At 39.0% G+C, this 113,137-nt stretch overlaps 2 protein-coding genes across 2 annotated transcripts; both read left to right on the top strand.

The window, feature by feature from the left end:
- The first annotated feature begins 17,150 nt into the window (after window positions 1-17,150).
- pard6b (par-6 partitioning defective 6 homolog beta (C. elegans)) lies at window positions 17,151-49,606 on the top strand. The gene is made up of 3 exons (XM_022208824.2): window positions 17,151-17,635; window positions 20,553-20,775; window positions 44,433-49,606. Exons 1-3 carry the CDS (start codon window positions 17,573-17,575, stop codon window positions 45,371-45,373), a joined length of 1,227 nt encoding a protein of 408 aa, XP_022064516.1. The 5' UTR covers window positions 17,151-17,572; the 3' UTR covers window positions 45,374-49,606.
- Window positions 49,607-52,548: 2,942 nt separating this feature from the next.
- arfgef2 (ADP-ribosylation factor guanine nucleotide-exchange factor 2 (brefeldin A-inhibited)) lies at window positions 52,549-108,966 on the top strand. Its single transcript, XM_022208825.2, has 39 exons — window positions 52,549-52,878; window positions 60,378-60,408; window positions 62,462-62,585; window positions 64,611-64,757; window positions 66,224-66,403; window positions 67,249-67,558; window positions 68,341-68,460; window positions 68,739-68,857; window positions 71,616-71,749; window positions 72,337-72,571; window positions 72,663-72,762; window positions 74,908-75,047; window positions 75,154-75,262; window positions 75,345-75,534; window positions 75,616-75,727; window positions 77,421-77,626; window positions 78,730-78,814; window positions 80,901-81,072; window positions 81,206-81,357; window positions 85,238-85,366; window positions 85,477-85,635; window positions 85,719-85,866; window positions 86,464-86,560; window positions 86,658-86,698; window positions 86,800-86,969; window positions 90,200-90,351; window positions 90,489-90,661; window positions 92,586-92,746; window positions 92,853-92,983; window positions 94,609-94,738; window positions 94,823-94,958; window positions 95,912-96,050; window positions 97,262-97,319; window positions 98,414-98,522; window positions 98,669-98,808; window positions 100,485-100,662; window positions 100,914-101,052; window positions 103,016-103,133; window positions 107,472-108,966. The coding sequence occupies exons 1-39, from the start codon at window positions 52,716-52,718 to the stop codon at window positions 107,634-107,636; spliced, it is 5,502 nt and encodes a 1,833-aa protein (XP_022064517.1). The 5' UTR covers window positions 52,549-52,715; the 3' UTR covers window positions 107,637-108,966.
- Window positions 108,967-113,137: the final 4,171 nt, after the last annotated feature.

Genomic DNA, 113,137 nt, shown 5'->3' with positions numbered 1-113,137 from the left:
TTCTGCATGGAGTTTGCATGTTCTCCCTGTGCATGTGTGGGTTTTCTCCGGGTACTCCGGCTTCCTCCCACAGTCCAAAAACATGCTGAGGTTAATTGGTTACTCTAAATTGCCCGTAGATGTGAATGTGAGTGTGATTGTGTGTCTGTATATGTAGCCCTGTGACAGACTGGTGACCTGTCCAGGGTGTCCCCTGCCTTCACCCGAGTCAGCTGGGATAGGCTCCAGCACCCCCCGCGACCCTAATGAGGATAAAGCGGTGTGTAGAGGATGGATTCATTCAACATTTAGTCACAGCTATCTGGAACCGAATGATGTAGTATTTTACTTTAAAAAAGACCAAAAACAAGACAAAATATTACAAAAATGAGACACAAAGCAACAAAAGCGAGAAAGAAAATGACAAAAAAGTTACAAAGCAACAAAAAAATGGACAAATGACACAGGAGACTCAAAAAGAAGTGAGACAAAACGATAAAAACATGAGATGACAAAAGTCAGATAAAATATTACAAAAACGAGACACAAAACAACATGAACAATCTAGCATTTCACTTTATGATCAAAGCGACTTGTCATGGTCCAGAAATTATTTTAAATTTATAGTTTTACTAATTTACAATCTGCAGTTAATGTCTTCTCTATAATTATCACACAGTCGTCCGGCTGGCCGGACTGGTTTTGGCCCACAGGCTGCATGTTTGACACAACTGGACAGCATGATGTCAGAGCAGCTTCACTACCCCTTAAATTGATTTTACAGTGTTTATTATCTCTATTAGTTGGATAAACACCATTTTTCCAGCACATATTTACTCATTTGGTGCCGGAGAGCGCTGTCTCACATGTTGGTCTGAAATACCTCACAACTGTTCAATTAGTTTGATATCTGATCATAACATATGATCATTTCATACTAATTAAACCATCCAGTGACCCCTCTGGCCCTTTAAATGGGGGCGCCGTCGTCCCATCTGGATAGAAATACTTCATCATAGGATAAAGGCGGTCGCTCAGAGGACATTTGTGTTGGTTTGCAGCAATCCTTTCCTCTAAACTATGTCAAAAATGTGTTGAAAATAACTAATTGGATCATAGTACTGGGTTGTTTTTGCACCACTAAACTTAGTTCTTACTGTAGCATCACTTTTTGCACAACTTATCAGGCTGTTCCCATCATTGAAATGCTCATATTGTACTAATTTATGGCTATCAAATGTGATTTCTGACCCTTTCTACTGATGTTTTTCCTGTAGATTTCAATCCGGATGCTGTCTTTGTGACTGAAGCTCCTGCCATCAGGAGCCCCAACACTTTCAGTATCCCTTTTTCATTTCACCACCAAAATCAGATCAAACCGCTCAGAGGACGTTTGTGTTCGTTTGCAGCGAACCTTTTCTCGAAACTACGACAAAAACGTGTTGAAAATAACTAATGGGATCATAGTACCGGGTTGTTTTTGCACCTCTAAACTCTGTTTTTTGTAATGTAGTGATTCTGGACTTAAATCTTACTGTAACATTGCTGTTCCCATCATTGAAATGCTCATATTGCACTAATTTACAGCTATCGAATGGGATTTCTGACCCTTTCTAATGATGTTTTTCCTGTAGATTTCAATCCAGATGCTGTCTTTGTGACTGAAGCTCCTGCCGTCAGGAGCCCCAACTCTTTCAGTATCACCGTTTCATTTCACCACCAAAAACACATCAGATCGATCAGAGGATGTTTGTGTTACTTTGCAGCAAACCTTTACTCTAAACTTCTCCAAAAATGGGGTGAAAATAACTAATCGGATTATATCACCAGGTCGTTTTTGCACCACTAAACTCTCAAATGTTCATTCTTTTTTGTAACGTGATTCTGGATTTAAATCTTAACGTAATGTCACTTTTTGTGTAACTTAACAGGCTGTTCCAGTGGTTGAAATGCTCATATTGCACTAATTTACGGCTATTGAATGTGATTTCTGACAATATTTACTGATGTTTTTCCTGTAGATTTCAATCCAGATGCTGTCTTTGTGACTGAAGCTCCTGCCGTCAGGAGCCCCAACTCTTCCAGTAAAATTTAAATCTTTTTACTGGCAAAATCAGATCAAACCAGTCCTGCTTAGCATATTACTAAATGCCACACAGCATGATTAGATGTTAATAGTACCAGGGAGTGCACCTGTGTGGAAACATCTGCATTTTTTGTGTTCCTCCACTCATTTATTTAGATTTTTCACTTTTCATTTGTCATTTATCTGGATAATGCTGAATGTTTCCCACATAAATCAGTTAACAATTATCAGAGTGCAGATAAAGGAATCCTCTGTGGTTCTAAAGGAGGTACCTGTTGTGTTTTTCTGCATTTTTTCTTCAGTTTCTCACTGAGTTTTGCAGACGGTGAAGCATGCAACCTCCAGGTACGACAGCGATCGTTCCTCTGGAGTCAAATTAATCAAGACGGAGTTAAAATTAGCCAATTGAATATTCCATTTTACCAATCGGGTCAGAATTATCTTGACATTTCTTTTATCCATCAGCACATCTTAATGAGGTTTTCATTGTTGGGATTGTGTGATGAAGGCCGTCGTCCCTGGATGAGATTTTACTACCAGAAAATATATATTTGAATAAGTTCAGACACAAAAATGGTGCCAGGAATATCCAGCATTGCCTGGTAACTGTGACGGGGGAAAAAAGCAAAAAAAAAAAAGCAATTTAGCCTCACAAGATCAGAGCTGTCTTTCTTTCTTTTTTTCTGGTGCACTGAGTATGAAGTGTGCAGAGTAATGACGCCATCAATATGTATTTTACCATTAAAAATGCAGATGAAGGATGAGAGGAAAAGGATCACAGATGTACAATGACACGCTGGAAAACCTGGAAAATAGTTGGAAGATTAAGAAACTTTATGGCTGGTGGCACCAGAATTCAAACATTTCAGGATGAATTCTGGTGTCAGATACTTAAGGTTAGTCAGTTCTGGTTTTACATCTCTGCAAAAAGATGTGCAATAACATGGAGGAAAACGTGAAAAATAGTCACAAGAATAAGAAGAAAAGCACTCAGAGAGCGCAGTACTCCACTAAGGATGCATTGACGAAATTAAAAAAAAAAACTGGCAGAAATCATGACAGCATAGAATGTATCCATTTAATATAGATGTACCCACAAACACAATGACCTTGCTCTGAGCACAGGTGTGTATTATGCATGTGTACGTTATGCACAGATACTGAATCATGTGACCTAAATATGTAGCGGGCAGCGGGAATTGATGGGACTCAGAAACACCCCCACAATTTAATCAGTTGTGCTTTGTGTTATTTCTGACAGATAAATCCTCAGCTGTGGATTTGTAGTAGGATCACAATCATGTGATCATCAGCAGGCAGCTGATGTAGTGTTCACTTGTTGTCATGGTTACAGTGACGCTGTGCCGCTATCTGTCAATGATACAGAAATCTTTAAGAAATCCGTGGATCCAGTCTATAAGCTGCATCACTGCCAAAATCTAATCACTTGGTTCTTGTGTCATTTCTGACCTTCCCAGAAAATTTCATCCAAATCCGTTGGTCTGTGTTTGAGTAATGTTATGAACAGACAGACAAACTAACGCAGATCATCACATAAATCCACCGTGGTCCTTGGCAGACTAATAAATACTTTGGTTCTGATACAGTCCAGCTCCCTCTTCAGTCGCCCACAGCTCTGTCTGATTGGTTACAGGTCACAAGTTACAGCCAGTCACTAAAAGCTGTTGTTTACACAGAGAGACAGATGAGCACATTTATGGGCTGTAGCGTCTGCGGTGAATTAGCCGAGTTATGTTGGGAAGATAAGGCTGCTAAAGGTTTAATAAACACCACAATCATATTCACACATGCCTTGTTTCCCTGTTACACATAAAACAAGTGGCGTAGCTGGAACTTAATTTGTTGACGGTGCTAGGCTAAAACTGTCACTTCTAGGTTTGCTAGGTCTGTTTTTGAGTAATGTTGCTGACAGACAAACAGACAAACAAACAAACCAATACCGATCATCACATAACTGCACCAATGCCTTCTTGGCAGAGCAATAAACTTTATTTATACAGCTTAAGTTCTTTACATGGTGACGTCAAAACATTTTCGGGCTGAAGTTAGTATAATTAGCTACAGTTCAAGTAACATTGGACAATGTTTGTTGTAGGGAAATATGAAAAATAGCCATAATAATTATGTACTTTATTCATACACGTAAATTCTTTGCATGGTGTCAAAAGAACTGAAAAAAAAATTGATAAAATCAGAGGGTTAAGGTGATACAGCACAGCTACAGTTTGTCCCTATTTGTTGTGGTTCTAAATCTTTACACACAGATATCCTGTAAGAAAACATGAAAAAGCAATAAGATCAGGGACGGCTGGTATAAAGGGGCTAACAGGGCTAAGCCCTCCCAGTTGTGAGAAAAGTTGAAAAAATTATTTTTTAAATAACTTACAACAGATTATTTTAAGTTTAGGTGAAAACAAAGGTAGCAACAGCACCAATCAGTCAAAAGAAAAACATAGAATATCTCTAAATGGGCTTATTTTTTACAGCCCCAGCAAATACAGTTCGCTTTCATTCATTTCGTTCTTGTAAGTGATTGACAGGTGTCATGTCCCGCCCCCGTGATTTACTGATCATTTGGGCTAACTTCAGTCAGCCCACAGGCCTTTGACGCAGTGAGATAAGGTTAAGATATGGCGGCCGTTAGCATGAATGAGGTGGGTTATTTGCTTTCATGTCCATTTTCCTCAATGTCTTTGGAGGAGAAGCTGGAAGTTAAGACACTGGGATCACATCGGCCGTCGAGCTTCTTTTCAAATAAGGTAGGCCCATGTTGACCTGTTAAAGGACTGTGACACCTTGTTTTTGCTGAGGTCATCTGTTGTGCTGAAGGCGTGTTTTGCACTACATGTCGCCAAACAGTTGTAATAAGACAGTTGCAGCAGGCTATCTGTGGGCAGTCGTTGCAGTTGGAACATGTTTTGTAGTGGTGTGTGTGTGAGTGAGTGAGTGAGTGAGTGAGTGAGAGTGTTGATGTAGAGCACTAAAAAAGTATAGTGTACCTGTAGTTGATGTAACTGTGTGTATCATAGGTGATGTTGCTTTTGCAGCTGTGTTAACCATTTAATCGGTTGTTATGCATTTGTTAGCCCACCCAACAAATTTCACCACCAGCCGCCACTGAATAAGATTAATAAAAATTCTTTACATGGTGGCACCATGGTAGTAGAATCAGGTAGTTTAAGTGAAACAGGATGAGCTTAAGTGTCAGATACCTGCAGTTTGTCCCTTTGAGCTCAGTTCATAAAACTTTACACACAGATATGTAAGAAAACATGAAAAAATAGTCAGAAGGTTCATAAACTTTATTATGCAGCTGCATTACGACACCGGAATTTAAATGTTTCTGAGGTCCATAAAATCAGGTAGTTTCAGTGACACAGGACCTACAGTTTGACCTTCTGTGTTCTGGTTTTACTTCTCTACACACAAATGTGCATTGATGTGTAAGAAAATGTGCAAAATCCGATCATTTAAGCTTATGCAGCTCAAGTTCTTTGCATGTTGGCTCCAGAATGAAGACATTCCTAGACTGAGGTGGATAAAATCAGCCACGCTTTGGTTGCACATCTCCACCAGTTGGACCCAGTTTGATGAGGTCTGTGGAGAAGCTCTGGTAGCAACTAGAACACTACATTATTAACTCTTTGCTCTCCCCGAGTCGGGATCAATCAGACGTGACTGACGTCTTCTGTTCTACCGATCAGATGTGTGGATCCACTGTTTTTATATTTCATGAAACTCCCATCCTTCACCAGGAGGAGGAGGTGGAGGAGGAAAGCTAAAATGGAGGGAAATTACCCCCAGTGCAAGAGGAGAAAGAGGCAAGACTCTCCTTGGCTGGCGAGTCAGTGTTGCTATGCTGTTGTAAGGAGGCGAGAGGGAGGGAGGGAGGGAGTGGTGGGGGAGTCTGAAGGAGAGAGAGAGAGAGAGAGAGAGAGAGAGAGAGAGAGAGAGAGAGAGAGGCCTGGCTGGCTGTGGGGGAGGCGGAGAGGCCTCATCTGCAGTGCTGTGTGCAGAAGGAGCGCTTAACAGCCTTTCAGAGAGGGGGAAGGGGGAGGCGAGATGGGGTGGGGAAGAGGGAGAGGGGTGAGGAGAAAGATGGCGGTGGTTGGCGGAGAGAGACTGGCGCCCCCTGTAGCCGGAGGAGGAGAGGCCCCGGTGCGTCTCAGACACAAAGAGGAGACCAAAAAATCCAAATTAATTGAGGGTTGCAGTTTTTTTGCCCCCTCCTGACCCGGCACCCACCTGAGCAGAGACTAAAGATGAAGGGCGCCCCCTGTGGGAAAGAGGCATCATCTCTGGACAATAAAACAAAAAGATAAAGAAGAAAGGGGGAGATTGGTAATAGCAAATTTGTGATGCTGTGGATGCAAAACGTAAAAACTTGGCCATCCTCTGAATATTGCATGTCGCTAGAGGTCATCCAGATCAGGGTGCCACGGAGAAACTGGGACAATAACACCAGCAGAGAGAGGAGGGGAGGCGGAGGGGGGAGGCGAAAGAAAGGCCTTGCAGACTGCGGGGGAGACAAGAGGCCTCTTCTGCAGTGCTGGGTGATGGAGGCTGGAGGAGGGGAGGACTGGGGGAGACAGAGAGGGATGGTTGCAGAGCTAACCCGCCGCTAGCGCCTCCTGCAGCCGCTAGGGGAACGCTGCACACGGAGAATGATTCACGGGGAGAAGAACACGGTGGGATTGAATCATTCAGGAGGCAGAGGGAAAAAAATGCGATATGAATAGACAAGAGGGGGGAGAACATGGGAGGAATCTGAGGTGTGAGAGAGGAAGAGAGAGGTCGATGGAGGATGGGAAGAAGATACAAGGAGAAAAGACCAGATTTACAGCTTCACACCAAATATGACTGATTTTCTGGTTGTAAACCTGTAAAAATATATTAAAAACTGAAGATAAAGTCACTTTTTTCAGAATATTTCCAACCATGTATTTGTTGTAAGCAGTGATTTGCTGTTATTACAGGTTATTACAACTGGCATGCATTAAAAATTCACAAGAAAGCAGGAAATTCTACGTGTGAAACTCAGTATTTTCTGGGTGCCGATTTACAACTGTGCTCCATTTTACAGCCTTGAACTTAAAGCTGCACATTAAGTTTCTTCAATCCTGTCAGTTCATTCACTTGTAGCTGCAAAAACTCAGAATTTAATCAGTTCTGCAATGAAAAATTCAGCTTTAAATGCATCTGTGAACCTAAATCCATAGTTTTAACCTGCTATATCACCATGGTAACGCATGCTGTGCAGCTATATCACCATGGTGCAAATTTCCCTGCTCTCATTCACTGTGCCTTTAAGAGACGGCTCCTTTTACATCACGGCTGCCCCCATAATGCGGTAACTGATGCTAAACACTTACATCGCCATGGTAACTGATGATTAACAGTTAAATCGCCATGGTAACAGATGCTAAACAGCTGCATCACCACGCTAACTGATGCTACACAGTTACATCACCATGGTAACAGATGCTAAACAGCTGCATCACCGCGGTAACTGATGCTACACAGTTACATCACCATGGTAACAGATGCTAAACAGCTGCATCACCATGGTAACTGATGCTAAACAGCTACATCACCATGGTAACAGATGCTAAACAGCTGCGTCACCATGGTAACTGATGCTAAACAGCTACATCACCATGGTAACAGATGCTAAACAGCTGCGTCACCATGGTAACTGATGCTACATCACTGCAAAATAGCTGCAACATCTACGGTGTCAGAAGAAGAAGAAAACTGGGCCTATTATTATTTTGTGGAGATAATTATTCAAGTCCTGCATCTAGTAAAGAAGAATCCACATTTTTTTTAAAGAAGGTATAAATGTTTAATCAAGTGTTGCATCTAATCCACAAGAATGTGCATTGAATTGTAAAGAAACTTGTCAGCCTAAAGAGGTGAAAGAACTCAGTGTTTACCTTATATTAAAGCTGCACTGATCAGTTTTTTTATATGAACAGGTGGTGCAATTAGACTGTATTATGAGGATTATTTTTACACAATTCTTTTCAAAAAAATTGCTTGCAACTCCAGCAAGTAGATGTATATATATATATATATATATATATATATATATACCAATCACAAAGAGACAAAAAACCACCAGGAGACACAAAACAACATAAAACAACCATAAACCACACAGAGAGACTGACTGATCTCAGAACAGTGGTTGCTGCCTTTTACTGTATATTAGCTGTTGTTCTTCTTCGTCTTGTTTTTAAAACTTAAAGACCACAAACAACAAATCAGAACTGATCACTGAATTTAAATTTTTAAAAATTAGTTTCTGTGAATATTACACACAACCAGTGAGTCAGACTGCAAAGACATGAAAATATGAGAAAGAAATGTGATTCTTGCTTGAGATTCACATTAGCAAACATCTTTTCTGGTTTTATTGAACTTTATTTATGTGTTTGTCAAAGTGGAGCAGTTCTCAAGCTTTTACAGAAGGAACAGGATGTCCAGGAGATGGAGGCTGAGATGCTAAACTTGCATTAAGTCCAGATTTGCATGAAAAGGAAGCAGCAGGGTGGAGAACTGGAGACCTTCAGACCTTCAGACCTTCTGCTGGACACAACAAACTCATCTGATTTCTGCTGCTCCACATCCCCGACCTTTAACCTCTCAGAGTGGTACTCCCTGCTGATTATCGAGTCGAGGAATCAGTCTTTGTTTTCCCTCTGCAGCAGTTTGTCGCTCCATCCTGCTGAGCTCTTTGTAGATAGAGTGTGACCTCCCAGCAGACTTACCTCCTCATGCAGCTCAGCACCTCCCACCTCCTCTGCAATCTGTGCAGCATGATGCAGCAGACGTCCTCTTCCTCATCTTCCTCCTACAGGCAACGAAGCAACAAGATCATCACCTCCTGACTTTGATGAAACAATTAGAACAGCTGAGGAAAAGGGATGAATCTTATTAATATATATATACACACATGGACAAAATTGTTGGTACCCCTCAGTTAAAGAAGGAAAAACCCACAATTCTCACTGAAATCACTTGAAACTCACAAAAGTAACAATAAATAAAAATTTATTGAAAATTAAATAATCAAAAACAGCCATTACTTTTGAATTGTTGATTAACATAATTATTTAAAAAAACAAACTAATGAAACAGGCCTGGACAAAAATGATGGTACCTCTATAAAAGATTGAAAACTATTTGACCAGAGTGACATGATTAACTCAGGTGTGTCATTTAATTGACATCACAGGTGTTTCCAAACTCATAATCAGTCAGTCTGCCTATTTAAAGGGAGACAAGTAGTCACCCTGCTGTTTGGTGAAAAGGTGTGTACCACACTGAACATGGACAACAGAAAGCGAAGGAGAGAATTGTCCCAGGACATCCGAAAAAAAATGATAGACAAACATCTTAAAGGTAAAGGCTATAAGACCATCTCTAAACAGCTTGAAGTTCCTGTGACAACAGTGGCTCATATTATTCAGAAGTTCAAGACCCACGGGACAGTAGCCAACCTCCCTGGACGTGGCCGCAAGAGGAAAATTGATGACAAATTGAAGAGACGGATCGTTGGAATTGTATCCAAAGAGCCCAGAGCAACCTCCAAAGAAATTAAAGGTGAACTCCAAGGCCCAGGTACATCAGTGTCAGATCGCACCATTCGTCATTGTTTGAGCCAAAGTGGACTTCATGGGAGACGACCAAGGAGGACACCACTGCTGAAAAAAACTCATAAAAAAGCCAGACTGGAATTTGCAAAAATGCATGTTGACAAGCCACAAAGCTTCTGGGAGAATGTCCTTTGGACAGATGAGACCAAACTGGAGCTTTTTGGTAAGGCACATCAACTCTATGTTCATAGACTCAAAAACCAAGCATACGAAGAAAAGAACACTGTCCCTACGGTGAAACATGGAGGAGGCTCAGTAATGTTTTGGGGCTGCTTTGCTGCATCTGGCACAGGGAGTCTTGAAAGTGTGCAAGGTACAATGAAATCTGAAGACTATCAAGGCATTCTGGAGAGAAATGTGCTGCCTAGTGTCAGAAAGCTTGGTCTCAGTCGCAGGTCATGGGTCTTCCAACAGGACAACGATCCAAAACACAGCCAAAAACACCCAAGAATGGCTGAGAGAAAAGCGTTGGACTATTCTAAAGTGGCCTTCTATGAGCCCAGATCTGAATCCCATTGAACATATGTGGAAGGAGCTGAAACATGCCATTTGGAGAAGACACCCATCAAACCTGAGACAACTGGAGCTGTTTGCTCATGAGGAGTGGGCCAAAATACCTGTTGACAGCTGCAGAACGCTCATTGACAAATACAGAAATCGTTTAATTGCAGTGATTGCCTCAAAAGGTTGTGCAACAAAATATTAAGTTATGGGTACCATCATTTTTGTCCAGGCCTGTTTCATTAGTTTGTTTTTTTAAATAATTATGTTAATCAACAATTCAAAAGTGATGGCTGATTTTGATTATTTAATTTTCAATAAATTTTTATTTATTGTTACTTTTGTGAGTTTCAAGTGATTTCAGTGAGAATTGTGGGTTTTTCCTTCTTTAACTGAGGGGTACCAACAATTTTGTCCACGTGTGTGTGTGTGTGTGTGTGTATATAATCATAGATGCATAATTAGCTACTGTGTACCCTGAAAAACCCACTGCTGAAAAATAAAACATCACTTTAAAAAAACAAAAAATCTATTTTATACACACATACACACACACATATATATATATATGTGTTGACATTTTATACCCACAATCTTGGACACTTGGAGCCTCAGCTCGGCTTTTATTCTATGATACTATTATTCTGTCTGTATGTTTTTCTGTTGGTTCTTGAAAATTAATAAAGATAAAGTCAAAAACACTGATTGAACCACACTTCTTGTGGGTTTCTTTCGCCTGCACTGCAGATAACATCAACCTGCTGGGTCTCCTTTGTTTCCTCATTCATTCAACGTTCTGGAAAGTTTGTGCTTTGACAGGCAAATCAGAGGCTATTATACAAGCTGTGCTGTAAAGGTGAAAACAAAAACAACACTTCCTGCTTCCTTGATATGAAAATGTTGGCTCTGTTCACGACATCAACCTGGTAGCAGCTTCATCACCTTCACTGAGCTACGAATGAACCATTCTCAGTCTTCAAGGTCAGCGTTTCTGCACAGTCTTCATCGTGTTCTGTTAACTTCTTCCATCTTTGGACGATGACTTCAGGTCATCATCACAAATGTAAAGGGTCAATACATGATTGAAGCTCCAGGGAAAGAGTTTTTTCCTTTTATTTTGTGGAATGTGGATCCTTTCACCTCCTGAAACTTCTAAACTTTCACACACTTAGTGAAGATGTAATGATTTCATCTTATAGAAAAGCTACAATAGCTGTAAATCCTCAGCACAGTTTTCCTTTGAAACTGATCAAAATAAATGAAATGCCGCAATCCTTTCCTCGCATTTGTGTTGAAATTGTTCTGAAATTTTTTTAGGTTCCCAGAGTGTTGTACTTAAAGGCAGAATAAAGTCTTTGTCAGTAGGTTGTGTTTATCCTCCAGATCTGGAGCTACATATTTCTGATCGGCAGTTACTGACCTCCAAAGCGTTCATTGTCTTATTGCGCACCATCTTCTGTCAGCTGTCCTGCTTTCTTACCCCGTAATCCCGACTGGTTGAGGCAGATATCTGAACTCCCTGGAACCAGTTCTGCCGGAGTTTTTTTCCGCAAGTTTTTACTCAGAGAGAATCTAAGGGAAAGTCTGGCTTTGTTGGGTTTCTCTGTGTGATTTTGGAGGGTCTTTACTGTGTGAAGTGCCTCAAGATGCACTGACTTGGTGTTAGTTTAGGTGGCCCTGACAGTAACACATTTTTTTTAAGAGGTTCTACCTCCACACATCTTCCTGCTATGATAAGGCTTTTCTTACGATAAGAATAAGGCTTTTAAAAAGACTGTAGAACCAAGAAGAATAACTAAATACAGGGGGTCCTCGGTTTACGGCGTCCTCGACCTATGGCGTTTCGATAGAAATGGTTACGTGGAACTACTTGACGAGCAGAGTGGACGAATACATCGTCACACGGCGCTGTAAGACGGCTTGTTTACATTTACCTATACGCTGGCTTGGATTGTGCTACATTCACTAAATTTTTTCCCTCCATTACGGCTCCCAAGCAAGGTCAAGTCGATCAAGTTGTAAAAACAGTGCAACACATTCTGTTATCTTCTTGTAAAATGATTCATACATGCATGAAAGTCACTGTTATTCATGACTTTTCCAAAGAACTGATCGATATCGTGATGCACATAACGGTATTGTTTACATTTTTGCCAGAGTTCCAACTTACGGCAAAAATCGACTTATGTCGGGCTGTAAGAACAGAACTCTGACATAAGTCGAGGACCCTCTGTATACTGCTAACTATTTGTGTTTTCATGCCTCAATGTTACAGATTAATCACACATTCTATTGCTCATAAAAAAAGAGTAATTTGTGCAGCTTTAAAATACGTGAAACACTGGAATGTTTCACCTCTTGAGAGGGATAACTTTTCCTTAAAACGCAATGCATATTCTTCTGTACTTGATCTTGGACTTGATGAAATAGCTCCATAACTTTAATCACATTTATTCCTCTTCCGACCCTGTAGTTGTTGCATTTATGATCCCTTCACTCTCAACCCAACTGGTTGAGGCAGATGTCTGCCCTCCCTGTACCTAGGTCTGTCAAAGTTTTTTCCCCCAAGTTCTCACTCAAAGGAAATTTAAGGGAAATTGACTTTGTTGGATTTTTCTGTGAGTTTGAAAGTTCTTTACTTTGTGAAATGCCTCGAGATGACATATGTTCTGAATTGGTGTTAGTTTAGGTGGCCTTGACAACAACTGTTTTTTTTAAATAGATTTTACCTTCACACATCTTCCTGCTATGATTGCAAATAAGGAGTTAAAAAAAAAAAAGACTCTGTAGAACCAAGAGGAAAAAAACTAAATATGTTGATAACTCTTGGTGTTTTCATGCCTCAACATTATAGAGTAATCACACATTCTGTTGCTCATAAAAAGTGTAATTCATGCAGCTTTAGAATATGTGAAACACTGGGATGTTTCACCTCTTGAGAGTGATAACTTTTCTTTAAAGCGCAATACATATTCTTCTGTACTTGATCCAGGACTTGATTAAATATCTCCACAACATTAATCACATTTATTCCTCTTCTGACCCTGTAGATGTTGTACTTGTGATCCCTTCATCCTCACCCTGACCAGTCGAGGCAGATGTCTGGTGGAGTTTTTCTCCACACTGTTGCCAAACACTTACTTAAAAGGAATCCAAGGAAAGCTTTGAATTTGTTTGATTTCTCTGTATGATCTTGGAAGGTTTTTACTGTCTGAAGTGTGTAAAGGACTAATTGTAAAGAATTATTGTCAGTTCCAGTTAGCAAGTATAATATCTAACCAAACACTGAACCAAAGTGCTTTCGTTTAGGATTTTCAGATTTCATTTAAGAGTCATATTTCATGTCATCGGCTTCTGTTGATTCATTGTCTGTCTGTGTTCAGTTTCAGTTCACAAAATAACTTTGAAATGATGAAAATTAAACAATCTAAGTTTCAATCCTTTGAGGTTCTTTGGGGTCAAAAGAAAGAAACAAGTAAAATAATTCCATCCAGTTCTCCAATTTGTTGGGTTTTCATGTCTGTTTTTGCAGGTTTTAGGTCTAAATTAGTCAAATCAATTGGCATAAATAATAACACTACAGGTTCCTAGTGTTAGTCTTTATTACAGGGAGGTGAAGTTGTATTTTATATCATTTTTGGGGGGTTTAAATCTGTATTATTTGAATTAATAACCACAAAAAGACAGAAAACAACTAAAAACAACCACGAGGAGACACAAAACAACCATAAATGACCACCAGGAGACACAAACTGACCACAAAAAGAGACAAAATAACCACAAACAATGGTCATAATGGTCTCATTATGACTGTTTGTAGTCATTCTCTCTTTTTGCAGCTACTTGTAGTCAAACAACCATTTTTTGGTCATTTATTATTATTGTTTTGTTTCTCTTCGTGGTCATTTTGAGTCTCTTTGTGTTTGTTTGTAGTCATTTTGTCTCTTTTTGTGGTTGCTTTTAGTTGTTTTCTGTCTCTTTGTGGTCGTTAAGCTCTTTCTTTACCTAATTATTTTAAATGGTGCCATTTTAATGTTATTTTTTAAACTCATGCCAATACTAATAGACTATAACTCTCTTCACAGCTAAACCATCTATTTATAAGCTTATTTCTGACAAATCTGATTCATTTTCTTGCATGAGATAAAACCTTGAACTAATTTCCAAATACTTTGTAGAGATATATGAACATAAATCTGCAGTTATTGTGAACCACAGTGGTGGGACATGCAGCACTAATTATTTTAGAGTGTAAATACAACATCTGTTTTGGCCAGAAGATGGCGCTGTACACCAAGAAACAACCGATAGCATTTTACATTTAAGTCTGGACCGGATCCATCATAACAGTTTATTTAAATTACTCCATATATTCTATCCTGTTATTCAGGGTTTGTTTTTAAAGGTCATTTTAAGTCATTTTGAACCAAAATATACTCAATCAAAGAGCTTTTTATCAGTGAAATAAGACTGGAATCAAGCTAACAAGTGTAAATATTGTGTTTAGGATTCTACAGTGTTGTTTATAATGAGAATTTACTCGAGTAACTCAAATAATGCAGACATAAACCCTCCAAAAATGATAAAAAAATAAAATAAAACTTCACCAGACTGCAATAAAGACTAACACTAGGAACCTGTAGTGTTATGAATTATATTGATCAACTTGACTAATTTAGACCTAAAACCTGCAAGAACAGACATGAAAACCCAACAAATTGGAGGATTGGAAGGGTTTATTTTTCTTGTTTCTTTCTTTTGACCCTAAAGCAGTAAAACTTAGACTGCTTAATTTCCATCATTTCAAAGTTATTTTGTGAACTGAAACTCAACACAGACAGAAAATGAATCAACAGAAGCCGACTTAGATGAGATTTGACTCTTAAATGAAATCTGAAAATCCTAAATGAAAGCACTTTGGTTCAGTTTTCGGCTAGATATTAAACCTGCTAACTGGAACTGACAATAATTCTTTACAATTAGTCATTTTCAGTTTCACAAGAACCTTTTAGCAAGAGCTTCTTTAAAAAAAATGCTTTTTTTGCCAATAGTTCTTTAATAAACTCCACAAAGATGTCTTTCGAACATCAAAAATACAACCTTTAGGTAATAAAATGGTGCAAAAATAAGAAAACAATTTAGGATAGCTCTTAATAAAAGGTTATTTGGGCACCTTTAATCAAATTATTATGTGCAGATTGTTTTCAACATTGATATTTTGGTTGTTTATTTAAGTAAGTAAACACAAAACGAATCACTCTCAGGGGGAACATAGACCCTCAGAACTTTAAAACATGGATGTCAAACATGCAAGACATGACAAGTCGTTTTGATCATGGAGTAAAATAATCAGTTGCTCATTGTTGTTTTGTCGTTTTGGGTTTCATTTTGTAATATTTTGTCTTATTTTTGTTGTTTGTTGTCTTTTTTGGTCTGACTTTTGTCATTTCTCTCATGTTTTTGTCGTTTTGTGTTTCCTTTCTGTCTCGCTTGTGTTTTTGTCTCATTTTTGTCATTTTGTGTTTCGATTTATTTGTTGTCTTTTGTCTTGTCCTTTGTCCGTTTTTTGTCGTTTTGTGTCTCATTTTTATCATATTTTGTCTTATTTTTGTTATTTTTTGCCTAATATTTGTTGATTTGATCATAAAGTAGAATACGATAGCATTCAGTTCCAGATAGCTGTGACTAAATGTTTTGTGTTTTTGTAGACACTCTGTGATCTGGAAGTCGTAACGTGTAAATGATAAACTGAGGCTGAATGTTGTTGAAATCGAACTTTTCTTCTTAAGAAAATTCAGGTTGTTCATGATGTTTTGTAAAAAGATAATTCATTTAATGTGAACATTTTCAAAATATACATTTTTGCACAAAAACAAAGGAAACATTTACAGTTGTATTTATTTATAAGTTGTTATGCTTTGATTTTATTGGTCACATGACATCAAATTAGGATGAATGTGGAACCTGAACTGAAACGAGTTTGACACCCCGCCTTAAAGAACTTGTGGATCCGAAGTAAAAAATCAAGATGCATTTGACAGCTGAAGACACGTTAATTTTGAGAGCTTGTACTTGTGAACTGTAAATGTAAGTCAAGTCAGATTTATCAGAAGAGTGAAAAACACCAAGTGATGCACAATTATGAACAGCAACTGACTATAAATGTTCATTGATAGTGACTCTACTAGTCTTTAAATAGCATTGAATCATTTAAGATAATCAAAAGAAGTAGTTTTGAGGTCAGATTATGTAATATTCGTACAAAATCAGCATCTGTGGGATTCTTTCTAAGAATATACAGCAACAAACCTTTCATGTAGAGGATTATCCAATTGCATGAAATAAAACAAAAATCACTGCTGATATATATATATATATATATATATATATACATATGTATAACAACTACTAGAATATAATAAGAATTTAATAATAAGAAATGATAAAATGAGGTCATAAATTTTAAATTAAATAGATAGCAGTAATAAAATGGAGAAATCAATTAATAAAAGCTGTAAATAAAATAGTAAATAAACTAAATAACAGATATCAAATCCAAAGTCTGACTAAAAAGGAGCTCTTCAATTTGTTTTTAAAAATAGGAAGGAAGAAATTATATATATATATATATATATATATATATATATATATATATATATATATGTAATACACACACACACAATAACAAATGATAAAAATGAAGTAATAAACGCAATAAATAAAATCAATTCTCTGAAGAATACTAAATAAAGCCTATCAAATACAAAGTCTCTTTAAAAGAAGCTCTCCAGTTTGCTTTTAAAAATACGAAGGAAGACAGCTTTTATTTTTATTTTATTCACACACATACACACTATAACAAATGATAAAAATTAAGTAATAAACGCAATAAATAAAATGAATTCTCAGAAAAATAATGAATAAAAGTCCAAAGTCTGACTAAAAAGAAGCTCTCCAGTTTGTTCTTAAAAATAGGAAGGAAGATGACTTTTATTTTGAAGGCAGACATAAAGCTGGCACAGGCAGGGTGTTTTATTTTGAAGGGCCCAGCCTCCACAGAGGTAGAGTCTGAGCGGAGGGAGGTTGGATCTCAGTAGCAACAACTATGACAGGATCGAAGTTCAGCAGCTGAGTCAGGCCGGTTGTCTTGGACGGAGACCGAGCACCGGAGGACGCGCGAGGAGTGTAAGGACGTCGGTGTTACCTGGACGGACTAAACTCGGAGGGACTCGCTCGGTTTGTGGATCCACGCAGCGGCGGCGGCTGGAGCCCGAAGCTCGGAGAGCGTTGAGCGGCTTGGCGGCGGTCCTGCTGCTAACGAAACATGAACAAAAACCACCGAGTGCAGAGCAGCCGTTCTCTCAGTGCCGTGGAGGTGAAGAGCAAGGTGCGGAGCGACGACTCTGTCCGTCCCGTTAACGGCGCTAACTCTCCGTTACTCCGCTAATTTAGCTGCTAAGTGGCTTGTTAGGTGATGTCGCATCAGAACACCGATACGAGCTAAAGCTTAAGTAACCGGAACAGTTTATTCCGAGTTAATTTCACAGTTATTAGCTTCTTATTAGCTTGTTAGCAGCTCCAGGAACTTGGATGTGGCGTAGTTAGCTCCGTAAGTTTGACGGCTAGCCGCTGAGTTTGAAGGCGGAGGTTGTTGTCAGCTGACGCCGCAGTGTCACCTGTCAGCCTCCCGCCGGCCGCTCACCAACGACCGGTTTCAAGTTTGAGTCACATCAGCGTGTCGCACCGGAGAGATTACATAAGTTACTAAACGTTTGTGTGAAACGAAGCCGGTTTGAGTTGGTTTAAACTACCTGTCGTGCTTTTTTACTGTGTGGACAGGCAGGTGTCATTCGGCCTCTAACAGCCGGCTTCTTCCGTCACCAGGTGTGGTGACAAAAACCCGGTTCCCTGCCAAAATGTTCATTTCTGGACTTTCCTTGGATGATAGTGACTTTTCCCGTCTTTAAATAGTATTTAAATCATTTTATGGACTCGAGAAATCAAAAGAAGTGGTTTTGAGATCGGAAGATGTAGTATTCTGACAGAACAAACTAAGAATAATACGTATACAGAGTTAAATACTATTTACATGAGGGACATGTAGAAGATGAACAATAACCAAGTTTTTCTGTGCTAACGTAAAATGTCAGAGTAGAACTTTTAAAGGGGGACAACAGTGATTTTTAAAAAGCCTAAAAATGTATTAATGTGTTTCTAAGTCGCTAACTTGTGGACTGTCGGTCAGGCTAATAATGTTATGCTATATGAGCTTGCTGTAGCACTAGCTTTAACTGTTTTTACTGCTCGGTAAACATCCCCGAGTTACAAACTTTTCTTTACTGTTAACATGAATGCCATGTAGAAGATTATCGATTAGTTTGAGCAAAAAAAAAAAGCAAAAAGCAGAACAAAGTTATTCGATCATATGTGAAAATTTGAAAGTTCGATCTTTTTTTTAAAAAAAGTTAATGATGTTATGCTGCGTTAGCTTGCTGTAGCATTAGCTAGTTAGCTTGAATTCTTTTTTGCTGCTCGGTCAACATGCCTGAATTACAAACTTTCCTTTACTGTTGACATGAAGATCATCTAGAAGATTAGTTTGAAAAATACCCCAAACTTTTTCTATAATATGTGAAAATATAAACATAGGATATTTTTTAAAAAGTATGCTGTATTAAAATATAAAAGTAGGATCTTTTTAAAAAGTTAATAATGTTATGATGTTTCCTTGCTGTAGCATTAGCCAGCTAGCTTGAATTTGTTTTTGCTGCTGTTAGCTAAACATCGCAACAGTACAAAATCAGAGTGTTATGTGGAGGATTAGTTAGTATTAGTTTTGGTCATCCATTAGTATGACCAAAAATATTTTTCTCTAATATGTGAACAGACGGTAAACATGATATATTTGGTTGTGACAAAAAAAAAGACATTTGTGTCTCGGGTTTTGATGGACATATTTCACAGGTTTCTGACATACTATAAACCAAAGAACTAATCTGTTAATCCAGACAATACAGCCCTTGATTACAGACAATATTATAACATTGTTTCTGATATTCAGGCAGTATGTGTTCAATATGTCTAGTGTCTTTGTTTAGACTGTAATTAATCGGATTTATGGATGGATTTTTGAATATAGAACAAAGGAACAATCTCTTGTGGTATTATTCTATGCGTTATAATCTTTATAGTAGTCATTTTTATGTGTTATTAATATTCAATTATCATAAAGTCCCTTATTGGCAGGTTGAAAACTGCATTATCTGAGTTAAACTGACCCTTTAAAGCTATTTCAATTGGTAAAAAGTCCTGGATTTGTTATTATTTGGGGCACAGAGCAGGTACAGCGATGCAGAGTCATAAGAATAAATGCGGATGACAATTAGTTCTTGGCAGAGGAACACTTTTTGGCACAACACTGGCAGCCTGCGGGATGATTACACACTTGTGTCGAGGAATGGGCCCTCGAGGCTCTTTTAGCTGCTCCAAACGAGCTCGAGAACTGTGTGTTGACACAGACCGTGACCAAATATTGGTGCCATTACATCTTTAGTCAACAGCGGTAGTAGATAAATTAGACTTTATCACACACAGTAAACTTAAAGTTAATTCAGTCTTTGTTCCAGTCTCAGCAGTCCAGGGCCGTTTAACCTATTTTGCCTCCTGATGTGAGGAGGTCTTCCGTCCTTTTGCTCCCAACCTATAATTACTGTCATTCTGTGTTGCGCTGAGGCATAAGATAACAAGTGTCCATGTTGGCAGTGGATTGTAGATCATCTTTTGTCAGTGCTGGGTAACCGTAACCACAACAACTTCTCATCAACACCACTAATGGGGACATTGTGCTCAGTCTTGGCTCCACTGTTGCCTAAAGATCAGGCGTCTGCAGCCATTGATCCAGTCAGACCACACTCCTCAGGCAGCAGCAGGTTTTCTTGGAATGCATGTACGCTGAAAACACCGTTTTATCAGGCTGCCTGACTGGATGTTTTGTACGTCGTATGCGACGTACAAAACATCCAGTCAGGCAGCCTGATAAAATGGTGTTTCTTCAGTCTTGAAAGAAGTGCATCAAGAAGAAAAACATGGAGACACAGACATCACAAAGTGACGTTAATAATTCATCACATGTGGTGTGTCAGCTCGTCCACATGGATAACAGACTCTTACATACAGGCTGCAGTGCTTTTGGGTTTATCTAGGCTACCAGCTCCAAATCTGACACCCTTTCCTCGGCTTTGCTTTCTCCTTCTTATCCGTGTGTTTATTTGTTTGCGCTCACATGTGAATTCCTGTCTGTTCAGTTTGGTGCAGAGTTTCGTCGGTTCTCACTGGATCGGTCGAAGCCGGGCCGCTTCGATGAGTTCTACGGCCTCCTGCAACACGTGCACCGCATCCCCAACGTGGAGCTGCTGGTGGGCTACGCCGACGTGCACGGCGACCTGCTGCCCATCAACAATGACGACAACTACCACAAGGCCATCTCTACCGCCAGCCCCCTGCTCCGGCTGTTCCTGCAGAGGAAAGGTAAGCAGAGAGGAGCAAAGACTTGGGGGCTTCATGATCAAAAACAAGACTGTAATTATACGTTTTCAGTTTAAAGCAGGAGTGTCAAGCTCATTTTAGTTCAGGGTCCACATTCAGTTTGATCTGAGGTGACCAGTAAAATCAGAGCATAACAACCGATAAGTAACAAATCCAAAAATGTTCACATCTAAAGAGTTATCTTTTTACAAAACATTATGAAAAACCTGAAATTTCTTAAGAAAAATAAGTTCAATTTAAACATTATGCCTTAATTTATTATTGACACATTAAAATGTACAGATCACAGTTTATCCACAAAAGGGCACAAAACTTTTAGTCACAGGTATTTGAAACTGAACAATGCAGTATTTTACTTTGCGATAAAAATGACCAAAGTCAGACAAAAAAATGACAAAAAGCAACAAAAATGGGCCAAAATATGACAATAATGAAGCGCTAAATGATAAAAATGAGACAAATATCATGAAACAAAACAAAAATGAGACAAAAAATGACAACAAAAGCATCAAAACATGAGACAAACAACAAGTCAGACAAAAAACAGCAAAAACAAAACAAAGTCTTCCAAAAATGAGACGTAAAACGACAAAAACGAGAAAAAATTACACAAATGAGAAAAATGACAAAAGCGAGAAACAAAGCGACAAAAATGGGAACAAAACAACAAAAACATAATAGAAACGACAAAAGTCAGACAAAAAACAACAAAAACAAGACAAAATATTACAAAAATGAGACACAAAACAACAAAGACAAGAGAAAAAAATTGCACAAATAAGACAAAAAATGAAAAAAGAAAGAAACAAAACAAAAATCATACAAAAAAGATAAAAAAACAAGACAAAATATTACAAAAATTAGATCCAAAATGACAAAAGAACAATCTAGTATTTTACTTTATGATCAAAACAACTTATCATGCTGTAGAAAGTATTTTAAATTTTTTGTTTTACTAATTTATAATCTGCACTTAGTGTTTTCTCCGGAATTTTTGCTCTGTACGAAGTCGTCTTGTGGGCCGGATTGGACCCTCTGGAGGGCCGGTTTTGGCCCACGGGCCTCATGTTTGACCCCCCTGGTTTAAAGGCTGCATGTTGCCCTTGTGTTTTGTCCACTCTGTCCTCTATCTTTGTCCTCTGGCGTCTCACACAGCTGAAGGTTAGCAACCTGGCTGAGCAGCAGTGTGTATTTAACGAGAACATTTTCTGGACCGGATGAATGCTGGCTTTTTTTTTAACATTTAATTTTCTATTTTTAAAGTCTTTCAGAGCAGCATTTATCAAAATGCCCTGGGGAGCTCTTCCAATTAGGATGTCCTGCGTTGTAGCACGGCATTCACATGGGAGGTGTGTTTTTACTGCATGACTGCCGTGGAAATAAGGGTTTCAAGTTCAGCGCTGTTTGTACACAGTACTCCTGTTGTTTCTTACTTCCTCACTGGCTGTGGTGTAATCATTACCCACAGCTGTTGTGCTAATAGTCCTGCTTTTACTGTACGTGATATCAAAAATAGTTCAGCTATCTGTTCAGGAAATAGGAGATGTTTTGGTGGCTGCTGTCATGTGTTAGTCATCGCTTCTGTCAGACCACACGTCTGCAAATCTCTCTCTGGTGCTGTGTGTGTTCTAGCTTAGGAGTAGCTAAGTGTGACCTGTTGAATGGGGGAAGGACCCCGGGGTCTGGCGGCCCGGGGCAGCCCCAGCCGCGTGCTCTGTTGTGTTTAAGCTGTCTCGCTGTGCCATATGACCCTATAGAAGCTAAGCCACTTTGTCAGGAGGAGATTAGTGGGGTGACTGTGCAGCGCTGCATGGGACCGTGTTTCAATTACACGCTCCAGACACAAGCCCCACGCTGGGCTCACTGCTGCTCGTCCACACACGTGAAAAACGCCGGATAAAAAACACCGTCGACTCGATGCAGGCGAGCGGCAATCACACATCAGTCATCCGCACACACACGGCTTTGTAGACGAGCTGGAATAAAAACAGAAAACTTTAACCGTCGTGTCGTCCTGCAGGTCAAACTGACCCGTTTTAAAGTTTGAAAATGTGGAAAAAAATATATTTCCAAAGTGAAACTTCTGATGTCCACATTTTCAACATTTTTGGGAAATCTTTGAACATTTTTTGGTGGGAAAAAAGAAATGTTAAAGATGTTTCTTAAGAACATTCACAAAAAAATAAATCAACCAAAATCCAGCGAAATTCGCTGGATTTTGGTTGATTTATTTTTTTGTGAATGTTCTTAAGAATATATTAGAAGTTTTGCTGATATACCGTATATGTTATCACTTTAGATACTTTTAGGATTTTTTTGGAAGATTTTTACTCATTTTTGAAAATATTTAGAAGAATTTGGGGGATTTTTAAAAATAAATCTTTTAAGGGAAACTTTAAAGGAATTATTTGAATATTCTTCCTGAAGGTTTTGCAAATTTTCAGAAATTTGGGGAATTTTTTGCTGAATTTTTGGATTTTTTTCAGACAAGGAAAGTATTTTTTTCGGTGCCCATAAGTGAAGACAACAGGAGGGTTAACGCAGACACCGCTGCCCGCCCTCAGACCTTGGTTTCCCTCCCTTCACCTTACCGTTGAGCACCAGTTGGTCCCGGCTTCAAAGGCTCTGCAGTTTGCAGATGCAGCAAATTGGCAGCTTGTGGATAATTTATTATACATCTGCAGACATCAGTTATTATCTCTGGTGATGGCTCTATAGCCGGTTAATGGCTTCTCAGTGTTGGAGGGAGCCAACGTGGAGCCTTTTTAACGCTGTTTGTTTATCTGGAAGGCGTCTGACATTTTATAGTCTCCAGCTCTCTTGGAAACACGATGTCAAACTGACTGAGGATGAGAAATGGTTTCGTTTCCTGCTTATGTCATTTTTGGTCTCGTTTGTGTCATTTATCTGTTTTTTTTGGTCTCATTTTTGACGTTAGCCCAGTTTTTTGTTGCTTTCTAACTTTTTTTCTCAAATTTTGTGTCTCTTTTTGTTTTGTTTCGTGTCGTTTGTCTCACGTTTTTACATTTTTCTTCTCGCTTTTGTCACGTTTTGTCTTGTTTTTGTAATAGCATGTTTTCTTTTTGTTGTTTTTTGTCTGACTTTTGTCATTTTCATCAAAGAAAATACTATGGAGCCAACCTGGAGCCTTTTTAACGCTGTTTGTTTATCTAGAGGGCAACTGACATTTTATGGAATCCGGCTTTCTTGGAAACACTATGTCAAACTGACTGAGGATGAGAAATGGTTTTGTTTCCCGCTTCTGTCGTTTTTGGTCTTGTTTGTGTCATTCATGTAATTTTTTTTGATCTCAGTTTTGTCATTTGCCAATTTTTTTGTTGCTTTGTACCTTTTTTGTGTTTTTGTTGTTTTGTTTCGTATCTTTGTCTCATTTTTGTCATTTTTCTTCTCAGTTTTGTCACTTTGTGCCTTGTTTTTGTAATATTTTGTCTTGTTTTGGTCTTACTTTTGTCATTTTTATCACAAAGTAAAATACTATGGGGCCAACTTGGCGCCTTTTTAACGCTGTTTGTTTATCTGGAAGGCGTCTAACATTTTTCAGCTCTCTTGGTAACACGATGTCAAACTGAGGATGAGAAATGGTTTTGTTTTGGCTAAACTGTTTCACTCATGATAAATGGCATCTGTGTGAATGATCCCAGAAGTTAGATTTTTTTTTTTTAATTTTTTTGGAAAAAACCTGCATGTAATCAGGCGAGTTGAAGTCTGTGATGTTGACAGAGGGAGGTCATAGTGGAGGGTAACGCTGGTGCAGCCCTGTCAGCTCTTTATCAGTCTTACAAGCTGGATTTAATGCCATTATACTACTACTATGTCCTTGGAGACTGTAGCTGAGTAATTATGTAAATGTCTTAGATGGTCATTAGTCAGATGTAATGAGTTTGGTCATTATTGCGTAAGAGCAGAACTGGGCCAAAGTTTGTTCCAACTTCACAGAAAACAGCAGTGAAATCTGAACACAAAGATATCCGGGAAATGATAAAAACAGCTCAGATTTCTGACACTCCGTTTCACTTGACATGATTTGTGTGCTTGTTTAAAAAGAAGAAAAAAAGTCTAATCTGAGCACAGTTCAGCTCAAGCGTGTCATTAGGGCTATTTTTGGCGCTGCGTTTTATTTGCAAGACTAAATCCAGGCTACGGATATCCCAGGATAGGTGCTCTGTGGGTTTTTGTTCATTCATCGGTGGTGTGCAGATGGCTGTACGGATAGAGGGATGGATGCGAGGCTGCGAGTGCATGTTGTTGTACTGCTGCGGTCTGCTGCCTGAATAATGCCCACATTGTTGTTGCCTCTGCATCGACGCTACGACACCGACCGGCCATTAATGTCTTATTGTTCGCCGTTTGCGTCTGTGTGGGGAAAACCGCCATGTGCCAGTCATTTTTAAAATTGCTTCGACACTCTGCAGCACAACTCAGCAGCTCTGGGTATCCCCGTGCAGCCCACCCCCGTCTGTGAACAATGTGTTGATGGCTGGCGAGCTGGCAGCGAGGTGTCCACTGTTTACTGGTTGTCATGGCGCCGCTGAAGGGGCCTGTTCAGACGTGGATTAACTGAGCTGGAGTCTCTTTAAGGCTGATGGGAGCTGCAAGGCATGCTGGGAGCACTGCTGCGAGCGTTTCAGAAGCCAAGTCTGTATTAGGATCCGTCTAGAACAGGGGTGTGAAATATGCGGCCTGCGGGCCAGAACCAGCCCCCTAGAGGGTCCGATCTGGACGACTTTGTAAAGTGTAAAAATCAGAGAGAGGGCAAACTGTAAATTTAAAGTAATTTCTAGACCATGAAAAGTTGACTTGATCATAAAGTAAAACACTAGATTGTTTGTTGTTTTTTTGTCATTTTGTGTCTTGTTTTTGTAATGTTTTGTCTTGTTTTTATATTTTTTTGTCATTTGTCTCTTGTTTTTGTCATATTGTGTTTTCTTTTTGTCTCGCGTGTTGTCTTATTTTTTTGTCATTTTGTGTTTTGCTTTATTCATTGTTTTGTGCATCGTCTTTGTTGTTTCGAGTTGTTTCACTTGTGTTGTTTGTCTACTTTTTGTTGTTCTGTTTCTTGCTTTTGCCTTTACGTTTTTATGATATTTTGTTGTCTTTGTTGCTTTTTGGTGTCTGACTTTTGTGTTGTCTCATGTTTTTGTCATTTTGTGTTTCCTTTTTGTCTCGCTTGTGTTGTCTTACTTTTTTGTGTTTTGCTTTATTCATTGTTTTGTGCATCGTCTTTGTTGTTTGTTTTTTTGTCTCCCCTGTGTTGTTTGTCTACTTTTTGTTGTTTCTTGCTTTTGCCATTATGTGTCTCGTTTGTGTCATTTATGTAATTTTTTTTCTCATTTTTGTCATTTGCCCATTTTTGGAGTCAATCCTAGATGACTTGAGGCGAAGACAGGGGACACCTGGACAGGTCACCAGTCTGTCACAGGGCTACATATACAGACAAACGATCACATTCACACCTGCAGGCAATTTAGAGTAATCAATTAACCTCAGCATGTTTTTGGACTGTGGGAGGAAGCCGGAGTACCCGGAGAAAACCCACGCATGCACAGGGAGAACATGCAAACTCCATGCAGAAAGATCCCGTGTAGGCTGGGAACTGGGGATCTTCTAGCTGCAGATAAAAGCTCAAGAAAAAAATAAGAATAGAGGGATAACTGTTGGCAAAGCATGCATGCTCCTACTGGTACAGAAGTACTGCTACCAGGCTTTGAGGCCTACGTCGAACCAAAACTTCCAGGGTTGTCTAGCTCGCCATCATCAATCTATACAAAAAACCTGATCTGTTTTGGTAAACAGGTAAAGAAAAAATGGTTGTTGCGAGAGGATTTAAAATGCGATTCTGGCATTATCCAGTAGCTGTTTTGTATTGCGTGCCTCTCCGTCCATCCACCAGCTCGTCAAATAGAGGCTGATGAGTCCAGGTTCAGTTTTCTCCAGGGCTGAAAATGCAGTGGTGTGTTGAGATGTCCAGCTGGGCTGTGCAGTCTTTCAGGGCTTACTCTGACTGACTGCATGCATGCAGTAGCTCAGCTGTACAGGTGTAGGCCATTTTAGCTGGGTTACAAAAAGTTTTATAGCTATATTGAGAATTTCACGTGCCAGAGACACCTCGTCAACCACCTGAATCAGACTGAGTAAAACTAAATCCCAGGTATAGTCACTGAAGTGAAACTGTGAGACATGCCCAGGTTAATGTTTGATTGGTTGTTTAGATGTTTGATCCAGTGTCAGAGGTGTTGTAGTTACTTTCGTTATGGTTTATGAGAAGAAACCTCGTGAACCATCTCAATCAGATTAAACTGACTGAAATCCCACGTGTAATTTGTTACTTAGACATGTCTAATAGAGAAGCTTATGCACCGGAGAAGCTATCTGAATCAGAATAAATACAAGCTAAAACCCAGATAGTTTCTAGTCAAAGCAAAACTGACAGTAGGGAAACTGAGACACACGCCCAAGTTTGTATTTAATTGATAGTAAACTCAGTTGTCAGGTGAGATTTTTCCTGCATCACCATATTTGCTCGTATCAGTCATCCAGAACGTCCTTTGTGTTTGTATACAGGCCACTTTAAGAGTTTCCAGGCTGTCATGTCTTTGCTCTCAGGGCGTGTGTTTGTTCAGTGACGTCGCTCATGTCGTTCAAGTCCTGAACAGCTCATAACTCTCGACCAGTAAGGTGGAGGGTAAAGGTATGGAGAGGGACAGGAATGCTTGTATTTGTGTATCCCAACAGGGACTGCCTGAGCAATTAGTAACCAGTGCATGAGTCATCCAGGCAGAGGAAAGAAAATGTACAACGTGACAAATGTCTATTCAGTAAACCAGGCGATGTCTCTGATAAGCAATGCCCTGAATCTGTTAACTCTGGTGTCGTCCTGCGGGTCAAAATTGACTCATTTTAAAGTTTGCAAATGTGGAAAAAAATATATTTTTTCACAGGGAAACTTCTGATGTCCACATTTTTAACATTTTTAGGAAATCTTTGAACATTTTTTGGTGGAAAAAAAGAAATGTTAAAAATATTCCTTTAAGAACATTCACACAAAAAAAATCTACCAAAATCCAGCGAATTTCGCTGGATTTTGGTAGATTTTTTTGTGTGAATGTTCTTGAAGAAAATATTACAGGTTTTACTGATATATAAGTAATCACTTTCGATATTTTTTGAATTTTTAGGGAGATTTTTACTCATTTTTTGAAAATATTTACATGAGTTTTCTTGCCAAATTTGGGGGATTTAAAAAAAAAAAAAAAACTTCGGGAATTATTGGAATTTTCTTCCTGAATGTTTTTCAAATTCAAAGATTGAAAATGTGGAGAAAAAGAAAAAAAAATCACAGTGAAACTAATGATGTCCACATTTTCAACATTTTTGGGAAATTTTTCAGCATTTTTTGGTGGGGAAAAAAGAAATGTTCAAAATGTTTCTTAAGAACATTTACATAAAAATCTACCAAAATCCAGTGAATTTTGCTGGATTTTGGTTGATTTTCATGTAAATGTTGTAGAAGAACATATTGCAAATTTTACTGATATATACGTAATCACTTTAGATATTTTTAGGATTTTTTTTTTGGAAGATTTTGACTCAGTTTTTGAAAATATTTACAAGACTTTTCTTGCCAAATTTGGAGGATTCTTAAAAAAATAAAACATTTAAGGAGTTATTGGAATTTTCTTCCTTAAGATTTTGTACAATTTTTGAAATTTGGGAATTTTTTTGCTGAATTTTTTCAGACAAGAAAAGTATATTTTTTCGTGCCCGTAAGCGAGGACAACAGGAGGGTTAAGTAATGGAAGGGAGTCACAAAGACGCCACAGCATGTAAAGGCATTAATTCAGGGGCATTGAGATGAAAGGATTAAAACAAGGGAGACATGCTGGCAGGTGTAAAGGATGCTTTATTTCCCCACGGAGCACAATATGTGAAATCTGCTTTTGATCTCAAGTTTTCGACAGAGCATGAATTATTCCCTGGGATGCTGAATGTAATGAGTAAAGGAACGATGGAGCTCTTGAGGAAGAATGCTTGGAGGAGGAAGATATCTTAGGCCTAATAAGTGGAGATGAAAGGGAGGGAGAGTAAACAGTGCTAAAGAGGGGAGTAATGTAGAAGGCATTGTTTAGGCATGGCATGTAATTAGAGACGAGAGGGAGTAGTGTAAGTGTGATAGGAATGCAACAAGAGGTAGGGAGGGAGGGAGGAGGAGGATAGTGGGAATAGTATTAGTGAGGGAGGAATGCAGAGTGAGGCCCAAGCTGGGGAGGGTGGGAGAGAGAGAGAAATAAAAAGAGGGAGAAAGAGATGGAGGAAGAAGGGAGGATTGGAAGGGGGGCATTTTGGGTGGAATGTGGCCAGCCTCTGATCACGTCTGCTGGGTAGATTAGACAGGACAGCGGGCCAGACTGGACCCTGAGCTCCAGAGCCGGCCAGGAGGCGGTGGAGAACAAGGAAAAGAAAGGAGAGAGAGGCAGAGGATGTGTTAGAAGATACGAGAGGCGAGCCAACAACCTTACTTTGTACCTTTTTAAACCTGACTGAATGAGACTGTGTGCAGGCCACAAGAAGATGGGACTGGATAGAGTAAGAGCGAAGGGAGGGCGTCCAGGCTCCGGGTTGTAGAGTCCGTCAGGATTTCTCAGCTCAGAGTTGGGTGAAGAAGATGAATGGATGGAGGGAGCTTGGAGGAAAAAAAAGCACTGCATGAGTAATATGAAGGAGGGAGAAAGTGCCTTTGTGATTAGGAGAAAGAGGTGAAGGAGAAGCTGGCGGTAAAATACTACAAACTATGCATCGACTGATTAGCAAAGCAGATATATGGCATTTTTTAGATTATTGGGATTGTTCTTTTCTTCGACATATTATCGTTAAAACAACTAGAAAAGTAGTGAGAGAGCGCAGTCCTCCTCCAAGGCTGCTCATTCCCCCATATGGCATTGTCAGAAATGCATTTTTTTTATTAGTGATGATCAGCAATCAACATAGAATGTGTCCATTTAATATAGATGTACCCTCAAACACAATGACCTTGATCTGAGCACAGGTGTGTGTTATGCATGTGTACGTTATGTACGGATACCAAATTGCATGACCTAAATATGTAGCATGTGTGATTTATGACAGATAGCACCAACATATAGACCCCTATGAACAACAGTTTGTTTCCTATCAGTGAGTCCACATTACCATTTTGACCAAAATCACAGAAGAATTGGAAGATTAGGATCAAATTCTACTGATGTTAAAGGCCTCAAACGTGGTTAAAACGTCAACCAAAGACTGTATCTTTTGTAGGAAATATGAATCTATCCCTATATATACAGTTACAGGAATTTTTTGCTGCGCAGGTACCACCATTAATTGTAAATTTTGCACCTTTTCCCCACTTGTAAAGTGCAATATTTAAAAATATGGCCCATGCTAGATGCAATCAGTCATCTAGATCTACTAAACACAGCTTTGTCAGTGGTCTCACCAAATTTCACAGCTATGGGAGTTAAAATTATGGAGATACTGAACCCTTAAAATGGCTCTCCTGGTAAGATGTTTTTCAAGGGGGAAATTATAAAATTTTGCAGGTCAGAAAACGCATGAAATCCTCAAAATTTGGCCAAAATACTACTCAGAACAGAGGATTTAGGTCCTAAACAACAACTGGAAAAGCACTCAGAGAGCGCAGTACTCCGCCAAGGCTCCTTATTCCTTACTGCCATTTCCAACAGATAAGTCCCAATAAGGCCAATAGCGGCACGGCCTCCACTATCTGGCAATGATACAGAAATCTGGATCCACAAATCCGTGGATCCAGACTATAAGCCGCATCACTGCCAAAATCTAATCACTTGGTCCTTGTGTCATTTCTGACCTTCCCTGAAATTTTCATCCAAATCTTTTAGTCTGTTGTTGAGTAATGTTGCACACAGACAGACAGACAGACAGACAGACAAACAGACAACTCCACCGCGTTCCTTGGCGGACTAATAAATGCGCTTCTTTGGTTCTGATACAGTCCAGCTCCCTCTTCAGTCGCCCACAGCTCTGTCTGATTGGTTACAGGTCACAAGTTACAGCCAGTCACTAAAAGCTGTTGTTTACACAGAGAGACAGATGAGCACATTTATGGGCTGTAGCGTCTGTGGTGAATTAGCCGAGTTATGTTGAGAAGATAAGGCCGCTAAAGGTTTAATAAACACCACAATCATATTCACACATGGCTTGTTTCCCTGTTACACATAAAACAAGTGGCGTAGCTGGAACTTAATTTGTTGACGGTGCTAGGCTAAAACTGTCACTTCTAGGTTTGCTGTTCCTCTTAGCCGGTGGATAATGCTAGCTGGATCTTTCTAAAGTAAGATTAGTTTAAATACTCTGCTTTAACTGACAGATACGTCACTCTAGCAGAGACACAGCTGACAAAAACTGAACAAGCACAGCTATCTCCTCACATCAGGACATTAGTTACTTGTACAGCAGATATGGCTACGCCAACAGCTAGCAGCTTTGTTAGAAGGCTGCCACAGATTACCCAACTAGTAATACTTTATGACCTGGGCCTTTCTGGATAATAAAAGTGACAGAATAGTGGAAGTTTAAGAAAACAGAGAAGAACAGCAGATGTAATTACAGGAGACGAGGAGACAAACTGATCAATCTCAAGAAGGAAGCTGTGTATTGGACCAATGCAGCTAAGAAACCGAACATTTGTGTCAGATAGACGTGTGAGAGCTGCACATTAGGAGAGCTCCTCTAATGTCGTTATAGAAATTCTCATTTAAGAGTTGAAGCAAAGAGCCTGGTTTTTGACATTTCAGTTCCTGCCATTGATTTTTTTAAAGTGCTGTTCAAAGATTTTTCCAGATAAAGTCAGGACTCTGAAGCCAGTTATTTTTATTTCAAGATGAAAATCACTGATGGAAGATGTTCAAACAGATGAAAATCTCCAAAGGCTCGCGTTGGTTTTCCAAGCAAACGTGGAGATGCATCAGAATGCATAATTTGTGATAACATTTCTACTTTGACTTCAGAGCAGGCAGATGTATTTCTTGCTGGATTTTAATTAAAAGGCATTCCTTCTGTCTCCTGGGCTCGGTGCTACAGAGATCTTGATATGAAGTATGATAACTGATACGCTTATCTGTGAATTTCTTTCAGCACCCCATTCCAGCATATTTACCCTGGCTAGCTGCACACCAAAGTCAGCAGGCTCTGACATGCAGCTGTTGCCTAACTACTGTCGCCGTTTGTGCTTTATTTCTCTTTATGTCTTCATATTAAGAGTCTTTACACTTTCAAAGCTATAAAAACTGATAGTGGTAAAGGACAGGTTAGCACATTTTCATCTTTTGTGAAAATATGTGCACTGAAAGGGTTATTAGTCAGAGGAATTGCATTTACAGTTGTAATGTCCTGCACCTTCTGATTGTAACAAAAATCCTTTTCTAACTTGATTTCCATGTAAGAGATATTCAGTCCTTCTATCGTGCAAAAATGGATTTGAATTCAATTTGACGCTCAAGTTTCAAATCAGAATTTTAAATTTGAAAAGTTCATTGTAGCTATGAAAAGTTTGTCTCAGTGAGCAGATCTAACTCCAGGTTGACTGTGTTGTCTTCCAGAGCCAGTTGCAGAGATCAGGGAAGACCCAGAAGAGGGTCCACAGAGTCCCTTGTCCCATCCCTCCCCACTAAATTCCCTATTCAGACGTATGAGCGACAGGCTTGTGAGGCTGTGGACTTCGTTCAGGCAGTCCGTAGAGCTTCTCCTCCTTTCTCCCCGACGTCTTGTCCGTCTTCTTCCTTCACCTCCTGAAGGCAGACAGACTTTATCAGATGTAGCCGCCTCGATACAGACTCCGTCCTGTAACCTGGTACCGCATCCAACATCCCCAAGTAACCTCAGATCCAACCTCAACTCCTAAGAAACATTCCTGCTCCGAGCTACTCTCTGCTCCAGCTGTAGTCCCACCATGACCAGTCCAGTCTACATGCTAGTTACTGACTCTTATCAGTAGTTCCCCTCTGGATCCATACTTGTCTTACCAGTCCCAACACTGTCTTTTGTTTCCAAACTAGTTTTGACATCCCAAACCAATGTTGGCTTCATTTGCCTGTACTAGTAGCACCAGTATCTTAAAAAGCTGCAGCATTTAGAGGATTGACAGCTGCAGTGAAGGAGAAGGAAAAACTGAGTCAGAAAGACAAGAATCTGCAAGACCAAGAGACTCATGCTGAGAAAGGGAGAGGTTGAGTGAAGGTGAAGCGAGGAGGTGCTGCAGGAAGGAGGAAGTGTCTACGTCAACACTAAATAAATTGATGGAATCGCCTCCTACTGCAGTGACAAGACAGAAGCATTAAAAAATGTTGGCAGATAACGTGCATGAATCCAGCTGTTTTTACTCTATATTCACGTAGAGTAGAACAGAAACCGCTTTTATCATTGCACAAGAAAAGAAGCGGCAATTGTGTCAGTGCGTTTACGCAATCAGACAACAGTAGTAGGAAAAAAATGTAGCTGAAAAATTAGCATGTGCAAATTTATGTATGAAAACAGTGGGGTAGCTTATTCTTTTAAAGATATTTGGTGTATTAGGACACAAAATGGTAGATTTACTGATGTTGCACTTCTAGATAGTGCCAATTGCTCAATATAAATGAAAAATAGGTTGTGAACTAGCACAAGAATTGCAAACAAGGTGCAGCTGGATGTAAATGTGTAGGTTGTTTTCTAGTAGACAAAAATGTTGTTGAAAAATTAGCATGTGTATCTATGAAGACAGTGGAGTAGCTCATTCTTTCAAAGATATTTGGTGCATTTAAACACAAAATGGTAGATTAGTTGGCTATAAATGAAAAAGTAACAGCTTAAGTAGCACAAAAGTGTACATACAAGGTGTAGCTGGATGTAAACGTGTAGTTTTTTTTCTAGTAGACAAAAAGTGTAGTGGAAAAATTAGCATGTGTATCTATGAAAACAGTGGGATAGCTTTTGTTTTAAAGATATTTGGTGAGTAACAGCAGAGTAACTGATGTTGGGCTTCTGAATGTTGCACATTGTTTAGTATAAATGAAAAAGTAACGGCATAAGTAGTGCAAAAATGTACACACAAGGTGCAGCTGTATCGAAATGTGGTTGAAAAATTAGCAACTGTGTCAATGAAAACAGTGGGATAGCTTATTCTTTTAAAGATATTTGGTGTATTTAGACACAAAATGGTAGATTAGCTGAATATAAATGAAAAAGTAACGGCTTAAGCAGTGCAAAAATTACAAACAAGATGAAGCTGTGTATAAATGTGGTCAAAAAATGAGCTTGTGTGTCTATGAAAGCAGTGGGATAGCTTATTATTTTAAAGATTTGAACTATAAAGCAGTAGATTAAATGAAGTTAAAGTACAAGATCTTGCACATTGTTGAATATAAATGAAAAAGTAATGGCTTAAATTGTGCAAAAGTATACATACAAGGTGCAGCTGTGTGTAAACGTGTAGTTTCAGAAGGTTTATAAGGTAGATGCAAAGATATTTCTATCCTGCTTGATCTTCCTGACAGTAAAGACTTAAATTTGGGTGTCCAGACGGGGTAATAAAGCAGGACTGATGACTGTAATAGAGAATTCATGACGAGGCCTCGGAGCAGGCTAATGCTCGTGACCGGAGTGCTTTAAATAATGGATTTTAATAAGATATTCCTCAAATTGGCAGCTCGGTTATTACACGTTGAGACTTCCCTTTGCCGGCTTCACACCTCAGACGCCTCGCTGCTGTCGGTAAACTGTGCTACCGTCTTATTCTCTCTCTCTCTGACCTCCCTCCTTCCATTTCTTTCTCCTTCTCTTATCAGCAGCATTAAGGCACTTTTATCTGGGCTGTGCCGGCGAGGTATGCTCACCACACCAGGAATAGCAACCCTCCGGGAATTTACTCCTTTGAAAGTTTTTTTATCACCTCCTCCACTCTTTTCACTTCTCTCTATCCTCTGTGCTTACTTGCTGTGTTTCTGTCCCTCCTTGCTGGTTTCTTTTGTTTTTGCTTTCTGCTTTTTCTTCTTCTTTTTTTTTCTCCTCACCAGTTCACGCTGACACACACTCCCTCCCTCCTCCTTCCCGTCTCGTATCATTTGGTGTCAGGAACATCGTGGCACCGGCTGTGTGGTTGAACATCCAGGCTTGTCGTCAACAGACCTGACTGTTTCCAGAACACCACAACCTTCGGCTGCCCGGCGTTTTTCCCCTCGTGTTTTTCTCGCTGTGATCCTTGAGACATGTTTGGAGGCCACAGCAGTTCTCATTTATTATAAACAATTGAAAAAGCTCCTGTCTTGGGCACCATTTTCAGATCTTCTGCGTAGAATGTTATTTTTGTGGTCTGTGAGCTTGCTCATAAGGCACATATCTGTAACTCTATACATGATTTAAGGTTGTAGTCTTACTAGTAGAGCAGCTGCATAAATACCTACAGAGACGATGGTATTAGCAGTAGTAGTGTCTGTACACTATGCTTTCTCCATAGACCATTATTTTTGTAGTCTCTGAGAGCAGCTGCACAAATACCTGCTTATAGAGACAATAGTATTAGCAGTAGCAGTATCTGTACACTACACTTTCTCCATAGAATATTGCTTTTGATTCTGCAGTGTTCATAAGGTCCTTATCTCTAACTGTGACTGTGTACAATGAAAAATTGTAGTTTTACTAATAGAGCAGCTGCATGAATACCTACAGAGACAGTAGGATTTGCAGTCGTATCTGTACACTGTTGTAAGATTATTTCCATTTAATATTTTTGTTTTCTGCAGTCTTGTTCATGAGACTCTTATCTGTAACCGTAAACAGTGAAAAATTGGAGTTTTACTAATAGAGCAGCTGCATAAATACCTACAAAGACGGTAGTATTAACAGCAGTATCAGTGAAAATGGCAGTACTTGTGACTACCCTGCAGCTCCTTCCTGCTCCTGTTTTCACCTGCGTACAGTGTCGGGTTTCCCTGATGGCGGTAGCAGGAAGTAGAGGATTGTTGGTATCGTTGTTGTCGTCAGGGATCGTCGCTCCGCTCGTCATCCTGTATCATTATAATTGTAATGCTGTGTAATCAGCAGCTTAGTGGGCGCTGTGCAGGAGTGGGTGTAATGAGAGCGCTGGAGCACGCACATGCAGGGATATTAGTGTCCAGTGAAAAAAGGTGCGGCTCTACGGCATACGAATGATCATTTATTGATTTATTTCAGCTATGTAAAAGCATCATAAAGGCAAACAAAGAGGAAATAAAACGCATAATTTAAAAACAAACAAAACGGAACCTAAAGTAGTGTCTGAAAATGTCTATATATCTCATATCTTCACTTATATATCTGTTTAGAAACCCCAACAACACGTTTACTGTTCCACATTGTTGTATTTTGTTGCGTATTTTCTTAAATTGTTTCACAGTTGTGCTTATTTTGAGATCATCATCATGACTGTTTACCCACAGGCTGACAAATATCTACTGTTTATGGTGCTACGAGCGAACAGCTTTTTAAAATCTGAATTTCCTTCTCATTTATTTGATTCATTTCAGACATGTCACAGTATCATGAACACAAAAGAGAAAATAGAAATGGGGAAAAAAAGCAAACAAACCAAATCCAGAACCTAAAATAGTGTCTGTAAACCAGTAGGATGAAGTTTAACTCATTATCTCCTTCCAGGTAGCTTGTATCTTATGCTTACATACCTATTTATACATATCTGCTGTTCCACATTATTAGATTTATCAAGCAGTCTTTTTTTGAATATTTTCTTAAATTGGTTTGTAGTTGTGCTCATTTTCAGATCCAGACTCTTTATTATCTATTCTTTATGGCGCTAAAAGTAAATGGCTTCATAAAACTAAAACTTCCTCTCAATTCGTAGTTTCTGCTTCTAAACAGTTATCGGGCAGTAACGCATTGTGTGCTTCGCAGTCCAGAAATGAACTAAATCAATACATTTTAAAGTATTTGTTCTGGAAAACCACATATTTGTGTCCTCATTATATCCCAGTTTATCCTAGTAGTGACTTATTGTAATATTTTTACTTTACATATGGGTCATTCCAGAATTGGAGGACATTTTACGTCCCACTCATCAAATTTCAAATAATCCAAATCCTAAAACACGCAGTTGTGTAAGTGTTCTTGTCCTGAGACCAAATCTAAAAAAAAAATAGAAAAGAATGTCTGACAATATTTTTAAATACCAAATAAGTCTAGAGTTGCCCCTAAAATGTAATTTTTCTCTTGTCCCACCCCCCCGATGATCAAATTGAATCTCTAACAAAACAGTTAAAATAAAATTTAAACCTTTTTTGGTATTACTTTTGCATTGATGACTCTTGTAATTGTGGGAACATTTTTTTGAATCAACATATTTTGTTTTTGTCGTTTTGTATCTTGTTTTTGTCATTTTGTCTTGTTTATATTGTTTTGTGTCTCGTTTCTGTCATATTGTGTCTCATTTTTGTCGTTTCATGTCGTTTTTTTCATTTACATCATCATATAGTCTTCCTAAAGAATGTTTCGAGCAAATCTATGTCCTCTCTTCTATTTTTCATATTTTTATAACATTGTCAGCCTTGATTAAATGTCTCACTCTACCTCATCTTATTAGGATCAGACTAATTGTTTTTACTGTTTTTCATCAGTCAGTTTGCCCTCTTGGTCAGCAGTAACAGCTAGCTAAATATCGAGCTTTCACTGCTGAGGAAAAGCTAGTATTAGCATGGATTAGCAACCCTGTTACTGTGATTAGAGTAGGGTTAGCAAACAACACATAAAACACGGAATTGAAATGGTACCATTGATGTGTAAGCTGAGCCAATCAAGCCTTTGATAGTTTATTACCTATTACTGATGAATATGGAGCAGAAAATTGTAAAAGAGAAGGTTTATTATTCAAATAATTTGAATCCTACATGTCCTCTGATTCTGGAATGACCCTTAATGCAGTATTATGTGTGTCCAGCCACACTTCTGCAGAGCACGGTGTGGAGAAATGGATATTTCCTGTCACATTTTTGGTGTAGCTGGCGTGTATCTCATCGTGTCAGTAGCTGCGTTGTGCTCCGAATGCCTCCACATCCCGTTTATTCTGCGCCATTAACACTCTTTTGGTGGCGTGATGCAGAGCATGGAGGGAAACGTCGACCGATGCGTGCCATTTCACACAAGCGGCTTCCTCTCCTCAGGCGGGGTTGTCTCGGGCCTTTCAGCGTCAGGATGGAGATGCATTAGCCGTCCGCTGAGTGTGTGTTCATGTGTGTGTTTCTGACCACGGAGTGACTGAGCAACTCTGTGTGTGTCCTCCACTTGTGACGACGTGTTGCCCGGTTGCCATTTTCTCCTCCACTGAGTCGCTTCCTTTGGTCCTTGTTAGCTCGAAGCAGCCGCCGCATAGTTGGAATACCTGAGCCGAGGCCGGTGTGGGAGCTAGCAATTAGCTTTTCTATTCAGAAGAAGTCAATTATGCTTAAAGTATGAATGCTGATTCTGATGCAGAACGGGTGTGTCGTATGTTATGGTTATTATCCAACAGAAACCAGTGGAGCTTCAGCGATGTTTGTTGACTCACAGTAAAAACTTAAAAGAACAAACAAGAAAAGAACTCGAAGTACTCCTCCAAGGCTGTTCAGTCGTATCATTTCCGACGGATGAAATCTTTAAACAATTCGTGTTCCACAGCAGTGGATTTGTAGTAGAATCACAATCGTGATCATCAGCAGGCAGTTGATGTAGTGTTCATTTGTTGTCATGGTTACAGTGACGCCATGATGCGATCTGTCAATGATACAGAAATCTTTAACAAATCCGTGGATCCAGACTAAGCAGCATCACTGCCAAAATCTAATCACTTGGTCCTTGTATCATTTCTGACCTTCCCTGAAAATTTCATCCAAATCCGTTTGTCTGTTTTTGAGTAATGTTGCTAACAGACAGACAGACAGACAGACAAACCAACACCGATCATCACATAACTCCGCTGCATTTCTTGGAGTAATTAAAGCAGCAGAATCTATGAGAGCATCACTTTAAATATGCTGTTTTAGCTTGAAAACATTCTGATTTCCACATTTCCCATAATACATCCGTCTTTTTGGCAGCTTTTTATTCACACACGACTGAGCAGCCTTGGAGGAGTACTGCGCTCTCTTGCTTTTCCTGTTAGACTTTGTCTGCCTGGTAAATGCTGACCGAATGCAACTAAATTTGTGGTTTCCAGGCTAAGACTGCCCTGACAGCATCTCTGTGACATAATCTTGGGTTGGTAATGTCCATGTTCTGTTCAGTAAATCCCTGTTATTCTAAAGAATGACGTCTGAATGTCTCCTCATAGCAGAGCCTTTGGCTTCTCCACCTGTTAGATGTGGAAATGTTAGCATGCTTGGCTAACTAGCTAACCACCTATAACAGGAACTTAACCTAGTGATGCTTTCGAAGCCTTGATGCCTAATAATAGTTATAATTTTTTTTTTTCCTGACTCCCTTACACAGTACCGGTAGTGACTTTTTGCTGTGGCAAAGCAGCCAAGCAGCAGTTGGGAATTCAGCTCACAAAACAGACAAAATGAGCAGTCTTTGAAGTGTGAAATGAAGAGGCCTTTGTTTCAGATGTGAGTGGCAGTTCTGCTATTGTTGTAAGGGTAAAACGCATATGCAGTCAGGCTGTTTCTGGCTCAGAAATGTGCCTTTGGAGAGGCTAACACCACAGATATGATCGATTTATGTCTAGGAATGGCAAGCAGTCTTCGTTAGAATTCGAATCATTACAATTAGAAGCTTTATTTTTATTATTCTGAGGTGCAAGATGACAAAACAATGACATTTTCAAGTGAATCATATGCAAAGCAATTCTATAAAAACATTCTGAAATAGATAAGATGCCACAGTTGACAGAAATCTATGCATTTTTCTTTAATTTATGATCATTTGATAACCAAAATTGTCTATTATTCCTTCATAAAAACACAACTAACTTTACTTTTTTAATTTTTACTCTCAGGTTTTAGCGTTTTGGATCTGGATAAAACGTTTTTTTTATTTGCTCGAAACCCTGGTAGCATAATATCGCCTTATATTTGCATCAAGTAGTTGCGAATATGAAGCGTTTAAACAGCTGCTTCCATAGATATCCTCTTCTAATTCTAATCTCCTTCCTGTGTTTTTTTTCACCTGTGATTGTTTAATTTAATCATTAGCCAGATCGGCTGCATACCTGTACACTCACCAACCACAGCATACCTCGGTCAAGTTTAAAGTGTTTGTCGAGCTCCAAGGGAGTGAATGTGACGTTCTGTTTGCTCTACACATTAAATCATCAGAAAAACAAACGCCGAATGACGTCTGAGGTGGTTGAATAAAGGTAGCGATGGAGAATTAGATTTTAGGGGACGTAATCGTTAGGCGTGGACTTCATGAAATGATTTGTCTCACGTTTTTGTCGTTTTGTTTTTCCGTTTTGTCTCACTTGTTTTTTGTTTCATTTTTGTCATTTTGTGTTTTGCTTTATTCCTTGTTTTCTGTTGTTTTTGTCGTTTTGTTTGACGCTTTTGTCATTATTTGTCTCGTTTGTTCATTTTTTGTCGCTTTATAGCTTTTTTTGTCCAATTTTTTGTCATTTTGTTTCGCACTTTTGATATTGTGTGTCTCATTTTTGTAATAATTTGTAGTGTTTTTGTTTTTGTCTAATTTTTGTCTCTTTTTGTTTTGTTTCATGTCATTTATCTCTTTTTTTGGTCATTTTGTGTCTCATTTTTTAAATATTTTGTCTTATTTTTGTTGCTTTTGCATCTTTTTTTGGTCAGACTTTTGTCGTTTTGATCGTAAAGTAAAATATTACATCATTCAGTTCCAGATAGCTGTGACTAAATGTTGTGTTCCTTTGTAGACACTCTGTGATCTGTAAGTCGTAACGTGTAAATGATAAACTGAGGATGAATGTTGTTGAAAATGAACTTATTTATAGGTTAATATGCTGTGATTTTACTGGTCAGTTGAGATCAAATTGGGCTGAATGCGGCCCCTGAACTAAAATGAGTGACACTTCTGATCTAACATGCTAAGTTTGAGCGTCCTAAATATGGAATCAGCTCTGTGAATGATTGTTTCCTTATAAAAATGTGTTTGTTTCCTTGCTGCCATCTGTTTACTGCTTCACTTCCCATCATTCTGGAATATTATTTTCAGCATCACGGGGACAAACGGGTCGCTGTTATTCCCAGGTCCTGTATGTAAATCTGAAAAATATAAACAAAAGCAGGTCTTTAGGACAGTACAGTGTGTGCAGTGTATTTATATAGCGACTTGCCTGTAGGCCTTTAGCTGCCAATTAGACTGAGAGCTTCGCTTGTGTGCTCTGGTGAGGCCGTACCGTAACGATGGTTTTTCAGGGTATTGAGTTTCTCAGAGCTGCTGCTCATTAGAGCTCAGGCCTCATCACAGATAAACCTTATAGATGTGTGTGTGTAAATTAATGAAGACCTGCAGATGCTTGCATATGTTGTTTACACACGCATGCAGGATGCCGTGTGATTATATCGTTTGACACTGTGGCTTCTCTTTGCCGTTCTGTGTGAGTGTTTGTGAGTGGCCCTCGGGGACCGTCACATTCCCTCTCCTCGACTATGACTCCATTGTCAGGTCCGGCCTTTCATATGCTGGAGATGGAGGGACGCTTTAGATGAAAAGACGTCTAGAAAGAGTGAAATGAGATGTGGAGCTTCGCCTGCTCCCATGCATGACTGAACCGCAAGAACAACCCTTGTGTCGGCGGCGGAGGGAGACGCTGGTGTGCGTTTGTGCTCTGAAACATCCACCTGTACGACCTTTTTTGCTGGTCTTTAGAGTTTGGCAGAGAACAGAAACAGGCCCAATCATGAAACCTGTCTTCTAATAAACCTGTTGTTTCTTTCTCATGTGAAGAGTCGACATAAAAGATATATCAAGTGTGTATACGCTAAACTCGTGCCTCATGAGAGCTGAAACGTGAAACTGCAACTCTTTCTGGGGACAGTCGATCCTTTGTTTTGGTGTTCGGATGGAGAGGGGAGTGGCAGCCAGCGTACCTGTCAGAACCTGAGAGCTAGAATCTTTATCAGCCACCTGAGTGGATGTTTTCCCACATTACTCACACAGGGAGGGCGAGGAAGGATTCAGTGTGGGGGTTTTATTAATAGAGCACTTTTATCTAAAAATGGAGCGCAACAAAAAGTAAAGGAATTTAGAAAGATGTTAAAAATATCAGACAGTCAGAACCAGATGAAAACTGAAGCTGGTGACTGATAGGAGCATAAAAGCCACAAAGATGTTAATGTTTAGCTGCTTGTATTATGCTGGTTAACTATTAGAGAGCCAAGGTCCAGCTTTTCCCTCGGTGCCGTGTTGATATCAGCTGTGTTCGGTTAAAGTCTATAGTAGCTTTACAATGTACACAATTCCTTCGCAAAATGGACTTAAATTCCCGGTGATTCATGCAACAGAAATGCGACCTTTTGTATTGTCAAAACTCCTCAGAAAGCTAGTTAAACATCTGAGGAAATGCATCCATTTTCTTGCGAAATGAAAACAATGCTGCCACTTAGTGTGTCAAATGAACCAGGAAATGGTTAGCTTAGCTTCAAATAAAGTCGGAAAACAATGACAAATCTAGCTCTGTCAGATCAACGTAAAAATATCTGCCTTCCAGCACATCTAAAGTTCACTAATTAACACGTTCTATCATATTCGTTGAACCCATACTGAAGTGTAAATGTGACTGGAGAGGAAATCAAAAATAAGTCACCCGTAATAATAAAACTTGATATTTTTACACATCAATATTTCTATGAATTCTTTGAAAAATAACTTTAGGTTTGGCCTAACTGATAAATACTCAAATATATCGGCATCATTGAGGCGGTTAGAATCAGAGAAGTCTAACCTACAAATAATCTGACTTTTATATAATTTCTGTAATATTTTCTGGTCTATATTTTAGTGACAGTGTCTAACCTACAATCCAAATATAGCATTACAGTGAATGTTAGACCATTCTAGAAAACACAAAACTTTTAACCCATTTTTCTCAAAAACTACAGAAGGTAGATCAGACCACTCTGCTTCCAAACCCTTCAAGTCGTAGAGAAACAGCTAACTACACAGCTTAAGACATTAAATGAGCTAACATTGTGGCTAAGTCACAGAGGAAGCTAACTACACAGCTAAAGTTATTGAAAGAAGCTAACTACATAGCCAAAGCCAAAGAAAGAGGCTAACAATGCGGCTAAAGTCATAGACAGAAGCTAACTACACAACTAAAGCAACTAAGAACAAGTAATTACACAGCTGAAGTCATAGAAGCTAACTACATATCCAAAGCCATAGAAATAAGCTTAGTACACAGCTAAAGCTATAGAAAGATGCTAACTGCATAGCCAAAGCCGAAAAAATAAGCTAACTAAACACCTAAAATTACAGATAGAAGCTATCTACACAGCTAATGTCATGGAGAGAAGCTAACTACATAGCTAAAGCCATAAAAAGAAGCTAACAATGCAGCAAAAGTTACAGAGAGGCTAACTACGCAGCTAAATTAATACAAAACAGCTATGGCCATAAAGAGATGCTAACTACATAGCTGAAGTCATAGAAAACAGCAAACTACACAGCTAAAAAAATGCTTAACTGCTCACTTAAAGACAGAAAGAAGCTAAGTACACAGCTATAGTGACTGAAAGCAGGTGATTACACAGCTGAAATCAGACAGAAGCTAACTACACAGCTAAAGTTATAGAAAGAAGGCAACTACATAGCCAAAGCCAAAGAAAGAAGCTATCAATGGAGCTAAAGAATACAAAACAGCTAAATACACAGCCATTAAAAGACGCTAAGTACATAGCTAAAGTCATAGAAAACAGCTAACTACACTACTAAAATTTTTAAAAACTGCTAACCACTCTGCTTCCAAACCCAAACAGACAAACCAACACTGATAGTCACGTAACTCCGCCATGTTCCTTGGTAGAATAATAATTTAAACAACAGTTAAAATGTGTGTTTTTCCATCTGATATTGTTCAGTCTTCATATATTTTGTGTATTCTTTTGTCATCTTGGGCAAAACAGATATTTTTGATCTCAGTGGAGCTTCCATTATTTTGAAATGTCTTTGCCAGGCTGTAGATTCATGTGGACAATCTGCGACAGCCACCATATGCTCATTAAATTTATAATGCAGCATATCTGTTCATCATGCACCTGTGTGGTCGTTCGCAGCATATGTGGGCTAATTTGTGGGCGGCTGTGCGTCGCATAGATGCGATGAAGGACTTGGAGCTGGACTAAATGCTTTCCATGGCATTTTGCATCAGTTCGACCTGAGGGAAGCTGCAGGGATCGATGTCTTGTGTGTGTTCAGCTCAGACGCCCTGCAGCGATGCCTCAGGCTGAGCAGGAAACATTATTCACCGTCCTGAAACTACATGATGCAACAGAATGTCAGCCTGAATAACAGCTCCATGTGTAAAGAGCTCAGCGTGGTATCATTGGAAAATTAACCAGCTTTGTTTCTCTGTTCCCTTCTCTTCCTCTTCTGCACTTCTCTTTCTCTGCTTCCTCTCTTTTGTTTTGCAGAGGAGGCAGATTACACGGCGTTCGGTACCGACTCGCTGACCAGGAAGAAGAACACGGTGCTCTCGGCGGTTCTTCTGCGACCCGACGCCAACAGGAAAAAGCCGCCAGTCATCATCAGCCTCCCGAGGGACTTCCGGCCCGTATCCTCCATCATCGATGTCGACATCCTGCCGGAGACGCACCGCCGTGTTCGCCTCTACAAGCACGGCCAGGAGAAACCGCTGGGCTTCTACATCCGCGACGGCTCCAGCGTTCGGGTCACAGCGCAGGGCCTGGAGAAGCTCCCGGGAATTTTCATCTCCCGCATGGTTCCTGGCGGCCTGGCCGAGAGCACCGGCCTGCTGGCGGTCAACGATGAGGTGCTGGAGGTGAACGGGATCGAGGTGGCTGGGAAGTCTCTGGACCAGGTGACGGACATGATGATCGCCAACAGCCACAACCTCATCATCACCGTCAAGCCTGCCAACCAGCGGAACAATGTTGTTCGCAGCGGAGGAGGCGGTGGCGGCGGTGGCGGTGGCGCGGCGTCCGGTAGTTCTGGACGCTCGTCGGACAGCGGCGCCAGCTACTACGGCTACTCATCGCAGGCCGCCGCAGCCTCCATGCCGATGCACATCATCCAGAACTTCCCGGTAGATGAGCTGGAGAGCGAAGATGAGGACCTGGTGATTGAGGCGGATGGCGAGGCCGAGCCCATCAGGCGAGCCCCATCCAACTACAGCATGCCGTCGCTGCCTCGCTACGAGCCTCACCTCAACCTCCGCGCCGCCACCACCTCCGTCTCCTCCTCCGCCCTCTCCATCAACGCCAACGGGACCCTGCCGGCCAGTGGCAGCAGCGGGTCGCTCAGCAACACCAACGCCACCTCCACCACGTCGTCGCCCGACAGAGCGACGGAGAGGCGGAGTCTGGAGGAGGACGGCACCGTCATAACGCTGTAAACGCCCAGCGTTCACACACTAAACACTGGAAACCACAGAGGGACTCAGAAACTTCCACAAACACTCGGGGGAGTGACGGACCAGCAAATCAAACATACCAACATCCAACTCCACCACACAGCGACTGTACCTGAGAAGCACAAAGATTTGTGTACATATGTAACGGGAACACGACACCGACATGTTTGTACGTCCAAACATTTACACCATGCTTTGCTGCTCTACATGCCAATGATCACGCATGTGTGCCATAGTCTGAACCCCCAACTCATCACACCTGCAGACACAAAAACGTCAAAGCAAGAAGTTGAATTCGACGCCCTGCATTTTATATCTGAATAGGGATCGACCGATAAGGGTTCTCCAGGGCCAATTGTTGGTATTTTAGAAAGGCTGATGGCCGATATTTGGGACTGATTTACATTTCATGTTATATTCTAACAGCATGTGTCAGCAGAAAACTCGTCGTCCATAACGAGGCTTCTTCAATAACATGAACCATTACTAAATATGTATGCTAGCAATAGGACCGATGATGTCAGAGCATTTACTGATCATCGATTGATTGAGATTGAACAGTTTGTCTCTCCAAGCTTTTAAAATTTTATCACGTTTATTAGCCACTAAGGGCCCAGATCTTAAATCATTATTTATTATTATTTTCCAGACACAGTTCCTGCAGGTGCCTTCTACCGTAGCCACTAGCTGCTAACCTCTAGCGGCTAGCAGGTAGTCTCTAGTTGCTAGCCTCTAGCCTCTGTGAAGGTAGCTCATTTCCTGTGGCGATGGCTGCGTTTCCTGTTCAGTTTTTGCTGGGCTGAGGCCACCAAATGTGCTCGTCTGTCTCTCTGTGTAAACAGCCTCCAGTGATTGGCTGTTACTCATGACTTGTAACCAATCAGACAGAGCTGTGGGCGGGACATTTGTACGAACGGACAGGCGGCTATCTGACCCAAATTAGCACTTTTAATTTATCGATAATTGGTAACTGGACAAACCAAACATCGGTCCTGATAATCGGTCGTCCCTGTTTCTAAACCGCTAAAGACACTTTAGCTCCTTTTAGAGGGCAAGTATGAAACTTCTTATTTTAAACATCACATCTCCAGTGTGTGAATAGTAAATGCACTCTGAAGCAGCTTTTTTTTTTTAAGCTCCAGCTTTTGTCTGTGGTTGTTTTTCACACTTTAGTCCCACTAAGACCACTTGCCTTGCGATACTTTCCACACATTGAAGTACCACATTACTCAACACAGATCTGCGACAGTACTGCAGCTTTTATTTAGGGGAGAAACCACCTAAAAAACAAAACAAACAAAAACAAATCTGGGTTCTTTGTGCTGACTCAGATGCTTTTGACCACTATTTTTAGCCATTCGTCCTGTTTTTACGGCCGACTGATGAATTCATTTACCATTTAGCTTGTGCTTTGTATCATTTTCTGTTTCTTTTTACTTGTGTCTCACGAGTGACTCTCAAGTTTCCGAAGTTGTGACTCCAGAAAACTGCTCCTGCCTGATATGAAAGGTAGAATTAATTTCCCTCGTTGTGTTTTTCCTCATATTGCACTCCTTCTCCTTTCCGTGACAAGGGCTATTTCCCCTGCTGCATGTGTGTAAATGACGAAACATGAATGTGATTTTGATTTTGTTTGTTTTTCCTTCTTTTTTTTCCCCCCGTTCTCTCCAGACCAGAACTCCACATATCTGATCTGTGCGACGTGTTAGTTCACTTGGATGAGACATTTACAATTTTTTATTTTGATTTTTTTCATTTAATAGTTAAAGACTTGCTGTGGGAGAACGTGATGCAACAGCTGCATTCAGAATTGCTATAAAATCTGGAATTTGGGCCTAAATGGCTCAAAACTCAACTATTGGGTCATTCCAGAATTAGAGGAAAACCTTCTCTTTACAGTTTTCTGCTCCATATTCATCAATAATAGGTAATAAACTATTAAAGGCTTGATAGGCTCAGCTTACACATCAATGGTACCATTTTTATTCCATGTTTTACTTGTTGTTTGCTAACTCTACTCTAATCACAGTAACAGGGTTGATAATCCGTGCTAATGCTAGCTTTTTCTCAGCAGTAGAAGCTAGATACTGATGGAAAACAGTCAAAATAATTAGTCTTATCCTGATAATATGAGGTAGAGAGAGACATTCAATCAAGGCTGACAATGTTATGAAACATTGAAGAGAGGACATAGATTTGCTCTACCCATTCTATTGGAAAACTGTTTGATGACTTAAACAACAAAAATGAGACAAAATGACAGAAATAAGACAGAAAAGACAAAAAGAAGACACAAAATGACAAAACAAGATACAAAGCGACAAATATGAGACAAAAAATGACAAAAACAAGATAGAAAATGCCACAGTGAGACACAAAACGACAAGAATCGGACACAAAATAAAGCTAGATAAAACGACAAAAACTAGACACAAAATGACAAAACCAAGACGCAAAACAACAAAAACTAGTCACAAAAGACAAAAAATGTCATGAGCAGGGTTGCTGTCCTCCAGTTCTGGAATGACCCTATTGTTGTCCCACACTAAGTCCTGGACAGTCTGAGTCACATTGAAACTAAAGCATGCAGGTGTGCTGAGCATAAACCACTTTCTGTTTGATAAAGGTGAGGCCAGTTGGCTTTATTCCAGCTCTGACCTGCGTTTGGTGACTCCACTGGCTCTATAATGAAGCCAGAATTTACCGTCGCCTCTTAAAATGTGCAAGTTGGGCCGTAAAATCCGACTTTAACTGGATTTTGTTGGGGTGAAATCGGGCAGAAATGTTCTCACGGTTCCTGAGCAGATCCATACCCTGTAATATAATATATAATGTACGTCCATTAGCATTACACGCTGCTGCTAACCGCCTCCCTGAAGTGAGAGCAGACGGTCAATTATTCCACTTATTGATTTTCTTTTCTCTCTTCTGTTCCAAGTGCTAACCCTGACTTTACATGGATTTGTATCAGTAGTGCTTCAGAGTCGTGTGCATTAAAAACGCATGAAGGTCCACCGCTTGTAGAAAAAGACAAGATTCAAAACAACAAAGAGGAGACGCAAAATGACAAACGAGAGAAAATGACAAAAATAACAAACGAGAAAATGACAAAAACGACACAAAACGACAAACTGAACGACAAAAACGAGACATAAAATGACAAAAACAAGGAACACGACAAAATCTAGACACAAAACGACAAAAATGAGACAAAACAACAAAAACAAGGCGCAAAAACGACAAAAATGAGACATAAAATGATAAAAACAAGGAACACGACAAAATCTAGACACAAAACGACAAAAATGAGACAAAACGACAAAGACGAGACACAAAACGACAAAAACAAGGCGCAAAAACGACAAAAATGAGACATAAAATGATAAAAACAAGACAAAACAAGATGCAAAACGACAAAAAGCGACAAGAACAAGACACAAAACGACTAGCTCTGTTTATCAGTTTATCGTGTGAATCCCTGATGAGCTCGTTAGACAAACTGCACACTAAAGGTTATTTTATTGGCCTTCTATGGTACAGAAAATGCTGTTATTTCTTCTTCCATTCCCTTTAACGAATCATCCGACTGTTGGAAATCTGTTAATTTATTCTCTTGATCTCTAACTTTTACCGCAGGACACTGGGATTGTTTTTTTTTTAATTTATTCTCTAATCATATGTCTGCATATTTTCTTCCTTTGTACACATTTTATGACTTTATTTTTATAACTGATGTGTTGTTTTTTTTGTTTATTTGTGATTGTTTGGTCATAAATCTCATGGTACAGTAGATTTTATCGCCCGTTAGAGATGATTAGTCCGTGATTTTAGTGTTCTGGCTGATCAGAGGAGGACACTATCACTGTTTTTTTTTCATACTGTGAATTACTATCATCATCATCATCATTATTATTATTGTTATTATTCTGTGGGAGAGAAACCGTGGTATTAGTGCAACCACCTCAGAACAGGCTAAGTGTTGTGCTTTGATTGTTCTTATTTTTTTAAATGATTTTTGGCTTGCCAGATACATCTTATGGTCTAGATTTGTAATAAAGATTGTCAGTATTTTCATATCAATGCTATATATGATGTACATTTTATCGACATTAAATGAAAAGATGTTTTAAGACTGGAAATGTATGAAAAGTATGATGTACACCTGTAACTGCTGATTGGAGGAGCTGGATAAAATAAACTAATATGTAGCAATAATCACGTGTGGAGACGTTATTTTGCTTTTTTGTGATGTTTGAAGCAGCGACAAACAAATAACTTCAGTTAAAATGCTGAGGTTTAGACCATGAAGTGTGAAATTACCTGAAAAAAATAGGATTAAAACTCAGAAAATGATATAAAATATTAATGATCCTGCTATAAAAAGGCTTATGGTGTTAATTAGTATGTCAAACTAATCTGAATAATTTGAAATTAATGTTGGGATCATACCAAAATAAGATCAGATAGAACTTAATTAATCCTGAATTAAACTCTTTCTATGTGGGAATGAATGCAGCGCCTCATTGAAAAGCAATAAAACAGGTTTGATGACTGAAAATATAGAAATAATGAAGCTAAAATGTAAAAGTAACAAGTAATGCTGGCCATTGAAGTTATAATAGAGATAGTAATGAAATATTACACCTAAAATTGGACCACTGTATTTTAAATAAACGCTACCAGTCAAAGGTTTGGACACACCTTCTCATTTTTTTGTTTTTTCTGTATTTTCATGACTATTTACGTTGTAAATTCTCACTGAAGGCATCAAAACTATGAATGAACACATCTGGAATTATGTAGTAAACAAAAAAGTTTGAAATGAGTCAAAATCATGAACATAAACACCCATAACCTCAACAAACAGTCCTATAAACAATAAAATTAGAACTAAACACATTCTGTATATACTGTGTAAATAAAAATGATCTACATCTGTATATCATGTACATAAGCTCCAGAAATGCACCATTTCCACTGATCCCTTTAAACTAAGTTATTTTATGTTGTTATGTTAGGTCATGTTAATTTTTCTATTACGCAATGTTAAAGTTATGTTAGTATTTTTATATTTTTTGTTACATAATTTATGTTTATTATTTAATTTTCTATTTGTCTAGTACAAGCGGGTACTGTAAAATACCGGAGTCAAATTCCTTGTACGTGCTCACATACTTGGTTGATTCTGATTCTGAAACATGTTTTATATTTTAGATTCTTCAAAATAGCCACTCTTGGCTTTGCTCACTCTTGGTATTTCTAGATGAGCTTCATGAGTTTTCAACTCATTTTGGACAGTTTTAAAGTAATTTTAGACCATTTTCTGTCCTTTTGTACAAATTTTTACTCATTTTGGACAAGTTTCAAAGCATTATAAACAGTTTCAACAGACTTTGGACAGGCTTCTAGTCATTTTTGGGCAATTTTGTACAATGGCTGGTTGTTTTGGACACATTTTGAAACACTTTATACCATTCTTTAAACTAAATTAGAACAGATTTCATGTTTTCCGACAGCTTGGACAAGTTTTGAGTCACATTTTGTGTCCTTAAGGACATTGTTTGTGTCATTTTGGTAAATTTCAAAGCATTTTTAAGCAGTTTTAACTAATTTTCGACAGGATTGAAGTACTTTTGCTTTGTGTGTGTATAACAACAAACATAAACAAAAAATTTATAAAACTGTATATATATATATTTATATCAAATGCTTTACAGATGTGTTAGACCACCCCCCAGTGTAAAGTGTTCACCATCGCTGCCTTAAATTAACAGTAATGCTGATTACTAGAATATTTGTTTTTATATTTCTGTAATGGTAAATCTGTCAGTATGTGCAGCACTTCAAGAAAAATGACATCTTTAATGTTAAAATATAATCGCTGTTGTTGTTTTCCATGAATGTTCAAATTTACTGTTTTACGAAACAGCAGAAAAAATAGTAACGCACATTATTAATATTTTTCATCAAGATGCCAAATTATAGTGACTTCCTTACATTCCTGAACAGAAAATTTAACTTTGTACATTATTCTTGATTTATTACTGACTAATCAAATGTGAAATATTAAGATTTGTGGTTCAAATATGTGAATAAGGACTATTTAGTTGTTCAGTTTGTTATTTGCCTAATAAATAATGATACACTTTCTAATTTGTAACAAGTTTTTGACAGATTTACAAAATATTTCTCGTTTTTTTGACAGGTGGTCTAATAAATTTGTTGAGCACTGTTATTAAATTCTATATATATTTTTAGAATTTTTTTATTATATTTATTTCTAGATGCATTTTTTATTTTGTTTCTGTCCATATTATAATGACATTTATTAAATGCACCCTCCTGTTAGGTTCGTTTATCAGGAACAGCAATGATATCCGTAGATCAGTTGATAATGTTTCATTATCCAAAAGTGTCAGAAACCAAAAAAATCTCAATAAACATTGTTTGTATTTCATCATTAACTCCATTACTAAACATTTCAATCAAAATTTAGTGCGGTGGGTTCTTTACCTCTCACAGATCATGGTTCTGTAGGGTTAATTCACTCGTTTTTCACTTAAAAAAAATGCATTTTAAGACTTATTTTTTTAATGTACATTTTAAAGATTTACATTACATATATAAATTTTTGTACCTCCTTTGTTCAAGGTGGGTTTGCAAATAAACTGAACCATTTCCATTTTATGTGTTGATTTCACTTATTAAGCCAAGCAGAGGAAATGTCATACAGAAAAAATAAGTTGAACTATTTCTTGCTTGTTTTTTAAGATTTTTTTTTACTTCAAAATGGGTCAGTTTGTAAATGTGGAGATGATGCTAAAGGTTTACATCATGTAATGTTGATATAGATAAAAGGCCATCTAAATGCGTTGTGGTGTTTTGGTGCCGCCTCCTGGACACTCCGGACCTGCTTCTCCTTTTAGGGAGCGCTTGATTTGTGACAGTGGAGGACACGGCGCAGCAGTGCTTCGTTCATTTAACCCCCTGGGTGGTGCATTTAACCCGACAACGCCTCTGTATTTGCTTTAAATGATGTAAATATACTTATCAGTGAACCGTGAAGACGTCTGACTCCAGGTGAGGCTCTTTCTGCACCCCTCCGGTTCTAACTGCCCCCCGCGGGGGAGGCTGAGGTCACAGCCCAGACAGCTGAGAATCACGTGACGTGACGTGTAACCGGCATGGCGGCGCTGAGCTGAGGTAGCAGCTCTACCGGACTAGACACCGATAGCCTGGATTCGGTTAGCGCTCCTTGTCGCCTGCTCATCCGCGGGGCCGAGGCCGAACATGTCGGCCTGAGAGGAGCCGAACGGACCGAGAGATGCACCAACAACAGCAGCTTCAGCGGCTACAGCAGCAGAAGGCAGAAAACAGCAGAACCAAGAGCATGTTTCTGTCCAGGGCGCTGGAGAAAATCCTCTCCGATAAGGAGGTGAAGCGGAGCCAGCACAGCCAGCTGCGCAAAGCCTGTCAGGTGGCGCTCGGTGAGTGCTTTCTGCGCTTCTGCGCTTATTCCACTTTTGCTTTGGGGGGTAAACACATCTGTCTGTCGTGTCTGGTGTGGTCAAAGAATGAGGGGAGCTACACAGCTAGCTGCTAGCTGCATAGACACGTCAGACTTGTTAGCTAGCTTCCTCCGCCGTAAATCCAGCTGTTTATTGCGTGTGGACATCCGTCACAGCTTTATAGTAATTATGCTGTTGTATGAGCCCGTTATTGGTGCTGTCAACGTCGGCAGATAAACAAGCTAGTCGCCGTTAGCTGCCCGATGCTACGTTAGCTGTCCGATGCTAGGTCAGCTAGCCAAACAGACCGATTCTGTGACCACACCGACACGACGGAAATTGTTAGCTAGCTAGCCTCTTCCGTCGTAAATCCAGCTGTTTATTACGTGTTCACATCCCTCAGAGTTTTATAATAATTATATTGTGATATGAGCCCGTTATTGGTGCTGTCAACGTCGGTAGACAAGCTAGTAGCTGTCAGCTGCCCCATGCTAGGTCAGCTAGCACAAACAGACCAATCCCCTGCTTCTGTGACCACACCGACACATAAAAATGTTAGCTAGCTGGCCTCCTCAGCCGTAAACCCAACTGTTTATTACGTGTGGACATCCCTCACAGCTTTATAATAATTCTGCCGCTAAACCAGCCCGTTATTGGTGCTGTCAACGTCGGCAAACAAACAAGCTATTGGCTTCTCCATGCTTGGTGAGCTAGCCAAACAGACCAATCCGTTTGTTGTACGTAGCGCTGAGGCAGCCAGACAGTCCCAGTCCTGCTCAGACACTCTATCTGTCCGCCTCCAGGATACTCTGACGTCCGAGGCTTTTCCATTCAACACAAACACGGATAGTGTTACTGCTCCACTCATTGTGTTTCACCTCCCTGCTGGTTGTCGAGACAGGCTGTAAAAACAGGTGTGTGTTTGTTTTTGGTGTGTATCAGTGGAAATCTACAGAAGATCCTAAGGGTGGAAGCACAAAAACCACAATCCACGTGTGAATTTCAGTATCATTAGGAGACATTTTTGTTTTTAGGGTGACCATCATTCAAAATAGTCCAAGAGAACATATGCAGCAGTGTTTTTAATCAGAATACACTCACTTATCAGAAGCAGAATCAGAATGTTTTATTGCCTTCAACGAATTTGACTGTAGTGAAAGATAAAGAAGCAGTGACAAAAAATAAAATAAATATTTCCAGTGTGAAAGAATGTGCAAATTAGCTACCTAAAATTTACAATTCTATGTGATCTCTACAAGCGTGCACAGAATGTAATCAAGTACATATAAGTAGGGCTGCAGCTATCAATTATTTTGAGTTTACCATCGATTATTCTGGTAATTAATCGAGTAATCGGGATTCTGCGCTTGGAATGCGTGTTGCAGCATCAAAAGAGGAAGTGAGCGTGCTGTGCAACAGAAATAACCGTCCTGATGGAACATCTACTGTGTATTGTACATATATAGTATAGTACAGGGATATTATAAATATATATAGTACAGTACAGGTGTATTCTACTAAAACTAAAGCCATGGGAACCCCACATGTATTTAGTTGTTGATGCAGAAATCCCATAAATCTGTTTCTATGTTTGGTCCATTTAAACTGCAGATGATAGAGCACAAATAAGAAAACTGATCAGTTTATTAGTACTGATTACAGAGAATATTCAATCAGTAACCTTAGTTTCACTTTGATTTGGCCACAAATTAAAGTGATTTCCTTCATTATGAGACAGTGTCAGACCTACATACACTTCAATACATCATGTTTGAATATATGGAGTTTGATCGTTTTATTGTGCAGCTGTCTGTTATCAGCAATCAGTTGCATTGGTAAAATAAATATATTAACGCACGTTTGATAGTTTTTTAACAGCACTCCTGTCTTACATAATTTCCAGTAGAAGCTTTTTACTGTCATAAAGTTTTATGTTCGTCATTGTTCTCCATTAAAACAACCTGTTCACAATTGGTTAGTTTTGTGTATAAAGTGTGAAATGATCGTTCAACTCTCCTGTTTGTGTGACGATGAAGCAGAAAGTCTGAGTTAAAGAAAACAGAAAACCACCTTCATACCTGTTAACTCTGACTGAGGTTTTAGTTTTTGTCGATTCACACAAAGAAAGTCTGACTGTTAAACGGCCTTCATAGCTCAGCTTCTGATCTGATAAACACTAGAAAAGCTGCTCTGGTTAAAATAGAAGCATCCCATCAAATTTAAAATCCCCTATAATTGACTGATGATAGGTCTAGGTCCGTATAGGATGAAATCTGGGTCTAGTTAGTGACCTGGGGTCTGCATGTAATGGATTAAATCTCCATTCAGAGAAGTTTGCCTTGAGGAATTTTAATAATTGAATTACCAGAATAACTCGAGGAATCATTTCAGCCCTACTTTATAAGTACAAATATCCATGTTTTTGAAAGTATTAAGTTCATAACAAATGAAATTTCTGTTCTTGTGTGATAATTTAACCAACTATATCCCAATTACGGCTCAGTAAAACGTGTTTTTGTATTTAGCCTGTGTTTTGTTCTACAGCAGTGTTCATATACACAACAATCAGTAATATTCAGCTGTGAAATCTGTCTAATAAATAAACTTCATATGACAGTAAAAATATGTTGACTTTACACAAGGAATCAGACTTTTTTTTTTTTTACAGTAAAATAACATCCAGTAAATAAACTTTTACTTACTGTTAAATCCTGACTAACCCTGTCTCCATGTCAGGGATGGTTTATAATTAGAATAATAATTAATGGTGTTTGTGTTGTTTGAGATGTGTTTATTAAGGGTTGTTAACAGATTAACTACCTGTAATAATTATCTGTTTATTAAAATAGTGAGGGATAAAGCAGAATAAAATGGACATGCATGTGTTGCAGGTTAGCTGTAGTACCTGGTTGCACCACCAGGTGGAGTCTCTTACCGTTTAACACTGTTGACCACCAGCAGTAGTGTGCTGGCATGCAGAGTGCTTTGTGAGACTTTAGCTAGCTCAGTTCGATAAAAAGAAAACGTCTTGTGACAATTAATGGCTGCCAGCATAGCTTTTAGGCTATTAGCGCTGCAGGCTAGCAGAAGTATGCTGCATTAGCAGCAGCCCATGTTACATGACATGTACTGGTGTCGTGTGACTGCAACCCACAGTATTCATTAGCATACAGTATGTAGTCATGTAAAGTGAGTCTATCTTGTGTTGTTGATTTATCAGTTTTTGATTGATAGGGCTGCTAAGTATTGATTAAGGAATTTATTCAAAATTTGCATTCCTATCATACAACTCTTCCCATGTAGATCCTGCTACTGTCTGATGCCGCAGATATTTAATAAACTCAGAGGAAATAGTTCTCAACAGCTGGAAGCAACAAACTAAACTGCAGCTCCTGTAAACATTTTGAAGGCTGCATGTTTCTTTAGCCTTTAAATTCTGTCTCTCTGATATGTTTATAGATGGGACACACAGGTTGCTGCTGCTACCTTACATGTCACAATAGTAGGCTATTAGCGCAGTTAACTAGCATAAATACGCTATGATAGCGGTGGCATATTTTCTGTGCCAGATAATGATAGTCGAGCAGCATTTATGTGACTGTGATCAAAGCAGATTAATTATCATGCCAAATGAGGCCATCTTTTGTTATTGATTATTTGATTGTTGATTAATTGGGCTGCTAAATATCGGTTAAAAAATTTAGCAATGCCCATATGCACTGCTCAAAAAAATTAAAGGAACACTTTTTAATCTAAGTATTGCATCAAATCAGTGAACCATGTGGGATACTGATCTGGTCAAGTAAGTAACTGAGGGGCTTTTTAGTCAGTTTCAGCTGCTTTGGTGTTCATAAAATTAACAACAGATGCACCAGAGGGGTAACAATGAGACAACCCCCAAAACAGGAATGAGTTTACAGGTGAAGGACACTGACATTTTTTTCCTTCCTAATTTTTTTCTGACTGTTTTTCACTAGTATTGCATTTGGCTAGGGTAAGTGTCACTTCTGGTAGCATGAGGCGATACCTGGACCCTACAGAGGTTCCACAGACAGTCCAACTCCTCCAGGATGGCACATCAATGCGTGCCATTGCCAGAAGGTTTGCTGTGTCTCCCAGCACATTCTCAAGCGCATGGAGGAGATTCCAGGAGACAGGCAGTTAGTCTGGGAGAGCTGGACAGGACTGTAGAAGGTCCTCAACCCATCAGCAGGACAGGTATCTGCTCCTTTGTGCAAGGAGGACCAGGATGAGCACTGCAATAGCTCTACAAAATGACCTCCAGCAGACCACTGGTGTGAATGTCTCTGATCAAACAATCAGAAAGAGATGTAATGAGAGTGGTCTGAGGGCCCAGAGTCCTCTAGTGCCCGCTGTGCTCGCTGACTGGCACCGTGGAGCTCGGTTGGCATTTGCCATAGAACACAGGAATTTGCAAGTCCACCGTTGGTGCCCTGTGCTTTTCACAGATGAGAGCAGGTTCACCCTGAGCACATGTGACAAACATGAAAAGGTCTGGAGAAGCCGTGGAGAACGTTATGCTGCCTGTAACATTGTTCAGCATGACCGGTTTGGTGGTGGGTCAGTGATGGTGTGGGGAGGCATATCCATGGAGGGACGCACAGACCTCTACAGGCTGGACAATGGCATTCTGACTGCCTTTAGGTATCAGGATGAAATCCTTTGACCCATTGTCAGACCCTACATTGGTGCAGTGGTCCTGGATTCCTTCTGGTGCACGACAATGCCCAGTCTTATGTGATAAGAGAACTCATGCAGCTCCTGGAGGATGAAGGAACTGATACCATTAGCTGGCCCCCATGCTCACCTGACCTGAATCCAATAGAACACCTTTGGAACATTATGTTTTGTTCCATCTGACACCATCAGGTTGCTCCTCAGACTGTCCAGGAGCTCAGCGATGCCCTGGTCCAGTTCTGGGAGGAGATACCCCAGGACACCATCCATCGTCTCATTCAGAGCTTGTCCCGATACTGTCAGGCATACAAGCACATGGAGGCCATATAAACTACTGAATAGCATTTTGAGTTGCTGCCAAGGAATTTCAGAAAGATGGACTAGCCTGCCACATCAGTTTTTCACTTTGATTTTGGGGTGTCTTGAATTTAGCCCTCCTGGGAGGTTGATAATTTTCGTTCCCATCAAACAATGTGGCATTTTTCATTCCTAACACATTATCCAGTCCATAGCAATGCTAATTTCCAGTTTGTTTTTCCCCCGTATTGAAATATGATGTGTTTTCAAAGTGTTCCTTTAATTTTTTTGAGCAGTGTAGATCCAGCTGCTGTCTGACACTGAATAAGTGGAAATAATTCTAAGCAGCTGGAAGTAACAAATTAAACTGCATCTTCTGTAAACATTTTAAAGGTTACGTGTCTTTATCTTTTAAATTCTGTATTTTTTGCCGTCTTCAATGTTTATAGACGTGAGCACAGGTTGCTGCTGCTAGCTAGTGGGGCCTTCAGGCTATTAGCGCTGTTAGCTAGCATAAATACACTAAGATGGCTGGTGGCAGATTTTCTGTGCCAGATATTGATGGTAGAGCAGCATTTATGACGTGACTGTGATCAAAGCGAGTTAATTAGCATAATAGTTATATATAATGAGTCCATCTTTTGTTATTGATTGATTATAGTTTGATAGGGCTGCTAACTATAGGTTGTTTTTTTTTTTTCAACATTTGCATCACCTCTCTTACTCTGGAGATGCTCATATGGATCCTTCTGCTGTGTGATGCTTCAGATATTTAATAAACTCAGAGGAAATAGTTCTAAACAGCTGGAAGCAACAAACTAAACTGCAGCTCCTGTAAACATTTTAAAGGCTACACGTTTTTGTCATTTAAACTGATAAAAGCAGCATTTGCCGTGTGACTGCTACCAATGGTATTCATTCGCATGTGTAATCATGTCAAATGAAACCATCTTAATTGATTATTAATTGATAGGGCTGTTAAGGAATTTAACAATGCCCATATAGATCCATCTGCTGTCTGATGCTGCATTAGAGGAAATAGTTCTAAACAGCTGGAAGGGACAGACTGAAAATAAAACTGTTGTCTTTGGTGTTCCATCCAAGCAGCGCTTTACTCCCTGACTTCAATTTTTATAGTGTTGTATGTTTAATTTTCTGTATTTTATTGTGCTTGTATTCAGATTTGCCATTTTAATTATTGTGTTTGTCTTCTGGGTTTACTATTAACGATTGTACCGCGCTTTGGCTCGACTCCTTTTGTTTTAAATGTGTTTAATACACAAAACCAACTCCACTTAAAGTCTCGAGTTCTCTCTGTGTGTTTTCTGAGATATTTATGGATGGGACTCACATAGCTAACATAGCTGTTACAGTCCAATTTCATTTGCAGTCGGACGCCACAGTTGCATTCACTGGACATCAGAGATTCAGTAAATTTCAGATCTGGGGTTGCTGTGGTCCCCGTTGATTCATCTCTGCTATCGATGATTTAAAGCTTGATCAGATGCAATTATTTGTTGTCTGAGAGTGTGTTTTATTTGCTAAATGTCTCAGTTTTATTGGGAAATTAGAAGTTGTGCTTCATTATCGGGGTTTATGTCGTCTTTACTGACACAGAACCAAACGTCTGTGAGTCTGAGCTGCTCGGTCTGCTCTGCTTCTCTCATTATTCATGACGCCAACAGAACACAACACTCCTTTTCTGAACTCTTCATTCAGCCAGTGGAGGATGTTTAGCGTGTCCCTTTTTCAGTCTGAACAGGTCATCTTTCTTTATCACACATTTCTTGTTCCTCTGTTCAGATATCTGAGTTGTTCTGCTTTGTATCGTCATCCTGTATGATTGATTGGGTAAACAGTGGAGGGAGAAGGATTAGCCTGTAGAACACCAGAGCTTAGCCAGGTGACTTAACAACAAGAGAATTATTGATACCTTCCTGTATTTAGGTGCAGCTCTAGTTTAGTTTTTTTTTTTGTACATTTCACGGCAGATCTTACTCAGAATATATTGTCACTCTGACAGAGGTTGTGACATTTCTTGTGAATGTTGCTCAAGTGATATTTCCTCCTTGTGTGAGTTTGACGGTACTAGCTGCTGTTGTACATGAATCAACCAACTAATGTGGCTGAACACACTTTATTACTCACTTTGTAGTCACGTCGGTAAGCTCACAGGTGTGTGTGCAGCTTTGGACGGATTAGTATGGGTTAAAATGAGGGGAAAAAAGGAAATCGGTTACGTTTGAGCAGGAGGATGGATGGGAATGGGCATGGAAAGACAAAACATACACAATTAAATGTTTATTTAATCAGAATGTACAATCTGAGTATAATGTAACCAGAAATACAACATTTCCAGCAGCAATAATGCAAGAAAACCAACATGTCCTGCTGTATTTGTGACTATCGGTAGCACTGATGTGAGCTGGTCAAAGCTCAAACTTCATCACTTCTAATCTCGTGTGTCTCCTGTTTTTTTGTAGATGAAATCAAGGCGGAACTAGAGAAGCAAAAGTAAGTATTCTTTGCACAAACCTTTTCCTTCTATGACTGAATGAATGAAGGAATTATTGCACCACGGAGAGGATTTTAGATTCTATTTCCTGTTTTTGTGATGTGAGGCATGAAGCTGCTCACTGTGAATAAACTGCTGCTTTCATAGCATGTTGATGTGCTTTTTTAAGGTTTAAAAGTTAGATTTTAGTGCCTATGATGAAAGCATGAATGTATGTTGTAGTAGAGGCAGACAGATTATTGGCCCAGCTGATTATAGCGGCCAATATTTGGCATTTTTCTGATTATCAGTATTCTTATTTATAGATTATTGATCAATTAAATGCTCTACTTCAGGTCTGATCAGCCTCCTCTCTCTGTCTGTTGCCACTTTGTGGTGTCAGAAATGTCTGAACAAGAAACCAGGAAGTTAGCTTCTCTCACAGCAGCTAACGCTACGCTAACGGCTAGCAGCTAAGTTAGAAGGCAGATTAACCTGAAACAGAGTCTGGAAAACAATAACTAATTTAACATCTGGACCTTAGTGGACAATAAAACTGATAAAACAGTGAAAGATTAAGAAAATAGAAGAACAGCAGAAGACAAACTGATCAGTGTCAGTGGATTCACATAAACAGAGGAGATGGTTGAATCCTTCCTGTTTCTATTTTACATATTGAGTTATAATCACCTTTATTAGTGAAGAAGTCTAGTTATGAATGGCAGGTTCTCTGATATCACTTGCTGTTAAAACATTACATTTAATGTATGTCAGCTCCAGATTTCGGTTATTGGCCTTTCTTGAACGCTCTGCAAAAGTCATTCCAAAACTGGAGGACATTTGGGCTTCCACATTTTTGAAAAATAATTCTTCTCTTTTACAATTTTCTGCTCTGTATTAATCAATAATAGGTAATAAACTATCAAAGGCTTGATTGGCTCAGCTTACACATCAATGGTACCATTTTTATTCCATGTTTTATGTGTTGTTTGCTAACTCTGCTCTAATCACAGTAACAGGGTTGCTAATCCATGCTAATGTTAGCTTTTTCTCAGCAGTAGAAACTAGATGTTTAGCTAGCTGTTACTGCTGACCAAGAGGACAAACTGACTGATGGAAAGCAGTAAAAAGAATTAATCTGATCCTGATACTATGAGGTAGAGTGAGACTTTCAATCAATGTTATGAAAATATGAAAAATAGAAGAGGACATAGATTTGTTCTACCCATTCTTTCAGAAAACTGAAGATGTAAATGACAAAAATGAAACACGAAACGACAAAAACAAAACACAAATTGACAGAAACGAGACACAAAAGACAAAAACAAGTCATTGAATGAAAAAAGAAGATACAAAATGACAAAAATAAGGCACAAAATGACAGAAACAAGACATAAAATGACAAAAACACGAGACAAAATGGCAGTAACTTGTCAAAAAATGAAACAAACAGGACACAAAACTACAAAAACAAGTCATTAAATGACAAAAACGAGACATAAAACGACAAAAAGAAGACACTATGACAAACGAGACAGAATATGACAAACTGGACACAAATGACAATATCATCAACAGGTTATGCTAACATGTGAGACACACGTTCAATTCATAATAATTATTATTTAAAATATTATGTTGATTAAAAAATGTTCCCTCAATTTCAAGAGACATCAATGAAAAATATTATTCCCAAAAAAGAGTTTAAATTTAATTTTAACTATTTTATTTGAGGTTCAGTTTGGTCATCGGGGGGTGGGACAAGAGAAAAATGTCATTTTAGAGGGAACTGCAGACTTATTTGGTATTTCAAAAATATTTTCAAACATTCTTTTCTCCTATTTTTTTTTTAGATTTGGTCTCAGGACAAGAACATTTACACAACTGCATGTTTTAGTATTTTATACATGGATTATGTGAACTTTGATGTAAAATGTTCTCCAATTCTGGAATGATCCATATCAGCTGAATATAAGTTCAGATACTTTACAGCAGACTTGGTTTGTTCGTTGTCCTTCAGGGATCTTTAGCAGAAGGCTCCTCTCAGCTCTTTGTTTCCTCTCCACCCTCCAGGGATGGAACCGTGGTGCCGCCCAGAGCCAACTACATCGAGGCCGACAAATATGTGCTGCCCTTCGAGTTGGCCTGTCAGTCCAAGTCCCCCCGGATAGTTTCCACGTCTCTGGACTGTCTGCAGGTTAACATCCGCCAACACAAACACACAAACACGCCGTTTGCATGCAGCTAACAAACATCCTCATCTTCCTTCTTCACCCATGTTTGCTTTTTTTCCCTGGTTGTGTTGCTCACCTAAAATCCTGCTACACCTGTTTCACACCTTCGACATTTATCCAGAACAATGACTCCACATTCCAGAGACACACCGTTCTTTAGCCCTTTAGCAGCTTTTCACCGAGTCCAGTTTGAGTGGAAAGGAAAGAGTCAAACACAGACTTCTTCCGACGCAAAACAAGAAGCTTTTATCAATCCCACAGTGCTGCGTTATGACAGCAGCAAAGGGGGAAACATTAGTGAAAAAATACACCAAAATATACACCAGTACTAGTTCAGATTGTCCAAATTCCTCTGGATGGAAATGACAATTTTGTACATATTAAAGGTGGAAATACTGATAGAGAAGTAATAATATTACACATATTGTCGTATATGTAGAACAATTGATATTCACAGAGTTTTTCATTTTTCATAACATTAATTTCACTTGTTTTCTTTGCACTGTAATGTTTTTAATCTTGATTTACCCGAATAAAGCCCCTTGTTAGTTGTTCAGAAAGGTGCTGCATACATTATTTATTATTAATGTTACTAATGCTGTAATAATCTACGTTATGATGATTATTATTATGACATTATCGGGGGTGCTCTTGATTGTTTTTCAGTTAATTCCAGGATTGAACAATATTATTTATGAAAAAAAAATTTTTTTTGGACAAGTAAAAGTCCTAATTTTATATTGCAAAGATTTTTTTTTAGCTTTAATGTGTTTATGTAATTTTTTTGTACTCTTAATTCTGCTTTTTTCATCACAGTTTTATTGTATTTTAACGTTTTAATCATTACTTTTCCAAATAAAGCACCTTGTAAGTTTGTTCAGAAAGGTGCTGCATACATCTGTTTATTATTATTCATATTTTTATTATTATTTTAATTACATTATCGGGGGTGCTCTCGATTGTTTTTCGGTTAATTCCAGGAATGAACAACATTATTTATGCAAAAAAAATATTGTTGTGTGATCGTTTTGGCAGATATGAGTCCTCATTTTATATTGCACAGATTATATTTAACTTTTATGCGCTTATCTCACTTTTCGTTCTCTTGAATCTACTTTTTTCATCAGTTTGTTGTATTTTCATGATTTAATCATTATTTTCCCATATAAAGCACCTTGTAAGTTTGTTCAGAAAGGTGCTGCATATATATTTTTATTATTACATTATCGGGGGTGTTCTCAATTGTTTTTCAGTTAATTCCAGGAATGAATGATATAATTTATGCAAAAAATATTATTTTGCCATTGTTTTGACAGATATGAGTCCTAATTTTATATTGCACAGATTTTGTTTGACCGTTTATGTTCTTTTTAAAAAAAAATTATGCTCTTAATTCTACATTTTTCATCTCAGTTTTGTTGTATTTTAATGTTAAATCTTGATTTTCCCAAATACAGCACTTTGTAAGTTTGTTCAGAAAGATGCTAAATACATTTGTTTGTTATACTACATTATCAGGGGTGCTCTCAGTTGTTTTTCAGTTAAATCTGGGAATGAATGATATAATTTATGCAAAGAAAATTATTGTTTTGCAATTGTTTCAGCTATGAGTTCTAATTTTACATTGCACAGATTGTTTTTACCTTTTATGTGCTTATTTTAATTTGCATCCTCTTAAAGTAAATTTGTTCAGAAAGGTATAAGGAACAAGGTGACAGGTGGAGTTAATATAGAATAAGAAAGAATGTGATTGAAGAGGTAATGAGCAACATATAGTCCTTATCAGCATTATTATTCTGTTTATTTGAACTTATAGGAAGTCAAAGAAATGCTTGATTTTGCTCAAAACGGCTACAGATACACAAAAAATGACCTTCTCTTTGCCCACACAAGTTATCTGTTATAAATCACACCTTTCCAAACACACAATGACACAGAAAGCTGCTCAGACTTTAGACTTGACTTCTGCTGCTCTGACTCCTCTGTAGAAGCTGATCGCCTACGGACACATCACCGGAAACGCTCCGGACAGCAGAACGCCGGGAAAGAGGCTGATCGACCGGCTGGTGGAAACCATCTGCAACTGCTTCCAGGGTCCGCAGACCGACGAGGGAGTCCAGCTTCAGATCATCAAGGTACAGCCGGCAGGTCTCCTCACATCTGGACGCCTTCAGATCCTCCAGCTGTCGGTGTTGTTGTTGTTGTTGTTTACCTCAAGCCCAGTCAGAGACCTTCCAGACATGATTTTTACATCTGTTTATATGTGAGAACTGAAGAAATGTTTGATTATTTAACCAAAACCATCCGGATTTGAACTCTGTCATTCAGTTTTACCCCAGAAAAGCTGTAAAGATAAATTTAGTACCTTCTTTTCCGGCTTCCACAAGAGCTTTAGCTTATTTAAATCGTGTCAAATGTGTGTGATAGTCATTATTAGATTGACGTGAAAGGACCTGCCTTATTGAATTGATAATGTAGTCACTTAAACCTCTCAAATCAAACCTCACAGGCTCGTTTTCTCTATAATCAAATGTCCTGCACCTCTTTTTTTTTTTAAGTTAAAATGACACAAATCACATAAAAAAATAGTTACATTTCTTTTGATTATTCATTTCACAAACATAAAATTTAAAAAAAAAGCTGGAATCAGCATGTACAACAGCAGCTTCCCACTGCTGTCACCTGTATTGGAAGAAATGTGGTTCTACATGAAATAAATATTTTATCGGGTCCATATTTAGGATTTATTCATATAATCTGCTCTGTATAAACACTGCCTGCCTGAAAAGTCCCTGAATTTTTGTCACATGACTGTTGGTCGCAGACGAGTCGATCACGCCTTCACGGTTTCGGAGAGCAGTGCAGAATTTTTTATTTTTTAAAGCATTTGCTTATTGTAAATGGTGGGGGGGGTTTTGGTAAGTTTTTCAACGAGTCATATAGAATAAATCAGTAAAATGTCACAAATTTAGGCTTAGATTTAATAGATTCCTGTCAGTGAAACCAGAAGTCACACATGATGAGTTCAGTGACCGTCTCAGTTTTTATGGTTTCTGACTCAGATAAACTGTGTAAATTTGGTGATTATTTTAACAATATTATTTAGAATAGTTTCAAACTGAGTGTCAGGCTTGGAATTATATTAGTGCTCATTTTTCATTTTATCTGACTTTTTCTTAGATTTCTTCACATTTCCTGCACACCTTTAAGCCTTGATAACATTCTGTGCTCAGACAGTAGCTCCAACCCATAGCTACTGCTTATTTAAGTCTCCCACAGTGAATGGAAAACACATCCTGGTTGGATGGAAAGGGCAAAGTCTCTGCTTTAAAGTTTACAGCTTTATCACTGTTGACAGAAGATTTATAGGTCGGCTTATCAACATCTGTTTGGATTAGAACCACCGCTGAAGGTGACTTTAATGTCAGGTCTCAGGTCTGCACACAAAATAACGTTTAAAGGAATCGACCTGACAGATGTTAATTCGTTGATGATGCTTCACAGCTACAGAAACGCTGAGGGAAATGTGGTGGTGATTCAGCAGGTGCAGCAGCAGCACTTCCTGTGTGATAAGTCTCTACTTCCTCCTGTCTGCGTCCAGGCGCTGCTGACGGCGGTGACCTCTCCTCACATCGAGATCCACGAGGGCACGGTGCTGCTGACCGTCAGGACCTGCTACAACATCTACCTGGCCAGCCGCAACCTCATCAACCAGACCACCGCCAAGGCCACGCTCACCCAGATGCTCAACGTCATCTTCACACGCATGGAGAACCAGGCTGTTAGTTTAACACCGCCAGCATTCTGACGTCTGTACACGCAGCTGAAGCCTGGTTTTTGGCCAAATGTGTGACAATTAGCTTTAACCTTTTCCTAAAGGGAATCACATCAGTCAGAGTTTCTTTGAAAAGCACATTTCATGTCATGGAATGTAACACAATGAATGAAAAACAAAGAAAATCATAATAATACTGACTGTCAAGTTTCCATCAGTGTGTTTACTGTTAGTTGGATTTATAACAAAGCATTAAATAGTAATGACTGTCTACTAACTAAATATGGTGCAGAAAAATTCATTGTTTTGGCTTAAAAAGAAAATAAACAAAAAAACCCAATGATTTCAGAATGTGAAGGCAGATTAATTATATATTAAATTACATGTTTTGTTCACTTTAGAGACAATTAGAAGACGTTTCACAGGAAACGAAAACAGATTTTTATCATTTTGTCAAAATGCTCAATCCTGCTGCGAGTTTCTGCAGATTTAATGAAACAAACGTCAGATTCACTGACAGTAAAGTTTCAGAGGCTGAGCAGTTCCTTCACTGAGCAGAAAAGATTTTCAGTGAAAACAGCAGCATGTTTCTGTTGGAGATCAAACCAACTGAAATACTGCAGATTTGTCCTTAAATATTTGGGTTAACGTTCTGTTAGATGTTAGAGAACAATCTTTTGTTTCTGGTTTAGTAGAACTTTTGAATCAGCTCGTTAGAAATGAGGTTCTGACTAATCTGTGTCATAATTAATCTAAATACATGAAATGTAAAAAACGACGTAGTTGCCTCAGGATTTTTATTTTAAACGTTTTTTTTCACAGATCTTGTTCTCTTTCTACCGCCTCCACAGGCTCTGGAGGCTCAGGAGCAGGAGAAGGACCGGCTCCGTCTGCCCCAGCAGAATCCGTCTCCGGTTCCAGGCGGCCGGCGGTCCGGTTCCCCTCGGTCCGATCGGACGCCCACACCGGAGCCCCAGAGCTCCCCGTCGCCGGCAGCCAGCACCCCGGACCTCACCAACACCACCAGCTCCACCCCTCCACCACCAGCAGCCCCGGACTCAGAGCAGGACCACGAACCAGAACCACCGTCTGTCAACGGAGAACCTGAAGGAGGCGGCGCTCCCATGAACGGAGGAGCAGAGCAGGTCACCCCGTCAAGAGGTCAGACTTCAGTTTTGAAGTTCCCATTGCCGTTGCCAATATTAGAAGAAATGTGGTTCTGCGTGCAATGAGTATTTTTGCAAATATGTATTTGGGATTTTAATATAATGTTTCCTTACAATCTGCTCTGTATAAACACTGCCTGTCTGAAAAGTCCCTGCATTTTTGTCTCGTGATTTTTGGTCGCAGACGAGTCGATCATGCCTTCACAGTTTCGGAGAGGAGTGCAGAATTTTTTTTTTTTAAAGCATCTGGTTATTGTAAATGGCGTATTGTTTGGAAATTTTTTTCAGTGAAATATATAGAATAAAGCAATAAAATGTCACAAATTTAAGCTTAGATTTCACACATGATGAGTTCAGTGACCGTCGTAAAGTAAGAAATCAGACTGTTTGCTCAGTTTTTATGGGTTCTGGCTCTGATAAATGGTCTAATTTTGGTGACTATTTTATTATTATCATTTAAAATAGCCACGTTCAAACCTCGCGGCTTGGTGTTCAGAGAGATTTAATTTGTAATTAGTGCAAATTTTTCCTGTTTCTCTGACTTTTTCTTCGATTTATTCAAATTTCCTGCACACCTTTTAGCCTTGATACCATTTCTGTGTTAAGACAGCAGCTCTAATCTATAATTAACGCTTGTTTAAGTTTAAATTTCAAGTTTTAATTCAATAAAAGCCTGAAAAACACTCGTCTGAATGTGTAACGTGGATTCTGCAGCTTTTCGTACATTAGCTTCATGAATATTTACAGTTTCTGGTGTTTTTTTTTTTTTTACCTCAGATTCTGTTTTTGAAGATGCTGTAGAGACGTCTCCTACCGTAGCTGAGGAGGCTGAAGAAGTGGACAAACCAGAGAACAGTTCAGGAGAACAGCAGCCAGCACAGACCAACAGTGGAACAGGTCAGAATCTGTTGCCTCTTGTTCTCATGAAAGTCATTACAACATACATGACTGTTCAAAAGTTTGGGCTCACTTAGAAACGTCTTCATTTTTTAAAGAAAAGTTTTTTTTTTCCCCATAAACCCAGTCTCGATGTTGTTCATGTGGTAAATGACTATTCTAGCTGGAAACGGCTATGTTAGGAGGCAGCCATGGGTTATGTAGGCTGGTAGTGTATAAAAACATCAATCAGTTCCTATTTCAGAATCCTGACCTGAAGGTTTTGTCTTCTGTTCCAGCACCGGTCCACCCGGCTGCAGAGCAGACAGATGTGGCTCCTCCTCGGGTTCGGACAGAGGGTCAGCAGATGAACGGCATCATTGAGGATCGTTCTTCAGTTTCCTCCACTGACATGCTGGTGAGCAGCGTTAATAGCATTATTTATTTATCCCCAGTGTCCCCACACGGTAAAGGCGTTTGTGTCGTGCTATTTAGTCTCAATAAATTGTCAGTTTGGTCGCTAAACAGCAATTTTTCAGCCCAGTGGTTTTCACTTTTCACCTCAAGAAAATAAACTACGTTCAAAAGTTTGGGGTCTTTAGAAATGTCCTTATTTTGTACAGAAAAGCAGTTTTTTAAATGAAGATAACATTAAACGAATCAGAAATATATTTTTCACTACTATAGAGCAACTTTAGCTAATATGGAGCAACTTTAAATAATGTGGAGCAACTTTAAATAATGTAGAGCAATTTTAATTAGTAATAGTTACTTTAGCTAATATAGAGCAACTTTAGCTAATATAGAGCAACTTTTAATAATACAGAGCAACTTTAGCTAATATAGAGCAATTTTAAATAATGTAGAGCAATTTTAATTAGTAATAGTTACTTTAGTCAATATAGAGCAACTTTAACTAAAATAGAGCAACTTAACTAAATAGAGCAACTTTAGCTAATACAGAGCAACTTTAGCTAATACAGAGCAACTTTAGCTAATATAGAGCAACTTTAGCTAATATAGAATAACTTTAGCTAATACAGAGCAACTTTTAATAATACAGAGCAACTTTAGCTAATATAGAGCAACTTTTAATAATATAGAGCAACTTTTAATAATATAGAGCAACTTTAGCTAATACAGAGCAACTTTAGCTAATATAGAGCAACTTTTAATAATATAGAGCAACTTTAGCTAATATAGAGCAATTTTAAATAATGTAGAGCAATTTTAATTAGTAATAGTTACTTTAGTCAATATAGAGCAACTTTAACTAAAATAGAGCAACTTTAGCTAATACAGAGCAACTTTAGCTAATATAGAGCAACTTTAGCTAATATAGAGCAACTTTAGCTAATATAGAACAACTTTAGCTAATACAGAGCAACTTTTAATAATACAGAGCAACTTTAGCTAATATAGAGCAACTTTTAATAATATAGAGCAACTTTAGCTAATACAGAGCAACTTTAGCTAATACAGAGCAACTTTAGCTAATATAGAGCAACTTTAGCTAATATAGAGCAACTTTAGCTAATATAGAGCAACTTTAAATAATACAGAGCAACTTTAGCTAATATAGAACAACTTTAGCTAATACAGAGCAACTTTTAATAATACAGAGCAACTTTAGCTAATACAGAGCAACTTTAGCTAATACAGAGCAACTTTTAATAATATAGAGCAACTTTAGCTAATATAGAGCAACTTTAGCTAATACAGAGCAACTTTAGCTAATATAGAGCAACTTTTAATAATATAGAGCAACTTTAACCAAAATAGAGCAACTTTACTTAAAATAGAGCAACTTTAGCTCATATCGATGAACTTTTAATAATATAGAGCAACTTTAGCTAATATAGAGCAACTTTAAATAATACAGAGCAACTTTAGCTAATATAGAACAACTTTAGCTAATACAGAGCAACTTTAGCTAATACAGAGCAACTTTAGCTAATACAGAGCAACTTTAGCTAATATAGAGCAACTTTAGCTAATATAGAGCAACTTTAGCTAATACAGAGCAACTTTTAATAATACAGAGCAACTTTAGCTAATATAGAGCAACTTTTAATAATATAGAGCAACTTTAGCTAATACAGAGCAACTTTAGCTAATACAGAGCAACTTTAGCTAATACAGAGCAACTTTAGCTAATATAGAGCAACTTTAGCTAATATAGAGCAACTTTAGCTAATATAGAGCAACTTTAAATAATACAGAGCAACTTTAGCTAATATAGAACAACTTTAGCTAATACAGAGCAACTTTTAATAATACAGAGCAACTTTAGCTAATACAGAGCAACTTTAGCTAATACAGAGCAACTTTAGCTAATACAGAGCAACTTTAGCTAATATAGAGCAACTTTAGCTAATACAGAGCAACTTTAGCTAATATAGAGCAACTTTTAATAATATAGAGCAACTTTAACCAAAATAGAGCAACTTTACTTAAAATAGAGCAACTTTAGCTCATATCGATGAACTTTTAATAATATAGAGCAACTTTAACTAACGTAGAGCAGCTTTGAATAATATCGAACATCTGTATAAAAATAAACATCAACAATAGTCACATTTTGGACTAATTTTATGGTATGAAACCCTTCAAATCAACTGACATTCAGCTGAAACAGACATAAAACTAATTTCCCTTTTTGAGTCGTCTGTTTCTCACACAGCTTTAAACTCTGCACTGTAAAGTCAGAGATCCAGTGTTAACGCATCTATTTTATCAGTTAATAATAAGTGATTTAGTCTAAAATGCCAGTTAAAGTTTTCAGGACCCAAAGTGAGCCTCAAACTAATTCTCAGGTTGGATTATCAAGTTAAAACCCACAGCTGAAGCTGAGAAATACAGAAAATTAGCAGATTTGATAACGTAAAAATAGATTAAGGTAAATTAGTTCAACTATCCAGAGTGTCTGATCAGAAGTCTCTCTAAATGTTTCTGGGTGTAATTTGGAGCAGACAGTGTTGTTGTTACTGATAGAAAAGCTGGTGATACTTCAGCTGTCATAGTTCTTGTTGCACTCGGTAGCTTTATTTTGAAATATTTGGATCTCTGCTGTGAGTCTGGAAGCTTCCGTTACACTTCAGAGAAACCAGTTTGTATTTTTAATGTAAATGTGTCGTATAGAGTCGGTTGAATCTCTTCTTCTTGTTCATTGTCAGGATGCTGAAGCGCTGCAGGGTCCTCACAACGCCGCTCGGTTCTCCCACATCCTGCAGAAAGACGCGTTTCTGGTGTTTCGATCTTTGTGTAAACTCTCCATGAAGCCTCTAGCTGACGGTCCTCCTGATCCAAAGTGAGTGTTTTTGAACATTTCCGTATCTTGCTTCCCCAAATTACAGATTAAATCATAGCATAAAGGTATTTTTAAACACATTCCCATACACATCCTGACCTAAAGTCTTTTTTTTTTTTGGATGATTATCTTTCTGTGGCATGCCTTCGCCCGAGTCAGCTGGGATAGGCTCCAGCACCCTCCGCGACCCTAGTGAGGATAAAGCGGTATATAGAGAATGGATCTTTCTGTGGCATGCAAACCTGCTCTGATTCACTTTTGTCTGTTTTTATTTGTTGTCACGCTATAGTTAGCCAAAAAATGAAAAAGAATAGCGTCCTTTGGCTTCGTGCCTCGGCTCAGTCCTCACGTTAGCTTGCCCTTTTCCATCCCGGTGTGGCCCTGTCATCTCTGGTTACCGTAACATTAGACCGCGGGCCAGTTAGCGTGAATAGATCTGAGTAAAACGAACCCAGGAAGAAGCTCACAAAGAATTCAGTCTGCCCTTCATAAGATGCTGAATAACCACCGTTCCCCCTCAGAGTAAACTGTGCCATTCATGCATGAGAATTTCTACTGATGTCCGTGTCATTCCTCTCGTCCTGCAGATCTCATGAGTTGAGGTCCAAGATCGTCTCCTTACAGCTGCTGCTGTCGGTGCTGCAGGGCGCCGGCCCAGTGTTTCGCACCCACGAGATGTTCGTCAACGCCATCAAACAGTATCTGTGCGTGGCGTTGTCCAAAAACGGCGTCTCGTCCGTGCCCGAGGTGTTCGAGCTCTCACTGGCCATCTTCCTCACGCTGCTGTCTCACTTCAAAGTCCATCTGAAGATGCAGATTGAGGTGAACACTGCAGAGAAACAGCGACCAAATCTTAGAACATGAAGTCTTGCTTTTTTCTCACCTTTCCTGCCTCGTTCTTCTTCACCTCCAGGTGTTTTTCCGGGAGATCTTTTTGACCATCCTGGAGACGTCGACCAGCTCCTTCGAGCACAAGTGGATGGTTATCCAGACGCTAACACGCATCTGTGCAGGTACAAAGTCACTGATAGAGCAAAAAGTTCACCAGAAAACATCACAGGAGAAAGATTGTTCAAGAACAGATGGTAGGATGATTAAAAAAAAAAACAAAATCAGCACCTCCCACGAATGTTCTGCAAAAACTTCTGGGCCTCATCTGGGAAACTGTTCTCCATAAAGTCGTACATCACTGTTTACAAAAAGCTAAACATTTGAAACAAAGAAAAAAGGAGTAGAAAGCTGTTGTTTTGAAGTACCCTTGTACCAACATGTGGAAATCTGCTGCCATTTACTAATTCACTCTGCAACAACATGAAAAAACACGACCGTCCGTGCATTCGTTTTCAACATGATCTCCTTTGGTCCATCGATGTTCAAGCTTCACTATTCTGTCCAAAAGCCACATTTGGCTGCTTCTGCCAACAGTTCTTCGTAGACAGAGGCATTATTTTAAGCTTTGCTCTCATTTATTCCTTATTCTGCTTCCTTTAATTCAGCAATTCTTATATCATGATAGTAATCCCCAGTTTGACCCTTTTGTCAATCACTGTCCCAAAACACTGAATCCATCATCTTACAGACAGATGCCACTGTCTTTAACTTTTTGGGAGGCACAAAGTTGGTTTGTTACCTCTGCCAGGAGGTTATGTAATCACCGGAGTTTGTTTGTCTGTGTGTGTGTGTGTGTGTGTCTGTCTGTCTGTCTGTCTGTCTGTCTGTCTGTTTGTCTGTTAACAGCATTACTCAAAAAGTTGTGGACGGATTTTCACCAAATGTTTACAGGATGTCCGGAAGAGCAAGAGTAAGAATCGATTAGATTTTGGAGGTGATCCGAATCACCGTCTGGATCCAGGAATTTTTTGAAGGTCGAAGGACAATTGAGAGATGGCCGCCAGGCCATCTCTCAATTGGACAGAGAGCTTCGGATCACCTCCAAAATCTAATCGATTCTTACTCTTCCGGACATCCTGTAAAAATTTGGTGAAAATCCGTCCACAACTTTTTGAGTAATGCTGTTAACAGACAGAGACACACACACACACACACACACACACACACACACACACACAGACAGACAAACAGCATGGCGGAGGTATGCGCTCTCTGAGTGTTTTTCTAGTTTTCACTGTTTTCTTTGCGATATATTCATAGACGGTGACATAAGGCTTTACAGTCGACAGTTATGTACCAAAGTGGGAGTTATGCCCCTTGTTTCTGGTTTTTTAAAGTACCCTTGTACATCGCCCCTTGAGTTGTAGGTCACCCTGTTCAGTTAAACATGTTTACAGCAGTTTTTTTCTGCTAGTACCGATCAAATCTTTGCATGTCTGTGTGCTCCAGTGGCGTGACATGCAAACCCAGAGCACAAAGGTCATGTTTGTTCATCCTGTTGCAGAGACAGCCAGTAAACAGATGTTTTAAAACGTTCAAAAAAGGGTTTGCTGTCGTTAATGAGATGTCTGTGTAGGTTCTCATTCATCCAGGTCATGGTTATCCAAAGTAGTTTAAATAAATCCACTGGACTTTAAGAAAGTTCCTTGAAGACGTTTCACCTCTCATCCAAGAGGCTTCTTCAGAACTGAAGAACTACTTTGGATATCGTTAATGAGGGCACTTCAAAAAGTTCTCTGCTTCAGATGGCAAACAAATGGCATAACTCCCATTGTGCTGTTTAATTTCATACTATAAAATCTGCTGTCAGCGTCCACAAAACCTCTGATCCAATGTCCTGCTTTCTTTGATTGCTTCAAATGTCATGGTTTTTGTGGACGCTGATGTAAGGTTTTATAGTTTACAAGTTCAACTTTTTTTCTGGGTGAGACCAAAAGCTTTTTGATTCACCTTGGTAGATTTCTAGAGATGACTTTTAGTACTTAGCTGATCATCTTGCCATGATACCTTGTCACCAAAAGCCTACATTGTTAGTTTAATTGGTAATGCATTTGGCAAAAATGCTGGAAAAAACAACATTTTGTCATTGCACGGCCCTGTGAAACAATCAGTTTCCATTTCACTGCTAAAACTTTATGAACATGTAAGCAATAAGAACGCTTTATTCTTGGAACGCGTTTAATTATGTCAAAGATGCTGAGGATTAGAAGTTTATGTCCACATCCTTATTGAAAAGTCTTTGAACTACGCTGTATTTCTCCCTCCAGATGCTCAGTGTGTGGTCGACATCTACGTGAACTACGACTGCGACTTGAACGCCGCCAACATCTTCGAGCGTCTCGTCAACGACCTGTCGAAAATCGCTCAGGGCCGCAGCGGACAGGAACTCGGCATGACTCCTCTGCAGGTACGTCAGGGGTCCTTTTGGCCATCTAATTTTGCATTTATATTTTAATTTCTAGCTTTTAAGTTCTTTGCTAAATGCTGGAATCATTTGTGTGACTTGTGTTTAGGAGCTGAGCCTTCGTAAAAAGGGTCTGGAGTGTCTGGTGTCCATCCTCAAATGTATGGTGGAGTGGAGCAAAGACATGTACGTCAACCCAAACCTCCAGGCCAACCTGGGTAAGTGTGGTGGATGTGTTGATGATGTACAGGAGGATGGGGAGTCTAGACTAAACGTGAACTTGTTGTGTAAATGTTTCAGGTCAGGAGCATCCGTCCGATAACGAGGCCGCAGAGCTGAAGCTTCCTGAGCAGCTGGCAGGACGTCGGGACAGCATCAGCTCTCTGGACTCCACCGTGTCGTCGAGCGTCGCCACGTCGCTGGCCGACCACCCGGAGCAGTACGAGGTCATCAAGCAGCAGAAGGACATCATCGAGCACGGCATTGAACTGTGAGTTCTTCTCCTCAGCTTAGCTGGGATTCAGTTAGGACTGATGAGCTCAGGTTTGTCTTCTTTTTGTTCCGTCTGCAGCTTCAACAAGAAGCCAAAGCGAGGCATCCAGTACCTGCAGGACCAGGGCATGTTGGGCTCCACAGCCGAGGACATCGCCCAGTTCCTCCACCAAGAGGACAGACTGGACACGGTGAGCAGCTACGCAAACTCAAAACAGATCAGTCCTCTAACTAGCAATGCAAGAGCAAAATTTAAAATTCTGTAAATACCAATCATTTCTGTATAGGGTCATAGAGGATAGAAAGTTGAAATTTTTAAAATACAGTAAGTAATTCCAAAGTTACAAGCTTTTACATTTTCATATTTAGACACTTTCGGTGAAATCTAATATTAAAACAATAGAAGATGATATGGACCACTTGACCAGAGTGAATGGGCAGAATATTCAGCTGCTCTCTGCACCAACTTCCCTATTTCATTTTCCCGTGTGTCCCAAGCAGCGCGGCGATCAGCTGTAGAAGCTCCGCTCCGCTCACTCGCTCTAGCTGCATCTAACAGTCTTTGTTGTAAATAATAGCAACCCAGTATTTAATTACTAGAGGACGCCAAAGCACAGCCTGCCCTTTTAGGCCAGTTTTCACCGCGGAGTGGGCCCTGAATCTGGCGTTGCTACTCTAACTCAGGGAGAAATTTCACTTTTACACCTTCAAAGTTTGCTGTGTTTGTTAGTGTTCTGGTACATGGTGGGTTTACCGACTCAGAACATTTACACAATTCACATTTTCTAGGGATGTTCAGAGGGTAGAGAGGGAGCTGTATGTAAATACCAAGGTGAATAGTGGCTATTTTATTATATTGTTGCTAATCAGTGACGGAGGGTCAGAGAACAAAGAACAAATGGTGATTAGATCAAGAGGTCTGGTAGACAGTAGCAGAGAACTAAAGGTATGAGAATTATGAATAACAGTGGGGGATGGATGGATGGATGAAACCTTTACTGATCCTGCGGCGGGGAAATTTGCAGTGTTACAGCAGCAAAGACAGAAAAGAACAGTGCACAGGTATAGATTGATTATTTCTCCTTTAAGAGAAGAAATATAAGAGTTTATAGTATTAAATATGAAAAATAAAAAATCAGAACATGGAGGAATTGTCTGATATTGCAGATAGTGTTTGTCTTATTTACATTATTATTGCACAGGGAGCAGGCTTGATTGAACAGTCTGACCACTAGAAGGCATCAAAATAAGTGCTGTTTCACAAACATACAGTCCGCGGGTCAAAACTGGCCCACCAGAGGGTCTGATCTGGTCCGTGGGACGTGTCGAAATGACAAAGCTGACATTAAATGAAGTTTTTCAATAAAAGTTAAAGTAAATCCACTGTACTGCCACAACTGCTATGTGTTTCTTATGGATGAATTTTATGCATTTACAAGGCAGGGTGACAACTTAACCTTCTTTAGTTTGTATAATGTGGTGCTCAGGATTCCTACACAGACGTGGAAATGAATGTAAATTTGAAATAGTTTCTAGACCATGACAAACTGTTTTGATCATAGAGTTAAATACTAGATTGTTCAGTTCCATCTGTACCTTGTAATGTGTAAATGATAAACTGAGGCTGAATGTTGTTGAATTTATTTTTCTTAAGAAATGTCAGGTTGTTCATAATTTTTGTAAAAAGATAATTCCTTAAATGTGAACATTTCCAGAATGAACTATTTTGCACCAAAACAGTGAAATATTTAGAGTTGTGGTCATTTCTAGGTTATAAAGCTGTGATTTTACTGGTCACCTGAGATCGAACTGGACTGAATGTGGAACCTGAACTAAGATGAGTTTGACAGCGCTGACCTAACTGTTTTATTCCTGCATCTACAGACGCAGGTCGGCGAGTTCCTGGGAGAGAACATCAAGGTCAACAAAGAGGTGATGTACTGCTACGTGGACCAGCTGGACTTCTGCGGTCGGGACTTTGTCTCTGCGCTGAGAGCGTTTCTGGAGGGCTTCAGGCTGCCGGGGGAGGCCCAGAAGATCGACAGGCTGATGGAGAAGTTTGCTGCTCGGTACCTGGAGTGCAACCAGGGGTAAGACGCGCAGTTTTACAGCAGAAAATGTAGAGTTTAGGGAGATTATAGAGCAGAGAGCTGAGTGCTGCGAAAGGTTTAGAAGGCATGTTGAGGTTAAATCAGAGCTTTCAGTGTCACAAAGGCTTTTAACCTGCTGGATCTCCATGGTAACTGATGCTGCAGGAGGAGGTTCTGTTCTGTTAAATCGACTCTAAGAAGCCTTTCCCTTTAACTAAACACTTCTGTGATGATTCTCTGAGCGATGCAGATCTTTAGCTGAGGGAAAATGTTTTATCTGCAAACCTGCTGATCTGTGCATCACTAAAACCACTGCATGAAGCCGTGTGGTTGCAGTGTCACATCACGTTGCCATGGGAACCCGCATGCATTCAGTTTATGATGCAGATAATTATGTATGTTTGGTCCCTTTGTGCCGCCAGGACTGCAGCTGATGGAGCACAGATTAGAAAACTGATCATTCTGTTGGTATTTATCACAAAGATATCCAGTCAATAACAACTAATATTTATATTTTTTAATCAGTGACACCTAAATGTTTATATTTTTCCTGTTTTTGATACTTTCGGTCATATTTTTGCATTTCCTGTGTCTCCAGTTTTTGGTGTTTTTAGTTTTTCTGACTGTGTGTTAAACTGCATATGACAAAGAAACAAATCTGAATCAATTTCTCTTCGATTTTGCCCAAAATTAAAGTGATTTGTTGCATTATGGGACCAAATTTCACTTTACTATCATGTTTAAATAAAATAAATTTCACAGTTCTATTGCACAGCTGCATTGATCAGGAAAATAAATATATTCACACGTGGTAAACAGTTTTCTGCCAGCGTTCCTGTGTTTTGGATACATCTTTATATTCCCCATAGTTCTCTATTTAAACAGCCTGTTGAATGTACCAAAAGATTGGTACATTTTGTGCAAAGAAAGAGTCATGTCATGCATTAAACACCCCGTTTCATGTGAGTTTGAAGCAGAAAACCTGGTTAATAAATAAAGTTTGTAACCACCTGTTTTCTCTGACTGAAGTTTTCGGTTCTTTTCTTGTCGGTTAACATAAAGACGTCGTATTCACTCGTGCGTCTGCTGACTGTGTCCCACAGACAGACGCTGTTTGCCAGTGCAGACACCGCCTACGTGTTGGCCTACTCCATCATCATGCTGACCACAGACCTGCACAGTCCTCAGGTGAGAGCTGATGTTTGTTTGCGTCCTCTCACTGCCGTCACCGTATCTGAGTCACTGTCTACAGAAACGCACAACGGTCCTGACTTCCACGAGTGTTTATGAAGGATTTGCAGCCTTTCTTTAGGCGATAAACAAACACGTCACTAAGGAGCGAAAGAAAAATATGAAAGTTAACTAATATAGAGCAACTTTAGCTAATGTAGAGCAACTTTAACTCATTTTTAGCAACTGTAATTAATATAGAGCAGTTTTAACTCGTTTAGAGCAACTTTAATATCGAACAACTTTGGCTAATGTAGAACAACTTTAATATTGAGCAACTTTAGCTAATGTAGAGCAACTTTAACCAATTTAGGGCAACTTTAACTAATATAAACTAATATAGAGCAACTTTAGCTAATGTAGAGCAACTTTAGCTAACATAGGGTAACTTTAGCTAACATAGGGTAACTTTAGCTAATGTAGAGCAACTTTAGCTAATATAGGGTAACTTTAGCTAATGTAGAGCAACTTAAACCAATTTAGGGCAACTTTAGGTAATGTAGAGCAACTTTAGCTAATGCAGAGCAACTTTAGCTAACATAGGGTAACTTTAGCTAATGTAGAGCAACTTTAGCTAATATAGGGTAACTTTAGCTAATGTAGAGCAACTTAAACCAATTTAGGGCAACTTTAGGTAATGTAGAGCAACTTTAGCTAATGCAGAGCAACTTAAACTATTATAGAGCAACTTTTGCTAATGTAGAGCAACTTAAACTAGTATAGAGCAACTTTCACTAATGTAGAGCAACTTTCACTAATGTAGAGCAACTTTCGCTCATTTTTGAGCAACTTTTGCTCATTTTTGAGCAACTTTAACCAACCAACTTTAATTCATACACGTGACCATTCAAAAGTTTGAGGTCATTTAGAATTGTCCTTATTTTTGAAGGACCCTTCCTTCACCTCCTTCAGACCAAAAACTGTCTTTTGTTTTTCATAAAAAGATGGAACTGGCTGTTCAGTTTGCTGATCAGAAACCGGAACATGGCACCGTGGTTTACGACGGGTGTTAACACAGCGAGCTTTCCAGATGGCTTCACCTTTTATTTCGGCCCAGTTGAGCTCTATTTTATTTTTTTATTGTTTACCAGCTCCATTACTGTGCCACAGCAGTGGTTTCACTCGACTGAATGTGGACGCTGCCCAGGCCAGTATCTGTCTTCATTCTGGAAATAGCCGCCGCTGATTTATCACTGCTGACAGACCGCTGTGACGGAGGAAGTTAGGTCTGAAATTTAAAGTCTGGGAAGGCAGGTGTGAAATACAGACGATATCCAGGGAGCGGTGACGCAGTCAGGCAATGAAAACACGCTGAGAGCAGTAAAGACTATCACAGTAAATCAAAAGATGTGTTATTCTCCATGGAGCACAGAACAGAAGTCTGTTTTCTTCACCCTATTTCACCCCCTTGTTCAATATTGGAATGTGTTAAACCAAAGCTCTCTGCTTTTCACTTGCATAACATCTTCAGTCACCAATCTTTTTGTTGTTCTGACAAAATCGGGCTATTTAACTCATGTTTTCTCACAGAGAGTCTTTGTGTGGCAGAATGAAGATGATTTCCACTTTAAAAGCATCTTTTCTTTAACCTGTAATTTAAACGTCAGCAGCAGACAGCCCTTCACTCTTAGCGCCTCTGCGTTGAGACAAAAAAGATGTGCTAGAAATTAGGGAGCTGGTGTTTGTTGTTTAATGCAAATACATGCAATTAAACAAAGCGCCACACTGCTAGTGTGTTTTGATAAACGGCTTTAGTGTTGCTCTATCCAACGCCGTTAGCTGCTGCGTTAGAAAGTCCTACTTTTATTTCTACTCTGACACATAAAACAAGCGGTTTAGCCACTGTGTGTTCCAAAACTGAAACAGATTATTTTAAAAATCTAAATTAGGAAACAGAAGACAACTGGAGGAGAAGACGAGGTCTGATTCAGGAAAATACCGGCTGAACTGGTGAAGGAATAAAAGCAATATGAAGCAGAGAGCAGAGAGCACAGTGCTTTCTTTGTGAAGTACTGTGCTCTGAGTGTTTTTCTTGTTTGTGTAGGTGAAGAACAAAATGACGAAGGAGCAGTACATCAAGATGAACCGCGGCATTAACGACAGCAAGGACCTGCCTGAGGAGTATCTGTCGTCCATTTATGACGAGATCGCGGGCAAGAAGATCGCCATGAAGGAGAGCAAAGAGTTTTCCATCACGCCCAAGTCCACCAAGCAGAGTGAGTAGTCGTGTTTTCTCACATTCTAAGTTAAGAACAACAAAGTACAGATGTGTCACTGTGGCGTCCTCCAGCCTCTTCCTGACGCCGTTCACCAGCAGATCAGTAACATTCAGGTTTTCTTTTTTTCCAGGTGTGGCCAGTGAGAAGCAGCGTCGCCTCCTTTACAACATGGAGATGGAGCAGATGGCGAAGACGGCGAAGGCTCTGATGGAGGCCGTGAGTCACGCTCAGGCGCCGTTCTTCAGCGCTACGCATCTGGAGCACGTCAGGCCCATGTTCAAGGTATTACATGTGCTCTTTTTACATACTACATACATACACAATACAGTTGAATTCTAAAATTTACAGCCGAAGTTTGAAGAAGTGTGTGAACCTGCTGGCTAACGACGTCAACTTTAACTGAACCAATCAGCAAAACAAGATCAGAGTTTGGGTTGGAGCGACTTTGCTCTACAGAAAACTCTCTTTTCACACAAAGCATCTGCTATTGTGGACCACACCTCACAAAGGTGAAAGTTTAAAGGAGTCACAAACATTATTTGTTGAGTTGCATCAGGACTTTAAGTGTTAGACATTAATCTCAAAGAATTATTGCATTGCCTTTGTTGTCAATTAATTTGATCATTTGCTTGATATGTCAGCAGCTTCTTAGGGCTATAAAATGTTAGAAAATGGGGAAGAACTGCGGTCAGTGTTGTTTTTGTCTGCAATCTAAAGATATTGTCATAAATTGTCACAAATGTCCCTCTCAAAACAAGAAAAAACATTTATTTCAAGGAACTTCTACCTTGAAATTAGTGAAAAAATCTGCCAGTAGAAAATGTAAAAAATGGCTTGGTAAGATTTCTTGAAATAAGATGTGATATTTAGAATATTGAGATCTTAAAATTAGCAGAAAAAAACTTATTTTCAGCTCTATTTTACCCGGATTGTCAGGCGTAGGTGTCTTGAAGTAAGCCAGATATGCAAAAGAAGCAGTTTTTCACTCAAAAATAGATTTTTGCTTTCATGCAACCTCCTAATTTGAGATGTATTAACCCTCCTGTTGTCTTCATTTATGGGCACCAAAAGATATTGTTTCCTTGTCTGAAAAAATCCAAAAAATCAGCCAAAAAATCCCCAAATTTCTGAAAATTTACAAAACTTTCAGGAAGAAAATTCCAATAATTCCTTAAGATTCCCTTAAAAGCTTTATTTTAAAAAAATCCCCCAAATTTGGCAAGAAAATTCTCGTACCGTATTTTCTGCACTATAAGGCGCACTTAAAAGCCTTTAATTTCTCAAAAATCGACGATGCGCCTTTTAACCTGGTGCGTCTTATGTGTGCACTGAGTTCCAAAATCTGACTGTCGGACCATTTCACGCTGACATAGGGACGTAATACGTACACTACACACGCTGACAGTGATAAACCTACCGTATTTTCACGACTATAAGGCGCACATAAAAGTCTTGGATTTTCTTCAAATTGTGCGGCGCGCCCTATGGTGCAGTGCGTCCTGTGTGTGTTGTTGTTGTAAGGCGGACGTAGTAGAGGACACCATGAGAATGTTAAAGGGGGAAGTGTGGGCGTGGATTGTATATAAAAGAACAGGTATGTGCGCTATGCAGAACATCGTTGTTTTAACAATCCTGAAAATGGCAAAGAGACACGCTTATGAAGCACAGTTTAAACTGAAGGCCATCAGCTACGCGGAGGAACATGGAAATCGAGCAGCCGCGAGAGAATTTTAGATTAATGAATCGATGGTTCGCAAGTGGAGGAAGCTGGAAAACGAGCTCCGACAGGTCAAGAAGACGCAGCTGAGTTTCTGCGGACATAAGGCGAGGTGGCCCGAGTTGGAGGAAAGACTCGAGCAGTGGATCATCGAGCACAGCCGATGTGAAAAAACAAGTGAAGCAAATGAACTCTGAGCTTGCTGTCATTCTGGGAGGCCTGACAAAGGAACTCCAACCGCTGGACATCGGTGTGAACCGGCCGTTCAAAGTAAGGCTGCGAGCGGCGTGGGAGCGATGGATGACCGATGGAGACCACAGTTTCACTAAGAGTGGAAGGCAGCGCCGGGCGAGTTACGCCACAATTTGCGAATGGATTGTAGATGCTTGGGCTAACGTGTCTGCTGGCACTGTTGTTCGAGCTTTCGCAAAAGCCGGCATCATTTCCGAGGCGCCGCACGGCACGGAAAGTGACTCTGACAGTGAAGAAAGTGAACCTGGCATGTTTGCTGGAGGTTTAGCGCAGCTGTTCAATTCAGAAACAGAGGATGAGGACTTCCATGGGTTTGATTGATGACGATTACCGGTAAAAAAAAATGTGAATACCAAACTCAGTTTTGCTCCCGCTCTATTTTTAAATACGGACACTTGTGTGCTTGTTTAATCCGTGTGTTTTACCATGCCCGCGCCTATTGATGATTAAAAAAATGTTAGTACTTTGTAATCAATACTTAAATAAAGCACAACCAAACTCAGTTTTGCTCCCGCTCTATTTTTAAATACGCACACTTGTATGCTTGTGTGTGTTGTTGTTGTTGTAAGGCGGATGTAGTAGAGGACACCATGAGAACGTTAAAGGGGGAAGTGTGGGCGTGGATTGTATATAAAAACCCTCGCCATATAATCAGGTGCGCCTTATGTGTGTGTTAAATACAGTAATGGCACACATAACTGAGAATGCGCCTTTTAGTACGGTGCGCCTTTTGATCGTGAAAATACGGTATTAGAGAACATTACATAAAGCTACGTACAGTACTGACTATTGTCCGAGCTTTCGTGGAAGCCGGCATCATTGCTGGCATCGTTCGACTCTCCGGACGACACGGTCATTTCTCCAAGCTGTGATGATTAACTGTCATGCCACTTTATACCACAGGGTGTCAGTAGTGGTTTCTAACAACATATAGCATGGGGCATTGGTATACAGGTAGAAGAAGAACCGCTACATGGTTTTGTCTGTTGTCGTCTCCCTGAGCAAGCATGGTGAAAATTAAGTTAAGCTGGAGTTCTTCTTTTATAATCAGCGAACATAACACAAGCCACACCGTCTGTCCGTTCACCCCAGCACAGCCACGCTTCACGGCCCCGGTCCTGACCAGGCGCCGCCACGCAGCTCTACGCTCGGACGTGCACCGCACGCTTGTCCCGTCTGGGCTACCTGGTTGATCCTGCCAGTAGCATATGCTTGTCTCAAAGATTAAGCCATGCAAGTCTAAGTACACACGGCCGGTACAGTGAAACTGGGAATGGCTCATTCAATCAGTTATGGTTCCTTTGGCATCATTGCTGAACAGCCACCCGGCAACGAGACTGACTCCGACAATGACGAGAGTGAACCCGGCATGTTTGATGTCGAAATTGCCCAGCTGTTCAATTCAGATACAGAAGATGAGGACTTTGATGGATTTGTGACAAAAGATTGATCAAAAATAACATGAGTGTATTTTTAAATACGTAGTAGAATGAAGTTCAACCAAACTCACTGTTTTGCTTCTGTTTCCTTGTTTTAGCGTGCGCCCAATCATACGGTGTGCCTTATATTTGGCTTAAGTACAGAAATAAACCCGTAATCGAGACTGCGCCTTACAATCCGATGTGCCGTATAGTGTGGAAAATACGGTAAATATTTTTTAAAAATGAGTAAAAGTCTCCAAAAAAAATCCTAAAAATATCTAAAGTGATTACATAAATATCAGGAATACTTTTAATATTTTCGTAAGAACATTCACAAAAAATCAACCAAAATCCAACGAAATTTGCTGGATTTTGGTTGATTTTTATGTGAATGTTCTTAAAGAAACGTTTTTATCATTTCTATTTTTCCACCAAAAAATGTTCAAAGATTTCCTAAAAATGTTGAAAATGTGGACATCAGAAGTTTCACTGTGAAATTTTTTTCCCCCCACATTTTCAAATTTTAAAACAAGTCAATTTGACCTGCAGGACGACACGATGGTCAAACAAGATAATTTCAAGGTTGTTTGACTTAACAAGATATTTAAGATGCGTTGTCTTGAAACAAGTCCCTCCATCTGCTGAAATGTCACTTGTTAAGTGAATTTATCTTAAATCAAGCGGGATGAGACATTTGGAATAAAAATAAGACAAATAGACTTGGTAAGATTGTGAGTTTTTCCCGTGTTCTAAGTCTTTCTGTGTGTTTTAGCTTGCCTGGACTCCACTGCTGGCAGCTTTCAGTGTAGGACTGCAGGACTGTGACGATCCAGAAGTGGCCTCGCTGTGTCTGGAGGGCATTCGATGTGCCATCAGGATCGCCTGCATCTTCAGCATGCAGGTCTGGTGATGTTGTCCACACTCTGATGCCTGATTGCTCCTTTCATTTCACTGATATTATCATTTACAGCTGCGTGATTCTGTGTAGTAACTGGACCTTTCTGTCTGTAGCTGGAAAGAGATGCGTATGTTCAGGCCTTGGCCAGGTTCACTCTGCTGACGGCCAGTTCCAGCATCACGGAGATGAAGCAGAAGAACATCGACACCATAAAGACTCTCATCACGGTGGCCCACACCGATGGAAACTACCTGGGCAACTCCTGGCATGAGGTGCAAGTCTAGATTTACATCAAGAGGAGCTTAATCACGAGTGAAGTCGTGCAGCTGTAACTCCTGTTGCCGGTGTGTTGCAGATCTTGCGGTGCATCAGTCAGCTGGAGCTCGCCCAGCTGATCGGTACAGGGGTGAAGACGCGCTACATCTCAGGGGTGGTGCGGGATCGGGAGGCCGGCATCAGGGGTTTACCATCGGGGACGGAGGAGTTCATGCCTCTGGGGCTGGGTAGGAAACACAACCTAACTTCTGTGCACAGTTTACCCCCGAATTTTGTCTTTTTTACACACATTTGCCCACTTTAAACCTAAGTTTATTTGCTGCCATCGCATTTATTGTTGGTTACACGAAACTCCCACTTTTATACATGTGCTAACATAACTGCACAAGTGTTTTCTAATCATCAATGAGCCTTTCATCACCATTAGCTAACACAATGTAGCATTAGAACACAGGAGTGATGGTTGCTGGAGATGTTCCTCTGTACCCCTATGGAGATATTCCATTAAAAATCAGCTGTTTCCAGCTAGAATAGTCATTTACCACATTAACAATGTCTACACTGGGTTTTGGACTCGTTTAATGTTATCTTCATTGGAAAAAAGAGTTTTTCTTTCAAAAATAAGGACATTTCTAACTGACCCGGTAGTGTAAATCCTACTGAATTGAGTTTTTATTAAAGAAAACATGCCCATCAAACCTGCTTGTGGGATTTTGCGTTTAGAGGGTTAATAAAGAGTTAATTGTGCTCTTGAAACTCCTTTTCATATGTTGTGTGCGTCTATTATTGGACTGTTGATGCTAAATTCATTAAACCTGTTGCAGGTAACCTGGTGGGAAGTCAGGACAAGAGGCAGATGGCTCACATCCAGGAGTCAGTGGGAGAAACCAGCTCTCAGAGTGTGGTGGTCGCTGTGGATCGGTGAGAAACGAGCAGAACATGATGAAAGCACACCTTTAGTGCATCTGTTTTTATCTTTTATAATGGATGAATGTTAAAGCTGTTTTCATGTTTGCAGGATCTTCACCGGTTCCACCAGACTGGATGGAAATGCGATCGGTGAGCGCCTCCTTCTGTCCGTTAACTCCAGCGTCTCCGTTTGTGTGCGTTCCAGACTAAGAATAGAAACTCATAAAGCGTTGCCGTTCTGTTTCTTCCAGTGGACTTTGTGCGGTGGCTGTGCGCCGTGTCCATGGACGAGCTGGCCTCAGCCCACCAGCCGAGGATGTTCAGCTTGCAGAAGATCGTGGAGATCTCTTACTACAACATGAACCGCATCAGGCTGCAGTGGTCCCGGATCTGGCAGGTCATAGGAGACCACTTCAACAAGGTTTGAGTAGAAATGAACACGTCACATGGCAATTCTTCTGCAGTTAGAAGACTTTTCTTTTTTAAATCTTGAAGAACCATAAATTCCATGCACTCATTTACAGTAGGGGTTCAAACTCATCTTAGTTCAGGTTCCACATTCAGCCCAATTTGATCTCCAGTGACCAGTAAAATCACAGCATAATATCCTGTAAATAACCACAACTGCTAATCTCTCCTTTGTTTTTGTGCAAAAAAGTTCATTCTGAAAATGTTCACATTTAAGGAATTATCTTTTTACCAAACATTAGGAACAAACTGAAATTTCTTAAGAAAATAAAGTTCAGTTTCATCAATATTCAGTTTATCATTTCCACATTACAACTTCCAGATCAGAGTGTCTACAAATGGAACACAACATTTAGTCATCTGGAACTGTTGACATAGTATTTTACTTGACGATCAAACGACAAAAATCAGACAAAAAAGCAACAGAAACAAGACAAAATATTACAAAAATGGACTAAAACGAGATTCAAAATGACAAAAAATGAGACAAACGACATGAAACAAAACAAAAATATGACAAAAAAATTACAAAGTGGCAAAAAAATGGACAAACGACACAAGCGGGACAAAAAGACACAAAGCGGCAAAAACAGTACACAAAACTGCCAATAAGGAAAACACAAGAAGACAAAAATAAGACACAAAATACAAGCGAGACAAAATGGAAACGCAAATTGACAAAAATGAGAAACAAAGCAACAAAAGCATGAGGAAAACAAAAGCTACAAAAACAAGAGGAAATATTACAAAAAGGAGACAATAAAAATCTGCCAAAAAAGATTAAAAACAACAAAAAATGGACAAAATATTATAAAAATGAGACAAAAATGACAAAAACAAGAAGCAAAATGACAAAAAAATGAGACACACAACGTGAAACAAAACAAAAAAGAGACAAAAAAATCAGACAAAAAAGGTACAACGCAGCAGAAAAATGGACAAACGACAAAAGCGTTACACAAAACAACGAATAAAACAAAACACAACATGAAAAAAGACAAAAACACAAAGGCGACAAAAGAAACACAAAACAACGAGAATAAATGACCAAAGTGGGAGACAAACGACAAAAAACAACAAAAACAAAACGACAAAAGAAGCAATTTAATATTTCACCGTGTGATCAAAACAACTTGTCATGGTTCAGAAATTAGTTAAACTTGCAAATTTACAATTTACAGTTAATTTTTTTTTCTGTTATTTTTACACTTCACAAAGTCCTCCAGCGGCCGGATTAGACCCTCTGGAGGGCCGGTTTTGGTCCACGGACTGCATGTTTGACACCCCTGATTTACAGTGATGTGGAGAGTACAGTTGGTTCAATAAATAGGAAACAATCCATCAAAATCTGTGCAGTCTGCGATCATTTATGTGGTACAGCTGCTCCGTGCTTCATTTTTTGCTACAAAATGTTTCAGGTGGTCACAGCAGAAACACTAAAACAAGTTTTCCAACGTTCAGTTTGAGCGTGTAGGACTCTTCTTCTAGTGAGGCATGTGATATCAGACTTTAGGATGACGGTGTTGCTCTGGTGTTGCTACTTACTGCTCTGCAGACCCACTTTTGTCCTGAATTACCCCCAGAGGACTCTGATTTATCACCATTACAGAGCCATTTAACTAAGTCTACACAGGCTGTGTGTCTGCAGCATCTGAGAGGGACATCATTTATTTTTATGAACTAAAGTAGGACATGTTTTGGACCTGATATCGTACATTTATGCAGTTAAACAGTGCAGTGATACTATTATTATTTATTGAGCTTTTTATTTACCCAAAATTAAGGCACAGAGACACAAATTGGGATGGATTATTTAGACTGCAGACGTGTGACAGGAACAGATGCCTTTTCAAAGTTACTGCTCTTAACAGTATTTTTAGTCAATACCTTAAAATATACACACAATATTCTTCTGGTCGTGACACAGAAAGCCACAGAAAATCATCATCTGCCATTTTACAGTATTTTAGCTCATTGTTCTGGTTTTTATTGTTTACAACAGGGGTGTTCAACATGCGGCCCGCGTGCCAAAAGCGGCCCTCCAGAGGGTCCAATCCGGCCCTCAAAGTGTAAAAGTTCCAGAGACATTAACTGCAGATTGTAAATTAGTAAAACTATAAATTTATCATTTCTAGACCATGACGAATTGTTTTAATCATAAAGTAAAATACTAGCTTGCTCATTGTTCTTTTGTCGTTTTGTGTCTCATTTTTGTAATATTTTGTCTCATTTTTGTTGTTTCTTGTCTTTTTTTGTCTGACTTCTGCCTCATGTTTTTGTTGTTTTGTTTCTCGTTTTTGTCGTTTTGTGCTTCCTTTCCGTCTCGCTTGTGGTTTTTGTCGTATTTTTGTTTTGTGTGGAGTTTTTGTAATTTGTCCAATTTTTTTCGCTTTGTAACTTTTTTGTCAAATTGTTTGTCTGTTTTGCATTTCCTTTTTGTCTCGCTTGTGTTTTTGGTCTTGTTTTTTTTCTTTTGTGTTTTTCTTTGTTTGTTGTTTTACATGCCTTTTTGTGTTTTTGTTCTCGTTTTTGTTGTTTGTCGATTTTTTTGTTGCCGTGTAACTTATCTAATTTTTTGTCTCTTTTTTTATTTCGTGTCGTTTGTCTTTTTATTTTCTCATTTTGTGTCTCATTTTCGCAGTATTTTTTCTTGTTTTCGTTGGGGTTTTTTTGTCTGACTTTCGTCGTTTTGATCATATAGTAAAAACTGGTCCGGCCCACTTGAGATCAAACTGGCCTGAATGCGGCCCCTCATCTAAAATGAGTTTGACTGTTTTGCTGTTTTGGTTTAGTTGAACTGCTTTAATCAGCCGTTTTCGGCACAAAATAGCACAAGAAGACACGGTTAGCCGTTAGCTGGTGAACATAGCAAAGCATTTAGCAGCCAAATAGAAACATTTTTTTCCACAAACACTGGCAATAGATACATCAAAAGGGAATGAGTATTGGATCTACACTCTCCAAGTGGCCACAAATCCAATGCTAAATGAATGCTAATGCTAATCTGTAACTGTAAGCATAATAGACTGTTAGCAAGCATGTTAGCCATATCAACTAAATGAGGTGATTTTGTTAGTGGGACCAAAACATTCAGTAATGCTGGGTTAACCTATAGTTTCTTCACAGCAGAATGATTATTTTTGCGGCTGTCAGAGCTTCATGGATTCTTCTTGTCGCCTAAAGGTGGGCTGTAACCCCAACGAGGACGTGGCCATCTTTGCCGTCGATTCGCTGAGGCAGCTCTCCATGAAGTTCCTGGAAAAGGGGGAGCTGGCAAACTTCCGCTTCCAGAAGGACTTCCTGAGGCCTTTTGAGCACATCATGAAGAAGAACAGGTGGAGAATGTTGTGATTTTGAAGGAGAAACTGAGCTTTGACAGAATTTGTTTGTAGGAGTGTAGAGTGTTGATTTGAGGTTATAATAATGCGTCTAAGAAGCACAGATTTACATTTGGTTTCGTTGCGGCCCTCAGGTCTCCCACCATCAGAGACATGGTGATCAGGTGTGTTGCTCAGATGGTGAACTCGCAGGCCGCAAACATCCGTTCAGGTTGGAAGAACATCTTCTCAGTGTTTCATCAGGCCGCCTCCGACCACGATGAGACTATCGTGGAGCTGGCCTTCCAGACCACCGGACACATCGTCAGTGAGTATCTCTGCAGCTGCTGCCAAGAAACTCAGGCTGTTATTAGGGCTGATATCGATTATTGTTAATCAGCTATAACATATTAGCAGCATGTGATAACCGAGAACATGTTACTTCATTAACTAGAAAAGCACTCAGAGAGCACAGTCCTCCTCCAAGGCTGTCCATTCCCCCATATGGCATTGTCAGAAATGCAGCATTTGCTTATTAGTTATTGATGATCAGAAATCACAGCACCATAGAATGTGTCCATTTAATATAGATGAACCCACAAACTAAATAACCTTGCACTGAGCACAGGCGTGTGTTCTGCATGTGTGCGTTATGTACGGATACCGAATTGTCTTGAACAAATTTCAAGTCATTTTGGACAATTTTTTAATTCATTTTGAACAAGTTTTAAATAATTTTGGATATTTTTATCTAATTTTGAAGAAATCTGAATTTATTTTGAAGAAAAATTGCGGAATTTTGTACAATTTTTATTCATTTTGAACAAGATTCAAGGCAATTTGGATATTTTTTTATCTAATTTTAAGGAAAATCTGAATTATTTTGAACCAAAAATGCAGAAATTCGAACAATTATAAGTCATTCTAAACATGTTTTAAGTAATTTTTAATAGTTCTTTATCTAATTTTGAAGAAAGTCTGAGTCATTTTGGAAAAACTTCTAGTCGTTTTGAACAAAATTTGCATCATTTTGTAATTGCTTGATCTAAATATGTAGTGGACTGCAGAAATCGATGGGACTCAGAAACACTCCCACAATTTAATCAGTGGTTCCTGGTATAATTTCTGATGGATAAGTCCTGATAAGTCCTCAGTGGTGGATTTGTAGCAGGATCACAGTTGGACTGATGGATTTGGATGAAATTTTCAGGGAAGGTCAGAAATGACACAAGGACCAAGTGATTAGATTTTGTCAGTGATGCAGTTTATAGTCTGGATCCACGGATTTGTTAAAGATTTCTGTATCATTGTGAGATAGCGTCACAGCATCACTGTAACCATGACAACAAGTGAACACTACATCAGCTGCCTGCTGATGATCACATGATTGTGATCCTACTACAAATCCACCACTGAGGACTTATCAGGACTTATCAATCAGAAATGATTCAAGGAACTATTGGTTAAATCATGGGGGTGTTTCTGAGTCCCATCAATTCCCGCCGCCTGCTACATATTTAGGTCACACGATTACAAAATGATGCAAATTTTGTTCAAAAACACTACAATGTTTCCAAAATGACGCAAACTTTCTGCAAAATTAGATTAAAAAATTATTTAATATAATTTAAAACTTGTTCAAAATGACAAAAAAATGTCAGAAATGCCTTAAAACCTGTTAAAAATTACAAAAAAAATGTCCAAAATGATGCAAGTTGTGTTCAAAACAATTCAAATTTTCTTCAAAATTAGCTAAAAATGATCCAAAATTATTTAAAATTTGTTACAACTGACTAAAAATTGCCCAAAATTATTTAAAACTTGTTCAAAATGACTTGGTATCCATACATAACGTACACACGTATAACACACGCCTGTGCGCAGCGCAAGCTCATTTAGTTTGTAGGTACATCCGTATTAAATGGGCACATTCTATGTTGCTGTGATTTCTGATCATCAACAACTAATAAACAAATGCTGCATTTATATAAAAAAATGCTGCATTTCTGCCAGTGCCATAATGAGCAGCCTTGGAGGAGGACTGTTCTCTGAGTACTTTTCTTGTTGTAAGTACGTCAGATCTCGGCCTCCATAATCGGTCAGGCTGATAATCTGTAAACCTTTAGTTGTTATTTGTTGAGCTGCTCCGCTGTCAGTGAGCTGTATCATCCAGCTTTAGCTTTTCTATGAGTGTCAGAGATTTTATATCAGCAGACCAGTTCATTCTTGTTCCATCACTTTCTTTCCTTCAGTGAACACCTTCCAGGAGCACTTTGCAGCTGCTATCGATTCCTTCCAGGATGCAGTGAAGTGTTTGTCGGAGTTCGTGTGCAACGCAGCTTTTCCAGACACCAGCATGGAGTCCATCAGACTCATCCGACACTGTGCTAAATACGTCTCTGACCGGCCACAGGTAGGAGCTGCTGAGTCGTACCGGTTCAGTAATCACCTGTTTATTCACTTTTATTCATTCGTTGTTTCATACACTAATGTGTAATGTTACCCTGCATGACCTCCAGGCCCTGAGGGAGTACACCAGCGATGACATGAACGTTGCCCCTGGTGACCGGGTGTGGGTTCGCGGCTGGTTTCCCATCCTGTTTGAGCTTTCCTGCATCATCAACCGCTGCAAGCTGGACGTCCGGACCAGGTAGTAGAAACACTCAGCTTCATGCAGTTTTATTAGTATAAAGCTCTCCTTTCTTTCTGCTCTGTCAAACTGTCAGCTTTATTTTCATTTAAAAGAAAGTTTTCTCAGTTTTTAAAGCCATCCAGTAATAGTTGTCTGTACTTCTGGTTGCTATGGAAACGTGACTTTCCACTCTGGAAACTGTAAACAAGTTGAAGCTAAAAATAAAAGTTCTCAGGGTGTAACTGTGAGCAAACTCACAGACTTATGGCAGAATTATGCACCGTGTTCCCCTCTAACTAGTATCTGTAAGTCAGAGCACAAGCTGAGTAGTAGATCTTTGTAAAAATAAAATGTTGCACACACAAAAAGGAAATATTGCCCATTATATTGACATATTAAAGTCAAATATTGCACATGTAATTTTAAATATTGCACCCAAAAATGAAATATTGCAGATAAAAAAGGAAATGTTGTACATAAAAATGAAATATTGCAAATAGAAATGAAATGTTGCACATAGAAAATGAAATATTCCAGATAAAAAAAGTAAATATTGCACATAAAAAATATGAAATATCACAGATAAAAAATGAAATATAGCACCTCAAAAAAGAAGTGTTGCACATAAAAAATGAAATATTGCAAATAAAAAAGGAAATATTGCACATAGAAAAGGAAATTTTCTCCATAAACATGAAATATCGCAGATACAAAAAGGAAATATTGCACATTACATTGCCACATTGTACATTAAAGTCAAATATTGCACATTAAAGTCAAATATTGCACATGTAATTTTAAATATTGCAGATAAAAACGAAATATAGCACCTAAAAAGGAAATGTTGCACATAGAAAATGAAATATTGCACCCGAAAAATGAATTATTGCACATAAAAAATAAAATTTTGCACATAAATAATGAAATATTGCACATGAAATGTGAAATATTACATATGAAAAGCGAAATAGTGCACATGAAAATGAAATATTGAACATAAACATTAAATATTGCGTACAAATTTTAAATATTGTACCTAAAAAATAAAACATTGCACATGACAAAAATAATCATTGACATATTGTACATGTATTTAAAATGTGCTGGCAAAATGAAATCTTGCACATAAAAATAAAATATTGCTAATGAAAAATGAAATTTTGCACATGCATTTTAAATATTGTGCCTAAAAAAACAAGACATTGCTCATAGAAACGAAATCTTGTCCATGAAAAATGAAATTTTGCACATAAAAAGTGAAATTTTGCACATAAAAATAAAATGCTGTACATAAAAAATGAAGTATTGCGCATAGAAATGAAATATTGGACATGAAAAGTGAAATAGTGACATATTGTACATGTATTTAAAATATTGTGAAGTTGCAGGAAGTTTCACTTTCATGTGTGTTATTACACATGAAAGTGAAATTTTACACATGAAAAATGAAGCCTTGCACAAAAAATGAATGAAATATTGCAGATATCTTTTAAATATTGGACATAAAAAATAAATGTTGCAGATAAAAATAAAATATTGCTCATGTATTTGAACTATTTCACCTGTATTTGTGCCCGTCGTACTGTTTCTTAAGCCGTGGTGCGGTAGAACTCATGTCCAGACTGTTTGTTGTTGTTTTTCAGAGGTCTGACCGTCATGTTTGAGATCATGAAGAGTTACGGCCAAACCTTTGAGAAGCACTGGTGGCACGACCTCTTCAGAATCGTCTTCCGCATCTTCGACAACATGAAGCTTCCCGAGCAGCAGACGGAGGTTAGAGACGCCGGAACGTTTACGGACAAACACGGGAAGAAAGCCGGCACATTTAGCGAAATAAAACGTGTGTTTTGCTTCCAGAAAACCGAGTGGATGACGACGACGTGTAACCACGCTCTGTACGCCATCTGTGACGTCTTCACCCAGTTTTACGAGCCGCTCAGTGAAATCCTGCTGGCCGACATCTTCACTCAGCTGCAGTGGTGCGTCAGACAAGGTGGGCGTTTATTATCAACGGCACTTAGAACGACTTCTCTGGATGTAAAAACAGCAGCTAGAGACGTAACACTAAATACTCACACATCAGCAAGAAGACTGTAAGCTAGAAAGCTGCCCAGAGCGAGAACGTGAGCGAATGAATGATGGATCCACTGTACGCGCTTTGAGAATGCTTTAGAATATAAATCTAATCCATTATTATTATTACATGTATTTATGTCGGGTCTTGTACTACGTAAAGTATTTTACATGCAGATTTAATAAAACAAAACATGCCATCAAAGTTTAGGTGGTAAATTAAAGTAATTGACAGTGCAGACAAGTTGCAAAGTTACCAGTTACTGTCCTCTCTAACATCATTATTTATGTTTTTTTAAATAAACTTTCTCCTTTCAATCTCACAGTGCCCCAATAATTTAACTTTATCACAGACGACTAATTACAGAAGTAAAACGTAAATATTAGAAGACATTTTAAACCTGTTGTGTAGTAATTTAGGACCATTTTTTGACGGTATGTGGCAGAAACTTGACAAAACATGAAGATTTAGAGTGAAAATGTGAATATTTGGTTTACAGATCAGCTGGTTTATAAGCTACTGATCAAAAGTTTGGACACACCTTCTCATTGAATGATTTTTTAAAATTATTTTCATGACTATTTACATTGTAGATTCTCACTGAAGGCATCAGAACTGTGAATGAACACATCTGGAATTATGTAGTAAACAAAAAAGTGTTTTATATATGTTTTATATTTGCTTTCATTCCTGCTTTGCTCACTCTTGTGCGTCTCTGGATGAGCTGGATTTGTGGTTCGTTTATTGTGATCTTCATGGAAAAAAAACTGCTTTTCTTTCAAAAATAAGGACGTTTCTATGCGACCCCAAACGTTTGGCTGGTCGTGTTCATGACACAGACCTGTTTTACATTCCTGCTCTTTCCTGTGCAGACAACGAGCAGCTGGCCCGGTCGGGAACAAACTGTCTGGAGAACCTGGTGATTCTGAACGGGGAGAAGTTCAGCCCCGACGTCTGGAACATCACCTGTTCCTGCATGCTGGAGATCTTCCAGAACACCAGCCCTCACGCGTGAGTAGTGCCTCAGTTTAGGTCCTGTTCAGGCAGATTAGTCAGACAGTTATTTCATCAACTGTGGTTTTATTTGCATCGTTTTAGCCCTCTGAATACCAAGCACTTTCTGGGAGTTTTTTTTTTTTTTAACCAAAACTTGAAAATAAAAAGATTCTATAGACTACAGCTATACAAGAAGAATTCAGTTTTTTTTAAATGAGACTCGTAGAATAATGAGATTTTGATGAATAATGTAAATTTGAAGCTGAAATTGGCAGTAAATTTATGGACTACTGATGTGCTTTTCTACTTGGATCATAAATTCTTTCCATATTCTGTCTAAACAAGTCCTGCAATTCAGCCAGACTAGTCATTTTCTAGTCATTTTGGTCAAGTTTTACATTATTTTGATTCATTTTTTATTTTTGAAGAAAGTCTGAATTATTGTAAACAAAATTTGCATCATTTTTCTTCATTTTGATCAAATTTCAAGGCGTTTTGGACAATTTTTAACAATGTTAAACAAGTTTTTAATAATTTTAGGTAATTCTTTGCCTAATTTTGAAGTGAATCAGTCATTTTGGACAAGCTTCTTGTCATTTTGACCTAAATTTACATGATTTTAGATAATTTTGAGTCAATTTGACCAAGTTTTAAATAGTTTTGAATCATTCTCTATCTGATTCGTATGACCTGACGCGTGAATTCAACTTTGTTTTTCTTTTTAATGTTCTATGACTTTGTAAATTTGACCTCAAAGATGATTTTCCAAGTCTCCTGTGCTTCTATTCATGGTTGTTCTGTGTTTGTAGAGGTGCAGGCCTTTATATTGCTGAGAAAAATGAGCCCACAGTAAAGAAATCAAGAAGTCCCAGAGTATTTATGAGGTGACTGTTGGTCACCGTCGAGTCAAGAATGGATACACTGTAGTGCAGATTTTTTTCTTACAGAATGCAGTTGGAGCAAATAGTTTATGAATTTTTAAATGATAAATGTAGAATGAAGTGAGGTGTATTTGAAGGACGTTGGGTTTTCTGTATTCTGCAGTTTCTGTTTTTTTTAAATGAGGTGTTTTTTGTGAAGATAACAGCTTCATAAAACAGGTTTTAGGGTTCAGAGGGTTAAAACTAAACAGATAAATGGGCTTTAGGGTGTGTGACTGTTCAAGTTTCTGACCTTTTGTTGCCTCACCTGGCTCCTGATCTGCTCCTGTTTGCTTTTCCCATCAGGTTGTTGACATGGCGACCGGCTGGACAGGACGAGGAAGCTGCAGACGGAAAACACTTTGTAAGAACATGAATGACTGAACAATAGTTTGACTCAGAAGCAGCTCCACAGACACCCCATGCTCGTTCAGAAACTGTTCAACCGCTTGAAAGTTCTGGTTCCTTTAATCTTTTCACTGCATCACAGGACAATTTTTAGTCATTGTCAACAAAGTTTAAATCATTTTGGATCATTTTTATAGAAGTTTGAATTATTTTCATCAAATCTTGCATCATTTTGGACACTTTTGAGTAATTTGAAACAAGATTTTAATCATTTTTGAGAATCTTTTTTCTCATTTTGAACAAATTTTGCATCTTTTTGACAAGTTTCAGGTCATTTTGGACAATATTTAGTAAAAATGAACGTTTCAAATAATTTTGTCTCACTTAGATGAGTCATTTATAGAAATTCCTCCTAATTAAAAAAAAATCTTGCATAATTTCTGACAAATTTCAAATAATTTTGAACACTTTTTTGTCATTTTCAACAGGTTTAGTTTTTTTTTTTTGACACTTTCTGGCCATGTTGGACAAGATTTAAATAATTTTGGATCATTTTTTATAATATTTTGAAGAAGGTCAGAATTTTTTTTTGAACAAAATTTGCATCATTTTGAGTAATTTTAAACAATTTTTAAATCATCTTGCAACATTCTTTAATGACTTTTAACCATTTTTAGATCATTTGAACACATTTTGCATAATTTTTGTCAAGTTTTTAGTCATTTTGGACAAAGTTTAAATAATTTTGGATAATATTTTATTTAATTTGAAAAAAATTGGAGTCATTTTGAAAAAGCTTGAAGTCATTTTGAACAAAATTTGCATCATTTTGGAATATTCTGAGTAATTTTGAACAATATTTTAATCATTTTTGACAATTTTTTTTCTCTTTTTGAACACATTTTGCATGATTTTTGACAAGTTAGGGGTCATTTTGGACAAGGTTTAAATAATTTTGGGTTATTTTTAAATCTAATTTTGAAGAAAGCCTGAATTTTTTTAAGGAAATTTGCTTAATTTTGAGTAATTTTGTCCTAAATTCTAAGTTCTAAATGATAATGTTCTAATATTAAGTTTTAATGTTCGTTTTCTGTGACTTTAAATCTCCAGGATGCAGATTTCGACAGCCAGTCCCAGAGCAGCTACGACAGAGCTCTGTCAGAGAGAGGACACAGCCAGATGTCCAGCGACGACACCTGGAAGGGCAAATCTAACGCCAGTGAGTCCCAAACATCTGGATTTAACGTACATTCATCCTTAGAGTCAGCCTGAAGACATGAAGAGTCCACAGCAGAACACCTAAATCCAGTAATGGCTCACATTAACGCCTGGTTTTGACCTTTTTGTTTGTTTTTTGTGTTTTAGGAGTGTCAGACCAGAAGCTGTTTGCAGGTTTGCTCATTAAATGCGTGGTGCAGCTGGAGCTGATCCAGACCATCGACAACATCGTCTTCTACCCGGCGACCAGCAAGAAGGAGGACGCTGAGAACATGGCGGCCGCTCAGGTGGGTCAGAGCAGCTGCAGCACGCTTCATCGTGGTTTTACTTGTTCTGAAAATCTGCCCTCACATCTGAATCACATCAGGACTGTGCTGGGAAAAACAAAGGGACTTCTCTAAACCCCAAAACCTGCTGTCAGGATTTAATGGAGGTTATGTTTTTAAAAATAACCAAAATCGCATCATTTATTAGCGGTAGAAACGATTAAAACAGAACAATCAACATTCTTTGAGCTGTTTATGCTTTTCTGTCAGAAGATCTAACAAAGTCTTTTCAAAATCACTTCCTTCTAAAGGTCTCCTTTTAAAACAAATCCCCAAATTCAGGAACTTTTCAGTAAAGTCACGATTGATTCTACCAGCTGTGGTCTTTGTGGATTTCATTTTTCTTCGTTGTCATTCGCACATTTGAGCCACTGTGCATCTTTTCAGACAGTTTAGTCATTTTTTACAATCTTTATCTTGTTTCTGGATGCATTTTGCATCATTTCTGACAAGCTTCGAGTCATCTTGAACAAATTTAGCAGAATTTAGGAAATGTTTTTGGTCATTTTAAACAAGTTTTAAGGCATTTTGGACATTTTTGAGTCATTTTGAGCAAGTTTTAAATAATTTTGGTCATTCTTTATATGGCTTTGAAAAAACTGTTATTTTGAACAAAATTTGCAGAACTTCGGACAATTTTGAATCCTTTTGGACAATCTTGAGTCATTTCGAACAAGATTATAACATTTTTTGACAATTTTTTTCTTATTTTCAACAAACTTTGCATCATTGTTGACAAGCATTTTGGACAATTTTAAATCATTTTTGTTCATTCATGATGTAATTTTGAAGAAAGTCTGAGTCATTTTGAACCAAATTTGCATCTTTTTGGACAATTTTGAGTCATTTTGAACAAATTTTAAATAATTTTGCTTTTTTTTAATCTAATTTTTAAGAAAGTCAGTCATTTTGGAAAAGATCTAGTCATTTTAAACTAAATTTGCAGAATTTTTGACAAACTTTCTCATTTTGGACAAATTTTGCATAATTTAGGGCATGTTTTTGGTCATTCTAAAGACATTTCCAGGCATTTTGAACATTTGTTTTTGTCATTTTCAACAAATTTGTAGTTGTTTTTGATGGATTTTGCATTATTTTTGACACTTTCTAGGAATTTTGAGAAAATTTTGAGTCATTTTGAGCAAGTTTTAAATAAATTTGCATAATTCTTTATCTAATTTTTGAAGAAATTTAGGTATTTTGAACAAAATTTGCAGAAATTTGTACAATTTAGAGTCATTTTGAACAAGTTTATAGTAGTTTTGGACAGTCTTTATCTGTTTGACCTGAAAGGCGTCATACGTGGCACACGTCAAATTCTGCTGCTGTCTCCAAATTTCATCTGAATTGTTTCTATAAACCTATAGAATGAAGTCATTATTAACCGTCCAGTTTTAGTAACATCTGAGAGTGTTTGGAGCGATTTTGTACGTTTGCAAATTAAATATGTGAAGAAATTCAGCTTTCAGTTTTTCTTTTTAATGTTTTATGACTTTGTAAATTAGTTTGACTGGACCAAAGTCATTTCTCAGTCCTTTGTACTTCCAGTTCTTTATACTGGTGAGAAAAATGAGCCCACAGTAAAGAAATCATCACACAGATATAAGTAAAGCTGTGTGAACCTCTTGTTCCTCCAGCGAGATGCTCTGGAGGAGTCGGAGGCTGATGGGGGAGAGTCTGGACCGGATCAGGGGATGTACAAACACATGACGTCTGCTCACCTCTTCAAGCTGCTGGACTGTCTGCTGGAGTCACACACCTTCGCCAAGGACTTCAACTCCAACAACGAGCAGCGGACGGCGCTGTGGAGGGCAGGTAAACAGAGAGGGGAAGTCCTTCTGGAGCTAATATGTGAGAAAACAGCGTCTGCAAGCTGCCAAAACCTCCCTTACATACACTTCATGAGTAATCAGTGGAGGAAATTTATCACTTCTGCCTCAGAAAAATCCCCTCCAGAGTAAAACAAGGGGCTTTACAGTTTTATAGTAACCGTCTGAGCCATGAGGCCACACAAAGACTGCTGTTGTTGTTTTTAAATGGCGACTGTTTCTCTGTTTGGCCTGCAGGCTTTAAAGGGAAATCCAAACCCAACTTGCTGAAGCAGGAGACCAGCAGTCTGGCCTGCAGCCTGAGGATCCTGTTCAGGATGTATTCTGACCGTCAGCTGCAGGACTCGTGGCCGGACATCCAGACACGCCTGCTGCTGTGAGTGAAAACACTAACAAATAAAAAACTGAAGCCAGGAGGAAGCAGAAGAGCACTTTCACTATCCACGAGCTCACTATTGTTTCACCGATGGCAGGAAAACAAAGTAGGGCAGACGGTGGAGGAATCAGGTACAGGAACAAGCAGGTTTGTTTACTGAAATTTAGATGTAGGAAAGATCCAAAAGAGAAACTGTACTTACTGTAGATACGTCTGGTCCAGGTTCATCAAGAAGAAAACTTTAAAAAACTAGAAAAGCACCCAGAGAGAGCAGTCCTCCTCCAAGGCTGCTCATTCCCCCATATGGCATTGTCAGAAATGCAGCGTTTGTTTATCCGTTTTTGAGGATTTTTTTCTCGTTTTCGGGCACATTTTGCATTATTTTGGACACTAAATATTTTGGACAATTTTGAGTAATTTCAAACAAGATTTTAATCATTTTTGACAATAATTATCTCATCTTGAACAAAATTTGCAAAATTTTTGAAGAGTTTCGAGTCATTTCGGACAATTTTTTATTCATTTTGAACAAGTTTTAAATAATCTTGGATCATTTGCTATCTAATTTTGAAGAAATTGAGTTATTTTGAACAAAATTTACAGAATTTAGGAGAATTTTGAGACATATCGAACAAGATCTTAATCATTTTGACACTTTTTCATTTTGAACAAAATTTGCATCATTTTTGACAAGTTTCAGGTCTCTTTGGACAAATTTCGCATAATTTAAGACGCGTTTTTGGTCATTTTGCACAAATTTCCAGGCATTTTGAACAAGTTGTAAATAATTTTGGCTCATTCTCTGTCTAATTTTGAAGAAATTGAGTTATTTTGAACAAAATTTGCAGAACTTTGGACAATTTTGAATAATTTGAAGCAAAATTTTCAGCCTTTTTGACAATCTTTTTCTTATTTCGAACAAATTTTGCATCATTTTTGACAAGTTTCAAGTCATTTTGGACAGTGCACATCGAATTCCTCTGAGGAATAAGACACAGCAAACTTCACAGACTCACATTAGAATCTATTTATTGTTGTTTTCTAAGGATTGGACAATTGTAATAGAGCATATTATTGCCAGACTAGACCTTTAAAAATGTTAATTTAATAGAGCTACATGCTAGCGTTGCTCGTCTGCACCACCTCTTTTTCTTCGGTTTTGTAAAATAAATATCTGTCATTTAATATATCATCACGTTTTAGTCGTTGTGGACAAGTTTCTAGTCATTTTGAACAAGTTTCTAGTCATTTGTAGATAAAGTTTTCATCAGTTTGGACAAATTTAAGTCATTTTCAGTCACTTAGGTCATAATTGAGTCATTTTGGACAGTTTTTAGTCATTTTGAAAATTTTTTTTGTCATTTTCAGCAAATTTTTGGTCTTATCCTTATCTCATTTTTTTTTAAAAACGAGTGATTTTGGACAAATTTCTCATCTTTTTTTTTAAGCAAACTTTGCATCTTTTTGGACAACTTTGAGTAATTTTGGACACGCTTTAAGTCACTTTGGTCATCTTTCAAGTCATTTTGGATATCGCACATCAGATTCTACTGATGAATAAGACATTAGAATCTATTTATTGTTGTTTTCTAAGCGTTGGACAGTTATGATAGAGTATAATGTGACCAGACTAGACCTTTAGAATGCTAATTTAATAGAGCTGCATGCTGGCGTTGCTCATCTGTCTCCAGCGTTGAATAATAAACCTCAGATGAATAACACCAGCTGTGTTTTGACACATGGCTCATACCTCATTATGAATTTATGAACTGTGCATATTTTGTGCGATTTATTGGTGTGCTGAAGCCTGGTACAAATCACCTTGTTGTGTGGAGCATCTGCGCTGACTCATGTATCACATCAAGAACACGTATGTGAAGTAGCTGCTGTAATAATGATGTATGCTGATAGTTTTACTGCAGACGGGTTTGTGGTTGTCGTAACTCTGCGTCGTGTCTCTCAGCGTTTGTAGCGAAGCTCTGGCCTACTTCATCAGTCTGACCTCAGAGAGCCACCGAGAGGCCTGGAACAGTCTGCTGATGCTGCTGCTGACCAGGACGCTGCGACTGCCCGACGACAAGGCAAGAAACCAGCACAAAAACAGACAGACAGCTTACATACAACCATGATCATCACTGCACAGTTTATAATGACTCCTAAAACTGCTGGTTTTCTATGAATCTCTGTCACACAAAGATGCATTTTGGTGCTTTCAGAGGAAACAAGATAAAATCTCCTGGGTCAAAAATATACATACAGTAATGCTAATATTTGGTTAAATGTCACCTTGGTTAGGTTCTTCTGGTTTCTGTCCAGAAGTTTCTGGTTTATCTTTGACTCCTGTGGACAGAATTGGTGCAGTTCCACTAAATTTGTTGTCCTTCTGATTCAGACTTCAGGTTCTTGATGGGTTTAAGTCAGGACTTTGGGGAGACGAGTCTAAACCTTCATTCTAGCCTGATGGAACCATTTCTTTACCACGTCTGATGTGTGTTTGGACTCATTGTCTTGTTTAAACATCCAACTGTGTCCAAGATCAACCTTCTGTTGATGGTTTCAGGGTTCTCGCCAGTGCATTTCAGCGTAACGGGCCGTTACGCTGTCAGTTTAAAAGATTACACTGTAATTAGGGCCGCTACGCTGTTATTTTGACAGATAACGGCATGTGCATTTGTTTTTATCGACTGGGTGCCTATCTAGGTTAATTTATGTCTCCCCACCTCAGCCGTACTTTCCTGTCGATTGACCCGTTCCCGTCTAAAATTAAGAGTCGCTTCCAATCTCAGGGTTACAATTAGCATGTCTCGGTTGTTTCCGTGATGCCATGTATGGTGAATAGTGACCTAAATCACGAGCATTTGGAGCATCTGCGTGATGCTCATTGGCTGACATCTGGGCCGGCCGCTCGCAAGATTTAATGAAGGCTATTGCGCATGCGCGTGCAGGAGGACCTGCCGTTACGCTGTAAAAAAAATCCTGGTGAGAACCCTGGGTTTTAGGTTTTAATCCTCCTCCTTCATTATTCCGTTAGCTTTGTGTAAAGCTCCAGTTCTACAGAGCATGATACTGCCACCACCATGCTTGATGGTAGGTTTGGTGTTCTTGGAGTAAAAAAACAAACTACCAGAGACAGTCTGAAACCAGTTCTGAAAAAGTCAACAATCAGTGCAAACTCTGGATCAAAACCATACCTAAACTACTCCTGAAGAAAGTCCAAGACCTGCCCAAGAAAGTCCAGAATCAGTCCAGAAGCACTTCTAACACCAGAGCATGATACTGCCACCTCCATGCTTGATGGTAGGTTTGGTGTTCTTGGAGTTAAAGGCCTCACCTTCTCTCCTCCAAACATATTTCTCCTGAGTTCTTTGTTCCAGAACTTTCCTCCAGAAGGTCTTTTCTTCGTCCATGTGATCAGCAGCAAACTTTAGGTCACCCAGCAGGTTTTGTCAGATTTTTAGGAGGCCTAAAAATCTACGAAAGAACCAAAATGCCAAATTAGATTTGTGGCGTATTTTGATTATTCCATTCTCGAAATTCCAGATTATAGGAGTCATTGCAAGCTCAAGACTGCCATGATGCACATGGTTTTAACAAGTTTATGTAAACATTTGTTCTCAATTTTACATCCAAGCTCACATTAGCTTGAGCACAATGTATTATTTAATCTAATACAGTTAACTGTCTACCTGTGATCAATTCAAACCAGGATTTGAATTTAAGGTAAGGCAAGAATAGCTTTAAAAGTTCCATTATTTAAAATGACAATAATTAAAAATATCTCAATATTTTGACCGTTTTATATTTCAGTTTTCTTTTTATAATATTCTTTCCATTTCAAACACTTGGGTGGGCGGTCAGCGATGAGTCATGCTCCCTCTGTGTGAGTGCATGATTCACCGATGACTCACTGCAGAACATGACTCAGGGTTTCTTTCCAAAACGGTGATAGTTTTTGGTGAGAAAACAACCCGACATGCGGCTCGGAGCGCTAGGAAACATTGGCGCCGTGCAGCCAGCACCACACAAACCACAGCGTCAACAAAACATTGCAGCCGTATTGTTACGGAGGGACCGGCCGGCTCCGTTCTCTTGTGCAAGCCCCGCTGTGAATTCTGGGAAAGTTGTTCTAACGACTCCTGATACTGCAAAACTGTGTTTATTTTTCTGAGTGCAATTTAGTAAAATTGCCCTTAAGAGCAGCAAAATACAAAAGGAAACATTCGTCACTGTGGAGACTTTAGTTTAGGGGCCTGCTGTGGAGCCTCACACCAACGCATCCCACAGCAAATATTACAACAGAGTCCTGACCTGAAAAACAAATACTGCTGGGCTGTCAGTCCATGGAATACTGTTTACAATAGGAAGAATAAAACCAGTCGGAGAGAGACTTCGGTCCTCTTTGTCCTCGAAGAAGAATTGGAACTTATTTATTACACTGATGTACACAGAAAGTCTAGTTTAAACCTCATCAGACCACATAAAACTCTAAAAAGTCCTACATTGATTAGACAAAAGAGCTTCCAAGAGCCTGAGACTAAAGCATCTCCTTAGAATGACCTTTAGCTTTGGTTATGTATCATACACCACCGTTCAGAAGTTTGGGGTCACTTAGAAATGTTCTTATTTTTGAAATGGAAGCATTTTTTTCAATGTAGAAAACATTAAATGAATAAGAAATCCAGTATAGACATTGCTAATGTGGTAAATGACTATTCTAGCTGGAAACAGCTGATTTTTAATGGAATATCTCCATAGGGGTACAGAGGAACATTTCCAGCAACCATCACTCCTGTGTTCTAATGCTACATTGTGTTAGCTAATGGTGCTGAAAGGCTCATTGATGATTAGAAAACCCTTGTGCAGTTATGTTACACATGGATAAAAGTGTGAGATTTCATGGAAAACATGGAATCGTCTGGGTGACCCCAAACTTTTGAACGATAGTGTATATCATCAAACCACAAAGAAAATTTGACACATCCAGGCTTTCTTTTTGCTAGCTGGTTCAACAAAACGTACAACTCCAGGCTTTAATTATACTATATCAACAAGATCGACTGCAGTATTTAATACTAACAAAATGTTCTGCTCGAAACAAAAAAACGGATTAAAATCCAGTGCAGCTAACTGTCCTTGGAGGTCACCAAGTTAGTAAATAGTCTAGTAAATGGTGTAAATACAGCTGTACTGTGAATTTCATGTTCTTCTATCACATTAAATCCCAATAAAATACATTTAAGTTTGTGCTTGTAGCATGACAAAATGTGGAAAAGTTCAAGGGGTATGAATAGTTTTGCAAGGCACAGTGTATATATTATTAAAAGATGGGTAGGTGGAAGTCAAAATTTGTGAAAACAATAATAAAATAATTGAATAAACAAAATAAACTCCATTATTCCATTTATTTTGTGTAAAGATCCAGTTTGACAGAGCATGATACTGCCACCACCGTTCTTGATGGTAGGTTTGGTGTTCTTGGGGTTAAAACAAGATCAGCCAAAACAATCCTAAAAAAAAATAAGGTCTAAAACCAGGATCAAAATCAAACCTAAACCAGTCCAAAAAATACTTTTCAGAACCAGTCGGAATACAGTCTAAAACCAGCCCTAAACCAAAGCTGAAGCCAGTTTTAGAAACAATCTAAAACCTGTACTTCAAAAGTCAAGCAACTTGTACAAAATCGGAATCGAAGTCAAACCTAAACTACTCCTAAAAAAAGGTCCAAGATTCTCCCAAGACAGTCTGAAACCAGTTCTTATCCAGGACCAGATCCAGTCTAAAATAAATCATCTTTAAATCACGTCCAAAACCAGGAGACCCTAAACCAAACATAAACCAGTCCGAAGAAAGTACAGGACCAGTCCAACATACAGTCTGAAACCAGTCCAGAAGCTCTTCTAGAAAGCCCCAGAGCATGATACTGCCACCACCATGCTTGATGGTAAGTTTGGTGTTCTTGGAGTTAAAAAACTACCAGAGACAGTCTGAAACCAGTTCTGAAAAAGTCAACAATCAGTGCAAACTCTGGACCAAAACCATACCTAAACTACTCCTGAAGAAAGTCCAAGACCTGCCCAAGAAAGTCCAGAACCAGTCCAGAAGCACTTCTAACACCAGAGCATGATACTGCCACCTCCATGCTTGATGGTAGGTTTGGTGTTCTTGGGCTGAAAGGCCTCACCTTCTCTCCTCTAAACAGATTTCTGATCAGTTTTTCTTCCATCTGACCACAGAACTTTCCTCCAGAAGACCTTTTTTTTATGAAAGTCTTGAGGTTAAAACATGAGTCTGAGGTTTTCTGTGGAAGCTGCTAACCTGCTTTCACAAACCGCCCTTTGTTTTTCTGTTGTTTTACTCATCCCGTCTGTTGCTTGCTTGCTCTGTGGTTTTAACGTCCATTTCCTCCTCTTCCTCCCCAGTTTCAGCCCCATGCTTCCTGCTACTACCCCCAGCTGTGTGAGATGATGCAGTTTGATCTGATCCCGGAGCTGCGAGCCGTCCTCAGGCGCTTCTTCCTGCGGATCGGCTCCGTCTTCCACATCGCTGCCCTCGAGGCGGCGTCGGCCCGGACTCCCACCTCCTAGGACGGCCGGATGGAAGAGAAAAGACGGTGGACGTACCTGAGAGACTCCTCTTCCTCTAAACCGGATCGGACCACCGACGGACTGCCATGTGAAGGCTGTAGCTTTTCTGTCAGGACTTTACGTGTTCGGCTTTTCTCCGGCTGGTAGAAGAAACCTTTCCTCCCTTCTCTCTCGGGGATGAACAGCACTGTGACCAGCGCTCTCTGCTGACTGTTGTCCTTCATCGTCCCCCGACTCTCATCTCAATGATCAGGAAAGAACTGTAGACGGATAATTTATTGTTGCAAACCCTGTTTCTGATTTTGAAGGTTTGTTTTTTGTTGTCATTTAGTCAAAGAAGGTGAAAGCAAATATTGAATCTGATGAACTTCTTACATGTTGTGAAAATCTTTTTTTTTTATTTTTGGCCGCTCGTGCCTGTTGGAAAATGACGATCTAATCAGAATCACCCCTCGGCTTTATTTGTGACTCTAACATTTCCTCTCGTGTTTTTGGGGTTTTGCAGTTGTTGAAGAAGGCTCAAGTCGATCTGCATCTTTTACGACACTATCCAGGATATCTCCTGGTTTTTGTTTGTGGCGTTTCTGCAACGCAACCATCCCGTCGTGCTTCATCATTTCTTGCCTTCCAATGAGATTTTACTTATTTATTCTGCTCTCTTGCGTTGATTTGTGATTGTTTTTGCAGGATAATTGCTGGTTTACAATGAACGGTTGGCGCCTTCCCTCTGCCATGCATTCCTGACAGTGTTGACCCAGTGAAGCCTCAGACTGGGATCATAAAAAACCCACCACCGATCCACCGATTGGCCCCGAAGGTGGTGCAGCAGTTGTTTAAGTCCCATGGTCTTTTGCACATGTGTTTCCGACAGTCTGCTCATGTATTAACTCGTCCTGGACAGCTGGATCAGTGTTGACGTCCTTCCACGTTCGAACTCCACAGAGAAGGTTCAGGAACAGAGCGAAACCAAAACTCGCATCCACAGAGATCCTGAAAATCTCTGCCTGCTGGAGCCCTCCTCGTTTGTTCCCCGCCTTTTTTAAAAAGAAGAACGATGTATGTAATTATTTAAAGTGCATTTAAATATTTTTTGAGAAGCATTCCTTCCCTCGCAACTATGGATGTCTACTTTTCTTCCCTGAAGCTAGGGGAATATATAAATATATATAAATATATATATACAGTAAATGAAAAAACAACCAAGCAGACTGTAAAGTTTTCAATGTAAGATACATAGAAATGAAAGTGCTATATGGTTCTATACATAATATTGTGATGTAATCTTCCGAGCATTTGGTGAAGTAATCAATAAACCTGAATTCTGATCCACTCTGGTGACTACTGACGCCGTTTTAAAGGTCAGTCTGAGTCATTTTAGATGCAAGTGTTGCTTCAGGATTTGTTCAGAGTTTACTTGTTTGTTATTTGGGACACCAAGCGTAAATTTTATGATGAATTTTGAGAATTTCATGTTTTCAGACTTGTGCATCTTTGCATTTCTTACCCTCTAAAGAAAAAAAAAACTTAAGGGTTTCTTCTTTCCAGTAGATCCAAATAACTAAGCTGAGACATGTTTTTAATCATTGGCCTTTGAAAAAAGAAAAAACAAAATGCAAAATGTTTAAGTGTTTTAGTATTTCAGAAGGTTCTGTTCTAAGTGCATATACTAGTATATATGGACATACCCTTGGTTCCTCTAAAGATACAGTCCATTGTTGACATTTCACCAAAGAAGTCTGACTTACAAGGCCGTGGTGTTGTGGCCCAAAATAGTTCCATAAATATATTTGAACAAAAATGAGGCATAAAAGCTACAGTGACAAAAAATAGACAAACGACAAAAACAAGACAAAAAATAAAATGACAAAAACGATACACAAAATAATGAATAAAACAAAATGACAAAAATGAGACAAAAAACACGCGTGAGACGAGAAGGAAACGTAAAACTATAAAACAAAAACATGAGAAACGACAAAAATGACAAAAGAACAATGAAAAATCTAGTATTTTATGATTGAATCAACTTGTCATGTTCTAGAAATTATTTTTAATGTATAGTTTTACTAATTTACAATTTGCAGTTAATGTCTTCTCTGTAATTTTTACACTTCACAAAGTCGTCCCACGGGCCAGATTGGACCCTCTGGAGGGCCAGTTTTGGGCCACGGGCCTCATATGTTTGACATCCCTGCTTTAAGGCCTCTAACATCAGATAGAATCCACTTGAACACTGTAACCCTCAAATCCTGTTTTCTTCATTCTCAGGAAGTCGGTGGTGAATCTCAGCCTCCTCTTAAAATCTCAAATCTATTAATATACACTAAATATTCAGTGATTATAGGATTTAAGGTTCTTTATTGTCCTGCCAGCACACAAATTCACATGAAATTATTTCCCCAGGTCTGGAAAAATTGTGATATTGTCAGAAATACTTAATGAGAATTTAAAAAAATTAAACGCTTAACTGAATTAAATTAATGAATTAAAATAGTTTCTAGAATTGTCTGGAAGTGTGGCGCAGGATTCCCGGATGTCCACATGGTGGCGCTGCCCTCACAGCCGTCGGCCACTGGAGCTGCTGGGTTTTGGGGTAACAAAGGTTACTATGGAGACCCCTCACATCTTTTGTTGTCAACTAAAGAGGAAAGATGCTCACCAGCTGCTACATGGAGGAAACCTGAGGCACCAGTAAACCAGTAGGTAAAGACATTAAAAAAAACGTAAACTTAAATAAAAAAAAAACTAGCTCACTTTTAGCAAGCTAAAGCTAACGTTAGCCCGGCAAAGCTAACATTAGCTTCCCCGGCTAACTGTGCAGCTAAGTGAAAAAACGAGCCGTTAAAATATTTTAAAAAACGACTATTTAGTGAGTGTTTAAAGTGTGTTAACGTTTAGTAAAGCCGTGGAGCTGTCATCCTGCCCCCGGCAGGAGCGAGCACGGAGCCAGGCCGGTTACGTAGAGAGCGTCGCTGTGGGCGGATCTCTGGGCTGGAGTCGGGCTCTGTCGGCGTTAGCCAGTCGGGCTAGCAATGACGGATAGATTCGCCGCCACCGGGTTCGGGATTGTGAGCCGCCAGACATGATTTTGTGGAGACCACCGAACAAGTAAGAGCTCCCGGTTTCGTCCGTGAATGTCGAACATTTCGCCTGTTTTTCCCACGGCGGGGCAGGGATCCGGGGACGGGGGAGGATTTTCCCCCTCAGAGCCGCCACAGGAAGGAGCTCGACAGATTTAGCAGAACGAGCAGCCGGAGCGTTATTTCCTGCTAGCTTTTTGTGTCTAATGTGGTTCTGTTTGGTGCAAAACACACGTAGAGGCGGGTTTGTTTAATTTAACGCGCATTTCTGGGGGTTTTCTGGGTATAATTAGGAACAGTCGGTGCGCCAGTGACAGCCATCTTCAACCCAGTGTGTCGCTGCTACAGGCGGAGCTGTCGGAGCTCACAGTCCGGGGCTGCGGCGCGGATCGCGGCGGTTCTGGTTCGTGTTTCCAGCCGGACCTTTTGGGTGGTGTTGGTGACTTGGTGGCATTTTTTTTTTTTAATGAGGCGTGATTGAAGCTCTTCGTTCAGTGTTTAGGACAGCAGAATGGAAGACTGGTGCTGCCTTCAGGGACGCCCTCTGAGCCCGTTCATCCGGGATCTGATTGAATCTGTGCGCTGTGATTGGAAATGTTCTTCTTGATTTAGTTCGTGTTTTTAATCAAAATAAGCTCTGTGACTGATCAAATGCGACCCATGAGTGGTATTACACACATATCTGCTGCACTGCACAAGATTTCCACACAATTTACACCATTGTTCAGTTTAACATGGAGTTTCTTATGAAAATTGTGCCAAAAAAGTGAAAAACTGAGACCCAAACATCTATTTTCTTTGCATCTACAGCTGTTTTTCAGAATAAATCAATCAGAATGCAGTGTTTTTAGTCAAAATAAGCTCTGTGACTGATCAAATGCGACCCATGAGTGGTATTACACACATATCTGCTGCACTGCACAAGATTTCCACACAATTTACACCATTGTTCAGTTTAACATGGAGTTTCTTATGAAAATTGTGCCAAAAAAGTGAAAAACTGAGACCCAAACATCTATTTTCTTTGCATCTACAGCTGTTTTTCAGAATAAATCAATCAGAATGCAGTGTTTTTAGTCAAAATAAGCTCTGTGACTGATCAAATGCGACCCATGAGTGGTATTACACACATATCTGCTGCACTGCACAAGATTTCCACACAATTTACACCATTGTTCAGTTTAACATGGAGTTTCTTATGAAAATTGTGCCAAAAAAGTGAAAAACTGAGACCCAAACATCTATTTTCTTTGCATCTACAGCTGTTTTTCAGAATAAATCAATCAGAATGCAGTGTTTTTAGTCAAAATAAGCTCTGTGACTGATTAAATGTGACCCATGACTGATAGTACACACATATTTGCTGCACTATACAACATTTCCACCATTTTTTTAAACCATTTTTCACTTGAACATGATAATTTTGTCTTTATGTTAAACAGCTAGATGGGGTTTCTTGTGAATATTGTGCCAAAAAGTGAAAAACGTAGTCCCTAATATCTGTGCTTTTTGCATCTACAGCTGATTTTAGCAGAAACAGTCAATCAGGATGCAGTGATTCACAGCTTTATGTCTGTTCATACTATAGATTTGTCTTAACATGCCTGCTAACAAAAGAAATATTTACAGCTTATAATGTAATCAGGCCTAAAAGTGAAGATTATTCTAGGCAATCATGCTGTATTTTTCTATTGTTTAGGCTGTATGTGTTACATTTGTCTAATAGCTTTGTTTACTCTCTAATTACCTTGATTGACAAATAAGTTTATTGGCAGTAAATGACAATACTACTCTGATTGTACACACTTTGGTCTGATTTAAGTCACTTTTAATTCAGTGGAAAACTGCTTGTCTGAGCTGAATTGGTTCTTTCAAGCTCGAAAAGTCGCTGGAATTGCGCATAATGTATAGAAATGATTTTTTTTCTGTGGCAAACGAATAAAAATTCCTATGAAATAAATAAATATGGAGTTGAGATTAATCCCAAAACGACTAAACAAGGCAGTAAACAGATAAATAAATTAAATAATAATGTTTTTTAGACTGCTTTTGTTTTCGACTGCTGTGTTTATTCATTCTAGTATTTCTCGTGGCAGTATATATTTCTATTTCGGAGTAATATTTGTGTATTTAATAAGGTTTTTTTTTTAAAGACAGCGTTCCAATATATGTCAGGCAGGATGTGTCTAAACATGCCACACAGCCCAGTAATGGTGACCACAGAAATGTTTGCCGCTCACTCTAAAATTTAGAGTAAATGTTAACAATAACACAATTTTTCTAATGTTTTAGGCATATACAGCCATATGTTTGATAGGTGTAATATCCACTGTTTACTCTGTAAATAATATGATTTACAAAGCACTTTATGTTTAATTAACTGTCCTAATCTTTACTTTACTCATTTTAATAATTAAATAA

This window comes from Acanthochromis polyacanthus, chromosome 6 (assembly GCF_021347895.1).
Source record: "Acanthochromis polyacanthus isolate Apoly-LR-REF ecotype Palm Island chromosome 6, KAUST_Apoly_ChrSc, whole genome shotgun sequence".
Classification (NCBI taxonomy): Eukaryota; Metazoa; Chordata; class Actinopteri; family Pomacentridae; genus Acanthochromis; species Acanthochromis polyacanthus.
The sequence above is the reverse complement of the archived record's forward strand: the minus strand, read 5'-3'. Positions and strand labels throughout refer to the sequence as shown.

What these genes read in the sequence shown, in the direction of transcription:
- pard6b (XM_022208824.2), top strand. Translation starts at nt 17,573, where the DNA reads ATGAACAAAAACCACCGAGTGCAGAGCAGCCGTTCTCTCAGTGCCGTG. An exon ending in CCGTGGAGGTGAAGAGCAAG is followed by an intron (nt 17,636 to 20,552) that starts GTGCGGAGCGAC and finishes CTGTCTGTTCAG; the next exon opens with TTTGGTGCAGAGTTTCGTCG. An exon ending in GCTGTTCCTGCAGAGGAAAG is followed by an intron (nt 20,776 to 44,432) that starts GTAAGCAGAGAG and finishes TTTGTTTTGCAG; the next exon opens with AGGAGGCAGATTACACGGCG.
- arfgef2 (XM_022208825.2), top strand. Translation starts at nt 52,716, where the DNA reads ATGCACCAACAACAGCAGCTTCAGCGGCTACAGCAGCAGAAGGCAGAA. An exon ending in CAGACCTGCACAGTCCTCAG is followed by an intron (nt 78,815 to 80,900) that starts GTGAGAGCTGAT and finishes TTGTTTGTGTAG; the next exon opens with GTGAAGAACAAAATGACGAA. An exon ending in GAAGGGCAAATCTAACGCCA is followed by an intron (nt 98,523 to 98,668) that starts GTGAGTCCCAAA and finishes TTTGTGTTTTAG; the next exon opens with GAGTGTCAGACCAGAAGCTG.